Below are 144179 nucleotides of genomic sequence, written 5' to 3'. Positions count from 1 at the left end.
TCTTTTTCTATTCTTGGGTTTTCCCTTCTTGGGGTCCCCCTTTTATTCAATATTATTCGCCATTTCAAAAAAAAAAAAAAAGCTTCAAAACTATGGAGAAAATATGGGAAGGCTTCAAACACTAGCTTGCACACAAGAGCTCCAATGGAGGTCTAGGATAGTGGAGAATCTCTACCAAAATGAAGGTGATAAGAATAGGCTTAGTCAATGGAAAGTAAAGAGAAAATAGCTTAAGTAAGTGGTAGTGGGTATGAGAAAGTGGTGTCATTAATGCTTAGGGAAGTGGTGGGTTTGGAGTTCCAAGTAAGGGTTTGAATTTGAAATAGGCAGGTAGTGGAAAAAGATGGAGCAAACATGTGTGGCTCACATAAGTGCAAGCTACGCAAAATGACCAACATGCCTATGGACGCAAAATTACAAATTTGTCCACACTACATCTCCCAAAATAAAACAAAATAAAGCTAACCAAAAAATACACTTTAAAATTAACAATACAGAGGACCTTAGAATTAGGTATGTTATCTATCTCAGTCTGTCATATATTATGTAAAAAAAAGTAAAAGGAAACACAAGCAAGACAAAAAGGAATAAGGGTGTTAATACCAACTCCCTATAAAATAATAGTAAACAGACTATAAGCTAGAATTAAATACAAGACCAACACTCGCTCAAACATTATAATAGGTAGGCATATAAAATGTCAACGAGCCAGGCTGCTGAGCAAACGTGAAGATTAGCTTGTTGACAAGTATTTTAAGGCTTTGCAAGGCATAAAATATTTGTCACAACAATGAAAAACTTGTGAACAAAATGAAAAAAGAATATGATGTTGTTAGACTGTCTCCTGACCAACCACTTATTGGGCTCCACTTCTCCTCCATGGACTTGATCATATCCGTTGATCTGACCGGAGATCACAAGTCTGGCCCAATTCCATCTACCCCACCTCGATAGGACGATCATAGCCCCTAGATCCATCAAGCCTCACCATTGATTTTTCTAGGGTTTTTTACAGATTGGTTACCCAATGCAGCATGAAAGCAAGATCTTCTGTGTTGCCTTATGACGGTCTACATGATCAACGGCCTAGATCACCCATACATGTTCTCCTGCAGGACCCAAAAACTGATTGTTACCATTCACAATAATACGTACCTAGAGGCACTTGCAATTCTATACACCAAAGGAGAGATGGGGAAAAAAATTGACTTGAAGCACCCACTTTCATAAATAAATAAATAGCTTCTCACATGCTAAATATAACTAAGAATCCCTCTCCCTCATAAATGCAGAAACGGTCGAGTTATGCCTGCTGCAAACAAAAACAAGTGAGATAGAACGGGTCATTCATTTGAGGTTTTTACCAGGTTGAAGTCAAAGATGTAGTTCTCTGATTCAAATTCTCAAAACCCTATATAAATAAGATAGCACATCTAATCCATTTCACCCCTTCCCAACAGCACTTCAAAATCCCAAGACTTAAAAAGTCAGAAGAGCAAAAGAAGGGGAAAAAATGGCAACTCTTCAAGCCTCCTCCACTCTCTTGTATTCATCATACACTTCCAGAAATGGCAAATTCCCTAATAGCCTTCACACACCCAAACTTAGAGGGACCAGTCATCTGTCCCTTCAAAAATTAGTAACCAAAAGCTTGAATAATTTCAACATGACAACAACCCACATCCCAACAGAGAAGTGTTCCACAACTGAAAAGACGACTACGAGAGATGATGACTCCATGGCCTCACTGACCAAGCTTTATGCGATCGCTGAGGCAGTTTCAGACAGGGTAGAGATGCATACCATAATTGGAGAGCAAAGGAATAATTGGAACTTCCTACTTGTGAGCTCCATTAATGCCATCACTCTTAGTGCGGCCACCATGGCCGGATTATCTGCAATCCCACCTGGAGAGCCCCTTTTAGCTTTCAAGCTCTCTTCCACTCTCTTGTATTTAGTAGCGACGGGGTTGTTCATGGTGGTGAACAAGATTCAGCCCTCCCAACTCGCCGAAGAACAAAGGAATGCTGCCAAATTGTTCCGTCATCTCCACACGCAGATCCAAACAATCCTCGCCCTCCGAACTCCAACACTTGTAGATCTAAATGATGTGATGGAGAGGGTATTGGCTATCGAAAAGGCTTACCCACTACCTTTGCTTCCTCTGCTTGAAAAGTTCCCGGAAAAGGTAGTGTGAAACAACCAATTACTCCAAGAGCTTAAGCTGTTAGATTTTTTTTTTAAATGTATATTAGATCTATGTTATTTAATCATTTATACTTCAACACTCCCCCTCTCGTGTGACCCCTCTTTTTTGGGTGGGCCATACATGTGGATTTGTAAAATCATGTAGTTGTTGGGTTTTGAACCCAGAACCTGCCGTGAGACTGTACATGTGGTTTGATAATATTAAGGTGTTGTTGGGTTTTGAACCCAGAAGCCAGAACCTGCCCGGAGGCAATAGCTCTGATATCATGTGAAACAACCAATTGCTCCAAAAGCTTTAGGTGTTAGAGTTATGTTATTTAATCATTTATACTTCAACAGGTAGAGCCCACCAAATGGTGGCCTTCATACAAACGGCTACAAAAGCAAGAGCAGCAAGTTGGTGGGCAGATAGAAGGGAACGGTTGGAGTAGAGAACTGGAAGAGGAAATGAAGGGGGTTATAAGAATTCTGAAGAGAAAGGATATTGCAGAGTACGTGAGATTGGGCAAGTTGGTCTTGAAAGTTAATAGAATTTTAGCTTCCTTGGGCCCTTCCCTTACTGGGGTTGCTGCAGTGGGGGCTGCTTTGGTGGGATCTCCTTCTGTGGGACAGTGGGCTTTGCTCGCTGGCGTTACCGGTGGAGCGTTGGCGAGTGTTGTGAATACGTTGGAGCATGGGGGACAGGTGGGTATGGTATTTGAGTTGTTTCGCAACTGTGCTGGCTTTTATCATCTCTTGGAAGAATCCATTGATTCCACCTTGATGGAAAGAGAGGTGGATAAGAGAGAAAATGGAGAGTTGTTCGAGATGAAGGTGGCTCTGCATTTGGGAAGGAGCCTCTCGGAGCTCAGGGCTTTGGGATCGTTGTCCTCATCTTCATCTGAAGATGACAATACCTCGGAGTTTGCGGGGAAGCTCTTCTGATTTCCCAGGAGGGGAATTTCAACCAATTCTTGTGTAGAATATTGCAATATTGAATCTAAAACTCACAACTTGTATCAATGCGTTTACTTTGATATTTTATTCATTCATTTGGAATGAAACGTCGTATCATGATGTTGCACATGACTCCTTCAAATTATATCGTGGTTTGTTTATTGATGTGGTATGAACTCTAGCAAAGTTAGGAGTGAGTCTGTTTATTGATGTGGTATGAACTCTAGCTAAGTTAGGAGTGAGTCCTAATTCTATTTATGTAGGAGTTTGCGTAGGATTAGAAGTGGAGTTTGAGCTCCAAAAATTTCTAACCAGAAATATGACACGACCATAACTAACATCTAACATAGACAAGTTCAATGACTACAAAGACGAATATAGAAATGATGACCCCATAATTTGATTTAGCACCTTAGTACCTTCACTCAAGTAATATAGCTTCGGTGACTACATTCTAGGTGTTGGAATGAAACCAACTGGGATCGAGGGAAAAGATGAGATTCAAAAGAAGAAAGTCGTTCTCTTGATGCCAAACACGCAAAGAATGAGGTCCAAGTTGTTACATTAGTCATGTGAAACGACCAGTTACTCCAAAAGCTTAAGCTGTTGGAGAAGGCATTATTTAAACTTTTATACTTTAACACTCCCCTTCACATGTGGCCCCTCTTTCTTTGGATTAGCCTACACGTGGCACATGTGGCCCCACTTTTGGGTTTGGCCATTGCATGTGGATTTTGCTATCAAGGAGGTTTGAACCCAGGCATTTGCTTTGATACCATGTGAAAACTATGAGTAACTCCAAAAGTTTGGTAATTTCACAAGTCAAGAGATTTCAAATTTCACTAAAATGGCTTACAAAAAAAGAAGATACAAAGCCGAAATATCGGCTACATTCCAAATCCGAGATCAACATATCATAACTATTCTTAGCTTCCCTAAACTATGACTAACACAATAACAAATGTAAAATAAATGACTTTCACAATTCCAAAATAAGAAACTAAGTCCCTAGAACATTAATTCCCGAAAGAGTGAATTCCAATGTAGTCAAGTCAAGGTTACAAATTACCAATGCAGTAGAGTTCCAATGTAGCAATATCAAAGGGTGCATGGCAAGCTCAATGCAAGTAACAAGTTCCAAGACAACGGGTAGTCCAACGGTCAAGTAGTCAAAGGGTCAAGGTTAAGTGGATAAGTGATCAAGCTTAGATTTCCAACAGTAAGGCTCGAATAGCCACTTGATTTTCAAAAGTTTTCAATCGTCACTGAGATATTTTTGACTAAATTAACATCATGACGGCAAGCTCTTTCTACAAGAAGCCAAATTTGAGGAATCGAAAGCTCTGCAACTATCGCTTATGAAGACAACAAAATGTTGTTGTCTCTTCAACTTTACTATCTACATTAGGGGTGCAAGTTTGGCCCTGTCAGCTCTGACCCGCCCCGACCCGCCCTGAGCCTGAACAGGGTCAGGGCTGGATTTTCCAACCCTGACTTAGGTCGGGTCGGGTTCTGGGTTAATGCCTCGGGTACCCTGACCCGGCCCGACCCTAAGTTTTCTATTATAGAATTGAACCATCTGTGCATGTTTCTTTTGCTAATGTTTTCTATTATTTTGGATTGATGTTTCCTTAGATTATTATTATTGATTGTCTCTGTTGCCTGTCATGTTATTGAATTCATATTGCCTTATTTTGTTTCCTTTCTATGTTTATTGGTCATTTTGTTCTATATGATAAGTGGTTGCTTTATTTTTGGCACTCTTAACAAGTATTCGCACTAGGGTCCTGCCCAATTAGGGCCAATCAGGGCGGGCCAGGACCAGCACTGAGCCTTGTAGGGTGGGCAATGGGTTGAGGTTTTTCGGCCCTGACTCAGGGTCAGGGCGGGTCAGGGCCGAGATAATGGGATCCAGGGTTGGGCTAGGGTTTTGAAAAACCCAACCCAGTTGCAGCCCTAATCTGCATGCAACCTCTGCTGAGGAGAGGCGTCAATACTATGTCCCGAACGCCTACATGATTCTTCAAGCCAAGCTTGTCAAAATTTGGGTTTTTGCAATGGCAAGGCAATACTCTTGCGATCACAAATAGTCCATAACATCAGTTTTTAAAAATAAAATCTGAACCCCACCAAAAAACTTGCAACTACCTTTTGGGAATAGTCCCATGTCGACTAATCTAGATCATTGATCGAGTGTGGACCCATTCTGAACATGTGAGACTGGTACCTAAAACCCCTTATCATGTAATTAATTAGGCCACAAACCCATTTGAAACATTGGAGGGTGCCTACAAAGTTAGTAAAGTGTCCTAGGCCCTCTGTTAGGTGGATGTGTAAAGTTCGTGTGTGCCTACAAAGTCAAGGAGACAGCTGAAAGGTGCTCAAAGTTAAGGAGCAAGGAATTTACACTTTGGGGCCGGGGGGGGGGGGGGGGGGGGGGTGGCTGGACTAATAGTGCACTAGTCTGGGGGCGCTTATGATTACTAGCGTTCAGGAACGCCGGTAAAAACCCTCGGTGAATAACAATAATAATCATGCGGGTATGTGAGAAAAATTACCCAAAGTAGAAAAACTACTGAAAAAAATACCAAAAGAATGTGCTAAAATATGATAATTATGGAAAAAACTACGAAGAAAATGCAAAGAAGTATGACAATTACGAAAAAAAGGGCCGAAAATAAAACCTTGTTACGCTTCTCTACGGGCACCCGTTGGTCCACCCGGACCGGCCCAATGGACCTGCTGATCATTTTCAAACGGGTCACATTGGAATGACCCGGACCCGAAAAATACGGGTGGGCCGGGTCGATCCGCAGGTTCGGATCACTTCTTTCCAGGTCTAGTGATAGTAAAATGGGCGTAAAACAAAATTCGTTTCGTGCCCTATTTTAGGCAAAAAAAAGGGAAATGATATTTTCCTCCCTCTTACGGATAAAATCCCCCCTTTAATGTTATTCGTTAAGTTTTAAAAGCAAAGAAAAACGTTAAAGGGGGTGAATTTATCCTCAAGCAGTGAACCATTCTCACAGAAACCGTTAAAGGTGGGGATTTTATCCGTTTAGGTGTGTGTGGGTGGGTAGCGGCTGCAATAGAGAGTGCGGATTCTCCCCGGGGGGTGTTGAATATCATTTCCCAAAAAAAAAGATCGAACAACCAATTACTCCAAAACTAAAGCGGGTAGAGATGGTGTTATTTAATCATTTGTACTTCAACACTCCCCTTCACGTTTGGCCCCTCTATTCGGTTGGCCGTACAATTTGATTTTTCAATATCAAGGAGTTGTAGGACATTAGCAATGATATCAGGTGAAAACAACCAATTACTCCAAAAACTTATGCCGTTAGAGTGGTGTTAAGAGATGGTGTTATTTAATCATTTGTACTTCAACAAAAAACCTGATCCCCAGGCTCCAATATAAAATGAGGATGAAACAAATTAATTTTGCACCAGGGGCAAAATTTGCTTTGCACAAAGTCAGAAGAAACAAAACCTCAAAGAAAAAATATGCTCATTTGTCATGTGACGAGCCTCTATAAAAACTACAGGAACAACGCCCGTGACCATTGTAAATTTGGGAGCACTCTACCCTCTACTTCCACCATTATGAAACCTTTTTGATAGGAAGGAGATCTTCGTGTGCTCCATCAAGCCTGCAATTATCAAAATCCATAACATTTTACAAAGGAAAATGATATCAGCACAACCATGTTTTGATATATTCACTAACGCATCTTGTCTTTTATCATTTAAGGAGCTGTCAAAGGTTAATTAAAGTTAAGGGTGCAACCAAGGGGGAGGCACATATAGCATTGGGGGCCATGGCCCCTATTGACTTTCAAAATCCCTTTAAAGGTGCATGGCTATACATGCATGCTTAGGTAGTTTATCACACACACACAGAAATGACCAATGTAGGCAAGCGTAAATTAGTCTGGCCCCAAGGGTAAATTCCTGGCTCCGCCGCTGGGTGCAACTCGGGTCGGGTTGGGTTGGGTTGAGGGCAACCATAACCCAACCCAAGATAGCATTCCCTCAACCCTAACCGGAGACTCGGTTTAGTATGGTCAACCCTAACCCAACCTGCCTCCAAATCGGGTCGGGTTGGGATCGGGTTCATCTACGGCCAAACAGAAAAATACAAGAAAGAAAAGCATAATCCTGAGAAAATAATGATAAAATTAGAGGATGGAGGTCGGGTTAGGTTACCAAGGCCTCAACCCTAACCCAACCCGAATTTAAATCGGGTTGGCTTTTCCCGACCCAACCCAAGAAAATGCCAACCACACTCGAGCCAAAATCGGGTTGAATCTGTTGGGTTCGGGTTGAGCCCGACCCAAGTTGGACTCCTAATTAAAGTTGCCAAAAAGCTTCCACATGCCAGTTAAAAAAGAAAAGTCAAGCTGTGCTTGTGCAATTATGAAAACATGGTTGTGTTGATATCATTTCCCTTTACTAATTATCCTAAAACTCCCCTTCTTGATCCAAGGATTAAAATTACATATCCAGTATGGGACCAGACGTTCTGGTAGTCTGATACTGGCACACCTAACCGTTCCACGTGTAGGATGGGCCACCATTTCCGTTCTCGAATACACCAAAGTAATCAATTAATAGATGTACACAATAATGTCGTTTTCCCCACGTCAGGATAGAGAGAAAGAGTATTCTAAGATGGGGAGGTCACGAAAGCATGTGACTCTCCATACCTTTTCCTCTCTCTCTCTCTCTCTCTGCCCCCACCACCCCCCATACCTTAATGGCTACCCTGCCTCCTCCATTCCAAACATGCTAAAAGACACCCACCCTCATTCCCCACAAATCAATAAGGTTTCACTCCTTATCCCGACCAGATTCCTCTTACAAAAGATAAAATAAAGAAATAAATAACTGAGTTCGATTACATACCAAAGTTGTATGCAATGCCAAAGATGAAAAGATAGCAGATAGAACATTTGCTATATGATCAGATTCCCATCCCAGCCATGAAAAAGAGACTTTTATATCTTCTTCAAGTTTAATAATTTTGTTACCTTTTGAGGTAAAAATCACCTAGCATTTAATAGCAACCCAAAATTTTGCTGAAGAAAACAGTAACTGTTCTCTGAGTATGTCTGAGAACTGGAAAATGGAGCACCAGGTCTCGGTTTCAAGGCACCAATCAAAAAACAGGTTTGCTTCAGAGTGGTTAAAAATATTCTCAAGAATGATAGACAGAATTGAAGGCACCTTGGTGAAATCTAAGGTTGCAACTTGGGTCCGGTAAAACCAAAAATAAACATGGGGCGTGCTTTGGGATTAGAAATCATGAGTCCTAGGTCTTTAAAAATGAAAAAATGAAAAAGTAATAATATGCCAAATTAGTTTTGATGTATATCGATACAGTTGTTTTCATCGAGGTGAAAAGGTTGGTGACGTGAAAAGGTGGTTTCTTACTTTCTTCTGTGATGATTTGTTGTTTCCTACCATCTTTGAAATTAATCACTTTAGTAAGTGAATTTTTCCCATTAAAAAACAACCCAACTGGTTTATAAATCTCAGGTTTTCCCATAAAGACTTGACTCAAGCGGAGATAATTTTTCGGTAGGGTAGGGCTTATTAAAATAACATGGGTCGGGTTTAGGAATCATTAGTCCCTAAAATAACATGGGTCAGGTTTAGAAATAATGGGTCTTGGGTAGTGAAGGGTTTTAAATTGGAACACCCAACTCAATCTTGGGTAGGGCTGGTTTTAAAAAAAAAAAAAAACTCAAAACACGACTCATATTGGTGTACTATGATATTCTTAAATATCTCTTGAATAACATAGATAATTATTTTTTAATATATTGATACAATTGTTTTTATTGAGTGATTACGTCGGTTATGTGAAAATATAGTGTCCTCCTTAACTTTATACCATTGATGACATTAATTTAGAGATTTCTGGTGTGGTTTCTTTTTTTTCTATAATCTTCAAAATTAGTCATTATCTTGCGCTAAAAATTAAAAACCCAACCCAACCGGAGAAACTATCTTGGGTAGCGTTGGGTTTGCAAATTTCGGGTTTTCTAGTAAAAAATTAGAAAATTAGATTCGGATAATTCTTGGTAGGATAGGGTTGGCTACTTGGGTTTTGGAAAACCCACCAGCCCAACCTGAGTTGCACCCCTACTAGGTTTATTAAAAACCTAACCCGCTCTAACCGAGTTGCAAAAGTAGTGAAATCCATTATTTATGTATTTTGATGCCTAAATGAATCAGTTGTTTTTACTGTAGAATCTATCAACTGTATCAAAATTTTAGAACAACGAAATCTCGACGGAAATCTCGACAACTACCGCCCCAAAATACATACTTGCAAGAAACAAGGCGCAACTCAAATGATTTGATCCTAAAATTATGCGAAGTTACAAACTCATTAAAAAAGAAAGAAAGAAATGTACTTACTTACTTAGATGGACTACATTGGACTAACAGTCTAGAACATCAAGCAATAAACATTCACCCGAAAAAAAAAATTAAATTAACACCAATCGTATACACAATAGTTCTGTATATACGACTGATGTACAAACTATCTACATCACTAGGTCATCAACCCAATTAAAATCTGGATAGAAGCAATTCTCATTGTTGATATGATCATTGATGAAGTTTCTGCTGAAAAAGCTTTCCCCTTCCTTTTCTCTCTCACTTTCTTCATTAAAATCTTTAACATTATAACCCAAACCTTGATCTTCACTGGCTCTAACAGAAGCAGTCCACGAATTAATAGAAGATGAAGGAGAAGAATTAGACCCCGAAATATCCATTGTTTCCAAAGATGTTACAACATCTGTTAACATGGTCTTGTAACTTACACCTCTAGAGAAGAGATTTAACGAAGAAGGGTCAATTTTGGGTTGAGCTTGAGAGTAAGAGATGGGTGAGAATCCAGCAAGGGAGAGAGGAGGAGAGTGAGGGGGAGATAAATGAGAAAGACCCATCAAAGTAGAAGTTGGTGAAGAGGCATGAGAGATAATATTAGGAGCTTTAGAAAAGGCACAACAGCATGGATTTAGACTATGAGAAGGAATTCTCGATGGTTTCAAAGGCAAAATCCTAAGTTCTCGAGGGGTATGAGCAAAAAAGCAAACCTTTCTTTTGCAATTTCGGCCATCTTTGCATGGTTCAGTTCTATAACGAGCAGGGTGGAGCCAACACTCGAAAACCCCATGAGAGAACTCGCACGTGTCGCCTTTCCGGCAAGCGCCTTTTCGGAAATCCGTGCAAATGTTTCCGGAGTAGTGGTACCGGCGAGGGTCACGGCGACGGGCTTTTTCGCCGGGGTGGGCGAAAGGGCATTCGGTCCAGTCGTGGCTCCGGCCACGCATACAGCGGCGGACTTTGAACTCGTAGATACGGAAATCGTCGGTGGAGTATGGGTCGGAATCTTCTTCATTGTCGGAAATTTGGCCGGAGATAGGGTTTGGGAGGAGATTTGTGGAAAGCATAGTGGAGATATGTTTGTGGATTAGGCCATGGAAGAGAGAAGGGGGGTGTGGGAATATAAATACGGGGGGGAGCGGTTAATTAAGGTGGCGAGGGGGATTTGGTGGGTGGGAAGAGTGGGGAGAAGCTGTTAAGCACGCAACAAATGAGGAGATGGGTGTAGGTATGGCGGTGGGAGTGCGTGGCGTGGCCACATTAGATGCCTGCATGCAAAACCTCCATATGTGTCAGCATTATATATACTCTATAAAAAGAAAAGGGAGGTGATTTTTTCGCCCCCATTGTTGGATAATCCACGACACTGTTAACGTGAATTGTGGGCTTGCTTGACTTTAACGCTTTTTGACGTCAAATTATGTTACAAGTGGGCGCATTATACTGCAGCGGGCGAAAAAATAATGAAAAAAGAAAATAAAAAGGAGGTGAAATAATCTCTCCTTTCTTTTACTTGGGGCAGTCCCCTCTAGCGTAAAGGAGTGGTCATATAAAGACGTAGGGGGCTGTCCCAGGTAAAGAAAATGGAACAATATATCGTTTCACAAAAAATGTGCTATTGTTGCGGATATAGGAAACGTCTCTCGTTATGTCACTTTTAAGGCCACTCGATGGATTTCTGCTTTGAAGGATGTGTCGATTATCCCAATTGTAAAATCCTACTGTCTAATGAGGATGTGTCGATTATCCCAATTGTAAAATCCTACTATCTAATGAGACTAGTAAGCAACCCAAAATCAAGATGGGACAATGAGGGTAGAGAAGAAGCTGAAGAAAAAGGGGCAAGGAGTGGTGCACATACCATTTGTGCATTACATCCCATTTCTGAGCCGAGATTTTGATTTTATATGGTATTTTACAAAAATTATTGTATGGCTTACACCATAGGATCACCCAAACCGTCCCTTAGATGGGTCACACGGTAAATAGGTTGTGCCCCAAAATCATTTCCATAGGATGATCCCAACCCTCCGATACGTTGTGGTCCGTCAAATAGACGGTTGGTATCATCCTTCAAATGGGCTGTTGGTATCATCCTATGGTGTGAGCCGTATAGTACGGGCTTACATCATATAAAACCCACGGAGAAGAGAGAAAAAAACAGAAGAAAACACTACCTAAGAAACGGCTATAGCTCTCTATGTATGGAGTAAAGTAGTGCGCCCACTGTATCAAAACACGGAGTGTAAAATAGTAGGCTCCATACTATGAGTGCGTTTGGGTGGAGATGGTGGAACCTAAGATATAAAATAAAGGTCCCCACCTTACGAAGGGATTTGGGTGGAAATGGTGGCCCCAATATGGTGGCCCAGTGAGGGTGCAACTCGGGTCGGTTTGAGCCTAGCCCAACCCGACCCGACCCAACCCGAGAAACCCTTTTTTCCAACTGGAACCCGACCTAACCTGATTTCCAACCTGATGAGGTTCAACCCGACATGACCTGAGGAGCCCTTTTTTCCAGCACGAACCCGACCCAACCCAATTTTTAAGCTCACAAAAAATAATTTGATAAAAGATGTCAGGTTTCCCTCGGGTCTGGTTGCCCAAACCTTCAAAGCGAACCCAACCCGATCAAACATGATGTGTAAGTGGTGGGTCCCAGAACCCGGCCAAGACCTGACTTTTTTTTAGGTTGAACCTGATCCTAGTTGCCCCCTAGGCCCAATGAACCCATCAAAACTTGAAGTGTTAAATGTGTGCCCCATGCATGTGTGGGCTTAGGTTGGGATCATGGAGCCCACCACATCAAAACATGATGTGTAAATGGTGGGTCCCATTTAACTTCCATTTAGCCTATTTAACAGCACATTCACCTTTTTTTTGTTTCTCATTTGAGGTGTAAGCCCTTATAGTTCCGTAAAGTACTGGACGGACTACACTATAGGATGATCAAAACTGTCCATGTGGGGTTGTGCCCTGAAAATCATTTCCATAGGATGATCCCAGCCCTTCGATTCACAGAGGTTTCCATAATATGCAGTTCCCTCTACTGTACTGACCACAGTATAGAATGATCCAAACCGTCCATGTGATGGCTACAACTGCCCAAAAAATCATTTCTATAGGATGATCCCAACCCTCTGATTTATAGAGGAACTACATATTATATATGGAAACCTCTATGGATCGAAGGGCTGGGATATATCCTATGGAATGATTTTCAAGGCTATTTACATTGTAGGCCATCACATGGATGGCTTGGATCATCCTATAGTGTGGTCTGTACAGTACTTTTTGAAAAATATGGGACTACAAGGGCTTACACCATATAAAATTCACGTCTGTTACTGAGAGAGTTTAGGAGACGTGGTGAAATAAAATTCAACGTCAGAGGTTTTAGGAGATGTGCACCTGATTTTTTGCCTCCTGATTTTTTGCCTGATTTTAGGAATGGTTTTGAAATGGTTTTTGTATATACGATTAAAAAACTAATGCCACGTAGATTGAAAGCTGGATGGGGGATGTCCACGTGGGTTAGATATCTATTTTCCATCGTTAAAACGTGTATTATTAGTAGTTAGGATTGCAGAAGTTGCGTAATTTTGGGACAGAGATCTAAAGGAGTAAAGGAAGGTTTATATAACGGAGGATCCAATTCAATCGGAGCACACCAAACCGATGCTTAGAGAGTAGAAGTGCAACTCAGGCCGGTTTTTAGGAGTTGCCTTGAGCTTTTACCCTATGGTCGTGTTCAGGTTAATACATGTTGAGTCTAGAATGAGAGAATTAATGAATGAATGAATATGCCTACCTTGGGGTCGGCCGCCCTTTTATAGACTAGAGTCCAAGCCTTGCTTAATCCGATTGCCTAGAATATCTACTTCCAAGTATATCTCTTTCAAGATTTCTTAGAATAAGGCGATTTTTTAGTTTCTAGAATGGTTTGGGTAGTGAAATTACCCTATATTGCCCTAACCACCTCTGAGTGCCGGAAGAACTGTGATGGTTCGTGCTTCGTCCTGTGCTCAGAGAACACAACATTAGAGGTCTTCGTCCTGCGCTCAGAGAACACAACGTTAGAGGTTTTGGATTTCAGACTCCAAGAAGACCCTCAAAAATTGGCATAGCAAGAGAAACTAGCAACAAAGGAGCATAATAATGGAATGTGAGCGAGAGCTTAGCCTACTTATCTTGAGCATAGGGCTCCTTTTATAGAGCTAGAGTCCTACACAGATTAGATTTCTTGCCTTTTTGGAGACTTTCTAATTGGTCGGGTTTCCTATGGAATAGGTTTCCATCTTTATTTGGGAGGCCTTCGAGTTTCCTTGTGGAACTCGGTTTCTACTAATACATCCGAACTTTTAGGAACGCTTCCTTTAGGGCTTGGTCCCTCTCATTTGGACAGATTTTTCAGCAAAAGGGCAACCCAAACCGACACAAGTTAGCACCCCTATTAGAAACACCATTAGGTTTTTTTTCTACTTATACCTCCACCCAGGGGCGGAGGCAGATATAGCATGAGGGGGGCCATGGCCCCCCCAATGACTAGCATAGTCCCTTTTATTTGCATGGCTGTACATGCATGATTGGCTAGTTTAGTGGGCATGGCCCCCCCAATGACCAATGCTTAGCAAGTGTAAATTAGTCCGCCCCGCAAGTGTAAATCCCTGGCTCCGCCCCTGCCTCCACCTATTAGTGATTGTTGGTGTGACTCAATATACTATACTATTCCATATCACAATGAGGACTCGCCTTAATTAAGCACTTTCAAGCCGGACTTAAAGTTGTATTTAGTAATGACGCAGTAACTATCCGCTGGAGTGGAATTACCTTCCCGTAGATATAATTCGAACATTCATGCACGAATTTCACTCCAAAAGCACAATTAAAGTACAAAGCACTAGATATCCAGCAATCTAAGTGATCAGGACGTTCCTATATCTTTCAAAGGTGTTCTTAAGCAGTGTAATTACCTTCCCGTAGCCCGAGTTCCACCCAATTGTCATTTCTAGTCCTAGTCGATCAAGAATCATCGTAGACTTCTCCAGAAACCATATGTCCCTTAAATAATCTAACCACCTTATAGTGCACTCGATACGGTGCACTTGCAATTTCTAATGTTATATTGTTTTATGACGCTTGTTTCATACTGTTGGGAATGTTGCCTTGTTTCTCACGGTAACGGTGGGAAGGCGAGAATGGAAAGTTGCCTTTATTTCCCATGTGCCGTGGGAAGGCAAAAAGGCAATATAGAAAGAATGCTTTTTTAGGTTTTATGGAAAAAGCTAAGTACAAGCAAGGTTTTAAATTTCGGTTTCGGTACCTATTTCGGACCCCACCGAAATCCAAAATTTGGTATTAAGCTTCGAAATTTCAGACCGAAATTTTGTTACGGACCGAAATTGCGGTCCGTACAGTAGTTTTTGAAATTTTAGGGACTATAAGGGCTTACACCATATAAAATATGGGACTATAAGGGCCTACGACAGATAAAATCTCATTATGTACATAGATTTATTACTCCCATTGTTTTGGAAATGCCTTTCTCCCATTGGAGATAAAACGTTTGGGGGAATTTGTTTTCGTGATAAATCGGTAGTCTCCTAATATGAGAGTGAGAGTAAATTTGCTAAAAATCAGTAAACAAAATCTCAGCCGATAAGTCAGTCGGATTTTGAGTAGAGCTTCCAGATTTATAGCAATTTCATCCTCATATGAAAACCGTTTCCTTTTGTTTTCTGAAAATCGGACCTCTGCTTTATGTCTTTCTTTTGGGTTCTTGTTCTCTGTCTTTTGTGAAATCCTTGATGCCAAAATCTTTCTATTCTTTTTATTTTTAGTTTCTGTGTGAAGGGTCGTTTTCTGTTATACCTTTGAGGAGAGATAATGGCGGATAAGGGCTTGGACCCAGAGATAATATGAGTTGCCAAAAAGCTATCTGTTGTTGTCATTTTCATTTCTTGATTTCCCTTCCTCATTGATATGACTCTTGTATCTTGGTATGAGGTTGTAGGCTTGATTTTTACATTCATGACTATCTAGTAAAAAAGAACCTTCATAGAACGGCAGAGGAATTCTGGAGAGAGGCGAATAGCCCGCTATATGATCACATAAGTAATGCATCGAATACTCTCTGATTATCATTTACTTCATTTGATTGCGTTTGGGTTTAATTGTCTCTTGTTTCTGCTATTAAATTGCTCTTTTTGTCTGTTCATATGCTAGATGAAACGGGTTGGTTTCTAGATTGAAAGGAGTGTGGCTTGTTATTTCAGATTGGGAACTTATCTAGAATTGTATGGTTATATTTCTAACTTATTAGGTTGTAATATAGTTTCTAAACTCCCCTGCATTATCTGCATTATCTGACTCCAGAAGGCGTTATTTGATCTTTTATACTTTAACACCCCCCTTCACGTGTGGCTCCTCTTTCTAGGATTGGCTGACACATGGCACATGTGGCCCCTCTTTTGGGTTTAGCCATTGCATGTGGATTTTTTGCTATCAATGAGGTTTGAACTCAGGACCTTTGCTCTAATACCATGTGAAACTACCAGTTACTCCAAAAGCTTAAGCTCCAAGGTTTTGGAGAAGGCGTTATTTAATCTTTTATACTTTAACATAAACTTTAGGGATGACCAATGATTTTTGGCCACACGTCCTGCTTGCTGTAGTGGGCTAGCATGTGACAGCTCATCCGGTTGTTTGTGAAACGAAACAGGATACGTGGCCAAAAATAATTGGCTGTCCCGGGGAGGGTGTGCTGGTTGTGCATCCCCAATCATTTTCTTTTATATATGCATACATTTATGATTATAAATATCACTGTGAGGGGCTGTCACCTGTTCTTGCTTAAGCAAGTTGGCAACTATGGGTCTATCATAATGACAAATGGATGCTTCGTTTTGATTTTCTGATTAGACTATGGGGATGCTGTCTTTTACAGTAATTGATGTTCCTGGGAGTTTCTTATGGGAATGGTGGTCTATCCATTTTAAAATGTATAAGAATCTTGAGGCCAAATTTGTTGATGTCAAGGTAATGATTTGGATGGATTCTAAATTTGATAATTTCTTGTAAGTTCTTTCAAGTGAGGTTTTTCTTGCGTTCTAGCTTCTCTTTAATTCATATTCGCAGGCTCAAGTACCAAGAATGGATGAACAACAACTACACTTTCTAGCTCATTCAATGCAACAAAGTGTTGTGCACATGTAGCGAGATGTTAGTCACTCTTATCCAAGTGGTTTACAAGTCAGAATGTGATGCGGATTGTAGGCCCAATAAGAAGTATATTTGCCCAATAGGACTTTTAGGAATTCATTTTCATGTTATTCAGTTTCTAGGATTTTTATTTCCATGCTATTTAGTTTTAGGGCTTTTATTTTCCATGTTATTTAGAAAAATAGAATTTATTTTCATGTATTAAATATTAGACAGTTTTTTATAATTAAAGATTGATTGATTTCTCCCCTCTAGAGATTTCTTCTTCTTCTTATTCTCCTCTATTTTCGATGTTCTTCTCCAATTCTTCTTCTTCTAATATCCTCGTTTGTCCTCTTTCTTCTATTTCTACATCAGAATGGATCCCCAAGTCATGTTGGGACAGCCACCGGCGAGCTTAAATTATGAGGCCGAGAAGCCACTTAGTCTCTTTAATTCATAGTTTCTGGATCAACGACTAAGGATGCAACAAAGTGGATTGCCGAATCATGTTGGGACAGCCATGTTGACTCTTTATGTGAAAAGAAGTCTTTTTGTAATTCAAACTTACAATGGGGTGTTTTTAGTAATTTTATGTATGCTTTTGGGCTTCCCTCCAAAAAGACTAAAGTCATGAGAAAACTTTAGTCCTAGATGGGAAGTGTGAGAGGATGAGAGTGGCCATATATATACTTTCACTCTCTTAACCTTGTAAATGAGCAAGAGGTTATGGGGATCCTACGCGCACGGATCCCCCACTTGGGTCCGGTGGGCTTTTGATCTTACCACACACGCGCGCCGCCCGGCCCGGCGCGGCTCGGCCGGCCGCGCGCGTGGACCTTAGGCTTTTCTTTTTCTATTATTTATTTTTCCTTTTAACGGTCAAGAATTTATTTTTTTTGTTTTAATTCTTTTTTTACCGTTTGAGATTCCTTAATCGTGGTTTAGTGACCGTTTGGAAAACGTCTCTCACGCACTAAAAGAGTGAGACGTTTCATCATAACAGATCGATTACCTTTCTATATAAATCGGTTTTAGAGAAAACAGAAGATCATCCTTGACGGATTCTTCTTCTGCTCTTTCTCTTCTCTGGCTTTCTCTCTGGTTTTCTGCTCAAGGCTTTTGGCAAATATAAGCGAGTTCTTAGGCATCCGGGCTGCGTGAGTGCACACCCCTGGAGCGAGAGTTGTTGTAGCCTGGAGGCATACGCCGAGACGCCCATCTGCACCGTTGATTCGTCATAGTGGGGGCGAGATTTGCCTTAAGGACAGCGAAGATTCTTCGTGCCTCAACTCGATAAGTGATCTAACGATTTCTTTTTCCTTCACAGATTATTATTGCAGAAAATAGTATTAGTAATCTCTGTCTTCAAGTTGTGAGATTAATTTCTTATAAGGTATTTTTCGAATCCTAAATTACAGATTTGCACATCAATTTTTTCTAACATTCTTAAGGCAAATTCTTCGATCTGTGATCTGTAATTTTTTGGGATTTCGATTAGTGGAAATGACTCATCATGGCTTCCCAAACCGAAAGACCGGAGAAATTTGACGGATCGGATTTCGGTAGATGGCAGGAAAAAATGCGATTCTTTCTGACTTTTCTAAACCTAGACTATATCTTGAAGGATCCTGACTCATTATCTGATGAGGAAGAACCTGCAAGAACTCATCTCACTGAGAAAAGAAAAAGAGATAACTATCTCTGTAAAGGTCATATACTGAGTTGTCTCAGTAATCAATTATTTGATGTATTTTTTAGAATTGAGTCTGCAAAAGTGTTGTGGGAAACTCTAGAGAAGAAATACCTAGTCGAAGCAGCGGGTTCTAAGAAACATCTAATTGGAAAATATTTTCGATATCAGATGATAGATGGAAAATTCATTATGGATCAAGTGAATGAGATCCAATTGATTGTTTCTGACATTCTTGCTAGAGAGATCAAAATAGAAGAACAGATCCAAATTGGTGCAATTATTGAAAAACTACCACCTTCATGGGAGAAATTTCAAGACACATTATTGCATGACAGAAATAATTTTTCTCTTCAAGACTTGTTTGTTTATCTTAGAACTGAAGATGAAAATCGTTTCAGAAAACTGAAATCTAAGGCCTATGAGTTTAACTCTAAGGCAAATCTCACTGAATCTTCATCTGGAAAGAAAACTTTTTCTAAACCTGCATCTGGATCAGGAAAAGGTCATTTCAAGAAAAACAATAAGGATTTCAAGAAAAAGAAGGGTAACTGCTTTGTGTGTGGGAAAGCAGGTCACTATGCTAAAAACTGTCGGAAAAATGATAAGAAGAAAAACCCTCAAGGAAACATTGCGCCTCAGGCTAATGTGGCTGAAGATCAATATCTGTCGACCGTAGTATCTGAAGTGAACCTGGTTAGTAACGTGAAGGACTGGTGGGTGGACACTGGTGCCACCAGACACATCTGTAGTGACAGAAGTGTATTTTCTTCCTACGAGCTTGTAGGGGATGGAGAGCAGCTTTTCATGGGAAACTCGTCCTCATCTGTTGTGACGGGTAAAGGAACAGTGTTGTTGAAGCTTACATCTGGAAAAGTTCTGAAGCTCTGTGATGTCCTTCATGTACCAGATATAAGAAAGAATCTGGTGTCTGGGTCACTTCTGATCAAGAAAGGTTTTAAACTGATTTTTGAGGCTGATAAATTTGTAATCACTAAAAGTGGTGAATTTGTAGGAAAGAGTTACTCTAGTGAGGGCTTATTCAAACTGAATGTAACTGAGAACATTATGAATAAAGCTTCATCTTCTTCTGCTTATATTACTGATTCTTCTATTTATGGCATGGTAGACTAGGTCATGTTAACTATGCATCTTTAAAGAAAATGATGACAATAGGTTTAATTCCTAAAAGTGATCAAGTAGTAGAGAAATGTGAAGTATGTGTGCAATCAAAGTACTCTAAGAAGCCTTTTCACAAAGTAGAAGAAAGAAAAACAGAACTATTAAATTTAATTCACAGTGATGTATGTGACTTAAACAATGTTTTAACTAGAGGAGGTAAAAGGTATTTTATTACATTTATAGATGATTTCTCTAAATATTGTACTGTTTATCTTATTAGAAATAAAGATGAATCTTTTGATAAATTCATTACATATAAAACTGAAGTAGAAAATCAGTTAGAAAAGAAGATCAAAATTTTAAGATCTGATAGAGGTGGTGAATACACTTCTAATGCTTTTAGTGAATTTTGTGAAAAACAAGGCATAATACATCAAGTTACTGCACCATACTCTCCACAGCAAAATGAAGTTGCTGAACGTAAAAACAGAACTCTAATGAACATGGTAAATTCTATGTTAGGAAGTTCAGGATTACCTCAAAATTTATGGGGAGAGGCTCTTCTCTCTGCTTGTTATATTCTGAACAAGATAACTTTTAAAGATTATGACAAAACTCCTTACGAGTTATGGAAGAATAGAAAACCACATTACAAATACCTTAAAGTGTGGGGGTGCTTAGCTAAAGTTAGGATTCCAGATCCTAAAAGTACTAAGTTAGGTCCTAAGACTGTTGATTGTGCATTCATTGGATATGCACAAAACAGTAGTGCATATAGGTTCTTGATTTATAGGTCAGATCATGTTAATATGCAACCTAACACTATAATAGAATCCAGAGATGCTGAATTCTTTGAAACTTTATTCCCTTATAAGACTAGTCTAAATGAGAACACACTTAAAAGACCCATTGAATCTATAAATAAAGACCATCTAGTGTCTGAAGAATCAATAGAGCCTAGAAGAAGTAAAAGGGCAAGAGTAGAGAAAAACTTTGGTCCAGAGTTCATTGCCTATCTTCTAGAAGGAGATCTAAAGACATAAAAAGAGGCAATGTCCCTTCCAGATTCTTTATTCTGGAAAGAAGCTGTCAAGAGTGAAATAGACTCCATTTTGAGTAATGGGACATGGATCTTGACAGATCTGCCTCCTGGTTGCAAACCTATTGGTTGCAAGTGGATCTTTAGGAAGAAATTAAAAACTGATGGAACTATAGATAAATATAAAGCTAGATTAGTAGCTAAAGGGTTCAAGCAAAAAGAAGGAATGGACTTCTTTGACACATATTCACCTGTAACCAGAATAACTACAATAAGAATTTTAATTGCCATAGCTGCAATCTATAACCTGGAAATCCATCAAATGGATGTCAAAACTGCATTTTTGAATGGTGAATTAGATGAGGAGATCTATATGGATCAACCTGAAGGCTTTGTAATCCAAGGCCAAGAGCAAAAGGTGTGTAAACTTATAAAATCTCTATATGGTTTGAAACAAGCCCCAAAACAATGGCATGAGAAGTTTGATAGTGTGATGCTATCAAATGGATTCATAATAAATGAATCAGATAAATGTGTATACAGCAAATTTAGTGGGGATAATGGTGTTATTGTTTGTCTGTATGTAGATGATATGTTAATCATCGGAACAGACATTAGTGTAATTAAAGGCACTAAAAAATTTTTATCGAATAATTTTGATATGAAAGATCTGGGAAAGGCAGATGTAATCTTGGGTATCAAAATTAAAAGAAACCCAGAAGAAATAATTCTATCTCAGTCTCATTATGTAGAAAAAATTCTTAGAAGGTTTAATCAATTTGATTGTAAACCTGTACCTACCCCATATGATTCTAATATAAGATTATGTAAGAATAAAGGAAGTGGAGTAAATCCACTTGAATACTCTAGAGTTATAGGGAGTCTAATGTATTTAATGAACTGCACTAGGCCAGACATAGCCTATGCAGTAGGTAGACTCAGCAGCTATACCAGTAATCCTGGTAGTGATCATTGGGAAGCTCTAATTAGAGTATTGAAATATCTTAAAGGAACCATAGACTATAGTTTGCATTTCACTAAATATCCTGTTGTACTAGAAGGGTATAGCGATGCAAATTGGGTATCTGGATTTGAGACCAAATCAAGGAGTGGATATGTTTTCACTCTAGGAAGTACAACAGCTTCTTGGAAATCAACCAAGCAAACGTGTATAGCCAGATCAACTATGGAGTCTGAGTTTATTGCTTTAGAAAAAGCAAGTGAGGAAGCCGAATGGCTTAGAAACCTTCTAACTGATATTCCATTTTGGAATAAGCCAGTACCGGGTATTACAATCCACTGTGATTGTCAAGCTGCTATTGGGAGAGCAGGTAATAATGTATATAATGGTAAATCCTGACACATTCGTCGGAGACATAACTCCATAAGACAGTTGTTGAAGAATGGAGTGATAACCATTGATTATGTAAGATCAAGTGATAATATATCAGATTGTCTTACAAAAGGACTAAATAAAAATTTAGTCATGAGCACATCGAGGGGGATGGGGCTGAAGCCCACTGTTTAGATCACCTATAACAGGAACCCAACCTATCTGACTGGAGATCCCAAGAAGTAGGTTCAATGGGAAAAACAAGTTATTTGAGTGATCTGTTTTGCACCAAGTTGTATGTGAATTAAGTTCACTAAGCCTATCCCTATGATGTGGGTGCAACCTGTAACAAAAAGAGGATGAGTTGTAGGACTCTTAATGTTATCTATAGCTAACTAGCTGATTGTCAGTGGGGTGCGTAGTTACAGGGCACTCCTGATAGATACACCTATATGAGTGTGGAAGTGTGGCCGCTTCCTATGAGAATGGGCTAATTTCTCTAGAGCGCTCATGAAAACAGGACATAGCACATGGTCAAAAAGTGCGACACCGTATGAACTTGCTTATGCCTTCTGTGTTGTGTGTGTGGTATGTTGTCTCAGTTTATTACTAAAAGTGCTTGGTTCAAGACGTATGTTCACCGAGTACTTGATAAACTCGATATACCTACACTAAGTAAAGGTTCAAGTCCAAAAGACACCTCTACTGAAGCATAACACATCTTGCCTTGATCAAATCTATTTACATTTATGATTTATTTATTTCTTGTAATTTTGAATTAGTGGGGAATTGTTGACTCTTTATGTGAAAAGAATTCTTTTTGTAATTCAAACTTACAATGGGGTGTTTTTAGTAATTTTATGTATGCTTTTGGGCTTCCCTCCAAAAAGACTAAAGTCATGAGAAAACTTTAGTCCTAGATGGGAAGTGTGAGAGGATGAGAGTGGCCATATATATACTTTCACTCTCTTAACCTTGTAAATGAGCAAGAGGTTATGGGGATCCTACGCGCACGGATCCCCCACTTGGGTCCGGTGGGCTTTTGATCTTACCACACACGCGCGCCGCCCGGCCCGGCGCGGCTCGGCCGGCCGCGCGCGTGGACCTTAGGCTTTTCTTTTTCTATTATTTATTTTTCCTTTTAACGGTCAAGAATTTATTTATTTTGTTTTAATTCTTTTTTTACCGTTTGAGATTCCTTAATCGTGGTTTAGTGACCGTTTGGAAAACGTCTCTCACGCACTAAAAGAGTGAGACGTTTCATCATAACATATCGATTACCTTTCTATATAAATCGGTTTTAGAGAAAACAGAAGATCATCCTTGACGGATTCTTCTTCTGCTCTTTCTCTTCTCTGGCTTTCTCTCTGGTTTTCTGCTCAAGGCTTTTGGCAAATATAAGCGAGTTCTTAGGCATCCGGGCTGCGTGAGTGCACACCCCTGGAGCGAGAGTTGTTGTATCCTGGAGGCATACACCGAGACGCCCATCTGCACCGTTGATTCGTCATAGTGGGGGCGAGATTTGCCTTAAGGACAGCGAAGATTCTTCGTGCCTCAACTCGATAAGTGATCTAACGATTTCTTTTTCCTTCACAGATTATTATTGCAGAAAATAGTATTAGTAATCTCTGTCTTCAAGTTGTGAGATTAATTTCTTATAAGGTATTTTTCGAATCCTAAATTACAGATTTACACATCAATTTTTTCTAACAAGCCACACGTGAGCTTAAATAACTATGTCGAGAAGCATCTCAGTATCTTTAATAAAAAATTTCAGGGTCAACGACTAACAAGACATGAACAAACTACACCTTCAAGCTCCTCCAATGCGGCTAAATGTTTTGCACCTGCGGCGAGGGCGAGGTGTTAGTCATTCTTCTCCAAGTGGTTTACCGACCAGAATGGATCTTGTAATCACGTTGGGACTGCGACCAGCGATCCTACCATTTCGCCCTACCTTGTCCATCTGCTGATTACTTTTTGAAGGCGCGCGCGAGAAAGAGAAGGCGCTCCTATTTCATACTTCAGATATGCCTTACCATTGAAAGTTTTTTGATACCACCCCTTCAGACTCCTCCAATGCAACCAAGTGTGAACCAACCACACCTTTAGACTCTTCCAATGCAACCACACCCCTGCGGAACAAGTCATACCTGTATCAATATATGGCTATCTGGATACAGTTGGAACCCATCATTTTTACATCAATTATGGGGCCAAGTAATATAGTGGGTTACTTCGTTTAAGCATGTCATGTGGTTCTTTCTGCAAAGGATTCTTCTAGTTGAATCCATGATGACAATCATCCTATTAATTTGCAGGATGAAATTTGAGATTTGGATTGTTGGAATCAGGAATTTAAATCGGGATCATATTTTGCTCATTATTAAAGTACGGTTGCGCGGATATCATTTACCTAATATCAATTATATGTAAAATGAGGTATGTATTGAATTATCAGATATGTCATATGCACGACAACACATGGCACCGGGTGTTTGATGTTATTAAACAATTAGGGAAGGTTGTCTTGCTTAGCGGCTTAGGCTCTTTTCATTTAAGATTATGAAAACTGATTGTGGCCCTGTTGGTTTGGGATTATGACAACCAATGGTGACCCTGATTATTGGACTCAAAATTCATTTTGAGTCCAATAATCAGTTTGAGGGCTCATCATTGGTTGTCATAATCCCAAATGAACAGGGCCTGTAAGTGCCAACTAACTATTGGACTCAAATTTGAACATAGTTTTGAGTCCAACAATCAGTTTGGCACTCACAATCAGTTTTCATAATCTTAAACAAAACAGGGCCTTAAGTGATGGTTTTCAAGTGTGCGTTTGTGTTTCTTATAATATTTCCTAAAGTTTCATCTTAAAAGTCCATCATTTACATATGTTTTCATATGTTTCTCTAATTTTGGAAGATTTCTACCATAATTTCCAACCGAAGCCCAACAAACAACTCAGTTTCTGTGGTGACCGGAACCGAAGCAGAAATTTAAAATCTCGAGTATAGGTGGGGCACACTTCTTCACTATTGGCCCCACCATAGGGAGGGGTCATGCCCTAAATATTTTCTCAATCGGACGATCTTCACCCTTTATCCAATTGATACTGCCAAACTAAATCTTGACAGTCCAAAAAGATAAGGTTTCTCTGGCAGGGGCTATCTGAAGTGGGGCCCAAGTGAAACGAGGCAGGGGTATTTCCGTCAATAAAAGAAAAAAAAATAGAAGACATTCATTGTTAGGGTTGCACAAAAAACCGGCCAAACCGAACCAAACCGGGGCCTTTCGGTTTGGTTTGGTTTGTTTTTTCTCGGCATTGGTTCGGTCACGGTTTAGAATTTTACCGAACCGATGGGATCGGTTCGGTTCACGGTTTTAGAGTTTTAATTCGAAAATTAACCGAACCGAACCGAAAAATAGAGGAAAAGACGAAATGATTTTGTGTCATTATCAAAGCTAAGGTGAGTTAATATCATTTGCAAAGAGAAGATAGGTGATTTAAACAAGGGAGGTGTGTCTATATCAATTCCCTGTATTAAAAAGTAAAGAATACATTCACCCCTTCCCCTTAGACCATCCCTTAGAAGTATAAAAAGAATAGTCCTAAATACTTGGAGGGGCTGTCCAAGAGAAGAAAAGGGTGGGGGGCGAATATATCATCCCCTTTATAAGGCCCTCGATTAGGGTTAGAGAGGGAGGGGTCTCTTCACTTTTGTTTCATGAGAGAGAGAGAGGGAAACATATTTCAACCTTTTTTTTTTATAGATAAACGTATTTAGCTACTTGATTTGGATTTGTACCCGATAAACCGTGAACCGAACCGGTCAAAATTGGTTCGGTTATACCCCTGATCGGTTTGGTTACGGTTTGAATTTTCTCCAAACTGATGTGATTGGTTCGGTTAAAAAAACACTCCCTAAACCGAACCGGACCGAACCGTGTGCAGCCCTATTCATTGTCGCTTTCGGTGTGGAAAGCGTGGAGAGAAGCTCTTGCTCACATTCCCTTTCACGTGCCTTAAATCCTTAATCACCTACATATATAAAGGGAGATGATATTTTCACCCCCCTACATTACGTGCACACCCCCTGATAACCTGATTTGCGTGAAAAGTGGACAACTTTATGTCCAATCACGTTATAATGGGGTGTGCAAGTACTACAGGGGGGTGAAAATATCATCACCCTGAATAAAACCCCTCTTTGTTTTGAAAATTGGCCTTTCCGTCGTCTTAAAACAAGGAAAACATTATAGAGAAAGAATTAAAGAGAGAGAAAAAAAGACACAGGACGTTTTTTGCATGGCACCATCTTCTCTGTAGCTCTTTTTCCCCGCTATGGAATCCACACTTCTCTTTCTTCTTGTCATCTTCGTTTGGTATTGAAAGGCACTACTCTCTCTCTCTCTCTCTCTCTCTCTCTCTCTCTCTCTCTCTGTCTTTCTGGTTTTCATTTCTTGATTTTTTTTCTTGTTTCTTGATTGCTATAAAAAAAAAATGGTTCTGATGCGGGTTTTACCTCTGTTTTATTTCTCTTTCTTTTGGATTCCTGTTCTGTCTTTTTGTGAATTCGTTGATTCCGAAATCTTTGTATTTCTTTTTTTGAAGTTTCTGTGTGAAGGGTCTTTTCTATTATACCTTTGAGTGAGATAATGGCGGATAAGGGCTGGGACAAAGAGATGATGTGAGTTGTTGCCACGTAATCTATCTGTTGTTATTTTCATTTCTTGATTTCCCTTTCTCATTGCTATGGCTGTTGTTTCTTGGTATGAGGTTGTAGCTTTAAAATTTTCATGCATGATCATCTAGTAAGAAAGAACTTACTTACAACGGCAGAGGAATTTAGGAGAGAGTTCAACGTCCCTCTATATGATCGAGAAGGTAATGCATTGAATACTGTATGATTATCATTAATTTACTTCATTTGATTGTGTTTGTTATTAGCTGTTTGTTGTTTCTGCTATTAAACTGTTCTTTCATCTGTTCATATGCTGAAATGAAACATGTTGGTTTCTGTTTTCTCCCATTACAATATTGATTGAAAAGAGTGTGGTTTGTCATTGCAGATTGAATTGTATGCTTATATTTTTAACTTATTAGGTTGTAATATAGTTTCAAAACTCCCCCGCGTTATCATAGACTCCCCCAAGTTGACGCCCTTTTACCATGGTCATGTTCTTGTCCAAGTCCGCGTTTTACCCCACAAAGTAAATCAAAACTCCTTTGACTCCCCTAGTTATAACCGTGTGTGCCGATCGTGCCAAGTTGGCTAGGTATTGCTCTGGCCGCGTTTTTACGCACATCCACATTTTCTATGACTGGACTGGATTGTATGCAATGCTTATGACTTTGTCCTATTAAACTTAACCTTTCCTCTGTTTATATGCTGAAACAGAGTAGGGTTGTTTTTGGCTTAGTTGAGTAAGTTTTAAAATGACCCAGCTGTATTACAGGTGTCCACCTAGCCACCTTGGGGCTTTGATAAGTGCAGTCACCTTGTTTAAGTAAACCTAGTTGGGTTCAATGTGACCAATGTTGTCTTCATTGTCAGCAATGTTAGCAATGTTGCCTTCATTGTCATCCTTACATTATAAAAAATGCAGATGTTTAGAAACATATTGTTACACTAACTGCATGATTATATGACTATTCAGACATTAAATATGCAATTAGTAATTCTAAGAAGCATGGTAGGCTGTGTATATCACTCGTATCAGTTCATGCATCATTTTCTTACTGCCTTTTTTTCAGTAAGCATTCGTCACTGTTCTCTCATTTGGTGTCATTGTAAAGGGAAGGATTGTCCTTTTCTATTGTAGACGACATATACGTCTAATAGATGAATTGGGTTAAGTCCTTGTCCTTATTTTAGGCAACAAATTCAGAATTGGAGGTTATCTTTTACGAATACAAGGGCATTGAACTTCATCTCATCCGTTCCTCTTATTCAAATGTATTGGCACGAACAAACTTATCACAAGTAAAACTACTTAATTAAGTGACAAGTCAATAAATTTTTAAGATGTTGAAGTTGTATGATCATGGTTCACATCTACAAGCCCAAAACTATGTTTTCAGAGGTAGATGCATCTAGCAAGGTGTTTTCCTTTTGAGGCATGAGGTGTAAGCCTCATAAATTTTTTGAATTTATACATAAAAAATTAAACGAATTAAGAAAAAATCAAAAATACAAAAAAAAAAATCAAAAATATATTGGCACTACCGTGCATGTTTTGATAATTGCACTAAGACATCTTGTCTTTTATTAATTAAACAGTGTTCAAAGGTTATTACAGTTCCCAAAATGCTCCTACAAGCTAATTAAAAAAGAAAAGACAAGTTTGTGTAATTATTTAAACGTAGTAGTCCCAATATTAGTAGCCTATACATATTCTTTATTTTCAATAAAATATTATTATCCAACCATCAATACACTAACAAAATAAAGCACATTATCAAATTTCTTACATCATAGTTCTTGAAATAAAAATTACATAACATCATCAATTAAATTCAGTAATCTCTGCCCCTGCATCAATATCAACATCATCCTCATCACCATAAGAGATGCCCCCCCTCATGATCACCACAATCATCATAGTCCTCATCAACTACTTATATGAGGTTCTGTTATAGCTTTACTTTTAGATTTACCTACATTAATATGTAATTTATTACTTATTAGAAATCACTCAGAAGTATAAGTAGATGATAGACTTGACAAAACTAAAATTAAAATGTTCTCTCAACCAAAAGCCCTGCATGTGACTGCTCATCCGGTTGTTTGTGAAAGCAACCAGGAGACGTGGCCAAAAATCATTGGCTGTCCCCGGGAGGATGTACTGGTTGTGCACCCCCCTTATCATTTTCTTTTATATATATGCATACAGTTATGATTATAACATATCAGTGAGAGGCCCTAGTCACCTGGTCTTGCTTAAGCAAGTTGGCAACTATGGGTCCATCGTACTGACAAATGGATGCTTCGTTTTTATTTTCTAATTGTACTTTGGGAATGCTGTCTTTTACAGGTATTGATGTTCCTGGGGGTTTCTTATTGAACCATTGGTCCACCTTTTATTACACGTCTTACTATGGACTGTGTGAGAATCTTGAGGCCAAAGAAGCTGATGCCAAGGTGATGATTTGGATGGATTCTAAATTTGATAATTTCTAGTGCGTTCTTGCAAGTGAGGTTGTTATTGCGTTCTAACTTCTTTTTTCATTCGTATTCGCAGGCTCAAGTACCAGCAATAGATGAACCACAACTACACCTTCAAGATCCTTCAATGCAACAAAGTGTTGTGCAACTGCAGCGAGATGTTACTCATTCTTCTACAAGTGCTTTACAAAACGTAATGGATAGCCAAAACATGTTTGGACATCTACCAGAGAGCTTAATGGATCGCCAAATCATATTGGGACAGGCACTAGAGAGGTTAAAGGAACGCCAAATCATGTTGAACTTAATGGATCGCCAAATCAGGTTGGGACAGCCACCTGAGAGCCTAATGGATCGCCAAATCATGTTGGGACAGCCACCAGAGAGCTTAATGGATCGCCAAATCATGTTGGGACAGCCACCGGAGAGCAGAATGGATCGCCAAATCATGTTGGGACAGCCACCTGAGAGCTTAATGGATCGCCAAATCATGTGGGGAAAGACACATGTGAGCTTAGATAACTATGTCAAGAAGCATCTGAGTATCTTTAATAAAAATAATTGTGGTCAACGACCAGGAATGCATGAACAACTAAACCTTCAAACTCCTCCAATGCAACAAAGTTTTGGGCAGCTGTGGCAAGGTGTTGGTCATTCTTCTCCAAGTGGTTTCCTTACCAGAATAGATCCTGAAATCACGTTGGGACAACTTTCAGCTAGCCAACCAAACCTTCAGACTCCTCCAATGCAACAAAGTGTTGGGAGGCTGTGGCAAGGTGTTGGTCATTCTTCTTCAAGTAGTTTACAAACTGGAGTGGATCCTGAACTCACATTGGGACAGCCATTGGCGAGCCAACCGAACCTTCAGTCTCCTCCAATGCAACAAAGTGTTGGGAGGCTGTGGCAAGGTGTTGGTCATTCTTCTTCGAGTAGTTTGCAAACTGGAGTGGACCCTGAACTCACATTGGGACAGCCATCTGCGAGCCAACCGAACCTTCAGACTCCTCCAATGCAACAAATTGTTGGGAGGCTGTGGCAAGGTGTTGCTCATTCTTCTCTGAGTGGTTTACAAACTGGAGTGGATCCTGAACTCACATTTGGACAGCCATCGGTGAGCCAACCAAACTTTCAGACTCGTCCAATGCAACCAAGTGTTGGGAGGCTGCGGCGAGGTGTTGGCCATTCTTCTCTGAGTGGTTTACAAACTGGATTGGATCCTGAACTCACATTTGGACAGCCATCGGTGAGCCAACCAAACCTTCAGACTCGTCCAATGCAACCAAGTGTTGGGAGGCTGCGGCGAGGTGTTGGTCATTCTTCTCTGAGTGGTTTACAAACTGGATTGGATCCTGAACTCACATTTGGACAGCCATCGGTGAGCCAACCAAACCTTCAGACTCGTCCAATGCAACCAAGTGTTGGGAGGCTGCGGCGAGGTGTTGGTCATTCTTCTCTGAGTGGTTTACCGACTGGAGTGGATCCTGAAATCACATTGGCACAGCCACAAGCGAGCTTATCGTCTTCCAGAATTAATGAGAAGCAGATTCAGCACTCTCCTCGCAGAGAAAGGAGACCCTAGAGGCAGCTTGCCAATATGGACAGATTGTCACCAACTAATCAAAACAGGTATTATTCGTCACTCTAAACCTTAGCTCGCTGGGTTTGCTTGTTTAATGGGTTATTTTGGTTTATAATCTTTCTATTGCATATGTGTACGTAAGGCACTGCTTATGATAATTGTTTGCAATCGCAGTTGCAACAACTATCATGTTCCAAAATTCAGGCTCCCAAGGTTTGGGCTTTCTGAGCCAGGCTTGTTTAAGTTCTGCTTGAGTTTTATAGATTCACTTTTTAATAGATGCCATGCTCTGCCCAAGTCATTGGCTTTGGCTTTGGGTAATGTTGGATCAACTAGGCCTGTTTTATTTCCTTAATTGCACAGTTAGGCTATCATTCTGTTATTTGATGTAAAATTCATCTACAAGTTCGAGAAAATCAATTCGTTGCAGTTTGTCACATTGAGATGCTAAACACTGGAAAGAACAGAAATTTATAGCAGATGTTTTTCCCTGATATACTTTACTATTGTCCTGTTAAAGATTGATCTCCTCTAGTTGCGATAATATGAAGCAGTAAGATGGAAGCTGCATTATATAATACTGCTGATGGTCCATCATGTTTTGCTGAGTTAGTGCAGTTTCGGGTGACTATCTAAATGTATGAGTGCACAGAATGAAAACAGTCGAAGTATATTGTTGATCTTCTCCATGGATTTTGTCCTCAAAAGAAGAGAAATTTCTTAAAACTCCTGTAACAGTTTATTTTTGTTTCATGGATTCCTATTATTTTGTTCCTAGTCTCATTGGTGTTGCAAGTGACTTGGACCCACATGTTATTCTCCCAAACCATTTATCCTGGTAGCTGCAACTTATGGTTCTTGTAGTTATGACTTTGATTTTATGTACAGTTTAAAGTTACTTTTAACGCTTCAATGGGGAGTTCGCCAAATTTGCCAAAGTTTCAGCTGCTGCCTGCTCAACATCAACAAGAGGTTTTAGCATGAGCAAAGGCACGCACATCTGGAAACCTCGTATCATCCCTCTCAGGCAACTATTCCAATGTGGGTCTATGAAGGTTGATTTTTGTTCAATTCAATCAGCTTTGCAGGTGGTATATATTCTTCTGACAATAAAGGTCCATTTCCAAGATGGTGGCTTTTGATTTAACCAGAAATTCAACTGAGATATTTGTGATAGATGCAATGTTTAGACTGCTATTTTCAGCAATACATATTCATCAGAGTCATTCTCTTTCAGTGGCTTTAAAACAGCCCTATGAAAATGCAAACACTTTGTAATGGATGGAAAAATTCACCAATAAAACCCTTGTCTCTTGGATTTTGTTTCCTTTTTTATTTATTTTGAATGTTCTTTTCATTGCTATCTGAAACTGTTCTTTTTGTGGACGGCTATTGTGAGATGAATTAGATGATGGTTCATTTGCATTACACTGCAGAAAACCTGCAACTGGGCCAACCTCAAAAGGAACTTTATAAAATGTTCTGTTCAATGTTTATTCTGATTAACCAATTCATACATTTGCCTGCTTGAGGAAAATTATGACAAAATATTTTTCACCTTGTGGAAGCACCTATATCAGACCTGCTGGTTATTTCAGCAATTTCGGCTAATTTTTTATTTCTTTACAGAATTTTGGCTGAAATTTCAGTAACTTCGGCCGAAATTTCGGCCCAAAAAACCGACATTTCGTATGCTTCTACAAAATTTCAACCGAAATTTCAGTTTCGGTGAGGGCTGAAATTATACCCAAACCAAAATTTAAAACCTTGTTAAAAGCGAGTTCCTAGAGACATCGCATAAGGCATTTTGCGGGTGGGCTGTTGCCTGTGAGAGCAGCCACATATGCTCAGATTTTGTCTTATTCATTTAATTCATCTGAGGTGGTCGTGCCACTCTCACATGCAACAGGCCAGGCGTGAAATGCATTCTTTGATGGTCCCTAGCAAATCCCTTGTTAAAAAGTTGTAGAAGGGATTTATTATCATGCAACAAATCCAATGCCGAAGAGATTGTACAAGTGTGAAACTGAATGACTAGAGAAGGGTGGAATGGTCCTTTTACCTGCACAGTGTCATGAAGTAGATCTTCAAACCGTGTCACAAATTATATTTTTCTTTCATTAAAAGTCCAATGGCCAAAAAAGGTAATTCGGCTCAAATGGCCATTTAGGGTAGTAGTGGGACTGACGAGAAAGGTCCAATATTTATCAACAAGCATTTAATCCATAAAACAAAACAGAAATGATTAATTGCATCACCCAACATCCATCAACAAACATTAAGATTGTCTAAATATTGATTATTTAGCATATCACCAATCTCAATGTGGCTCACAACTTGATCAGTCCACTACATGAATGTAGAACAACCCACAGCCACCAAGGTGCACCCCATAGGGGTGGGGACATCCCTCATATTTATAGTAAAACCACTAATAGGAGATCCCCTCGCACACTCCCGATATATGATACAACAAGCACACATCCCTCATATTTATGAAAAGCATGAAATTTTTGGAAAAGCTTTTCTTTTCCAAACTTTTTTAGAAAATTCCTGCAATCCAAGAAGGGGCTCTCTCTCTCTCTCTCTCTCGTACGGAGAAACCCAAGTAATAAATTATCTAACCTCATCTTTATTTCTCTCTCTTTTACCATGGCTAAGAGAAGACCTATTCTTTGTAACCTGAGATTTTTCCTTTTCTTCCGTGTATAGGTAATGTCTTCATTGCCCAATAATGCAATAGCGACCACCGTAAACACTTAAAGTTGAAATTAAACACATGCACTATGACAGTTGAGGGGAGGTAGGTGCTCCCATTACTAGTCCAACATCACCAAGACCCACAAAACACCATCTTTGAAGAACCCTTATCCATTTTCAGGACTTTTTTCCTCCATTACATGAAGAAGGAGAACATGGCTTTGGTCCAGTGTCGGCCATGAAGTCTATTTGCACTCGTTTGACTTGCTTTGGTTAATTAACTATCCCATCCAATCTCCTCAACTGTTCAACCGCGTTTACAAACATACTTCAATAAATGCTTAATTATTTTCTCTACTCTGTATGGTGGGAGTAGTGGACCTTGATGCTTATATAAGGAGGTTTGAGATGGGAGAGTAGAAAGCAAGAAAGAGAAGAGATTTGGAGAAGGAATCATGGGTCATTCTGCAAAATGGGTGTCTGTGTTTCTTCTCTTTGTCAGCATTGTGTTTCATTTGAGTGCAACTACGTTAGGAGATCAGTATGATGATGGAAGGTTCGGCGGTCGCCGGGGAGGTGGATTTGGAGGGCGGAATGACTGCCGAGGTTTTCGGGGTTGCCGAGGTGGTGGCGGTGGGCTCGGTGGAGGTGGTGGTGGAGGTTTTGGTGGAGGTGGTGGTGGCGGCATTGGCGGTGGGTCGGGCCACGGTGGAGGGTTTGGTGGTGGTGTGGGTGTAGGTGGTGGTAGTAGCGGTGGTGTGGGAGGTGGTGGTGGTTTTGGTGGTGGTGGGGGAGGTGGTGAGGGTGGTGGGTCCGGACACGGTGGAGGATTTGGTGCAGGTGGTGGTGTGGGAGGTGGTGCGGGAGGAGGCATTGGAGGAGGCGGTGGAGCGGGTGGTGGAGGTGGAGGTGGAATTGGTGGTGGCTCCGGACATGGTGGAGGATTCGGCGCGGGTGGTGGCATAGGAGGTGGTGCAGGAGGAGGCCTTGGCGGTGGCGGCGGTGGTGGCGGCGGTGGAGGCGGAGGTGGGGGTGGAGTTGGTGGTGGCTCTGGACACGGTGGAGGATTTGGTGCGGGTGGTGGTGTAGGAGGTGGTGCAGGCGGCGGTGTTGGTGGTGGTGGAGGATTTGGTGGGGGTGGAGGAGGTGGTGTTGGTGGTGGTTCTGGTCATGGTGGTGGGTTCGGTGCTGGTGGTGGTGTAGGAGGTGGTGCAGGAGGAGGCCTCGGTGGTGGGGGTGGGGGTGGGGGTGGAGGTGGAGGTGGAGGTGGAGTTGGTGGTGGGTCTGGACACGGTGGCGGGTTCGGTGCGGGTGGTGGTGTAGGAGGTGGGGCTGGCGGCAGTGTCGGTGGTGGTGGAGGATTTGGAGGGGGTGGTGCTGGTGGTGCTGGTGGTGGTTCCGGTCACGGTGGTGGATTCGGTGCCGGTGGTGGTGCTGGTGGAGGTGGAGGATTAGGTGGTGGAGGAGGCCTTGGCGGTGGACATGGAATCGGTGGCGGTGCGGGTGGTGGCATTGGAATCGGAATCGGAGTCGGTGTTGGAGTCGGCGGTGGTGCCGGTGGTGGTGCTGGTGGCGGAGCCGGTGGCGGAGCCGGTGGCGGTTTTTAAGCTTAGTCCCACTCTTAAACTATTACTCTAACGTGTTTGTGTTTTTAGAGTCTAAACCAAAAGTGTGTTCTGGTCATTTACAAGCTAGGAATTCTCCACAGTTTAAGCTTTTTCACTATGATTTAGTCGTTTGTTGCGAGCTCATAAAAGGCTTTGAATTGAAAGTGTAATTTTGATAAATCCTGGTCATTGAATCTCTCTTTCGTTTTCTTATTTCTCTACTCTTCTCCTTCAACTCCTTATATTTAGTACATTTTGTAAGTAACACCTCCGTGATACTGAAATACTTAAATTTATTTCTCATGAATGATACATGCACCACAACTGATGAAATAAAGAAAAGCATATGTTCACCCATGAGTGGACTATAAAATCCATAGATAATTAAACCTCGTGTCAAAATTAAGGGTCTCTTTAATTACAACTAGAATTTAAAGCCTCCCATTGGTTATCCGCTATATGTTTCAAAGGGGGACCCACTATACGAACCAATGGGAGGCTTTATAAACAACTAAAGTGCAGTTAATCTCTATGTGCTGTAGCGCAGGAACGCTTTTCTCTAATCTTAAATATGTTTATTTGCAAAAAATAATTATACTAGTTTTGAAAATAAAAAAGATAAGGGCAGTGATAAATCAACTCCCTTATATCTTAAATCGACTCCTTTAACGTTTTACGTTGACCACTTTAACGTTATACATTAAAGCACTACCCATACAGCCGGTTACAAAAACTGATAAATATCGTAAAGTTGTAATCTGGGTGGGGCCATGTCTTCCCACAACGCGTCTCCCGAAAATGCCCACATTATGAAATGACCAGATTGCCCTTACCTAAATTGGGGATTTCCTCTAAGCCTTATGCTGCCAACATTGGGCTTTAAAATTAGACCCGGCAAAATGGGACCTGTACCCTCGGGCCGCGGGTACACCTGGCCAGCAGGGGTACGGGTACCAATTTCATTCCCCGCGAAAAAAAATACCCGCACCCAACCCGTACCCGTGACCCGCGGGTGGGTCTGGGTCGGGCGTTGGTGCCCGCGGGTTACCCGCCATTCGGTTTTCAACTTTTTATTCTTAAGCCCTAAACACTAAACAGTAAAAAATAGACTATGTGGGTGGGCCAACAAAACAAGTCAAAGCAATAAGACTATGTGAGTGGTATCGTTGGTTGTACCCAAACAAACACTTAAGTAAATGAAAAATTGTATAATGAATGGGCGTCTAAACATGTACTCATCATTCCATCCTTGATATTTGATCCACCAGCACCTGACTTGTTAAGAAGCTGCTGTTGGATTAAATATCAAGGCTTGTACATCCATCGTACCACCTTTATGTGTTCATACACCCATTCATCATATAATTTCTTTTGGTAAATATATATATAATTTCTTCTTTAAATTTGCCGGGTTACCCGCGGGTATACCCGTACCCGCCCGGGTGGGTTCCCGGTTCATGAAAGACTACCCGTACCCGCGCCGGTATTTCTTACCCGTACCCACCAGTACCCGTACCCGTGCGGGTTACCCGTTTGCTAGGTCTATTTAAAATGACCAGATTGCTCGAGGTTCTTAAAGCCTTTCATGTTATGCGATGCACAAATGGTATTAGCATTCCTCTTTTAAAAAATATCCATTCTAGATTCACAGATGCAAAATTCATGATCAAGATTTCTATCAGCAAAGCAAAAAAATAAATTGCAATATGAACTAATGAAAATCAGAAGGATTTCCATAAGAACAGTACAGTGAGCTCGAAAGATAATAAGGGTGTCGATTTATAACTGCCCTAAAGAAACCCCAAAAAATAGATAAAAAAAAACTGGGTACGTTTTTTACATGTTGGCCGTGGAGCTCTATCCTGAAGGAATTCTGAATTCTATAGAGAGTAAAAATGTACACATGTACAGTTTGAATGGGAAATACAGAGGCCCCTTTCCCGACCCAAAAAGAATTTTTAGAATCATTTTCCATTCATTTACAAGAGAGAGAAAGACGGGTAATTGGTTGGAAGAGATTGCACTCACCAAACAAACATGGAAATTTCAATCTTGGAATGTATGGATGGTTTATCTTATGATCACCAAGAAACAGAAGTACAAAGGGTTGAAGAAGGTTTTGAGAATGTTGTCTGACACGGTATTCTCAACCACATGAATATGGTTCTTATTTTGCTTCTCCAACTACGTATTCCAAGTGCAGACCCAGAATACTAAATTACTTGATTGACATTCCATTAAAAAAAATTCAAAAAACTCAAATCAAGTTTCATTAACTAATAACAACCCAAAGGTTCATTTACAGAACTAGACTTCATAAAAAAACAACAAAATGAACGACATATACAATGGAGTCCTATGGTGCAAATGGTAACCTTGATGAACCAATATTCCTGCAAAATAATTAAGAGAAACAAATCAATGTCTTAATGAAAAACAGAAAATAAAAAAACATGTAAAGTTCATGATAATTTATTATTACCTTTCACTACTAGCACAATTGTACCAATTGGAAATACGATAAAGAACTGTATAACAAAATTTTGGAGGTACATCTAAAGTCTAGCAAAAGCTAGCAGCCCCATTAGGATAAATATTGAAATCTGAAATGTTAATTTCACTACCAGCACTAGTGGGGATGAGGGGAGAAAACTGAGGTGTTGTCATTCTGGTCATATCATTTTGTTGTCATGTTCGTCTATTGTGCCCAATGCCATTGCATGTACTACATTTTCTTGCTCCCACAATCTCAAATTCTGAAGGTTCTCTTGTTGTGCTACGCATTGATTTTTTATTCTTGGATGTCGGCGGACGTCCTCTAGGATTTTGAATGCTAGGCTCACGAAGCATAGGCATCGAAGTACCTATTAGATGAGAAAGTTGATTTAAGGCAACTTCTTGTTGAGAAAAAGGCCATTTTGTATATTCCTCCTGGAAGTCATCAAGTATCATTTTCATTTTTTCTTTATTATTTTTCACAACTCCAATATCACTGAACGTTCGATCATCTATCCTCCACTGTGAGTGAATATCACCTAGATGTAGTACCTTGCCTTCATCCAACAAGCTTCTCATCTTGTGTGTGCAAGGAAGTCCCATAGTTGCAGTAAAATGATTCTTGCATGTAGGCAAATTTGGATTACTTGTAGCCAACTTATATTGCTTGAAAAGCTCTCTTAATGCAAAAATTGATACATGATTAATAAGCTCATCAAAAAACAAGATACGCAAGTCGCTAGGAACCTTAATTTTTTCAGCTGAAAGCTTGGTCTTGATTTCTTCAAATTGATTTTCAATTGCCAGGCATATTTTAGTTTTAACCAAATAAAAGTCACCAGTTGAAAGTTGCAAGTATATTTTAAGCATGGAATGCGCTCCTTCTACCCTTGAAGTAGCACGATTACTAAAATGAAGATACTTCTCTGTCCATGCCTTTATGAAGCATTCTTTAAAAAGAAGCCAAGTGGAAGAGATGTAGTTAAGAGCAATCACTTTGTCTTTAAACTCATCTTGAAAATCTTTCCAAGCTTTATGATATGCCATTTCAGTTGGAGATTCTATCAAAGTACTCCAAGAAGAAAAGAATATATCCCAAATGTCTCCATCTTGAAAATGACGTTTGCATTTTGATAAAATATTCTTCTCAATATGCCACACACACAAAAGATTCATGGCTCTTGGAAAGACTACCTGTATGGCTCTCATTAAGGCCAACTCCCTATCAGTAACAATTACTGTAGGTTTGGAAACATTGTCCAACATGTCATGGAACATTTTCAAGGCCCATACATAATCTTCAGTTTCCTCTTTCTGTAAAAAAGCAAAGCATGAATAGAAAGAAGAATTAAAGCTTGTCACGCCAACAACATCGAGTAATGGCATCTTGTACTTATTAGTCTTATATGTGCAATCCATCACAAAAACATTCGAATAGCTCCTTCTTAATGTTATCGACTTAGAGTGAGCGAAGAATAGATGTGTCAAACGACCTTCATCATATTCAACAGAATAGTAGAATCCACCATCAGCAAGTTCATCTAGTAAAGCTTGGATTGGGGTGCGACCTGCAAGGATATCTTTACGAATCTTGGCTGTGCAATTGTAAACATCTCTTGATATGGCTAAAAGTTGTGGGTTACTTCGCCTAAGAGAAGTAAGCATTTGATGTGGTTGTATACCAGCGGTAGTCATTTCTTTAATCCGTAAGACCTCTTCCTTTGAAAGACGCCAGCTAGAAGGATGACCAGATATGTCTGTTGAAGCTTTATGGTTGTGGTCTAGATTTTTTATCATCAATATCCATGAACCACAACTTTTCCTTCTACCGTCAATTCTAAACGGACAATTTGTAAGACGTGAGCATGTTTTCTTCTTACCTTGATTCGTGATGGCCTTACGAGTATCCTGGTAAACACCTCCCCTATCACACTTAAGGACAAGTTTCTTTTCTTCTTTTGATCTCCTAATAGTTATTATGTATCCTTGGGACCTTGCAAAGCTACTAACATGTTCAATAAGCTATTCTCGACTTTGAAAGTGTGTAATTGAAGGCGGAAGCATTTCCTTGTGCTCAAGGGATTCTTCTTGACTTTGGATGTCCATCAAAGGTGTGGAACTATATAACCTGTAATAAGTTACAGAAGCATCATTTAAAAAAATATGCATTTAGTCAAGTCATGCATGCACCTAATATACCTACTACAGCAAATGAAAATGGGCATTCATGTATGAGACACCCTTAACTATTGCCCCATTACAGAATGTGAGTGGTGAAAATTAGCGACAAATTTTAGTTCTTAAGAGAAATAGAGACAACTGAACATGTGCATTAAATGAGATGTGCCCCTTGACTTCTTGATTTGTCCAGATATAATTTGAAGTGTAGATGCCATAGTCCATAGTCCATACTATATTGCTAGTAAAGTTTATCATTGCTATTGTTGTTTTGAATTCGAGATGTCTGTCTCCCAGTTCCCCAACTTCAAGTTCTCAAGAGAAGGTATCCATTCCCTATAGCAAAATGAGATGTCAAGTTCTAAACAGAAGGTATCCATTCCATTCTTACTATAGTGCCACTCCCATCATAAGGCTTGAGAAATTCATCTTCTTCATCTTCTCAAGTAGGCCTAGATGTGTAGGCTGCTGTGATGAATGCACCTTTGAGTGGGGAACGTGTTGAATGCCAACATCATCCTAATACTAATAAGGAAAATCAATGGCCACTCAGTATTTTCGAGTACGTACTTTATTAACCATAGATAGTGACATCACTCTGTTTTGCTTTAGTGGGTTTAATAATGTACATCTATTTCATACATTTCTTTTGTGGGTATATAAAGAAACAAGCTCAAGATCATATATATATTCCAATTTAAAAACAAGTATATTAACATTGGTTCTTGTTCTGTAAAATATTGAACATTAGTATGAAAAATTATAAATTAGAGAACACAACAAATCGATAACGAGCTATATCAGTCATTTCAGTCGTTACTAATAATTGATATTACATTTGTATACTGCTGATGCTCCAAAACTACCCACTTGGCTTGGACAAATGAAGGAAAGGGTGTTCACCAAAAAACATGCTTTTAAATCTCAAATCCATAAGTTCTACTTCTAAATTACTCTCCCAATAGCCAAAGCAAGATAAACCAAAACCCTTGCATTGTTGCTGTTGGAATTCCAACCGTAGCCACCATTAAAAGAAAGAAAATCATATGGAATGATATGGGAAATATTGCTTTGTCTACTAGGACAATGATTGGGGAAAATCAAATGGACCCTGATTGGGGGAAATGAAGAACACAGATCAGGGAAAATTGCATGGATACATATTGGGGGAAATCGTATGGAGTGAAATGTGTTCTTCATTTTCCCCAAACCCTACAAAAACCCTCCCATTTTTTGCCAAAATCATAACCTAAAACTAACAAAAACCGAAAACAAGTTAGGGTTTCGTTTTCTTTGCTAGGGTTTTCCTTTAAAAAATCAGGGCTTTCTTTGCTAGAGGCGTTGCAGAGGGAAGAGGCTTTGCAGAGAGAGATTACCTTCGAAGTTCTTCTCCAGAGATGATGAGAAACGAGGTAGGCTGGGCTGAGGAAGGAATGGTGAGCACTGAGCAGACACACACGCGCTCAAAAACTTTCAAAGTTGAGATTTTGCGAGTTCCCGGTAATAAGTCATAGTGTAACCGGCTGTAAAAGAGACCCCTTAACGTAAAACGTTAAAGGAGTCGATTTAAGATAAAAGGGAGTTGATTTATCACTGCCCAAAAGATAATGGCTTTCAAGGTGGCATTAATGTTCCATTTGCAAAGTAAAAAGGGCTAAAATACTTTTGTATGCAAATAATGATATATTTTGATTGCATTCCAAGGAGGACCCCCAAATAATACGTAGTCAACGAGGAGATTAAATAAGGAATTAATTATTTTATCATAAGAGGTCAAATTTGGTAGTTCTCCGACTCCCGTAGGCCGAAATGATTGGACCCAGCTTTGTTCAGTTGCTGATAACTTCTTATGTGTAGCCTGCGAAATATCACATTTTTCTAGCATTAGATATCATAATAACCCACATAGAAAAATTAGAGATAAGCAAGGTGCTTCACTTTAGATGCTGCCTTCTATGAATTAGAGGAGATGCTGCCTTTTATGAATTACTAGAGATCTTCTTGTTGTTGGAAATATGTTAAAGTGGCCCAAAAATATAGTTTCGGCTTGATATCAAGGGCAATTTGGCTCCACCTCTCCTCAAGCGAGAGCGATTCATTACACATTTAAATAGTAGGGACTGACGTAAGCACTACAATCTCACCAGTGGATAAAGTATGGAAGATACCAGTTCTTCCTAGAGTTCGTCCTTTTGCGTGGATAGCGGGTTTAGATAAAATCCTCATCATTGATCACCTTCACAATCGGCACATGTGGATCATGGACCATTGTGCACTATGTGATGAAGCGAGAGAATCTATGGATCACATCTTCCTCCACTATAAAACTAACAGGTATGTGGGGAGCAAAATTCATTCATTGTAGATTTGGAATTTCATGAGTCTTCCCATCCAAGTTTTCATAGCTCCTAGAAGGATATGCTTTTGCCCCATGGAGGAGCAAAGGGAAAATTTTATTTAATGCAATTTTGCTAGCAACCATTTGGGTCTTGTGGAAAGAAAGGAATACAAGGGTGTTTAGAGGTTTTGTGAATCCCCGAACTTTCTCTTCGTAAAGGTGGTCGCTCTGACAATTGCCTGGGCTAGATTCTTGTCTAGGTCCTGATTTGTTTCAGCCTATGAATTGTGGTAAGGTTGGTTATTGGTTTACAATAGTAGTGAGGAAAGTGTGATTGTACAGCAGGAGTGGGAGCCTCCTTGCAGAGGTTTCTTTAAGTTGAATTTTGATGGATCAAGTATCGGCAACCCTGGACCATCAGGGATATACGGGATCTTAAGGGATGAGACATATGGGCTTTTTCAGGCCCGATTGGTGTCAACAATTCCAATGAGATAGAGGTGAGGGCCGTGTACCAAGGAATAAAGTTGTTGGAGCAAGATCGCTTAGACAAAGTTATAGTGGAGGAAGATTCCTTATATGTGATAAAATGGTTAGATTGGAGAACATCTCCTCCGTGGCGGTTTGCCCGATGGCTTCATGAAATATCCGATCGGGTGGTGGATTCCTCAATAACAAATAATCATGTTAGAAGGTCGGCAAATTTTTGAGGCCGATAGGCTAGTGCAAAATGGTTGTTCTAGGTCAGATTTGGAAGTCTTTGACTTTCTTCCTCCTTGAGATGTAATATTGGTGTATTTTTTATTTTTTTTGCTTCTTGTATTGCTTTGATCTTCTCGTTCGCCTAGGTTTCCTGTGTTTTCTTTCTCCACTAATACAATTCTTCGCCATTGAAAAAAGTATTTTAATGGGACAGGAGCAATGGGACATTTGATCAAATGAGATGAGTTGGGACAAAATTCTCTTTGTGAAATTAGATCATGCCAATTGAGGGAGGTTTGATGAATCCAAAGGGTCCCTTACTTAATTGTATAGGACTTGGGCAGTACCGTTGGATCTGTCAGACACTATTGGGATTCGTATCCTAAGTTTTGAAACAGGGTGAAATCAGATCTAAACATAGCCATAGAATATGTAGAAACACCCCCGTTCTGATTGGAGACTCTTAGACCATGGCTGCCACAAGGAATTTTTTTTCCTGCGGGTGCGAGGAGAGAGATTCCAGAGGGCACGATTGAGATGAGAGTGAAAAGTGGCTAAAAAAAAGGAAAAAGTCCATCTTATTTTGAGTTAAAGTTTTTTTCTTCCCTGATTTTTGGCTACTTCTCACCACTTTAAAATGTTAAAGTATAAAGGATTAAAAACGGCCTTCTCCAACAGCTTAAGCTTTTGGAGTTACTAAAAGATAAATAACGCCTTTCTCCAACAGCTTAAGCTTTTGGAGTTACTAAAAGATAAATAACGCCTTTCTCCAACAGCTTAAGCTTTTGGAGAAGTTGGTGAGTTAACAAAAAACACTAGTTTTCTGTTTTTTAGCCACTTCACACGCCCTACTCCTCTCACTTGGAGATACTAGTTTATCATGAAAAAAATTTCACTGTAATCAAACGTGCCCTTAATGTATGAAAATATTCTTCTTATTATAAATGAAAGAGTATTTATAAATATCCTTTGGAGCTACTCTTCACTAGAAGGGTAAGAGTATCCGGTTTAATACAAATTCCTCCCCGATCCGAAAAGGCACCCCCGACCGTTCATTCTCCTCCACTGCTAACATCCCGGCTGATTATCGCCCTACATCAAAACCTAACATGATATTTTTATCATATAAAATTTCTAATCAAAATCCTTTCCTACGCATTCTGTTTGGGGTTCCACACGAAAAGCAAAGTTCCCATAAGGGAAAGGTGTGGAAGGTTTTATAAGGACTTAGGGCTCCCTCCCCTTAACAACTGGCTTTTAAGGGTGAGTTCTATTCGGGTCCCGACACCAACACACTGTGTGTATGTATATATATATATATATATATATATATATATATAGGCATTAACCTAACCCTAGAGACTTGTTTCTGGTATGCTGTTCAGATTTATTCATTTATTTGTTGAAATCACTGTACTTAGGAGTTTAGATTTGTGAGCTAAAAGATACTTTGTACATAGACATAACATTTTAACTTTTTCCAAAATTCTAAATGTGTTCAATACAAGTAGCACTTAGATACTCCATGACCGAGATATTAAAAGGAAGAAGACTCCAAAATAAGATCTAGCTTAGAACTAGACTTACGTGGTCCTAAGGAAAAGGAAATAAAATAGGTGGTTTTAATTTTTCATAAACCATTGTCATTTTGCGTCTCACTTTTGCAGGTGAGAACACCCACACAATCTCAGTTTTTATAAGATTTTGTTTTTATTCATTTAATTCATCCGAATGGCTGTTCTCTCGCGTGAAATGGCTTTGGTCGAAATTGCCTAACAAATGGCTTAATATATGTATAGGCAAGGTTGCAATGAGGAAAAGCTAAAGATATGGCTTTGTTTTTGTGTGTGGACAGTGCCTCGTTTGGAGTCGGCACAATGCGGTAGTGGGGCCCAAGCCCAAGAAAAGGATCAGCAACTTTTGGATGCGCAGTGGTGGGACATGCAAAACTCAATACACACTATACTAGATTTGTCAAAGTTATAACATCTCCCTATTCCTGCTTTCTCACTGAGAAAACCCTTTGGATAAGGGTGTTAATGACCTGGTGGGCCCGGTTCAGAGTAGCACTAGAGGCCCAAGCCTAAGATGGATTTTGATTTTCAGGCCCAGTCCATACTTACCATGGTTGTTTACACCAGCTACAAAACAAGAAAGAGAGGTGTCCCAGATGGACCAGAGGCTTAAAATTGCACCGATGGAATAATCCTAACCATTTGATCTCTGGGTTTTATTACATGGGGTGTGAATTGTTTACCATTTTCATTTCAACTGTTCACTTTTAAACCATTGTATGGGTGGTTACAATGACGGCCTACCTCTTGGCTAATTTCAATCACACGATTTTTTTTAGGTAGGCCACAAATTATTAATGGAGGAATAGATAGCAAGTACATTTGGAGAGCTAGAGATGGCCCAAAAACCAAGTCTCCAAATACATACAATGTGGTCATGTGATCAGCCAAATCATTAGCGCTTCTAAGAAATAACCCCATTCAAACTTCAACTTGGGTCAATTTTGGGGAATTCAGGTAGATCTTTTACCTTAAAATCGGGATGGGTTCAAGTTGATTACAACTCATTTTTTTAGCAAAAGCTCAACCCGACCTGGCCCAAGCTGCACCCCTAATGACTCTCTTATCTCATCAATGAATTTGTCCAATCAAATGCCATTTTTTTTATTTATTTTAACCCATGATTTATCTAGGAACCGGGGACGGCACATCAACTTTTATTAATAAGAATAAAAGATATTAGAGCGTGGCATTCAACCTTACCTCTAACCCATCATAATACAAGAAGGATGTAACACTAAACCCTCATTTCTCCAAAAAAAGAATAAGAAAAAAGACAATATTATTTATTATGAATATAAGGAATATACAGTTGATCACATCTAGCAGCTCCTCAGGAACCCTTTGGAAGGCCACCCAATTTCAAAGCCTGAATTTATATTGGTCACACAAGCATAATCAGTCGACCATGTAACAAGATTACCTTCCCCTAGTCCCATGCCATTAGTTCACAAAATAGTGTTAGAGAAATTGTTAAAGTATAAAATATTAAATAATGCTATCTCCAGCGGTTTAAGCTTTTGGAGTAATTGGTTGTTTCACATGGTATAAGAGCAAAGGTCATGAGTTCAATCTCCTTGACATTAAAAATCCACATCTAATGACCAGCCCAAAAGAGGGGCTGCATGTGCCATGTGTAGGCCAACCCTAAAAAAAGAGGAGCCACACATGAGGGGAAGAAGTGTTAAAGTAAAAAAAGGATTAATTAAGGCCATCTCCAACGGCTTAAGCTTGTGGAGTAAGTGAGGGGGGGTGTTAAAGTATAAAAGATAAACTAAGGCCATCTCCAACAGCCTAAGCTTGTGGAGTAATTGGTTGTTTCACATGGTATCAGAGCAAAGGTTGTGCATTCAAAACTCTTTGATATTAAAAATCCACATGCAATGGCTACGTAAGGGGAATGTTATAGTATGAAAGATTAAATAATGCCTTATCCAATATCTTAAGCTTTTGGAGTGATTGGTTGTTTCACAGTAGTAGTTATTTTAAGATAACTCCTGAATCATGTATGATCCAAGGTTAATTAATAGGATTGAATCCTAATGTTGATCACTAGTCGTACTCTGTCTCATATGAAAAGGGAAATGTTATTAGCATTACTGTATTTTGATTATTGCACTCCTAACTTTATTAAAGTACAGAATGGATGGCACCATAGGATGATACAAACCGTCCATTAGATGGGTCACATCCTAAATTGGTTGTGCCCCAAAAAATATTTCCATAGGTTGACCCTAACCTTCCATCTATAGCTGACCCTAACCCTCCGATCTATAGATGTCTAGGAACAACCCTCTAACATTCAGATCAGGATTAGGATCAACCTATGGAAATGATTTTTAGGGCACAACCTGTTTAGACTGTGGCCATCTAATGGCCGGTTTGGATCATCCTATGATGCGGGCCATTCCATACTTTTAATAAAGTGAGGTGTGCGAGCAGTGAACATTTCCCTGCCTCCTCCCAAAAAAAAAACATAAAACAAGAAAAAAAAATCGGATTCTTTCGTGGATGACACTAGAAAAGTTAACTTTAGATGTTTTCTCTTTGCTTTGAAAGACGGCTACCATGTCTGGATGCTTTCGGTAGCCATTCAGAAAGTGGGTAATGAAATGTGGAGTGCCGTTATCAAAATAATAAATGTGGATTTCAATTCCCGTGTGAAAAGTGTCCAATTCACAGTTCAAAGTTTTCCACATAAGAGCCCACACGGTTTTATTGTCGTCTCCTCTACGCTCAGTCGTCGTACGTGTTCTCTAAATCGTCTCTTTTCTCCCTCTTTAAATTCCACACATTCCCACATCTCATGTACTAAACTAAGCCCATACAGAGCGAGTGAGAAAAAGAGAGAATTTTCAGAATTCAATGGCTTATATGTGCTTCTTCTTCTTCTTCTTCTTCTTATTCATCAACATCTCTTGGTCTGAAAGTGCTCAGATGGTTCCGGCCATCTTTGTGTTCGGAGACTCTCTGGCCGATGTGGGTAACAATAATCATATCAAGCTCTCAACCCTCAAAGCCAATTTTCCACACAACGGTATCGATTTCTCAGGAGGAAAAGCCACCGGAAGATTCAGTAATGGCAAAAATTCTGCAGATTTTCTGGGTACTTCATTTTGCACTATCAACACCTTTCTTTACTTGAAATTTATTTTTATTTTTTTCCATTACTGCTCGACAGAGGAATCTGAAAGTTATCAGAGTAATCTGTATTTTTTTGTCGTTAAAAAAAAAGGGAAGTGATTAATTCACCCCCTCCTGTGATGAATTGACTCTTCTTTTTCAAAATGGACGGTACAGCCCACACCATAGTATGATCCAAACTGCCCAACTGATGGGAGGTTGTGCCACAAAAATCATAACCATAGGATGATTCTAACCCTCCGATCCAAAGCTTTTATGAATCGGACAGTTGGGAACATCCTATGGTAATGATTTTTGGGGCACAACCTATTTAATTTGAGGCCCATCAAATGGGCAGTCCGGACTGGATCATCTATATGGTGTGGTCCATTTAAAAAGGAAAACAGAGTAATGGTCGGTCTATTACTTTTCGTGTGCACCATAACGTGATTAAAATTGGTTATTTGGTTGATACGTGTCGGTGTTCAGTTTCTTTATCCCATCCCTTCAGTGGACCATCCAATCCCCATACGAAGACACGCTTGTGTCAGGGCTGTCTCAAAGAGGCCTTCTACTTAGTAGACCCGGCAAAAAGTGACCCGGACCCGTCCGGGTATTGCGGGGTCCGGGTCACAAATTAGAACCCGTTTTCTATTTTTACCGTGCCTGTACGGGTTGTGAAATTGATGACCCGTAGCGGGGTGACCCGTGGGTACAGTCGGTTAAAACAAAATCCCCAAAACCAAACTATCAGATCTACAAAAACAGAACCTGAATCGATTCTTCCATCTTCCTAATCTGATCGTTTGTGTATTTAAAACCTGCAAAACAAAAACCAAATAAATAAACAAAAATTACCCCTTTCCCCCTCTTTTACATAACAAACACCAAATAAACAAAACCCATCAAAATGGCAAATGGGTTCTTCCCCGAAAGCAAATTAGACCCAGAAAACGCAAAGAAACAAAAAGAAAACGCAATATACGAAATGGGTTTTTGTTTTCCTCATACCTGTAAACGAAGTTGGGGTGGCATTATCATTATGACGGTCGTTGTTTGTTGTTCTATCAACATTGTGGCAGCTCTCTATGTTCTACACTCTCTACACTTCTTTCTACATCTTCCCAGTGAGAGCTTTTGTTGAAAAAAAAAAAATAAGTAGTAAATATAAATTTAAATTCGGCGGGTTACCCGCGGGTATACCCAACCCGCCCGGGGTGAGGTACGGGTTCATGAAAGGCTACCCGTACCCGTGTACCCACTCGGGGTACCATTTGCCGGGTCTACCTCCTAGTGCCATTTGTAGTTCAACAGGCTATATTTGTCATTTTATCAATCTAAAGATATTCTTGTCGAGTAAATGGCACGAGGCTGTTACGAAGCTCACTGACACAGTCGAGTCATTAGACTCGATTCCCTAACTATTGAATCTATTGATAGCGCAGGACCTCATGGTAATACAAGGAGGTATAGTAGTGCAATTATTGCTGCATAGTGGGTTCCACTTTTTTAATTGATCTGAACCGTCAAATTGATAGGCCTTCATTTGGATCTCACCATCCAACCCTAACATACAATGACGTGTATTTTTTTAATTGGTGCAGCTGAGAAGGTTGGGTTACAAATATCCTCACCATATCTCTCCCTCACTTCCATCTCCAACAAGAGCAGCGTCTTCCTCAGTGGTGTCAGCTTTGCTTCCGGAGGAGCAGGAATCTTAGATGGCAATTCCAATCCTTTTGTAAGCAAAATCCTCCATCCTCTCGTGATCATATTGGTCCCTATGTAGAGATCACCCTCAAAAGCTAGCCATTAGTGCCTATGTCACATCCATTTACTTTAACAATGTAGTAATTAGTGCCTATGTCACATCCATTTACTTTACCGATGTAGGATCTTTGCTTTTACGTGGAGCCTCCAGTAATCTCCCTTTTCACACGGAAGTAACGTGGGAACTATGAGATCGTCATGAAGGATTTTTTATTTATTTTTTACGTTCTATGAGGCCATGTTTAGATTGGATGATTTTTTTGGAAAAGTTTGAAAAGAAGAAATATTTCTAGAATTCCCTACTTTTATTCCACAGTAGAAAAGATAACTTGAACCAACCTAATTCAATTGCTATTAATCAAAATCATATTATTTCTCTTAAATTGTGGAAAGAAAATTTTATTTGTGAAATTTTTTTCCATCAAAGAAGTTTTTTGGCCTGTGAAAACGATAGGGTTACCATGCCCCTAGCTCTGATACCACTTGTTGGGAACGGGTATAACTCACCCTTGAAAGTTAGTCACCAAGTCCTTCTAAGCCCTTCCACATCCATTCACTTTCCCAAGATGTGGGATCTTTGCCTTCGTGTGGAACCCCAAAACCATTTGGGTGGGATCCACTTTGGTTTTGTGTGGCCCACTCCTACCAGATGTGGGGTATGATTAGAGGACTTTCGTGTTGTGAAGTTAATCATGTCAATCCATTGACTCACCCCACTCCACTCCACTCGTTTTTAACTCAACCGAGACTCAGCATTTTCTAAACACTGATATGAATTCTCTTACAGGGTGAGAGCATCTCCCTAAATAAACAGATAGAATACTACTCAACAGTATATGGAGATATCGTGCAGAACTTAGGAAGTGTTGAAGCTCAAAAGCATCTATCCAAATCGCTCTTCGCTGTCGTAATCGGAAGCAACGACTTGCTCGGATTCTTCAAATCCGATTCGACCCTCCGAGCCAAGAGCACACCTCAACAGTTTGTAGATATGCTTGTTTCTACACTAAAAGACCAATTAAAGGTACCCACATGAAATTAACAAGGATAAAACTAATCAATTTTTTTTATTTCTTTTGGTTAAGGGTATTTCATCTTGTCTGCAGAGGATATACAATCTTGGTGCAAGAAAGCTAGTCATTGTCGGAGTCGGAGCAATTGGTTGTTGTCCAGCACAAAGGATTCAGAACAAAACAGGGGACTGTAATGAAGAAGCAAATTACTGGTCTCTTAAATACAATGAGGGAGTAAAGACAGTGGTGCAGGGAATAACATCAGAGCTCAAGGATATTAGCTACTCCTTCTTTGATACTTATGGTGTGGTGCTTGACTACATAAAAAATCCAGCTACCTATGGTATTAACTTCTTTTAAATGGAGAATTTTTTTTACTTAGGTCCAGTTTGTTTTGGATTTTGAGAACAGATTGTGAGTCCAAAACTGATCAATGGACTCAAATTATTTTGTAGATTAGCTTAATCTTAGTTTCTGCTTCTGGGTTCTTTTATTTTGCAGGGTTTACTGAGATTAGAGCTGCGTGTTGTGGGTTAGGCAATCTCAATGCCAAAGTTCCTTGCCTTCCCATTTCTAGATATTGTTCAAACAGGAAAGAACATATATTTTGGGATTTCTACCATCCAACCGAGAGGGCTTCAAGCATGTTTGTAGACACTCTTTTCGATGGTTCACAACAGTATGTCCACCCTATCAATGTAAAGCAGCTAATTGCCATATGAGTCATGGAGAGAAATATATGTCTTCATCAATGATGAAACGCAGAGTACATCTTATGCAGAATTTTATCTCTAAGCATTTTTAATTTTGTAACGAATAATATTAGATTACCTTTCTAAAAGAGACAAGCGATATATTATCTGTTATGGAACTATATGCTAAAAGAGATAAGGGATATCTTATCTGCTGTTATTGCTCACATTTTTAGGGAAGGTAACATTGTTGCATACAGCTTGGCCAATAATGTTTGCGATACCAACACTAATACAGCTTTTTGGGAATGAGCTACGCTCCACGAGAAGTCAAAAGGATCTGTTAGATGAGACCTACTATGTATTCCTTATATTCCCACTTAATAAATATTGTTTTTGTTTCTTTGTTAAGGGTTTTAGGGGTTTATCTTTTTTCTCTATGCTCTGTTTGGTTGCTTGTAGATGGCTGGGAGAATAGGAGAAAAAAAAGTCAAAGAGAATTAGATAAGAACGGAAGATAATGGAAGATGGGGAGAATATTAGGAGGGAGATTTGCGAGTAGTGTTTGGTTGCGCGAGGAAATTAGCGGAGGATGTAGGGTGTCATTATCAAAATATAGGTGGAAGAGAGAGAAAAGTAAGAGAAAGAAAGAGAGAAAAAGAATAAGACAAGAATTTCTCCTAATTCCCCCAACAATTTTTTCCATTTTGGTGAAAAAATGGGAGAAGATTATGGGGGGAACATCTCCACCACATAGGCGCCACCTAGGATGAAAACAAATAATGATGTCTAGAAGTTGTCTAGTGGTCAAAGGTGTAAATGACAACCAAACATACTTTGGGGAGATCTCTGGGAGATCTCATGCATTTGAAACTCCTACAATCCCCCAAAACAAACAACTCATTAATAAAATTTAAGGTGCTGCCCTGGATTCGTAGATAAATTCCAGGTTAAAAAATTTCAAATTCTTTTCATGCTGTGAATCTAAGGCAGCCAATTGCCATATGATTCATAGATGAGTGTTTAAGATTTACATTAGACTTTCTTCAGTTTGGTAAAACCAAGAGGTGGGAAAAAATCAACCTCATGAGAAAGAAAACAGTAAGATCACAAAAGGGACAAAAAAACTGAGGTGGAGTGGCTGATTAGGTGATAATATCAGCATCTACTTTTATTCCAAATTCACCAATGATATTACTCATTATGACTATATTTGGCAAAATGATATTTCCACCCCTTTTCATGAGAGCTTGGAATTAGTGAGCTCATAATCTACGTCTCAATTAGCGCCAAACTTTGTGGGTCACTCCAAAGCAGATTTTGTTTGCTCGGCTTTGCCAATTGCCATAGATTTATAACGAAGACTGGGTCCCTTGTCACTAGGGGTGGACATGGTTCCGGTTCGAACCGAGGAACCGAACCAAACCGGCACATATGGTTCGGTTCCGGTTGTGATATCCTGGAACCGATGGAAATTCGGTTCGATTCTGGGTTTGGGATCCCGGAACCGAAAACCGAACCGAGAACCGACCCTCACCTTAAAACCCAATGCCTCATCGCTTGATAAAATCACCCCACCCCCTTTTAATTCACCCCTCTTTAACGTGTTGCTTTGCCTTTAAAATTTTAATTCACCCCCCAAATTTGTGCATGTTTGTAGGTCATATATAATTTTTGCATTGCCCAAATTTGTGCAAATTTGTGCCTGATTATTCCAAATTCGTGCATGTTAGTCTTTGTAGTTCATATATAAACAGGACCGAACCAATTATAAATACGATTAGGCAAAATATCTACATTTGGTGAAGGTTGGGTAAACCCAGAACCGAACCGAACCGAACCGATTATATATGGTTCTGGTTCGGTTCGTTTCCAAACATATATGGTTCAGTTCTGGTTCCAATTTCAGGGAACCGATTATATATGGTTCGGTTCTAGGTATACCCCAAAACCGAACCGATTATATATGGTTCGGTTCTGGGTATACCCCAAAACCGAACCGAACCGAACCATGTCCACCCCTACTTGTCACTAACAATTGAGTGTGGCATTCCATTTTTGTCCCGTCTTTCTGCTCTCGGCTGTCTTTTCCCCCTGTAAATTACTCAAAAGAGACTGATGCCATTACATTAGCTTACTTCCTTATTAGTGAATCCCATGTCCGATTTGCAAATAAGATAACGTAAGACAAGAATGCTAGAGCTTAAAAACATAATGTATATAATAGCTATAAAGAAATATACATATAAAGATATTTGCGTGCATAGTTTAAAAACTCCCCTTACAAATTCAATCAAAACTCCTCTGTCTCTCCCAATTTATGACCACTCAATCTAGTACTCGCATGGTTTGAAATTTCGGTTTCGGCATAAATTTTGGACCTAGCCAGAAATGAAATTTCAGCCGGAATTCTGTAAAGACACACGAAATGTCGATTTTTTTGGCCGAAATTTCGGTAATTTCAGCTGAAATTTGGGAAAGGAATAAAAAATTAATATTTTTTCAAATTTTGCAGAAATTGACGAAATTTGGTACATTTCGCCAATTTCGGTTTCAGAACATTTCGGTTTTCTTCGGACAAAATTTAAAACCATGAGTACACGTCAACCGAGTACTCAACCGCATCGTGCTAAGTCGACTAAGATTTGATTCTAGTACTCATCAACCCAGTACTCAATTGCATTGTGCTGAGTCGACTGGGATTTGATTTGGCCACATTTTGACCCACTTCTGCGCTTAAAGTATTGTTTACATGTATAAGATATTTAATATATAGATATGAGAGAATTTACATTTATAATGTATTTAATATTTAATAGAAACTTCACATATATTAAGTTTCAAATAACCTTTGAGGTCACACATATATCATGTTTTGATGGGGAGGGCCACTATTGTACCCCATCTATAGCATCAGCCAAGAATGATTGATTTAATAAATTACAAACCTCAAAGAAAGGATTCCTTAATGCTTTGAAAATCCTAATAATTCTTGAGATTTTGTGTTGTGTGTGAGTGAAGTTCGGTATTTTTCAAAATGTACTATGGGTCCACTTCATAGGATGATCCTAACCCTTCATTTGTCAGGCCACAATGTCAACAGGTTGCACCCAATAATTCATCTCCATAGGATGATCCTAACTCTCTGATCTGTAGTGCTTTAGTTAACGGGCAGTCCCTTATAGAGCTGAGTGTTAGGATCATCCTAGCGACCCTTTTATATCGGAGGGTTAAGATCATCCTATGGACATGAATTACGGGGTACAGTCTAATAACATTGTGACCTAACAAATGAACGGTTTGGATCATCATATGAGTGGGCCCGTACTTTTTGAAAAATATTGGACCTCACACTTGGTCAGCATATAAACCGTCTTAATTCCCTTACTCAGTTACTTTTCATTTTGCCCCTTAAATTTTCTCTTTAATGTGGGTGCCATTTCTTTTGGCTAGTATCACTCTTTGACAGCCGGGGCGGAGGCACATATAGCTTGAGGGGGGCCATGGTCCCCCCATGACTTGCAAAATTCCTTTATATGGTGCATGGCTACCCATGCATGCCAAGCTAGTTTAGTGGCCATGGCCCGCCAATGACCAATGCAGACAACTGTAAATTAATTTGGCCGCCCCAACTGTAAATTCCTGGCTCCGCCCCTGTTGACAGCTATTTAAAAAAGAAAAGACAAGTTGAGATTTTGCAAGTATTAAAACATGGTAGTGGGAACATCAGTGGCCATTTATAGCTCATTATACCGATTTGTTTGCCCATATGTTGAAATGGAAACTTGAGAGAGACCATGTAGAAATGGAAACGACAGAGAGAGACCATCTAGAAATGGAAACTACATAGACTTGGATAAAACTCTATGATATAGACTTAACCAAAAACCGGTAACAAAGCCTATCCATTTACACACACAAAAATTCGAAGGGGCAATTATAGGAATCTTACAAAAATAACTGCCCCTTTATCAAAAAATTAATTTAAACTAGGATGAAGTTTCTAATTTTGTTGAAGTATTAGAAAAGAAAGTGATAGAATTAGAGCAATTTAGCTTTTTTATTACGTACTTTATTGTTACTTAGTTGGTTTTTTAGATAAGATTTAGGGGGGGGGGGGGGGGGGGGGGGGGGTTAGTCGCGTGGGTTTTTAATGTGCGGACATTAATGTGCGGACTTCTCCATATTGTCCGTGACTCTTTGGGGACTTGGACTTTAATGTGCAGAGACTTGGGACTTTCGGGACTCTGGCGGGGGCTTTTTAGAGTCGTGCGGACATTGAAATCACCCGTTAGTCATCAACAAATACATGAATTTGAGGTCCTAGAGTTTTAAGAATCTAAGTAATATTGTGCATTTGTGGGTCCTGTTCTTTGGTTTTAAGAATTTCTAGCTTATACCTTTGCTACACTAGCTTATACCGTAGCTACTATTGGACTAGGTGACAGAAAAGAAAAGCTTTGCAAGGTTCTGTTCTTTGGGTTAGATTGTGGTGAAGAATCAGTCCGCTCAGATAAGGAGAATTTAACCCGAAAGTTATGCTCAGTCTAAAATCAAAGAAGAGTAAGCCAGAAAGTATGCCGCAGGAATTGCAGAAATCATTTTTTAATGGTAGAAATTGCAGAAATCATCTTCAAACCAGCAAGTCAATTTCAATTCAAAATGATATTCCAAATACCAATAATTCTATCAACCACTCCCATACCATAAACAATAGCAAAAGCCCTTCTTCTGTAAGTTGTTACTTGATAAAGATCAAAGCAATGGCAGAGGCAGTACTATATCAAGAGCTCTTTTTCTTTATCAATTCCAATAATATTTATAGAAATATGTGGGTAGAGAGCATTCGAAGAGGACCTACTTGGTCTTGCTTGGATGAAGCAGGTCTAAAGGAGAACCATCATTCAAAGAATGTAAAAACCCTAATATTCAAAGAATCTAAAAACCCTATTATCCAGTCAGCTGTAAAAAATTTACAGATTGTAATAGCCCAATTATATAGATGATCTAAAAACACATGTATTGCAGATGATTCCTCAAAGAAAAATCATCTGCAATGTTTATTAGGGCAGAGAGAGAGAGAGAGACGAGCATACCTCAAAAACCCTTGCAATGGCTTTCTTCTCTGCAAAGATTAAGGCAGAGAACAAAGATGGGTTTGCGATTGCGTCTTTTTTTCGTGGACTTTAAAGTTTCACCTCTATAGGGTGAACATCGGAAGTGAGTTTTTAATACATAAGTCTGGACTTCAAGTTCGCACGCCCGCTAAAAGGTCATGACTTTAATAAATTTCGACTAAGGGGGTATTTAAGAGGTCCCGAAAAAAGTACCACACGACTAACGGCTGACTCTCTAAATACGCCAAAGGTCTCCAAAGTACCGCGCGACTAACCCCCCATGTTACTGTTTTAGGTTTTAGAAAGAGTGTTAGTTTTTATTGTTTTTGGACAGTGAAGGTGAGTTTTGTTAGGATTCTTTCTATGTTAATAAAAGGTGGCAAGCCAAAACGTAGAAACACATCGAGTGAAAACGTTATTTATATGAGTGAGAGTGATAGAAGTGTGTACGATTTATTTCCTTGACTCTTCCTTTGTGTGATTTGTGTTTTGCTTCTTGCGCTTTGATCGTTGTTTTCAATAGTTTTTCTTTTCCAAACAGTCCTTGCATCAATCCAAACAGGGTCTTAAGATTTACAGCTCATGTTTCTTGTTCCCCTCCCCTATCCTTCCAAATTCCGGAATATTTTGGTGATAGGAACAAGACTGGAAAAACACTTCCCATACGAGGCAACGAAGATCAAAACCAACTCATATGCTGAATAATCCAATTCATTCTCAATCCAAGTTCAATCCAAAGAACCTCAATTCTCTCAACTGCCCATCTTCCATCTTTCCCTCAACTTGATCATGGCAAACAAGAACGTGAGCTTGGTGATCCATGGATCCTATGTAGGCCAACATCTCACATTCCTTTGTGTCACCCATCTTTTCTCTTTCCTAGAATGTGACACACATGTATGGCGATGAGGACCGTTGATCTAAGTAACGCTGATCATGCCGTTTGAATCGTCGGATTTCCATCGATTATCGTGCTATGGCCCATCTATGTGTGACCCACATAGAGCAATTGCCCTGATCATCATACACATGTGCCACATGTACGGTGGAGATTGTTTGAATATATATATGAAGACTAACATGTGTTTGTTGGTGTTTATCATAGGTTTTTTTGGACAATGGCATACTAAAGCTTACAATTTCAAAACCAGATGGGTCATTGACAGGCGTACAATATGGAGGGATTGACAACCTCTTGGATACAAAGATGAAGCAATCTACAAGAGGGTATAACGATGACCCCCTCCTTTGTGTGATTAGAAAGCTCTAGTTGTTTCTCTATTCACACAAAGCTTGTGATTTTTTGCAGATATTGGGATGCCAACTGGAATTTTCCGGGAGGGGAAGACAAATACTACCCGTATGCATTTATTTTCTTGAGCCTTTCCATAAAAAAAAGTTAATTTTCTTGAGTCTAGAAATCTCTTTTTTTTTGTTATTAGAAATGCCCATGTAATAAAACTTTTCAAACACTATTTCTTTACATATTTTAGGATATTCCACTGCAATGTCCTTCTCATTGATTTAAAACTCCCCTGCATCATTGTTGACTCTCCCATGTCGACCCATTTTACCTTAGCCGTGTTCTTGTCCAAGTCCACATTTTTTGTCCTACTAGTGCTGCGAGAAAGATCGAAGAAAACGGTAGCCAAAATCCATGAACCAACTTCATTCTATGGTTTTTGTCAAACCGTAACAAAGAAGAGAAATAACCAAACTATTCTTGCATTCAGAGTTTTTTTCAAAAGTTCTTCTGTCCCCTCTTCACGTCCAATTATATATGATAAAAGAAACCTTTAACATAGCTAGACTCCTAACTACCAACATCCACTAAAAATCCTTTTAAATATTAGCTCCTACCAAAAGTAACATTCCTAAAGATATCCTAGAATCTCTCACTAGTAATTGATTGTTAACAAATGATAAAGATAAAATTAGGAAACAAGATCTTTAAGATATATAGCTAATTCGGTTTTTAGAACATTGTTGTCAAGACTTTAAGCTTATTTTACTTGTGTTTTCAGGATTGAAGGGACAGAGTTTAGTGTCGTTCAAACGAGTGCTGATATCGCAGAAGTTTCATTTAGGAGCAATTTCGATCCGTCGGGAGGTTCAACATTGCCACTGAGTGTAGACAAAAGGTCTTGTCTTCAATAAAATTTCTTCTTAGTTTTCCTTTCATGGCTACTTCACTGTGCTTAATTTTCTTCTCTGATTTTCTTAGGTTTGTGGTGAGGAAAGGGATTTCGGGCTTCTATTGCTATGCCATATATGAACGATCAGCTGGATGGCCTGCTTTTGATCTGGTCCAAACAAGGATGGTGTTTAGATTAAGAAGAGACAAGTAAATATATTGTGTGTGTGTGTGTGTGTGTGTTTTGGTGTAAGAGGGAGTGGCTAAGTGTACCTCGGTTGCACCACATGGTCGATGGTGTGAGCGAGATACATTGGACACTTGGACGGTCAGATCATCGATCTAAACCGTCTATTGGGTGAGCTCATCCTGAAATGGTATGTTTTGACTGGTGCAGATTCCACTACATGGCAATCACGGATGAGAAGCAGAGGATTATGCCAATGATAGATGATATACGTCCACCAAGGGGTGAAGAGCTGGCTGTCCCAGAATCGGTTTTGATGATCAATCCCGTTAATCCAGATTTAAAAGGCCAGGTACGTCTTTGTAATTTTACGTGATTGATATGATTATTGGGAATTTTTTATTTCCATGATTTAGAGGGAAATGATTAGGGCTGCAACTCGGGTCGGGCGGGTCGGGTCTGGTTTTTTTTCGGAAAACCCACGATTCCCAAACCCGGCCCTACCCATGATAAATCTCGGATCGGGTCGGGTTTTTTCATGTTGACGCAATTTTTTAAGGAAAATTCTTGTTTGGCAAGGCAACTCAACTCATAGAAGCAGAAATTACACTCACATTACACTTGAATCAAACAATGATGTAATTACACTCACATTACACTTGAATCAAACAATGATGTAATCAAACAATGTTGTAATTACAATCAAACAATGCTGAATCAAACACTTGAATCAACTCAAATCATAGAAGCAGAAATTAAACTCACATACAATAACAGTGGATGTGTGGGTTTTCACTTTTAACTTTTAACTAACAATAGAAAAAAATGTACACACTATAACTTTTGTAACTCGGGTCGGGTCGGGTCGAGTCGGGCCCCTTCAAACCCGGCTCGACCCGAGATTCATGCGGGCTTTTGAATGCTCAACCCGGCTCGACCCGAAACCCATGAAACCTGAACCCAACCCAGGCTATTTTCGAGTCGGGTCGATGCGGGTCGGGTAAAACCCGGCTCGAGTTGCAGCCCTAGAAATGATATGATTGTGGTTAACTTAGAGGGATGTCATCTTAAGTTGAAAGTCCCACACTAAATAAAAAATTGAATAGGCTTGGTTCAAGTTATCTTTCTGATTTCCCTTCCAAACTAGTCCAGAAAAAGATATCTTGAATCAAACCTATTCAATTTTTTATTTTATTTAGAGGGGCCTTCAACTTAAGATGATATCCCTCTAAATTAACCACAATCATATCATTTCCCTCCAAATTTTCTCAAGAAATTTCTTTTCCGTTGGAAATGTTCTTCTTACAATCCAAACAGGGGAGATTAAATGAAAGGTGTGTTATTTGGGCCCGGGTGCATACAGGTAGATGACAAGTACCAGTATTCAATGAACAACAAGGACGGTGGGGTCCATGGATGGATCAGCTCCAGCCCTGTCGTTGGATTCTGGGTCATCTTCCCCAGTAATGAATTCCGAGATGGAGGGCCCACCAAGCAAAACCTCACTGTTCACACTGGTCCATCAGCTCTAGCAGTAAGTCTCTCTCAAGTGTTTAGTTCAAAAATTGCAGCAATCTTTTATTAGACCATCTTAATCATCCACCCAATTTGACTACAAATGGACAGTTAACAAAGATTGAGCAAAACAAAAGCAAGAAAGAGCTTTCACGAGTAAAAATGTCACAGAACAATGAACGTTGAAATCTTGACACATCCACGTGATGGCCCACCATCTTAATGGCCCTGATCACCATACACACACCACGCAATCACCACCTTACGATTGTTTGAGAGCTTTGAACACTTGACTTTGCATCAAAAACACTACAATAACACTTCAGACATGATGGGGTTTTTAACCATTGAAGTCTAATACCCTTGAAGTAAGTTTTGGGTCTTAAGCAATGTGGTTTCAGTGGGTGATATTGATGGGGACAGTTCATTTTTTATTTTTTTATTTTTTTTATGAAAGATACCTTTATTCAAAATAGAAAAAGATTACAAATTCACTAGATCATTGGGGAGAGAGGACCTAGAGTGAATTGAGTACCTTAAAACCTCAGACTTGGCCAACTGATCCACTAGATCATTGGCACTCTTAAGGACATGTACAAAAAAAGGATCTTCATGGACCAATGGTCGTGCCTTGAACCCAATAAATGACATTAGAAGAATCCTCTTCTGCATCTAGCTTATCTTCCATTTGATTCCTAAATATGCTCATGCCAAAGCGAAGAGCGCGTACATTGTGTTTAGTTGAATCCGTTATTCTGACCATCCCAAAAATTGCGTAGATGATGGCACCATTACTATCTCTAAACGCCCATCCGATTCTCACATTGTCAGGGTTGCCAAGGGAGCTACCACAAACGTTGAGCTTGAAAACATTAGGTAGGGGTATCAAATCTAAAATTAAGGAAGGAGGCAAGGCAAGCCCCTAAGATACAATGCCCACAAATCTAAACAATTTTATAACCACTTAAATGCGATCATAAATCGTATTTTTTGTAGAGTGAAAAGACATGTAAGCACTCCTAGCACGCAATAAGTGTGGCTTTTTAATGGAATAAAAGCAATTTTGATGATATGAAACAGTCTCTACTATTTTCAAAATAAGTGAAAAACGCAATGCCTAAGAAAATATAGATCTATAGCCACAGGTGGAGTACCCTTGAACCAGTGGTGGAACTAGTTTGAATACTCAGTCAAAAGCCTTTTGGTTTTTCTCTTGGCAGATGCTTCATGGTCTTCACTACATTGGTGAGGACATTGTTGCTAGTTTCCAGGAAGGAGAAGCATGGAGAAAGGTATTTGGCCCCTTTTTCATCTATCTCAATTCAACCCCAAACGCATCAAATGCCCATGGTTTATGGACAGATGCAAAAAGACAGGTATCTGCTACTTTTCAATAAAGCATTGGCTTAATTGCTTTGTTTAACTGTCTAACATGTGATTGGCCTAATACTTCTCATCTGTTAATTAAGCAAATTTTAACTTATGGGTTCTGTTTTGATACTCCTCTCATCCTAGAGGCTGGTTGAAGAGAAAACATGGCCATATAATTTTTTCTCCTCTCCCTATTTCTTAACTGCGAAAGAACGTGGCTCTGCTTCTGGCACACTCTTCATTCAAGATAGGTAATAACTTCCTCTCAGAGAAAAGCTTGATTTAAGAACTCTACTTCGAACCATGTTAGGGAAAAAGTTAACTCAATTGGTGAGATTTTGGACCTCAGATCATCTACAATGGGGCCTACTGGATGAGTGGGGCTGGGCTACAGTGACGCTTTCCCTGAGTCATAATTTTAGACTTTTCTAATGCTTTATGAGTGTTGATCCCCAGATATGTCTCTGAATCTCCAGTGCCTGCTGCAAATGCATATGTTGGCCTCTCAATTGCAGAGAAAGAAGGTTCTTGGCAAACAGAAAGCAAGGTAATCAAACCCACATGGCTCTGTTGCTCCTAACCTATCCTGACTCTTTTGTTGAATAAAAAGGTTGTAAGACATAATGATAAAGTGTTTAATAAAGTGAGGAGTACCGTTATTAAAGCATGGGTGTGTAAATATCATTTACCTTATCATGTTTATAGGAGTCATAATTCAAGTGCTCTTGCCTTAAGCTTATACAGATATAAATATGTGAGTTATAAATCTACACAATACTGAAAATGGTTATTCATGATGTTCTTCCCGCGAAGGGTTATCAATTTTGGGTACAGACAGATTCAGATGGAGCATTCACCATTAACAACGTTATCCCTGGAGTTTATGCTATCCACGGTTGGGTTCCTGGTTTTATAGGGGATTACCTTGGCGAAATGGCTGTTACTATCTCCCCAGGTATTTTCAAGCCATTTCTTCTTCCTCTGTTGTTGGAATGCAAATAGGAACAAAACAATGAATTTATGTCCGTTCATTAATTCATACTAGAATCATTCCTAAAACCTCATCACTCTGGAGAGATATATAATTTTTTTTTTGGTGAGTAGACCTTTTTTAAGAGATTGTCATAATGCTATAAGTATTAGAATACTCTGACTTCCTCCTCTTGGAGCTTAAGGTTGGGCATCAGGTTTAGAATTCCAATTCAGTTCCCCTTGGAGCTTAAAATGTTATTGTAATTTTACTTCTTTGTTTTTTATGGAATTTTTGTGATTAATCATTAGTAATATTAATAAATAAAAGAGAGAGAATCAGGATTTTATCTCACTTGAACAGTTTAAGTTCACTGCCTCCTGTGATTCACACCTCCAAGTCTCTATTCCTCTTTCCAAGGGTGAGCTCTACAAATTTTCAAAATGATGAACCTAGAAAATCTCATACCTTTCGAGTCATATAACTCTTAGGGTTGCAGAGTCCTAATGGGTATGGGATCTGACAGGGTTCTCAAACTTTAGTTGTAGGTTCCAGCTACAACTTTACAACTTCAGCTTTCTGTGAATCTCATTCCCTACAAACTCCTGTTATCAAATATCATTAAATAATGACTAATGTAAAACTTTTACAGTTACATTACTGTCCATCAACACTATGTAGTTAACCTCCAAAGTCTATAGAATTACAAGTGAGTTCCTTCTGACAAATAAAATACCATAATAGCCATTTCACCATAGAATATTACATGTGCGTCACTAGGCATGGATAAAAAAACATTATCTAATCCTGGACCACGAAAATTTCACATCCATGTTCTCATAATCTCATTAATTGGACCCCCAAAAGCATCCTATACATATCTTTTGAAAACCTAAGATAATTGTATTTCTATATTTAGTAGATCAAATATTTTTTCAAATCTACAAGCCAAATTTCTTGAGGTTAACTTATATGAGAAACCCTCTAAATATAACTCCTAGATGAGAGTGGTGGATTCCCCGTTGAGCATCCACATATTTTTGTGTACCATATGTGCAACCCAACATACCTGTATTTATCCCTCGATTGGGCTCCACCGTTTGGTGATATAAAAGTTAGATGATACAAAGGAGAATGTGAAACCTGAAGGTTTTGAGATTATTGGATCATTTAGATAGACATACACTAACCATCTGACAATGATCATCCCATTAGGTCTCCTATGCATGTTCTTGTTCAATTTATATAAAGATTATATACACCCACATGCTCACTTAGGACATCTACCTAGATGACTGAGGTGAGTCACACTATCTCTATATGTTCTGTTTAATGTATTGTATACTTGCCTCATTCACTATTCTTGATACTTGACAGATCAGAACTTGAGAACTTTGTTATTTTATTTGTACTTGTTCAATTTTGTATTGTTTGCTTGATTATTAAGAAGTCTTCTCACATCCTTCTCCATTGCAAATATTGTTGCTTTCAGTAGAGTTCCGAAATAGGTTCAAATATTTCTTTCTTGGTTTGGCCACTATTGCGATTAGTAGAAACATATACGAGCAAAATTGTCCTCTAAACAGGAGCATTTTACGGAAATCCTCTCAGACATTTGGCACATATTCTAGCAAACAAAATTATTTATGTGTATGTATGCATATATGAACATAAGAGAACAACAAGCACAAATGTAATTAATTAAAGCACATTGTACATTTATTATTTTTATAAGTTCATTTATTTCCATACCAAGATCATTGTTTCTTATTAGTAGTTATTACTATCAGTTGCTTCTTATGTCTAATAAAATGTGTTTCTAATACAATGACTTTTAAACATTGTAGAGTCTGAAACAAAACTTGGTAATCTGACCTACATTCCACCTCGTGATGGTCCAACGCTGTGGCAGATTGGCTACCCAGATCGTACAGCGATCGGTTACTATGTTCCTGATCCGAATCCTCTGTATATTAACAAATTATTTATCAACAGCTCTGAAAAGTAAGCAGTTACCTGTCCTTAATATAATAGTTCTGAATTGTTCAACCCATTTGTAAATTTACAATGTGACATGTAAGCCTTCGTTATCAAGCTTAAATGGTGGTTGCCTTTATTTGCAAATAAATGGGTTTAATTATCAAGTGAAACTCTTTCCAACTTTGTGACTCATTACATTTCCTCTTGGAATTCATCTTTTCTTTTGAATGCTTTCTTTCCAGTTTCTTACTATTTCTTTCATTCATTTCTTTCCTTGTTCTTGTAGTATTACAAATACTTCTTGCGAGTGTCCTCGACGTCATGCCATTATTTCTGGCATATAATTTTAGCATATTTTTCGTTCTCTTAATCTTGACTGAGCGTACTAGCTATTTTAGTTTTAATGTATATTAAAAATTTGTTATGAATGCAGATTCAGGCAGTATGGGCTATGGGACAGATACACAGATATGCACCCGGAACATGATCAAGTCTTCACAATAGGTCTTAATGATCCGAAAAAGGACTGGTTTTTTGCACATGTGACCAGGTGATATCTATTCCTTTTAAGGTTTCACTATATGACTTTTAATTTCAAGTGGTTTAGTCAATAATAGGCTCCGTTTGATCTGTCTACAACATTCTACAACAAAAAAGTCCTCGAGGGACTCTTGAGCCTTGTATATTCAAGGACACAACTCAATACCATAAAAGAATAAAACCCAATTATCACTCCTATTACATCAGTCATAAGCAACTCTTTAGAGATGTTGAATTTAAAATGAAGGCTCTCTCTGATGTTTTTACCTTCTATTTCTGCAGTTCTTAACATGTAAACATCACGTCAAATTCCAAAACTAACAAGCATATTGCTTTAATTTTTATACAGGAGGATTGGAAATAAAAAATATTTGCCAACAACATGGAAAATTAATTTTAATCTCGATGCTGTGACAAACGGAATCTACAAGATGAGGGTGTCAATTGCTGCTTCAAACCATTCTCGCCTTCAGGTAAAGACTGTAATTTCTATCAACATTCAAAAAAATAAAAGACAGTAATTTCCATCTACTGGCTATCTTCATGCATTGGTTAACTCTTGTTCCAACAGGTCCAAGTTAATAATCCAAACGGAGCTCGCCCAGTGTTCTCAAGTAGCCAATTCGGTTCAGACAGCACCATTACTCGCCATGGAATTCATGGCCAGTATCGGCTCTTCAACATCGATGTTCACTCGTCAATTTTGGTCAAGGGGGACAACACAATATTTCTAACACAGGCAGAGTCAGGAAATGAATTCATTGGGCTACTGTACGATTATATAAGGCTCGAAGGGCCTTCAACTTCTAATTCCGAGTGATAAACAGAATAAGACATTGTCCTTTTCTTGAGCTTCAGATTGCTACCAGAATCCAGTTCTGATTAAAGCAGAATAAGCACTATATCAGTCACAAGTAGATCATGGAAACTATGTAAATGTAATTTTTTGCCACTGGAGTTTAATGATGAACAACTCTGAAGTAGCAATTTCCTAGTATTTATTCAAATGTTTTACTTAAAATACCTTTTCTTGTTCCCAAATTTTTTTTAACCCAGAATGAAAAGTACCGGCGAGGGGCGGGGGGGGGGAGCATACCATCTTACCTAACACCCCAAAATAACATGATATGAAAATTACCTACAACGCCCAAAGTATCACATGATGCAAATATGCTTCTGGTTGGTTGTGACATTGTGAAGAGAAATTATGGATTGTCATCAATTATTGTGTTGGTCTTGCTTATAATTCAGTCCTATACCAAGTTTAAAATTCAAGACCTCGTGAATGATAAGGTTGTTTTAATTGTTTTTATTTGAAATAGAAAACAAAAAAATGATGGAGAATTTATCATCTTCAATAGTTAGGAACCCATTTCATCATCCATCATGTCATTTCCATCCTAAACATATTAGAGACCAGGAATGGATATTATTCAAATCAACCTCCTTACATTGATTGGAAACAAACTTGAGGGATGAAATCAACTTCTTTGTTTGGTAGAAAAAAAAAAGAAGTGAAAAGAAAGGGAGAGGATATACAGAGGCCCAACAACCATCCTACTCTGCAAGGTGTATAAGCATGAAGTGAATTCTGAGGGAACTCTGGCCAGACAATTTACCAAGTAACATGGTCCTTGAAGAGGATCATGCCATATTGCCATGGCGGGACAATGCATGAATGTTCGTTTTATATGAGCTCAAATATTGAGATTACCCATTTCTTCTTGACTTTCATTGGAGGGCTTTCACAAAGGACAGCAACGAATCGACATCCCGTTTCTCCGAAGGATACTTGATGGGCCTAGAGGCATGCTTTGGAAAGAAAAGTATCGTAGGAAAGCTCACCAGCTGTAGTTCTTGCTCTGCAAATGGTTTCTGTTCACCATCTGCCTGGAATTTACCTACTTTGATGCCGGACCCGGCAAGCTTATCAGCGAATTCCACATAAGAAGCTTCCATTGCCTGAAGGAAGAAGACCAGAACCCACATTACATCCAATTATTAGACGGCAATGTAAAAGCAGCAATGTCAGTCACAGGGACAAGTTTAGTAATACCCCAGTACTGCAATAGAAATGTTTAATTGTCATCATTCTGGCAATGTTCTTCGTTTTTTTTATTAACCAAGAGAAAAAACTAAGTTGAATTAGACTTGAAACATTAATTGTCCAGCATCTACCTGACAAAAGTGGCACCAAGGAGCATAGAGGGCAACGGCCCATGGCTCCCTCCGGTTCTCCAACCGGAGCAAGTTTTCGATTCCAGTCCTGCTAAGCCTCACGACGTTCTCTGTGTTGATGATGTCTAAAATCTCAGCAGCAGCCCCATTTCCATTACCATTGAGATGGGGTACCTCCCCCTGTCTAATGTTCCCCTTGTGGAGTCCACATTCCTTTGCCATGGCATCCTCCCACCATCATCTCCCTTCCCTCTCATGCTGCCCTGGCAAGACTGGTCTCGTGCACGGCTCACACCCAATAGACACATAACCCTGCAACACCATACAATCCAATGCATTAACCACTGCTGATCACATGTAGGATAACATAGGGTGGTGTTATATTTATGTCTACAATTCTATCCAATGTACATTCTTATGCCTCCCTACAGTTACAATTTGGCCCCCTGTATAATGTCAGGATAATTTCTGTTCTGGGGTGAAACTGCTGTATTGGGATTAAGGTTGGATTCTATATAAAGTATTTCTCTTAGCACACAACGGAATAGATTGCTTTCTGGATCGAAGTTTCAACAATAGGTGGTGGGTATGCTTGTTTACCTGTGAATGTAGGGAATTGACTGGAACATTCATGGTCCTTAAGAAAGTTCAAATATCGACGCCTTCTACATTCGCCACAGGATTCCACTTTACAAGGCTCCCCATTCCACCATCCACCCCTTCAAATGAAGGATCCACCTTCATTACAGAACAACCTTTCTTGAGTATACTTTCATTCACAAATCCAACAATGCGCACACATAATAACTAAAGTGAGATAATGTTTTTACCTGAACGACTGGGATGTGGGCTCGAGTGCCCGAGGACTGATCCTTCCTTTGACCAGTAATCCAAGCCCTGAGGCCTTTGAGAGCCCTCCTCAAGGGTCTCACCTTCCTCACCCTGCAGCATTCCTGGTGCCCATCTTCATAGAACGAAAACAATCCCTTGCCTCTAACAAGGCCTTGAACTTCCACTGCATCTGGTAACATATACTCGATGTGGATGTTGTAATGCTTCTCGACCGCATCAAAGTACCGATATGTCTCCGGATTCAGCCTTCCAGTATCGAGGCTGAACACCCGAAAGGGTCGACCGGTTAACCATGCATATTCGATCAATGCTACATCCTCGGCTCCACTGCACAAGAGGTAGATAACACTCAGTTTCTATTTTCCATTTTGAAATAAATAACTATAACAACATGGAATTCCTCCCCTTCCTACCATTTTTTTTCTTATATACGTCCTAGTTCTCTTAGTAGAGACATTAAAGCTTACAATTGGAAAAGAACTGAAACTTGGGGGATCATCAATGCATACAAACATCTGCATGATATGGTGATAAAGATGGTCAATATGATGGGCTCTTTATAGATAGACCATGGGACCAATTTCTATTCCTAACTCCATTTAAAGGCCATCAAACAAATGGTAAGGATCCTCCAGTTGGTGTGATTTTTTTTGCATCACGGCCATCCATGATGAGGCTAATTTCACAGGTAATGTCTGAAGATTGAAACGAGGAGAGAGTGCCAATATTTAAAAAAATGGACTGAAAAGAATTTTCCTCAGAAATCAGCCTTTCACATTGCCATGAAGGGCTGAGATTAAAAACGTATTTTTTGTAAGATTAATCTCAGCCCTTCATAGCAACGTAAAAGGCTAATTCTGGGCAACGCACCTAATTGCAACCGAGTCAAACTCTCCCTTTCTTTTATCCGTCGAACCTTCCATACAGGTTGAAAGTCAACTACCTCTCAAAGATTCTTAAAAAATTCAAAGAATATTCGTGACAGTGGCATGTTTGCAATTTCAAGTTAAACCGATGTCAATTATCAAAAACCTTTGAGTAGATGAAACAGATCTCTTTTCTCTCTGTTTTTCTACCAAGCCAAAGAACGGAAAAATGCATTCCGCGCGAAAAGAAGCCATTCTCAAAACGCACAAATAGAAAGAAAAAACGATTTTTTTCGAGTTTTTACCTGAAAGCAATGGCGATATCATTGCCGAATTTCTCGAGAGCTCTGTCAATGATTTCAAGAGGAGACGCATCTTGAAGCTCTTTTGATAACTCTTCGTAATCCTCTTCCTCCACCTTCTCTACAACCTCTGCAATAACAAAACAGGGGCAAATCTGTAAAAATGAATATCCCTCATGATCTCTTTAAAAGGAGAGAAAAAAAAAGAGCTCTAAAAATGAATACCAGGAGCAAAAATGGTGGATGAGAGAGGAATAATCGAATCGGTCCGTTTCTGCTGTGCGGAAATTGGATTCGATAAATTCCAATTTCGGGAAGAGATCCCTGCCGTTGAAGGTAGGAGAAACCGATCCAACGGTCGGAAAGAGCCGATCTTAGAACCTGCGAGAAAAAAAATATTAGAAGAAGAAAAAAAATTGAGGAATCTTGGAAATTAAGTTCCGAGAGAAATACTGAAAAACAAAACTTGAAAAAACAGAAGAAAAAGAAGTACCTTTGAGTTCATGAGAAGATGGAATTGCAGCAAGGGAAGCAGACGAAGCTAATGCCATTCCACTCTCTCTCTCTCTCTCTCTCTCTCGTGCATAAATAAAGAGAAAGGACAACTCGAAAGTTCATTGAATCTGGACGTAATTCTGTAGAGCAGCCGGATACTGTTTGCCTGTACACGTGGCGAATTTTTATTGCAGGCGATAATATCTCGTGGGTCATTTCGTCTTTTCATGCTAGGAAAAACATCTCAGCAGTTGCATCAAATATCTGAAATTTCGAGGGCTGGCCAAAATAGAGTGGCGTCGGATGGGAAAAAGTCCAAAATACCCCTAACGGCGGTTCTTTCATTTTCCAACTAGCAAAAATTAGTCGATCTGCGTTAAAAATCTTTATTTTTATTTTTTTTCTGTTTGTTTGGTGAAAGTTGGGGCAAAATGGGCCGAGCTGGGGGGTTGTTCTAGCTGCACTCGGGATGGTTGAAGTCTGACTCAAGGTCATTCCTAAAACAACCTCGAGTTCAACTGAGATGAGGGATGACCCTGAATTACACTGAACCGACCTCAACCGTCACCAAACGCCCCGACAGTTCAATTCCCAACACGATTTCATCCAGATTTCTTGGCCCAATCATTTCGGTCCCGTTCACTTGTTTGCCGCACGTAGGAAAAGAAACTGTGCTGGAAAAGGAATCATGCGGCTATTTAGTTGTCCAGAAACCCAGATAAAAGGAATCTTGCGTCTGTTCACTTGCCGAGGAAACAAGGAATCCTTCAACTAAACAGAGTGAGCATAAAATTCAATGCAGTCCTAATCTAGAACCATATTTCATAGTCATAGTCATAGGTCTAAAATATGAAAAAAATAGCAACAAACACCACAATAAAAGCTAACACAAAGAAACAAGAGATAGTGCAATTTGAGGCGTGGGGTACCCCAGGAATGTAGATCTCTTCTTTGCTATCTTCATGCCGGTCTTCACAGTGGTTTTCAATGAGATCATCAAAGTGTGGAAGACGGCACTCTGCACTAATGCAATGTAAAAACAAAACGCATTAAGCGCAACTTCTACCTCCTCTCTAATGCTATAGGAATAATAGCATGCTCCACTAAACCCTTTAACTTGAAGATGACAATGTAACCAATTGTCATATATGCCTACCTATCTTCCCTTGAAAACCACACAAAACTTCATCTTAGCCATTAACCTCCTAAAAGGCAATTTAAATTGAAAACAACAATAACAGTATAAATAGACAACAGCAGCGCATGAACATCAAATATATGCGTTGTGATATAAACCATAAACGCGAATAAAGTATCTCCCCATAAACATCAAAATAAGCAATCTATGATATAAACCATAAACATCAAACACTAATAACAATATAATAATACTCCCCATAAACCATAAACCATAAAAAGTCATAAAGAAGTCTGTGATACAAACCCCCCAAAACCAGCCCCAAAGCAAAAGAAACTACGCCAACTGCTTCAAAATGATGCCCACTAACACATGCCGGTCCTCCTCATCGAGGGAAAGAAAGACTTCAGCTTCCTTATGATTTTTGTGAAGGTGGACAAAGACCTTAATCTGCTCCCAGAGGGTGAAACCAGCCATGCTCATCACAGCGGCTTTAAAGTCAGTGAGGCTGTGCACCTCAGCAGTCGACATGATGGCCTTAGCTATTAGAAATCAAATCTTTTTGATTTCCTAACGTGCATAGCATGTGCAGAGAAATCCTATCCCCTCAATCACGCCATGTGCAGAGCAATCATTTCCTATTGTGCATAAGATTTCCTAACATGCAGAGCATATATTATTCCCTCATTCACGCCATCTAGTTGATATTAATTAATTTTATATTCTTCTCTCTTTGACTTACTTGTATATATATATTAGGACTCATACGAGGACTCTGGTATTAATAATATACACAGAAGAAATTCGGATTCATTTTTTTGTTAGTGATTTGATTAGTTTCTGGAGCCATCTTCGTTGATTGCCGAAAAGGAAAAACGGAAGTGACTGCCAAAGGTGGGTGATGAAGTGATCACCGAAGGGAACAACGGAATGACCGTCAATAGAATGACTGACACGAAAGGTGTTTCTCTTGGGTTGAAACAGCAGATTGGTGATTGGATCAACAGAAAAGGAAATGGAATTGGTTTGATTGGATGCACCGAACTGGGTGCAAGAAGAAAAAAAAAATATAGGGATGATTTCAAGAGCCTGGATGCTCTGATACCATGACAAAAAAATGAATCCGAATTTCTTCTGTATATATTATTAATACCAGAGTCCTAGTATGAGTCCTAATATATATATACAAGTAAGTCAAAGAGAGAAGAATATAAAATTAATTAACATCAACTAGATGGCGTGATTGAGGGAATAATATATGCTCTGCACATGCTATGCATGTTAGGAAATCTTATGCACAATAGGAAATGATTGCTCTGCACATGGCGTGATTGAGGGGATAGGATTTCTCTGCACATGCTATGCACGTTAGGAAATCAAAAAGATTTGATTTCTAATATTAGCAACCAACATGATGGCCTCAGCAAGCATCATAACACTGGACGACAAATCACTGAACTCTGATGAAAGCAGAGTACCACTAGCTCGCCTCCTCTTTCTGCTACTACTTGGAGTTAGGGCTTTCAGAGGCGATGAGTCACTGAAGCCCATGCTGGTGTCTTTGACTGAAGATGAATAACATGATCTGGAAGCACGAGGAGCAGGGGAGAGTGAAGGTGCTCGTTTGTCCCTAGCAAACTCCCCAGTCGCATAATCGTTCCAGAAGTTATTTCTCTTCTTCTCTACTGAAGTTAATTCCATCCTATCTGCAACATTGTGGATTTGTTGAACTTGTGAAACATAGTGGAAAAAAATATCCAAATAATGAATCATAACAACATATCATCAAACAGAGTAGTGAAAATGAAGTTATAAATGCTGCCTAATACAACCCAACAACTTATCATGAAACATAGTTGCAAAAGTCAAATTAAAAAAGTAGCGAAATTAATACAACCCAACAACATATTATAAAACATGGTAGCTAAACAACATATCATCCTAAAGAGGACCACGGCGTGCCTGGAAATCATTCGCATATCATCCCCAAAATCCGAAACACAAATATCATCAACACTCATAACCCCAACCACATTGCATCAAAACAACAAAATTCGAAACCCATGGCCACAAATATAAGCTAAGTACCCATTAAGTTAGCTACTATATAAAAAAAATGGAAACCAAACCATAAAAAATCTGAACCCTTTTCTACTGGGAACCACACCATAAAAAATGGAAAGCAAACCTTCAAAAATTGGAACCCATAAAAAAATGGAAACCAAACCCCCAAAAAACCGTAGCATTTTTGTTACTGGGACAAGAAAAAATGATGAATGTATCTCGTTTGGATGGGAGATAAAAATGAAACCCCAAAAAATCCGAACCCTAAAAGTTACTGTTTCTCCCAAAAAAACAATGAGAAAAATTGGATGGGCTTGTAGATCAAGGTTATTCCCAGCCCGATCTTAAGAAAAGATCATTATTTTAACCCAAAAAGAAGGAAAAAAATTGCAGAGGAGGAACCGAACCGCAAAAATGGAGTAGGAGTGCTCACCGGAGAAGGAGAGATGATTCGCCGGAGAAGGAACGGTCGCCGGAGACTGTGTCCAGGGCTTGTTTTGAAGTTGGCACCAATGGGGAAGACGTTATGAGAAGAAGCAAATGTAAAAATCCTATTTCTGTGCTTTATATGTGAAGGCAAAAAAAAGTCTTTTTAACTTTATGACCCATACGCGCGGGAACCAAATTTGAACCAACATTTGCCGATACTTTCAGAAATTTGATACCGAGTCATTTTCCCCATTTTTAATAGAGGGAAAGAGTTCAAAGAACTTTCAAAAAAATTTAAATAAAAATGGTAGATTTTTTATTTTTTAAAAGAATATTTGTAGGAGTTTTATATTGAGTGTCACTTACTAGCTTAGGCCAACAATCGATTGCCACAATCTAAAATGAACAGGGCATTAGTGATCAACGACCTCGATTACTAGTCACTTGCGCCCTTGCATAAAGAGCCGCAAAAGGGCTCGTCGATTACTAGTCACTTGTGCCCTTGCATAAAGAGCCGCAAAAGGGCTCGTCGATTACTAGTCACTTGCGCCCTTGCATAAAGAGCCGCAAAAGGGCTCGTCGATTACTAGTCACTTGCGCCCTTGCATAAAGAGACGCAAAAGGGCTCGTGATTGGATCCACGTCATCAAATGTAACTGATTTTTCTTTTTCAACCAATTTTAAAATGTAACTGAAAATGACGTCGATCCAATGAATAGCCCTTTCGCCGTTCTTTATGCAAGGGCTCCCTTGTATCTATCATTGCTCAAAAAAGAAAGGGCAGTGATAAATCGACCCCCTAATATCTTAAATTGACCCATACAGGGCAGTGCTTAGAGAGAGAGAGAGAGATGGGGTCGATTTATGATATTAGGGGGTCAATTTATCAGTGCCCATAAGTGCTCATGGAAAATTCCAAGGCTTGACCCCTCCAAAAGAACTTTTTTAGATGATGGATACCACTGCCATTTGCAGACCATGATGGATTCTCCAGGATTATCCATATGCCGCCGGACCCACATACGCCATTCTCATCAACAGCTAAGCAAAAGGAAAATGCTACAAAAGATCAGAACCATTGATTTTTCTAGGCCTTGGCATTGGTCCGGGACTAGGACCACATCACATTATGGCCTACCAGATCAACGAGTCTCAGTTACACACATCCCTACTCAAGGGACATGACTTCGATAGTTCGATTGTTCAATTCAATCCTAACCGTCATCACAATCAGACTTCTAGCAAAGTTACAGCTAGAAATAAAAGCATCAAAGCTGAGAGAGATACAAATCAAGTGGCATTTCACTATTGTCTAGTGTTCCATGAACTTCTATAAATCCCGTTTCAAAATCAGAAAACTAGCATTCTATTAAAAAGAATTACCTACTGAATTCTCCCCTCTTCCTCCTCGAAGTACAATGCATTAACTGAAAGCATCTCCTCTCCCTCTTTCCCAAAGTACAATTATTGAACCCGAAGCAAAGCTGCCATGGAGGCAGATGATAGCCAACACAAAGCTGTTTATAGTTTTCGTCCGTTGAAGAATTCTCTTTCGGATACAAAATTGTGACAGCAAAGAGCACGGAAAAGGCATTAGACTGAACTCGCCGTGACCTTTTTCCTGATAATCCTCTTTCGCCGCGTCATGGGTGGTGTGGCAGGATCCCCGTTGTCATTGCCTTGCTTGATACCAAGGAATCCGAGGCCTGAGACAATGGCATTCTTGGAGATGAACCAGTTCCCATCCGATGTCCCGACAGGCTCGGATGGTCTATTGTAAGCCTTCAATACGTTATCTGATTGAACAAGTGGATCTGCTTCCACCCCCAGCCAAGCAAGCCTTGATGTCTCTCCCAGTTGAACATTCAAAATCCTACATGACAGAATCAATAATGGTTAGAATAGAAGAAAACAGATAGCCTATGCACACACGAGTCACATAAAAAAAATGTGCTTTTACGACCCAGATATGTATTTAGTGACAGTGACACGGATGGCCAGTCATCCATTGGCTATTGCCAAATAGATTGAGAATCTTGCTTCTTTCAATGTAAAAAAGGACCCGTTTTTTGCCTCATAGATCGTTAGAAACATCAGAACATGCATAAACAAATGAAGAGAATATATACGAAGAGGAATCTGCACTCCTCCATATCATGATTTTTTTATAGGATGGTTACATCGTATCCCTAAGGAAATAATCAACAAATTCTTCATAAACAAGAGGTTCTAGGAGCAAATCATCAAGGAGAAAGTCCTTGATTGCATTAGCTAGCGGGCAAGAGGAAGAGACAAGTTTAGGGAGTTCGTAGGAGACAATTTTCAGTAGATGCTTTTTGTCTGTTATTCATAGCAAGAAGCCTAAGCCGAAATGTATCATCCAATGGATTACTCTTTCGGTTGGAGAGGATCTGTTAAAGCATAAAAGAATAAATAACGCATTCACCAATAACTTAAGCTTTTGGTGTAAGTGGTTGTTTCACATGGTATCAGAGCAAAGGTCATGAGTTCAAACCTCTTAATGTCAAAAATCCACATGCAATGATCAACCCAAAAGTGGGGCCACATGTGCCACGTGTAGGCCAACCCAAAGAAAGAGGGGCCACACATGAGGATGCTCCATCTGAATTTATAAAGCATCTCAATTCAATCATTGCATCAGAAATCGAGTCTCTTATAGCGGTAAAAAAGATGGAGGCAGCATGGAAACGGATGGCATGGGGCTTTTTGTCAGGTGGTTGAAGAACCAAACATCTAGAACAAGACCACAACACAAAGGCCGATAACATTGGCTATATAGTGAAAGCAATATGCTGTTAGTGAAAGAATAGTGAGAGTAAAATCCCATTCAAAAAGAATTGTAAGTAAAATTATAAAGCTAATGAGACAAATCTAATGCTAAGAAAAGAAAATCCCAGGAGATAGGTCACTTTGGCACCACTTATAATGGAAAATAGTGAAACAAAATCTCACCAAGCAAGAGGCAGTTCAATGCCACAACGACACAGAATACATAATTTGAGTTGACTAAGGGGCACTAAACGAATAAAAGTATTGCCTGAGTATGTTAAGCATGTCAACAAGGTACGGTTGAATATAAAATCATAAGAATATCGAATTCAATCAAGGTATTCATCAGAGAAAATTTTGAAGTTGAAAATTTGCCCCTATCAACAGTTAGTAAACTCAGAATTAATAATATTCATGCATGAAGCATAGAATAACAGCATAGACAATAATATATAATGATACTTCCAAACTTTCCCATGCCCAGAAAAATCTAACTTATGTATTTCAACTTCTACAAAGGTAGTCCAAGAGATTATACAGACAGAGACAACAACAAAGAATAACAAAGATGAGCATTATATGAATGGTGGATGATTCAAGTAGGAGGAGCAGACCTTAATGTGGTGCTAAAAAATATCACCACCCCAAGTACATCAAAGTGGTTAAACATCGCTCTATCAATTCCACACAAAAGCTGATAACGAAGATTTGCATAAAGTCCCAAGAAAGCCCCATATCCGAGAGCATTCGTATTCACAGTTGGTATCGTTACTGACATCCTGCCATACAAAGTAAAGGTTAATAATTATGGAAGAATGGTGTAACTCAGGAAAGTGAACAGTATAAAAAATGGAAGACATGAATGGGAGCATGTTTAATGTGGTGTGTACCTCCCCTCCTTCTTAGTGGCAGAAATTTTAGACAAAGCACCTTGGACTGCTCCGGCAGCTAATCCAACCATACAAAACTCTGCGGCCTTATAAAAGAAAGAGTGAATCCTTTTCTGCAAATCAAATTCTCGTAGAGGGTAGCTCTTTTCGAAAATATTGTTGGGAAGCTTCTGCAAGGTATTTTGCAAGTCAAACTGGAATGTATTTCCATACGAACGACAAGGAGCAAGTGACCAAAGAAGAAAAGCATTGCAGGCTGACACTGTCAGCACGTTAATAAGTGCCAGATCCCATTCTTGCTTTATCCTGGAAAAAAAAACCTAATAAGTACCATATTCAAATAGAATTTCATTTTGTTTCTTGTTAATCAAAGAAGAAAATACCTTCCTTTGCGATTCTTCAACTCCCACCAAACAGAACAACTAATTGTGGTAGCTTGTTCTAGAAGCAATTTATATAAAAAAGATGGATCTGCAATCATCCTGCATGGTACATGAAGGTTCAACAAGAAACCAATGAATAACTAAACATAAAATGGTAACAGACCATTCATTTTTTGGAGATACTGGAGGAAGAGTCAAGAAGTGCATTCTTATTCCAATTATCATGATATGAAACAAATAATAGTTTCCTATGCAGTCAGAAATTCTAAAATGGGTGCTTGACTGTGTCCGATAATTCAGTATTATTATTAAGTGTAAAAAGCATGTCAGACCATTATGGTTTCCTAGCTGGCTCCTCCATACAAAGGGGTTGTACTGGTTACAGCACTTCTGCAGAGCACCAAGTCCCCTACAAGCTTTCAGACCTCACGGACTCCCCTAATTTCAATAAGTTCCACTCATATTTAATCATCTTCACCCATTCTCAAAGTTGATCCCTATCACAAATTTTTGTGGATGATCACTCGTGCGTGACTTCCTCCTCAGACTCAAATGAAGGAAAGATTTGATATTCTGTCTCATATTTTATCTATAGTTTAAATGTCCTTGGTAAAAATGTGTGGTCTTTCCTCACAAGACTTTCAAAGAAGTTTTTCTTTTGGATGGAAGACTTTCAAAGTTATCATGCACATTATGGTATTTTACAATAAATACCTTATGCACATACTCCACAACAAAATGGAGTAGCTCAGCGCAAACAACGGCATCTCCCTAAAATTGCTAGGACATTGAGTGTTCCAAAGATTTATTGGGAAGATGCTGCGTTAAAAGCTTATTACTTGATTAATTGGATGCATCCTGTGTGAGATGCATCCTTATTCCATTCTATTTGCTGACAGGCCCCTTCTTGTCTCTCTCCTAAAGTATTTGGTTGCGTATGCTTTGTTCATTCTTTGATTCAGGTCTAGATAAATTGTTTCCTTGCCAATAAATTTTCTCTACTGTGACAGCTAGATGTGAAGAATGTCTTTCTTCATGTGACTTACCATCTCAATCAAATCACTAAGCGTATCTACCAGTACGACGTATACGCATGTGATTTTTTCTGACCATCAGTACGGGGGGTCCGAACTATCCTCCCTCCCGAATCCAATATGTATCGGCTGATACGGATACATATTGTCGGCCGATATGGATATATATTGGTCGATATTTTTGAACCATGGGAAGGAGTGCCTAACTCTTCTTACATTTCTTAAACTTGATTAGTCTTATTTTCAAATTTCTTTTGTTTCTCATGTTTCCATCTAAGCCTTCGATACTTCATTATAGTTATATCCATCTAAAATATGTTCCACTACTATGCTTTCCCCAACCAAACTTGTTGCATCACGTCAAGGGCCTCAAAATTGAATATATTAGAATATCCATAGTTTATACACACATTAAACATGACACTCTAAATAGAACAACTCAACTCAACAAAGCCTTTGTCCCAAACTAGTTGGGGTCGGCTAAATGAATCCTTTAGAAAAAGTTCATGAAGAACGTAAAAGAAATCTACCCGGCTCTAATCCTGGTTCTAGTTGGGTTCTTCTACGTGGATCATTTTCTTTTATTCTATCCTATCCAAGGTCATGTTCTCTGTTATTTTCCTAGCTATCAAGTCTTTCCTCAATGTTTCTACCCAAGTTGTTTTCGGTCTGCCCCTACCTCTTTTTACTCCATCAATTTGGCACGAGTCGCTTCTTCTCACCGGAGCATCCAAAGGCAAACGTTGGATATGCCCAAACCATCTTAAGCGGTGCTCTCTCATCTTCTCCTCAATTGGAGCCACCCCCCACCTTTTTACAAGTGTGGGGGAGGCTCCAATTGAGGAGAAGATGAGAGAGCACCATGTGAAAAATAGAACATGAAATTTTTTTTATCCATTTTTGTGCGCATCACAATGTGAAAAATTATCAGCAGATACTTTTCTTCAATATAAAGAGGTTAAAAGTTAGAAATATAAAAACATAAAATACAAAAACATCTAGAACACATATGAGGAATGATGTGGACACTCATCTCACTGAAAATACTAATCAGAGACACCTTGATTGGGGTCATATAGCTAGGCCGACTAAAATGAAATCAGCAATTTAGATTGTTTGTGTTTAAGGGTGGACCTTGGTGTAGAAGCTAATCAGAGCACACCTATTTATTCTGCAGTGAACACCTGCCGCCCAACAAACAAGGAGTGACTCTGATTAGCTCCTACACCAGGGCCCACCCACACACCCATCCTCATACATAAACTGAACTTGATAGCCTAATATATATTTACCTGCCAATGAAAGCCCTAGATATTGCTTGAGGAAGAGCTCGAGAAATAAACCTAGCAGTGGTCGGTCTGGCATTGATTGAAAGGAACCTTACCATCTGAGCCGAGCTCACCAAACCCTGAAAGTCGAAAATTACAGTGAATTTTTCGATTAGGTGTCTTCTACATTCAAAAGGAAACAAACGACAGAAGTAGGACCTTACCATTTCATAAGCTTGGCGAAGGCCAGCAGGTAAATCCATCATAGTCTTATACCACTCCTGTAAGACTGCATCTACAAATTTCCGATCGAAAAGCTAGCAACAAGTACAAAAATAATCAAAGCATCTCCAACTTCAATAAGAGACATGCATGGGTCATGAACTCGCCAACTTTATTATTGAACAAAAATATATATGAACAAGTACAAAAATAATCAATGAATCTACGACTTCTAAAAGAGACATGTATAGACATACGTGGCTCATGAACACACCAACTTTATTATTGAACAAAAAAATATGAACCAACCTCTTGAAGAAAAAGTCGCATCCGAAATAACCCGCCTTCCTCTCCTTCATCTCCTTCCTCAAAGTCACCAAAGTAATCATCATCGTCACCACCATCATCTCCTCCATCGCCTCCACCATGACTATTTCTCTTTCCAATATCTCCACCCCCTCCACCAATTGCTGTCTGCAGCACCAAAAAAATCATTAGTCAGACTCAGAGAATAAGCTAAACATGAAGTAACTTACATGGAAACAAATGATAACAAATTTGGAAAATATTTAGGCCAATCACTTCATGTAAGTAAAATCTTGCATTAAATTATGAATTTTACTGATACTAAAGAGTGTTCGGTGTACGCAATTTGTGTTGAAATTCCGGCCTTTCATTTTGCAGTTTATGAGTTATTTATGACCCACCAATTTGAAAGGGAAAATATTTAATTTTCAAGAATTATTTGGTAAAAAATATGCAGAATCAGTACTAGATATCCATCAACAAAATTTCAGTGAGTCAACAAACTTCTCAAGTGTAAAAATATTGATGATGAAGAAGACAAACAAATCTTTTCTTTTTTTAAAGTGACAATATATTCATATACTGAGATCATTACAAAAAACAGAGGGGACCAGGAGTCCCCCTGATTACATCATATGAAAGGCATAGGACTGATTCTTATACCCAAAAGAAAACCTACTGTGTCTACAAGGAGACATTACATTTCCACAAATTAACTTAATCTTCACCAAAAAATACTGTATCTTAGCCCAATCATTCATAAAAACATTTCAGATACCCTTGCACCCTAGCAAAAATAGATTAATAGAGGATAATTCCTCAAGCACCGAAGGACCAAAGTCCCTCAAGCACACTCAGATAATCCCATTTACCATCCACTTCCTCAATTAGGGTAAAGGGTTCTGTAACCAGACCATTAACAGCTTTCCCCCTTCCAAAGACGACAAAAAATCTTAAACAATATAAAGACCAAGTTAACAATCAATAAAACTAATGATCTCCTATCAAAGAATTTGCAGAAAAAAATCTTCCCATGGCCAAAGCATGAAGCAACATTCAAGTATTCAATTAAGCCATGCAAATAACTGTCAATAAATAAGAGACAGACCTGTTATAAAAATAAAAAAAAAGACCCCATACTATTAACAGCTCAAAGCCCACAAGGCAAGGTAAAGCCAAATTGCAAGAAATCGAAAATTACAAATCTAAACCAACTAAAATAAAATTCACAATGTAAGTATAGAGTACTATAGACTATAGACCTTAATATACAGTGGCAATATTTTAGATCCGCCACTTTAACAAGATTAAAAACAGGACAAAATATATTGACGAAGTGATACATTAATGATGAGAAGATTCTTACATCTAAGTGAGCATTCTGAGGCATGTTCGTTGACCACAATGGAATTGACGTAGGACTAATCTAAGGAGGGACTGCTAGGAGGATTGGAAAGGCTTTCCATTGGATTTCCTAGGTGAACTAGATGGAATCCAATAGAGGAATTTGAAGAAAAATAAATTGAGAATTTTTGGATTTAGAAAAGTGCCAATTTTTAGTAACTGGCCAGAAGATCGGAGCAGCCCCAACAGTCCAACCGTTGGATCCCATCCAAATTTAGGTATATGATAGGGAATCAAGAATTGAAGACAATATCAAAACTTGAAACTAATCGGATCAGGGAAAAGATTAATCTGGAGATTTCTTTAAATCATACAATAACCCAGATTTAGATTTGGACCTAAATCAAGATTCAGCCGGTGGATCAAGCTGTAAATTGGTCAAGGGTGTCGGTTATTAGAGAAAACCCTCAAAACTTTAGCTTGATCTGTCAATAAGTTATGTGGCTAAGATCACTCAATTGGTATCGGTTGCATCATACCAACAGTCCAACAATTGAAAATGCAGAAATTTATGATCAAAGAAGTAAAAAATGAAGAAGATCAAAGTATACAGAAGAATGGAGGATTGATGATGGTGGTAGAAAATTGAAGGAAAAAGCAAGAACTAACTTAAAACAAGATAGGTGTTAGGGCAATGCAAGGATATTCAAGGGTCTAAGGGAGCCCAATACCTGGTGATTGCATTATCTATCTAATGGGTCAAAACATTAGAACCTTTTAGATTTGTATCGGCATTCGATTCGTGGCATGGGTGGAGAGAGATATGCACCACCTCTACCAATAATCGTAAAGTGGTACAAGCATGGTCCCCTCCACCTCAAGGGACCTTCAAATTGAATTTTGATGGCTCCAGTCTGGGAATCTGGGACGTACAGGTTTGGTGGGCTATTAAGAAATGAGAAAGGGGATGTCATTTGGGCATTCAGTGGGCCATAGGGGTGGCAGACTCAAACGAGGTCTAAGTTCGAGCCATCCACCAAGGAATTTATTTTCTGTAAAGTGTAGACATGAATAGGGTGGTGGTAGAAGGGGACTCTCTCAATGTCATAAGGTGACTATGAGACTCAGATATGGTACATCTTGGAGATTTGCAACACTATTTGATGATTCAGGACAGGGTTGGAACCTCTTCGATATCTTTCAATCATATAAGGCGGACACCAAATGGAGAGACAGACAAGATTGCTAGAGTGGGTACATAGGGAAACAGTGAAGCTTTTCAACTTTCGCCCTCCATAGCTGCTAGTGTTTTCGTCTTTATTTCTTCTGTATTTTTTCGGCTCTATATGCCCTCTCTTTGTATCCTTTCGGGACCTCCTCAGTCTTCGTTTTTCAATGAATTTATCCTTACCATTCAAAAAAAAGATAGATTTAGGGCATCACACCACTAACATGCCATGGAATCACTCAATGGTATCACTCCAAAGGATCAAGCACACCCACGATCTAGAGGTTAGGAAATCACTTCAACGTCCAAGCAAAACTTCCATTTTCATTTATCATCATCATATCAGTTCCAGGCCTTGGGATTTATAATATATAGGGAAACCCCAACAAAAATATGGCATGGACTCTTGTCTCCTAAGCAACTTCTAATTCTAGGCTTTCTAAAATAAACCAGCCACGAACTGTTCTAATTACAATAAAAAAAGCTACTAATATTTGCACTGCAATATTTTGATAATGGCCCGAACTCACCTTGTCTTTTATTATTTAATTGGCTGCCAAAGGATATTACAAATCCCAAAAAGCTCTCACCAGCCAATTAAATAATAAAAGACAAGGGGAGTTTGGAACCCTTCTAAAGGTTTCTGGCATGATTTCTTTGCTTAGCTTTGGTCGTATATGGTCCCCATCAAGAATATGGCGAGAATTAGTATCCTTATCAGCTAAAAGTGTGGGTCAATGTAGGCACTTTATGAAAACATCAAGGCACTTTATGAAAACATCATTCTATTGGTATTTCCAAAATGGCGTTTTAAAAAGCATCTTTAGAGCTTACAACTTAGGACTTGAAGTTTTAACTTTTATAAGCTTTCTTCTCTCCTTTTTTTCCCCCAAATCTTTAAAATTGCAACTTAGGTTAAGTTTATAAATATTAATAGTTTTCCTTTTTTTTTTAGCTTTACCCATAGGAACGGCTCTTTTCTCCATTTTTCTCTTGGATTGACAACGGCGTAGTTCTCTCTCTAACGCCCCTAACATGAATTATGAAGTCCCGTGGAGAGAGAGAGAGAGAGAGAGAGAGAGAGAGATTAAACCCTGACCTATATATTGTTTTTTGAAAGGTAACTAACAATTTTATTAAAGGAAAAAAAGGAGGGGGAGGAGCTGATCCCTCAACAAGACAAGGAAAGGAGAAAAGGAAAAACCAAAGAACACGGGCCACATTTTGTCAAAACAGTGAGATTTTATTAATGAAAGGTGACAAATAGAACAAAAACTAACAAATATCTAAAAAAGAAAAAAAAATGAAAGCCAGCTACAAACGAGGCATCTCATGCCAAGGTAACAAGATAAAACAAGAAACACAAAAAATTGCGAAGCGATCAGTAAAAGGGTTGCTTCACAGTAGATATGGGAGAAGTAGCACTCCACATTCCTCAAAAGATCAACAATCTCCTAAACAAAGACGTGAACGTCCAAGGAGAATGAGCCTCATTCCCAGAAACTTCAATTATAATCCAAGTAATGGTATCATTCAAAAATAATAATAATAATGCCATTCAAAAATAATAATAATAATACTCCAAGTAATGACCTAATTAATTGGGTTATTACATTGTTAAAAATAAACTCATTTCTATCCTTCCACATAATCCAAATAGCAAAGGTACGAGTATATTTTCCAAAGGGAGATAAGTCTACTATTATTTCCCGTCCTACACCACCATTTCCGCAGGTCCTTCCAAGATGACACAATTAATATTGAAAAATTTTTTAAAAAGTAGTTCCAAATTTGAACAGTTCGGGTACGATGAAAAAATATATGGAAGACTCCACCAAAAAACTGCAATGCACACAATCACAAGCCACACAATTTCGTCTAATGACAAGCTGGTCGTCGGTAAGAATTTTATCATGATGAACAAAACAATGAGTGCATTGGCTCTAGGAGAAGCATAGAAATTCCAAACTTTGGGAATTTTGACCGGCGGTAGACCCAAAGATTTTAGCATAGAAACATTCGACAGAGAATTCACCACTTTGCTCCAGGGACCAAACCAGCTCATCATCGTAATGTTCAAGCAAAAAATAGTGGGAGCAAACCAAAGAGGAAATTTGTGCGAATTCATTCACAATTATGAGGGAATTATCCTCATGCAATAGCGGAGTTATTACTATAAGATTCTTCGACCCCTCAAAGTAATTCTCAATCGAAGCTCTAAGGTTTGATAGCCAGGTAAAAGGTTGGGAAAAGAGGAAGCCAATAGTTTACCCCCACCAACCCATCCAAAAGAAAAAAATTGCTCCATTGCCAACACAAAAGAAAAGCCAAGAGAAGAAATATCGAAAACTAACTTCTAGTTCTTCCAAATTGGACACCCAGTAGCGTCACAAATTGGCAAATTGATGAAAATCTCGACATCCCAACCAAGCTGGAACTCGATGGCCTCCATAGACTCGCGCTCCACTCCAGCCTTTGCCAATCTGTCCGCGACTTCATTTGCAGAATGCCTCCTGTGAGTAAACTTCGGATTAAGGATTTTGCAAAGGTCCCACTTTTCTGTGATGATGCTATCTAGATTCCACAGACCTGGCGCTACACCACTAGCCCACGCTAAGACATTAGACGAGTCACCTTCAATAACCAAAGGAAAGTGAAGCTTTCCTTTCATGAAACATTTAAGTCCCCAAAGAAGGGCTCAAGCCTCAGCTTCGTTGCATCCACAAATTCCGACTGCGCCGGAGGAGAAGATTTTGTCGTCATTATTGTCCCTAAAAAAATCGCCAATCCCTGCACATCCCGGATTTCCCTTGGCCCTACCATCAAAGCTGGGATTCATAGTCATTACTTAAATTTAAATTTAATTTTCATATATGAAGACACTTTCTTTAAAATTCAAATTACAGTTCACGGGCTGGATCTTTTTTGCTTCTAGTGTTCTACGAAGAGTCCTGGTAAGTGTTGGTTGATTTTTCCATTTTCCGTTGCTACTTGCATTTCTCCATATCTCTGCATTAGAATTGCCCTTTACAATCAGTAGCGGGAGCTGAAAGTCATTCAAGATCCATCAATTCCTTCAGATGAAAATAATTAAGGGTCTAATACAGGGATCTCAAAACAATGTAAGAATAATGAAAGTGCAACATAGATGGTGTGAAAACAGTTTTTTAGAATTTAAGTTTTACAATTCGAGATGACATATCAACAAGTAAAACTACCTAAAGGAATTCAATATTGTTGACCATACGAAGGATCCTGATCGCAACCATTTGAATAAGAAGTGGATGAAACCATGAAAGATGTGATTTTTACTCTGGTTGCTCCATTACAAGAAAGTTATGCAACCTATGTTTCCAATATCCAAAGTCTTGCACTCTTCATCTATTCCAATAACAATCCATTCAACAACAAAGTGAATATGAAAATAAACCAGATTGACCTTCAGCACCTAGTGAATGCTATTAAACGTTACAGCCCTAAGAACAAAGTGACTATGAAAACTAACCCCAACAAATTTCAATAACCATTAGCTTCCTAACAACAAACAACACAACTCAAGTAAAACAGAAGTCTTAGCCCATCTATGCCTAGTAAAGCATAACTCAAGCATTAGTGTCAACGAGAAACTCTGAAAATCACATCAAAGTCATTTCAAACTTACCAAGTGTCAAACCAGCCCAAATCGCTATTCACTTATAACACTTACTTTCGACAACAAATCGATGTTACAGGAGTTAGAATAGATTAATAAACGTAGAATTATCTAAGACCCTATGATATAACATACACACAACAGAACATATAAAACTACTCAACGCAAACACCTTAAAACCCACAAAGCAACAAATGGGCATCCTTCAACTAGAAATCCACCATCTATATCAACTACAAACAAAGTTGTAAATTTTAGCCGAAATATTTCGGTTTCGGCCTAAACGAGTTATGCCATGAATCGGATTTTTAGAGGATTTCGGTGAAATTTGAAATTTTCGTTTTCATCCTTATTTACAAGATTTCCAACTAAATGCTATAGATTTCCACCGAAATTTTAAAAATTTCCACCAAATTGCCGAAATTTCCACGAAAAATTTTAAAATACCGAAATTTGTAACCTAATTTTACATGATTTCGGCCGAGAATTTCACCAATACGACACTAAAACCGAAATTTAGAACCTTGACTAGAATTCAGTAATTAAACCTAGAACTTCCCAATCAAATTTTAAAAGAAAAATAGAGAGAGATAGAGAGAGAGAATTACGTACTTCGGGGCCCGATCTGGACTGCTTCTGGGAAATATCTAGCTTGGATTTCTCAACGGTAACCGCCCCAAATGCACCGTACTGTCCTCCTTTCATAACAGGGGCAAAAAGAGTAGAAGAGGAGGTGGACCCAACAGTGATTGAATTTGGGGAGGAGTTAAAACATCGTTCTAGGGTTTCCTTGATAGGGTCTGATTCTACCAAACCCGAAGAAGAAGATGATAAAGAGATTGAACAGCTCTTAATGGCTCTTGAAATTGGTATGGCAGGATGGACTTTGAAGAGAGGAGGAAGAAAGGGATTATGATGGGATAGGGTTTTGTTTTGTAGAATTGAGTGATTGTGAACGTTGAGGAGTGGCATGATTTGTGATGTCTGAAATACTGCGTGTGGTAGAGACATCTTACTTTTCCCTTTACCTTCTCCTTTTTTCTCTCTTTTTTCTTTCAAATATTTTGTCTCAGGGTTTGCCCAAAACAATCCTTAGAGGAAAAGAGATTGGAGGAAGGAGAAGTATGGTTGAAAAGAGGATTTGGTATGAAGGTTATGCTTCTTTTTGATAAGAGAGAGAGAGAGAGAGAGATGAAAACGAGGTATTAAGATCTAAGAATAGAAGATCGTAATGCTAGGGTTAGATGCGATTGCCATTTTGTGAGTTGAGTTGGGAAATTTGGGCACTCCTCACTTTATTCAAAGTATGGTATGGCCCGCACCATAGGATGATCCAAACCGTCCATTAGATGGGCCATACCCTAAGTAGATAGGTTGCGTCCCAAAAATCATTTCCATAGGTTGATCCTAACACTCCGACATTCAGATCAGGGGGTTAGGATCAACCTAGGGAAATGATTTTTGGGGCACAACCTATTTAGGCTGTGGTCCATCTAATGGACGGTTTGGATCATCCTATGGTGCGAGTCATACGGTACTTTTAATAAAGTGAGAGTGCTCTCATAACTTTTCCCTTAAAAATAGGGGAGATGAATTTTTCATCCCCCTGTAGGATTATGCGCCCCGCTGTTAACGTTATTTGACATATAAAAAGCGTTGAAGTCGGCCACAATTCACTTAAAAATAGGGGCGCATAATCCTACAGGGTGAAAAATTCATCTCCCTTACAAAAATACATGTAATGCTAGTGTCAGGTGCGAGTGCATTTTTTATGAGAAGGGTTTGGTAAATGGTATATTCGCCCCCTTTTCTTTCCCAGGCCACCCCCTTATAGTCTAAAGAATGGGTTTTGCTAGCGTCCATCACAGAAGGCATCTCGCGGAGCATATGTTGCATGAGAGAGTAGCAATCTCAAATGAATTAAATGAATAAGCCATCTCAAATGAGAGAGCAGAAATCTCAAATGAATTAAATGAATAAGACAAAATCTGAGCCTATGTGGCTGCTCTCTCACTCAGCAGACCCTCCGCGAAATGCCTTATGCAATGGACGCTAGTAAATCCCGTAAAGAATAGTCATAAGTTTTTAACTCAACCCATAAGTACATTAGAAAAGGGTGAGTCGGGAAGATAAGTGGGTGAATAGATGAATTTACAAAACTCAGAGAGTAGAGAAAGATTGACCTATCATGATCTGGGTCCTTCATCCTAGGGTCTTGGAATTGTAGTTTGGATTGTAAGAATTTTTTTTTCTTTCCACAATTTAGATAGAAATGATATGATTATGGTTAATTTAGATGGATATTACCATAAAGAGAAGGTCCCTCTATCTTAAAAATTGAATTGGGTCGGTCCATGTTATATTTTTCACATGGGTAAAAGAGGTAGGAAATTTTAGAAATATTTTTACTTTCCAAACCTTTTACAGAAAATTCCTGGAATCCTGGAGTCCGAACTGGGCCTAATTATGAAAAATGGTGTCTCAGACCACAGCCCACAGGGCTCAGATTTTGTCTTATTCATTTAATTCATCTGAGGTGGCTACTCTCTCATGCAACAGCCGGTCCGCGATCCTAGCAAATCCTTATTCCCATCGGTTTCCACACGAAACATTAAATTATTGGGAAATGATATGACACTACTCTCAATTCATACATGTAGTTGCTATAGCTTTTACAATTCAAGGTGGCAAACGTGCCTTGCCGAACTAATAATCCGTGGAAAAAAAATTCTAGTGAGTGAGGAGAGCATAGATGGGGTTAGAGAATAGATAAAAGAAATCATGTTGAATGGTTTTTTATTTTCCTTATTTTTCAGCCCGAACTAATACTCTCCTCACTCACTCACCAACTTCTCAAATCTTTCTTTCTAACCCGTATGGGTGTGGGTCTTGGGCTTAAAGTCATGGGGTAGGCTTCTCATTGACGTGAGTTCGCATCCTCGGGCTTACGCGATGCTCGCAGTTTACAAATGCTTGGGTGGGGATACCCTATGTAGTAAAAAAAAATCTATCTTTCTCTCTCATCTCTATGCCCCTCTCTCGCTATTCTATGCCCCTCTCTCACTATGGGCTCAAAAAGTGGCAGTGTGAAAAATTATATATACAGTAGTAGGACTTAATATAGACATTGTATTAATGAGGAATGATAGATGCAAGGGCTCTCTTTATGCAAGGGCCAAAGAAGGGCCATTGACGTGGATCTACTTAGCCCTTGCATAAAGAGGGCCCTTGCATCTATCATTCCTCTTGTTTTTAAATACTATTAAACATTTAATAATACGAAAATAATCTCTACAGTAGTAGGAATTAATAGTGTTTATACAGGCATATTAAAAGGAGGAAGTGCAGATATCCATTCCCAGAAGGAATTGTAAACACTATGCACACGAAAACTTTGGTATATAAGCCATCCATCCAATCAGTGTATACGGATCTGGATTATTCAATGAACGGGGCCATCTTTTAGGTGGGCCAAAGTGCAAATACAAAGATTCAGTGATCTGAGCGATCCCTAACAATTGAAGACAGGTTAGTCGGCAATAACCAATAGACAATTGATCCAACGTTTAGGATCATTTGATCAGGCCAAATAAATGTAATTGAAATGTGTATCTGTTAGGCTGAGGAGGATTCTATACGTTGCCTCTTAGCAGAATGATTATCCTCTTCTCCATATTTGTTTACCTCACCATTCTCTCCATTTGAGGTTTCTTGTTCATCACCCCGGCCGAATCCAAAAGTCCAACCTGGAAAATCAGATTCAATGAATAGAGAGGTCGGCGTTGCGTTGTAGAATGCAAGAGGAACCTGTTTTATCCGCCGACCAGTCTGTATTTAAAGGTTTCAACAAGTTAGAAGCTGTGTAGACGTGTAGCAACATCACAATTAAACAAATGCCGGCTTTAGGGAACTAATAAACAAAGGCCAAGTTTGACAACCATGAAAGTTTTTTCAATGTAATGTTAGTTTATCAAGTAGTAAGCAAGAGGTAACCAGGGTGGGAGGAGACTTGAGAGGCCATGAATAATGAGGAAATGGTGAGAAGAGGCTAAAAAACAGGAAAAAATCAATTACATCCCCCGTCTTCCTCACACAGTCCCTCAAAGGCCTGCCTCTCCAACGACCACCCTCGCTCACCTTTGGGTGAGCTAATATTCCATGAAAAACAAATTCATGGTTGCCAAACATGGCCTCACAGTCTATTAGTTCCAAAGGAATTGTTTTTGCCTTTGCAAGTCCATATGCCACAGAAATCTCACCTCCGCTCTAAATATAGTTGCGTATGATCCAGAGCAGAAATCTTTAACCGTGACTTCCGAGGTTTTGGCCCTAACAGTCAAATCATTCTCTAGGGATACGACGAACCTGACAGAAAAAATGAATATAATGAGCAAGTTATGATTAGAAAAAAAAATGAATATTGGGGGGATGATAAATTGATAATGGAAAGTGGTCTACCTGGAAACGGCCGGGCAGTAATGATGGCGGAGAGTATCTATTTCCCACAAAGAACTTCCTGTGACAATGGGAATCCAAAGAGCTTATCAAATTGATTTGATGACAACGCAGCTCCTTACAGTCCCCACAAACAAACAAAATAAGAGCAGAAATACAACTTTTTTGCCACAAGAAAAATGAAATAGGGCTAGGAAATGGAATTGGAAATCGAGGTTGATTTTCTTTTGAGGGAACTAAGAAAGTGTTCATAGAAAATGGGGTGCTAGTGAGTCATTGTAGATATAGTTAGGTCTTTGGGGATTTTTTTTGATTCTGAAGTTTGGGTGTTTTGAAAACATTATGGAGACGTAAAGTTTTGATGAGTAGAAAGAACATAAGATCCTCTGAAGAGGAGTTTTAATGGGTTTTGTTGATAAAATGTTTTGAGGGTTTTTGCTTCAATCCAGTTGGTTGTCTTCAAGATCTTCGATGGATGGAAGGGTTGTTTTCAAGATCTTCGTTGAAGATCGCATAGGTTTTTTGGTAGTTTTAACAGGGGTTCTTGTAAGAATGATCTTCTAGGAAGATCGCAGAATTTGAAATATTAGTATTTTTGCTTTGGACTGGTGAATGTAAAGTGGATGGTAAAGGGGGAATAGTTTTGGATCTTTCTTTTAGGGCCCTGGAGTTATCTCCTAGGTCCTCATACGATGTAGTTCATGGGGGACTCCTGGTCCCTTTCTCATGTAAGCCTCTTATGATTTATCAATATATTTCTTGTCACCTTTCAAAAAAAAACAGGGCTAGGAAAAAATAAATTCAATACTTCGAAAGCCTCACAGCAATTAGATAAAATCAAAACGAATAAATTAGAGGTGAAGCAACACCCATATGATACTCGAGCAATATGATGACAGAACTATTCACTTTGATTTTTATTACATGCCAAGCAATTGGTAATTTGGAACAGCCAAAAACATTTGTACAGCACAAAGAACCTACGCAGATCCTAGAGCTAATATTTCACCCAATTAGAATCACTACAGTTTAGATTCTTCACCATAGTAAAAAAGCACAGGAAAAATGAATGGAAAAGATTTGTTATTTTTCTTCAGTAACGTTAACAAATCACAAGATTTGTGATGCAAAACAGAAACCAGACGAGCAAAACAGTATGAGCACATTGGAGATAAATATACGAAGTGCCTTGCAAATGGTCTCACGACGGTTTTCTAAACAAACATAACAGAGTTCAAATAAACAGCTGTACCATCAGTAGAAAAAACAATGTCTTTCCTGCAAAACCGGATGCCATTTCAAGGAAAAAGGACAATGTCCTTGAACACTATTTGACACATGATATGTAATTCTGAACAGACTTTTAGCATTTAGAAAGATGAAAAATTATTTTAGGTACTTCAGGAAACTAGAAATCATGGATAATTGGCCAATTCTTCTATTTAATCAAAATGAATGAAATAGTCTGAGGTATATCTGAGATATGACAGGCTTATTATATCCAGAACAAACATGCAAACAAAATAGGAGATTATATAGGGTGTAAGCCCGTATAGTCCAGTATTTTTCAAAAAGTATTGTACGGCTTACACCATAGGATGATCCAAACCGTCCATTTGATGGGCTACAACGTAAATAGGTTTTGCCCAAAAACTCATATCCATAAAATCATCCTAGCCCTCCGATCGAAAGAGGAACTACATATTATGGAAACCTCTACAGATCGGAGGGCTAGGATCATCTTATGGACATATTTTTTGGGGGAATCCTAATTACATTCAGGCCCAGCAAATGCACGGTTTGGATCATCCTATGGTGGAAGCCATACAGTACATTTTTTAAAATACTGCACTATAAGGGCTTACATCATATAAAAACTCACAAAATAGTAGGCATTAGATCTAGGGGAAAGAATTTTACTCATGGCATCAGACTTCGCAGGATCACTCTGCTCACTGTCAAAAAGATCAACACCCCGTCTTATGTGGTACAAATCTGGTCCAGCATCAGATTTCCTTGTATTCTCATCAATTTCATCTGTTCCCCTTGAATCTCCATCAGTTTCACCATCAGCTTGCTGCACAAACAGCACAACAATCAAGACTTCCAATCAAAGAAAAACAGATTTTAGACGGTTTATCACTCGTAGAAAGGATTAAATAAAGCAGAGGATGGAATATTTACAACCACATGTACATATTATCTATTCTTCAAACACATCAACAGATCCAAAATAGCTCCTGGCCTGCTAGTACGCAATGGTATAAAGAGCAGAATGTTTTCTATATGTGCTGCTGCTTTTCATGGAGCCGATAGGAATGAGCGAAAGAGACTCATTGAGGGGGTCCTAACCATAGTAAGTTAGTAACAAATATCTCTGACATTTTTTTTGAAAGGGTATTCGCCCCCTTATCTTACTAGGGATAGATAGTGTATTTATGAGTTATGACTACTCTTTTACATTGGAGGGGGCTGTCCCGAGCAAGGTTTTAAATTTCGGTCCTCACCGAAACCGAAACCAAAATTTTAGCCGAAATCCCAAAATTTCGGCCAAAATTCGGTTGGAGCAATCAAAATGTCGTTTTTTGGGCCAAATTTTTGGTAATTTCGGCTGAAATTTTGTAAAGGATTAAAAAATTAATATCATAAATTTCGCTGAAATTTCCGAAATTTCGTAGATTTCGGTTTCAGCACATTTCGGTTTCGGTCCTCAACGAAATCTGAAATTTCGGTCCGGCCGAAATTTAAAACCTTGGTCCCAAGGAAGGAAAAAGGGGAATATATCATTTCCCTTTTTGAAACTATCACATTTTTGTGACTTTTTGATAAAATGACATAATCCTGGATTTCCAAGGATATTGAAAGATATCTTCATATTTTATTTTTACTGAGAAAATATTGTGAAAAAATCCTGATATTATTGGCTGTCCTAATTTTTTCTTAAGTTTCATATTTTTATATATTTTATGTATTTTATTTTTTCAGTTTCCCTGATATAAACCAGAATTTTTTTATGACATAGGGTATCCCCACACCATTTTAGGCAGGACTATGGATGCACGCAATCACCCGTAAACCACGCACATCATGTTACTACGGGGGGATTCAAACTCGCGTCAATGGGGATCATAAACATAACATTAAGCCGAAGAGCCGCACCCGTGCGGGTTAATATATAAACCAGAAATCACATCAAAATTTAAAATATCACGAGATATATACACTTCCCGAGAAATTGCAGAGAAAAATACTTATGCCTATGGTCTTAATCTACCTGGTAGCAATGATGATAAGATACTATTCGACCTGGAAGCATATAAAAACTTAACAAAAGCCCTAACTCCTGAATTCTATCAAGCTGTTATCCAATCCAGACATCTGAACTGTACCAAAAACAAAAGGTCCCCACATTGTTATAAACATCCGCTTTTTACTATGAATGATGCTAGCACTGAATAACCTGGGAAAACCATGATAGTTGACCTCCTTAATTAAGCTATGTATAATGTTGACCTTGAAACATGGGGTCATACTTGGCTGGGACAAGATTCTAGGATGTTAAGCCTGGAGACAATCAGAAATTTGTAAAAGTCTAAAAGGAAACCTTGCGTGCAAAGATGATCTGACTCCTTTGAGGCCCGGTAAGGGGTGGTCGGTGGTGGAGGTTGATGTAGATCAAATATGGTCCGAAATAGGAGGAATGGCACGCTGCTAAACAGGGAAGATATCAAAAATAGCATGATGGAAGGATTTGTTGGTGTTGTTTCCTCAAGGAACTTAAGTTCAATGAATGGAACCCACAAATGTTGGAGGAAGGAAACCACTTTAAGGACAAGCAGGTAAGCACTTGGCACGATGGAGCTAGGGTGGGTTCAAAATCCAACCTATAAAGAAATTCAAGTAAAGACAGCAAAAAACAATGAAAGCCCTCCACTTTGGGCCCAATAATGGGCATGCCACCAGAGAAAGGGTAACAAGAGACGTGTAGACCACTACTAGCTAGTTAGACTATGATTGTACAGAGAAGAAACAACAAACGTCATTTGTTTAGCAGTTGAGATACAGAAACATATACAAATGCACAAAATTCCATATATCCATCAAGTCGGTGCATGCCCTGCACATAACTTAAATCCTATCCTGAAATCACACAGCATTAGAAAGCGAGATGTGCAAGCCAGACCATTTGAGTAGGTTTTACGAGCAAGTTTGAGTTACAGTGAAAAGGATCAGAAGAAGCATTTTACATCCAAAAAGCATGCATGACTGGATGAACACGGACGCAGATATGGCGTGTCCCACTCACTAATCACAATCAACTCAACTCAACAAAGCCTTTACCACTAATCACAATGTCATAAAAAAATTCCCAAGATGAAAAGATTACGAGACTCATATAGCAGCAGTTAGAGAGAGAGAGAGAGAGAGAGAGAGAGCAAATTTACCCGATGAACCAAACAGTTAATTGATGGATGCCTTCGCAGGAGATTGTGAATGATAGCTATAATAACCAATGCCCCTGAAGGAGGAACTGAAAGCGCCAGTCTGCTCAATTTCTTCGCAAATGCAGCAGCCAAATATGCTGGAAGAAGCGTAGATTTCAAACAAGAATCCAACAGCTGCATAACATAAACCAAATATATTTAGTAAGCATCCAAAAGTAATCTCTATACTGTTCGTTCTATAAGAAACCATGGAAAATAATTAATTTTCAGCACAAAGGTCGCTGAGATAATGCAATCATTCTGCCGTTATTTGAAATGCTGCATAATGAACTCATTAAGACATCAACCAGATTGGAAACAACAGTGGGAAAGATCATTGGGAGCTAAAAGAGGAATCCTAAGTCCAGTCACCCAACTATGATTTTCTTTTCTTTTCTTTTTCGGTGATCCACTGCCATGCAAATGGAAAATGTGTATGCCCAGGTGGGCAACCACCAATCCATATAGACAAGACATGTCTCACACTGAACACACAACCCCCTGTCCTGTATCCAAAAAGCACTTCTTTAGGAGTTCTCCCAGAAATTCGGCTATTGATTGCAAGCCCTAATCAAGCAAGAAGGGATCTCTCTCAGGCATAGGACCAGAGCCCACCAGTCCACCACATGGTCTGGTGGTGGCCCACCAGATCAACAACTACGAACACCACAAGCACATACCAGATCAACAACTACGAACACCACAAACATGTGCCACATCCCTCATGTACATTGGTCCGGAGTCGACGACTGAATACGTGAAATGACAGTCATGCAACCGGTCTTTGCATTTCTTGAGGTACAAAATGCAAATTGACTTATGTGCAAACAAAGAACTTGGTTTCAAATTCTGTCGTTTTTAAAAGGTTCACTTCAACCAGTCATAACAGACATAAAACTAAAACAAAAAGGTTGTAATATGGCTCCATGTCATGATGGGTAAATTAACATTTAGTGAAAAACTAATAATTTCTCTAAGTAATACAATCAGGTTAAGTTTTGCACACCTGTTTGAGGATTAAATTTGATCAAATTTTAAGTAGTAGTCCATATAACATAGTTCGAAATATTGCCACATCAAGCAGAAATATAAGAATATGTAGATCATCCAAAGCAATTTTTTCCTTCAATTCCAAGGTAATAAAAAAATGAGCATGTAACAAAAGTAATGTAATCATATAGAAAATGTCCACAACATATCCAAATTTAACTTTTACATTGTCATGCATATGATATGAGAACATATCAAACTTCCTTTTTGCTTTTGGAGTGGTAAGGATGAAGTTTGAACCACTGAACTCAACATTTGCATGCTTAAGGACATTACCACTAGTGCAAAGTTTCAATTTGAATAGAGTAATATCTAGTACCTTTTCCCTAGTAACAACTGTAAATGAAGATTTCATGCTTCCTGTAAAAATATTAGACTCCAGGAACTTAATAATATCCAAAAAAATGCTTATTAAACTGATATTGATAAACATTTGATTATATCTTTAAGTCCCTTACATCATATACTCATATCTCAGTTATATAAAGAGGTGAAACATTGTTTAAGGAAACATAAGTGAAGACCTTAATTTAAGATACATATATAAAATTAATTTGCAAAACTTGCCAGTTCAGCTCAAGTTCACACAGTTCAACAAATCTCAGGTGGTAGGCTAGCCAATTAATAAAAAGACATGTGACTTGTCACAAACTCAATAGTATCCTAACAATCAGATAAACATTTGATTTAATCATTTAAGATGTTTATCTGATTTAATCATTTTAAGACACTCAGGACATAAATATTCAATTTCAAATTTCAAGGCATAAAGCAACCATCATTCAGCAAAGAGAAAACACACGTCTCAATAGGACCACCTCAACAAACATTACCTGGAAAAATTTTGCCCTATGTTTCGCCATAAATATAGCAGGTACCAGTAATGCATAAAGCTTTTCATAAAAATTTGGATATTCCAGCCCGTGTTGTGTCATAAGAATAAAAAGACTACTAAGAGCCATGACACTGATAACACCACCAATGTCGTATGATCTTGTTAAAAAATCACTGCAAATTGTCAGGAAAAAAAAATAGATAAGGTTCTTCCGAAGTTTATAAAGGCATATCATGATCAAATATACTACTGCGAAAAGAAAATTCAAGAAATGTACTCACCATAACATGATAGGATTTGCCAAATGGGGAATAACTATCTGATGAAGGGTTGAAAGAACCTGAGTAATATATTGAATGTGAGACAACCATGAAGCACAAGAACAAAAATATTTGACATGACCAAAGAAAGAAAATAAAGAAGTAAGCCTTGAAAAAACACCAAAATTAAGCACAATAAAATTTAATGAAAAGTACAAGAAACATTCTTTCAATTGACAACAGAATGAAGAAAAATTGACAACAGTAAACCCAGAGTACCACATTTACTAAAGAATAAAGTGATAAGATCTGTATGACAATCAAACCTAAGCTCCAAAATTGAGGCCATGAGTTCGATCCCAGCACCCCAAAACACCAACCTGCTGTCAAATACTGATCCAAACCAACCACTACACTAAGGGACATGGGGCTAAGCATCCCATCGAGTCATCTACATGTGTTAGCCTATCTTGAAGTTCCTAGTTTAAAATAGCTCACTTCATTATTACATTTTTTTTTAAAAAGAGCAAATCTAGAGCAGCACAAAAATTAACAAATTTGGTTTCAACTTTCATCTAAGATTTCATTGAGCACTCACAATGACAAGGAAAAAACATGACAATTCCAAACTAGTTAAGAACATGGTTGCCAGAGCGGGAATCGAAAGCGGGAATCAAAACGGGAATCGAAAGCGGGAATCGAAGGCTCCCAGGGAAGAATACTACTCAAGGTTGCCAGAGCGGGAATCGAAAGCAGGAATCGAAACGGGAATCGAAGCGGGAATCGACGGCTCCCAGGGAAGAATCCTGCTTCCTTGGTTAAGAACACAAATTCAAATTTAAGGGCCCTCAAAAACAAGTGCAATAAATAGCAATGACATGCAATGGGGGAAAGCTCAAAAAATGTCCAGAAAGCTAAAAAAAGATTCAATTCAAGAAGAACAAAACCATTAAGAAAGTGGAATGTCTTCCATGAAACAATACCTCCTTGTAAACGTCAATAGGGAGTGGTAACCTAAGAAATGATATCCATGCTTTAGTAAATTTTAACTTCATCTTCTTGGTGATAGACAGAACCTGGATAGGATGCAACAATTAACCAGTCATTAGGAAAAATAGGTAATTATACACTTGCAACCAACAACAACAGGGAACAGTCAAATTTTATCTAACAACAAAACAACTTAGAAATATTAGAAATCTAACATATGGAGGCATCTAAAGGTACACATAGGTAATTATACACTTGCAACCAACAAACACGGAGAACAGCCAATATTTTATCTAACAAAAAAACAACTTAGAAATACTAGAAATGGAACATGGAGGCATCTAAAGGTACATTAAATTAAATGATGCATGAGGAAAAAACCGGTGATGAAGTTTTTGGAAACAACTTAGTAAATAGGCATCTAAAGGTACGTCATACAAGAAACTTCAACCAAATTAACATCGAATACTCTTTTAACAAAAACAAACCAAGAAAAAGCACAACATTACACCTTTTTTTCAAATGAAGCCAAAGGTGACGGGTCGTAGGTTGCCTTTTTTGAGATATTGTATGCTGTTAATGATGGCAAATTATAATAGTATTTGGGATTCTTGGTTATGGTGTAGTGGCCCTAATAGCAACAAGAGATATAATTGTTTGTGGAAAATCCTATTCCCTTTAATTTTGTGGTTAACGAGGAAAGAAAGAAATAGTTGTATTTTTAAAGGCAAAAGAAACAATTTAGGTTCTAGTATTAATTCTGTTAAAGTATAAAAGATAAATAACGCCTTTCTCCAATAGCTTAAGCTTTTGGAGAAGTTGGTAAGTTAACATATTCAAAGTTTTTCATTTAGCTAATATTTCTCCTCCAGAAATTATCAGGGGGGCAAGGTTTCTGAGCTATAGCTCAGCCTAAGCAAGCCACTATAAATACACCATCTCCATGTTGTTTGACTCATCCTTCCCATTCATTCTTAGCACCTCACACAGATAGGGTGTTCCTAAGAAACCATCTCCATACCATAATCCTAACCATTCAATCTATAGGAGCCTAATTTGTAGCCATCCATTTTAAACCTCCACAAATCATAACCCTAACCATAACCTATAACCCTAACCATAACCATAATCCTACCTATAACCTATAGAATGAATGGGTTGGATGACTCAAACAACTATGGGAGATGGTATATTTAGAGTGCTGCTCAGGCTGCGCGATACCTCAAAAACCTTTTCTTAAATTATCATAGGTTGGATCTCTATTTGCAAGGGATTAGATGAGTTTTGAGTCGACAATTTTTTGAACATTGTTACAAAAGGTGACATAAATGATCACCTGAAAATTGCAAGGAAGATTTATATCAAGCTATTATATGTATTTGGGAAGAAATCATGCCTGATAGTACAAAAATAATCTTACAATCAAATGTATAAATAGGATATTTAAGAGCTGAAATTGGTTTTCTTTTTTCTTTTTATCTCTTTAACAGCTGAAAATGTTTGTGGAAAAAAATATTTCTTTAAATCACGTGGGAAAAAATATTCTTAAAGACCTTCAAGAGGCTTCTTCTTCATTTTTCATATATGGTGATAATCAATCCAGCTTACCAAAGAGACCAAAAAATATCAAGGGAGTAAAGTCCAAACTAGTCAAACAAAGCACCTCTTAAGTTCCATCCAGCAAATTAAAGGCATATTCCACAAAGTTGTCAACCAAGAGAATGATAATAATTCGTATCTTTGAACTGTAAGAGAATGACACTATTTTCCCCAAGGAAGTCCTCAGTAAATGGACTAGGCACCGTATTATGAGGAATCCTGGTGAAAATGAACAACTGCTGTTAAACTTTCTTCATAGCTGTTACATCGGTAGGGGACCCTGATAATGTGTATTTTGTGTCTAGAGTGTTCACAGAACAATTAAAATGTGATATAATTCACCACATTCATGGAATATATCAGAGTTTCAGTTTCTTAAAGATGCATGAGCATGTATTTAGAATACCACATAAACTACCTGCCCCCCAAAAAAAAGAAGCAAGAACCATTAAAATGGGCAAAGTCATATTCATTGTTTCCAAATTCCAATATGGCATGCAATATGAAGTTAAAAGAGTAATATAAATTATGAACTCACATCGTTGTTGCACTTCTTTAATTTATAAGCCTCACCATTTACAGGTGAAACCTCAGAAGATGGTTCACAATCAGCTTCTTTGAATGAAAACCCTAAATTCATAGATTAATGAAAAATATTAGGAAGCCCTTTGTTTTTTACAGTATACATTAGGAAACTCAACCAGCCATAAAAGTGAAAATAATAATGTAAAGCCAGCAAACATGATTACACAGATAATGAGTATATAGATAAATGTTGTGCAGGAAGAAATTGCCAAAATCATAAAGTTAATATTGATTACCCATTGACCTTTAATTAATGGTACTGCTTGAAAACAAAGGGAAATTAAATTCCCCAGTTCAAGTCCGTAGTGAGCATGAAACAACCTTATTCACAAAAAGAAAATGGTAAACCCGTGAGGCACTTATTCTTCTATATGATTAATGAAACAATGTTACCCATACAACAGACATCATCACAAATCCCATTGAACATGAAGAAAAGGAGCATCGTTCTTGAGATATAAAAGAGCAATGCATCATGAATTAAAGAGTGAAATTACAATAAATGCACTGAACTTGGCTTTCCTATGAACCAGTCAATCAAACAAAAGGAAAATAGAAGAACAGGAAAAGATATGTCAATCAATATGCAACCAAGGTTTCATGTTTCGGTTTCGGTTTCGGTATGCGTTTCGATCGTGATGGAAATGGAAACATGCCGGTTTCGAATGGAAATTTCAATGAAAATCCTCTAAAATCATGGAAATATATAAATGATGAACATTGAAGATGAAACTTCAAAAAATGCAAGAATAAGCACAATACACACTAAAAACCATCACATGAGCAAAAAAATTATCTATAATAGTTTTAACATCAAACACCTAAAGAAATGTCTTGTGCATATCTGATAATTCAATACATACCACATTTCACATGTAATTCATATAAATTTATACATTTTTTTTTGAGGAAGCATATAAATTTATACATAATACATACACCACATTTCACATGTGATTCATATAAATTTATACATAATACATAAACCACATTTCATATGCAATTCATATAAATATATTTTTTTAAACACATACTGCCAGAACAGAGAACATGACCTTGGATAGGATAGAATGGAAGAAAATGATCCAAGTAGATGAACCCAAATAGAGCTAGGATTAGAGTCGGGTAAATTCCTTTCACCTTCTTCATGAAATTTTTCTAAAGGATTCATTTAGCCGACCCCAACTAGTTTGGGAAAAAGGCTTTGTTGAGTTGAGTTGAGTTGAGTTGAAACACATACTGCCATAGTACCAATACACTTTGGTTTCGGCATTCGTTTCGGCATTCGTTTCGATTTCGATATGCATTTCGGTGAGGATGGAAATGGACATATTTCGATCGTTTTGGTGGAAATTTAAAACCATGCACACAGCAAAGTATCATATATAAGAAATAATTCTCAAACAAGAATAATCAATTCATCGATAATAAGAAAATGCACAAATCGAGAAAGGGAAAAAGGAACTAGAAGAATGGCATACACAAATGTAAAGATCACTCAAAACTTCAACAAAAGAATAAAGCATTCACCTAACTGACTCCACATCTCATTATCAGATTTCGCATCCTGGCCTTCTAGAGGAGGGACACGTGATAAAATATCATGTATCTTGCGAATAGCAACCTCGACACTGCTTCAAAAGAATATAAAATCAAATAAATAAGAAAAATTCTATAGAAACAACACCAAAGACAATGTGAATTCTATAATTTATATCATCAAGTTCAAAAGTGTGATGCCACAAAACTTAACCAATAACAGAAGTGAAATATATGGGCATAATGCAACAATTATTGAATAAGAAGAGAATAATTGCAATAGGTAAGCACCAATGAGCATAGTTTTAAATTTCAGCTGAAATCCGAAATTCTCGTCGGCTTCGGTTTGGACCGACACTGAAAGAACAATGAATCGGAAAAGTATAAGATTTTGGTGAAATTTTGGAATTTTGCCGAAATTTCGTTATTTATCAATGTCTAACAACTCGTTGACTCGACACGGAACTCGCCCGAGTCGACTCCCTTCTACCTTGGCCGCATTCCGCCTATGTCACAAATATCTCCGATATTTTCAAAATATAGCGTTTTTATCGCGAGATTTTGATAAAATGACAAAATCCCGAACTAATCCCGAGATTTTAAAAATATAGCGATATTTTCGTTTTTATCATAAAATATCCCGATAATATCGCGATATTATCCCGATAATATCGCGATATTATCCCGATATTTTAATTTTATATTTTTTTCTTAAATTTAATATTTTTATATATTTTTTAAGTAATTTAGTTTTACCGTTTATTTCCCTATATAAACCCGAAAAAATTTACAAAAATTAATATACCCCGAGATTTTCCCTTGCCGAGAAATTCCCGAGAACGACATTTGTGACATAGCATTCCGCGTTGCACCACATCCGCATTCCGTGTTTTGTCCTACAGAGTAAATAAAAACTCCTTTGACTCTCCCGAGTTATGTAGGGTCATCATAGTCCCTTCAGTTTTCACATTCAGTTTTTCTTTGGTCTGTTTGCTGTTTTTAGGGTCATCTCAGTCCTCTTTTTTGTGTTTTCACCCCCACCCCCTTCTCTATTTTTTTTAACAAAGAAATTCTGCCTTCTGCCCTCTGCCAAAAGGGTCATAAGGAAAGAGTTAAACAATAAGCCATCCGGTGTTTCCACCATACAAATCAAATCTCCTTTAATCGATGAGACAACAACCTTTTCTAACAAATGGAATAACCCAAGAAAACAAGAAGACTGATGAAGAAAACTATAGCACAATCGGCCACTGCCTAAGCCTAATACGCAACAAGAATTCACTTTTGAATTCACAAACAGACCATCTACCCAACTCTCAGTAGCCCCACATCCTTAACCCCATACTTCCCAACAATCACCAACGAACTTTATTTTCTTTGCCAAACTTCCAAAGTCATTTTGCCCAAACTGCATAGTTCCTTAAGCACAAGAAACCTTATCCAAGGCCTCCACATCTTTTGGATTTGCAAAAATCCTCCCACATCACAACTTCACAAGAGGCCTAAGCCACTTTGCTTCCTCTTTCCCTTCACACATGGAATCACTTTGGAGCACCTTGGTATTCAAACGCATGCACTGGCAGAAAAAAAGTTTACAGATAAGGTAAATATCTGTATTTCATATGGATCATGCTTTCATTTTGTAAAATGCATTGACCACTAAACACCTACTTAGAAGCATGGTTTTAAATTTCATCTGAAGTCCGAAATTTCGGATTTCGGTTGGGACAGAAATCCCAAATTTTGAGATATTCAATTTTTTTTCAAAAATTTAGTATATTTCCGACATTTCAGTCGAAAGTAACAAATTAATTAATTAATTCCTTTTTGACCAGATTTCGGCCGAAATTTCTGTTTCAAACAAGGCCGAAACCGAAATTTAAATCCATGCTTATGAGTAATCAGTTTATTTTAATTACTGGGACAAAACAACTGTCACAAAACCACGAATTTTCAGTTTGTCTCGAAAAATGAAAAATGTGGAAATGTAGATGTATAATCAGAGAGATAAAGAAACGGAGACAGGAAGACAAAAAGTGAGATAAAAGAAACTAAAATGTACAAAAGAAAATGAAAGATCTTATGGAACTGACCTCGAGCCTGAAATATGGTCGCCATCATCTTGATAGCTCGCGTCTCCATTTTCTAATAAAAACTAAGAAATCAATAAATAAAAGGACAAGAAAAAACAAGTTGAATGCTCCATAACTCACAATGAAACATTTAGCATCTCAAGTTATAGGCTTACAAAGGAGGAAAAAATTATGAAATCCTTAAATCATTTGTTTAATTAAACAAATTCTACCAACGAACTTTGCTTGAAGAAGGTGAAGGCCAGGAAGAAGTAATTACCAGTAATATCTTCTGTCTCCAAACTCCTGGAGAACTTTTCCAGGCAAACATAAGTGAAATAACTGAACCAAAAATAGAGAAATAAAAAAAAGTCAAGCACATTATATGATGTGTATCACCTATAAGCAGCACCAAAGAATTTGATGACCAGAGAGCTAAATGATGTTTCTTTATATGTGAACCAATGGAACAATTGACAGGAAAGGAAATAAGAAATCTATATGTCATAAGATATGTTAAATCCCTTGGACCATGATAATGCAGTACAACATGAACGTGTATAACAACTATAAAAAAAACCACTGTTATTTAAAAATAAAAATAAAAAATTCTTGAATAAAAAAGTAACCAAGCCTTCAAAATACAACAACCCTGAAGAACTGATGCCATCATAAAATGGTTAACCCTCTCTGGTTCTTCTCTCACAGAGGCTTGATTTAAGTGCAATAGGGAAGTTCCTCAATGTGCAAACAGCCTCATCAGGTACAGCCGTACAGCGGTACTTCTTTTTATTCTTGATAAAGCTTTTTGAGTTTAAAATTTGAACTGAAAGACCTTGGGTAAACCAGATCTTTCCTAGGAAGAGAAGTCTCAGCCAAAAAAGGGGGAAAAGAGGGTTGAAATTGACCCTTATTGTGCTATAATGATGACATTAGTACAATCCCTTGCTGATGTCAGCATGGGGACCACAAATTTTGGTTCAGTAAGGAAACAGCAATACCTTTTGGAAGTTGGTTTCTACTCTTAAGTTTACCATTACTTTGGATGTAAGTAGGAAACATTCAGATCTGTTTTTAAGATACTCCTATCAGTCGACATATATATAGAAAGAAGAGGTAATGAACTATGGCTTTTTGGGGTTTTTATATTTTAAGAACAGTACATGAACATGGCAACAGTGTTTTCTTTTGAACGTTGTTTTATTTTGTTGTCTTCTCTCAGAATAGCAGCTATATTTCTCTCCGCATTATCTCTAAGGTATGCGTTGATCTTGAATATGGAAATTAAATTTGAAAGTTGGACTGTTATTTTCTTGAATATGGAAATTAAATTTGAAAGTTGGACAGCTATTTTCCAGTGCGCCAGTATTCTTCTTTTTCACCTTTAGTTGTAGATTGTTCCTATTCGTTTACGTATTTGTGAAGAGCATTGCTGCAATTGCACGCATGTTTTAATATTTATATCAAGACAATATTCGATTTATCTCGCATTGAAAAAAGATCCCAAAACACTTCCACTGGCTATCTATTGTTGGATACATCAAGCAATAATCATAAAACCATTACACATTAGTTTAAGGGATTTGCTAGTGTCCACGGCAGAAGGCATTTCGCAGATGGGCTGTTGCCTGTGAGAGCAGCCACCTCATGAATTAGGACAAAATCTGCTGAAAAGTGAGCCTATGTGGCTGCTCTCACGTGCAACAACCCGTTCGTGAAATGACTTCTGCGATAGAAGCTAGCAAATCCCTCTTAGTTTAAAGCATCATACAGATGAGTATATGACATCCATTTTCATAAATATGGAATTACCCAAATGAAGAGAAAGTAAATAGACCATACCGAATATCTATGTACTTGAAAAACTTTGACACAAGCAAGTCTAACGGAAAATCAACAGAAGATGTTGGATGCACCTGCAAAACAAAGGATAAAAAACAAAATGCTGACAGAAACAACAAGTCGGAGACAAACAACACAATACTCCATATTGAAAAGATTAGAACAGATACATATAACAGAATCTCTGAAAGAAAGCTTTTGAGCATTTCAACTAAAAACGAATGATCGCCAGCAAACAATGCATACAAATACAAATTTTAACGTCAAAGTGTTTAAGAGATAAGAATATAAGGCACTTTTTATTTCTAGATATATAATAGCGCGCACAACTATAAAGCTTGAAAAGAAAATTAAAAATACAGGGGAAGACTAGGCAACAAATTTGATTTTTCCATAGCACGCAAAATATACCAAAAAATATTATCATGAGCAAACGAAATTTGAGGGTCTAGGGTCTCACAAGACACTTATCATTTCGTGATATTATTTTACCCAAAAACTCAGTGACCCACTTAGAAAATCAGCTGTTTGGGACCTAGGCATAGAAAATTGGTAACTGGACTTGGACCACACAGGTATAAGTCTCATGCAATTGCAGGATGCAGGCTTGAGATAATGGGAACACTGCACATGAATCTCAGTACCAGACATTTTTTTAAAAAATCGGTTAGGATGTTCAAACTTCAAACAGGATATGGAATCACTATGAGATTGTCATAGTAAAGACAATGAATCTGATGACATGGAGAGGAAAAGCACGCCGATGCGAAGACATACATGGACCCCATGGGTGACTGTTTATAACTTTACACCCTGTTAGACCACAGCCGAATATTGGACCATCAAGACCGAAGCTAAATCTTCAGATTATAACTAAGAAAATGAGGAGATAGTCTTAGGGCTTTTACAACCCAGACTGTGAGAAGCTTACATGGATATTTATAAGCTCCAACTAAGTCCTCAATTCTAATCAAAAGTTGGAATTTGAAACAAGCATTCTTATTCTAATTTAACTAAAATTTTCAATAATTTCTATCATACCCTAGAATCTCTACAAGATAGAAACAGCCAATAACCTTCCCTTTCAAGGCTTTTTTTTTTTTTTTGGAATGATGAGAAAAATTAATTATGTAAAAAGGAAGATACAAATCGAAACCAAGTTGAGATGGTCACAGGCAGTTGTTTCATTCATTGTTTCAAAACCCCCCACATCAATCGAAGACTCGCCCGAGTCAACTCCATTTTAACATGGCTGAGTGCTTGTCTGAGTATCTGTTATGTGCTACCAAGTCAATCAAACCACCTTTGACCCCCCGAGTTATAACTGCATTGACTAAGTGCTCGAACGTTGCGCCGAGTCAGCTAGCATTTACTTCGGCTGCGTTTTGGCAAACGTCATCTTTCACTGATTGAATCCATACACATTGAACATGATAATTTTATTCTAAGTCTTCTTAAATTATTTTTTTCCTGAATGATGAAAATTTAATTAAAGAAAAAGGAAAACCCAATAACTGAGATGGTCCATTACATCCAAACTATGTAGGATCGAAGATAAGGTACAAATGAAAATAGTCAAGGCAATGATACAAAAACAATGCAAAAACAGTATTGAAGTCCTTTCCAATGCCCCAAGTAATGCTTCCCCATCTTTTTGAAATTTTCTCCCTTATGTAGACTATTAATTCAGTCATCTTTATTCACCAAGTTTCTAATGCATCCTTATTGAGCATCCGAGGGCTTCAGACCCATGCAAAATAAGCAATACAAGTAGCAATAATGAATCTCAAGATCCATCCTATCCTAAGGCTTTAAACATCAGTCACATCATATGGAATAACCTAGATAAGTACCCATTATGAATCTCAATATTTAGCTTTAATTAATTAATTAAATGGAAAGAACAAACAAAAAACATAGAATTGTCAACAAAAGTAATAGGAAAAAAGTAACAACAATTCAACGACAATACACAAACAGAACTCACAATACTACGAAGAAACTTGTGGTAGATAGCCGACTGGAACCTCCCCCCTCGTCCCATCTTCACAAACTCCATCACCGCATCCAACGCAACATCCTAACAACATTTCTCAACAAATACAAAAATTACAAGAGACTCCGAATACAACAACATAACCAAGTATTTAAATGTCAGTTTCAGCCACCACCGAAACCGAAATAGTTCTGTTTCGATGCAAATTTCTACCGAAATCATGTGAAATCTTAATAAAAATATCGGTTTTTTTTTTTGGGCGTTGATATTTTCACCCTCTCTGCATTACGCATCCGCCCCCCTTATAACGTGAACAGTGGGCAACCTTAACGTTTTTTGACGTCAAATCATGTTAAAAGGTGCGTGAATGCGTACTGCAGGGGAGTGAAAATATCATCACCCTTTATAAAAAAAAAAGGCGATTTCGGTGGAAATTTCAGTAATTTCATTGGAAATCTTTAACATTTAGTTGGAAATTTCACAAATAAGGGTGAAAAACAAAATTTTGGTTGGAATTTCACGAAATCCCAGATTTTTTGGATTCAATGTACTTTCAGTTTCTGTCCAAAGTCCAAACCAACACCGAGATTTCGGATTTCGGACTTCGGACGGAATTTAAAACTATGACATCCGAATCGACAAACAAAGCAATCAATCAATCCAAGCAGGCGAAAAAAAATACTTACTTTCAGAGCTTCATCTGATTGAGAAGATACAGCAAGATTGACGAGCGAATTTATGAATTGGTCGAATTTCGAGCGAAGCCAAGTCCTATAAACAGCCTCGGGATCCTCTTTTTCTGCGAGAGATTTCGAAGAAGATGGAGGAAGATCGGGAAGAACAGGAATGAAGAAAGATTGAAGAGAGAGGAGAGATTCTAGGGCATGCTGAGGAGGAGAAGAAGGGGAGATGAAGGATAAGAGGAGGGGGAGGTTATTGATGTGGGATCTGGAGGAGAGGAGCTGCTGACCTAGGGTTTTGAGATCTTTGAGTGTGTAGTTTTCTCTCTTTTTCTGCTTCTTTGAGAGAATCGAAGCCATTTGGGAAAAAGGAAGAAGAAACAGTAGCAGACTACGAGGCTGGAAATGGATTCTAGGGTTTCTTCTCAAAAATTCGGCAAAATCAAAATGGGTTCTTCAAGCGTGCGAAATCTCAGAACTCAGCCCTAGAAGGTTCTTCGAGAAAATGAAAGAGAGAGAATACGAGGATGATAAACCCTAAACCCCAATGCTCTGTTCTCTCGTCGGGAAAGGAAAGGAAAGGGAAGGGAAGGGAAGGAAACTGACGTGGCAGAAAGGAAAGGGAAGGAAAAGAAACCTCACAGAAAACCTGTCAGATGAGAGTTTCGTTCCACAGAAAGCTCACAGAAACTTCACAAAAACTCCAGAAATATGCGTTTCGTTTCGTTGCACGGAAACTCAATAGAAGCCTGTTAAACAGAAACTGTGACAAACTAACATGTAGAATTCTGAGTAACTAATACATTAAACCCAAATTCTGTGTTAAAAAAATCAGAAATGTGAATCTCATTACCATAAACCACTAAACCCCTAAACCCTAATCCTAACCCTTAAACCCTATTTCCCATCACAAGAAAATAAATACCAAGCAAAATAAATATCCAGCACAAGAGAATAAATACCAAACAAAACATGTTGATTTGCAAAAAAATAATACGAACAGGAACGAATAAATACCCAAAATATTGTACCAAATACAAAGAAATGAGGAACAAATACCAACCCTAGATCTACCCAAAATATGAAAAAATGAGGAACAAAGACCAAAAATATTGTAACAAAACTTGTTGATTTGCAAAAAAAATACAAAAAAAAAAAATTGTAACAGATGTACCCAAATACAAAAAAATACCGTAACAGAAGATCTATAAACCTTATTTCTGGAACCCTAAATCCATATAAATCATAAACCCTAACCCAAATCTGTAAACCCTAAACTAAATGCATAAACCATAAACCCTAAATCCAAACTCGGAAACCCTAAATACCAAAATATAATGGAAAAAAAAAGATAAAAAACGAAACCTTAACTAGTAAATCCGAATCCCTACCCTCAAACCCTATATCCAGCAAAAAAATTCAGAGAAATATAGAGATAGAGACACAGAGAGAGAGGGGTGGAGAGAGAGAGAGAGAGAGAGGAGACTTACCGGACGGAGGTCTTGCGAGAGAGAGACGTCGACAGTGGTCTTGCGCGCGAGAGAGAGGGGAAATATAGAGGTTTCCGATGTATGAGGTGGGGAAAGGGCTTTCCGTGAAATCGCGGAAAGCCCTTTTCCACGTAATTTTTTATAAATTTCCACGTAAGTTATAAAAGTTTCCGCAAAAACTAAAGAAACACGGTTTTTGGAGTTTTACACGGAAAAAAAGGGAACTTTCTGCGGAAAAATGGGAAAAGGAAACTAAAAGAACACAGCACAAGGATGATGTTAAAAGTTAAAACTATCTCTCTCCCTTGGGCCCACCTGATTCGAAGATCTAAACCGTTCATTTATTGGGCTCCAAACCAACGTAAATAGGCCTAGCCCATAAAATCATCGTTAATAATTTCCCCTAGAGTAAAGGCCTATTTACATTGGGCCATGTTTGGATATTGGAATAAGGGCCCTAATAAATCTGTGTAGCAGGCTATATGTTCGAAGGTGCACTAATAAATATGTGTTATATGCTCTATGTACGATGGTGCTGGTATTTTTTTTAAAAAGAGGGGGTACCTTGTTCAAAGATCTAAAATATTCATTTGGTAGGGCTAGCCCTAACGGAAATGCATGGTACCATGAAAATCATTTCCATTGGATGATCTTATACCTCTCTGATCAATAGAGATTTCTATATTATGTAGTTTATCTATAGAGGATTAGGATCATCTAAATAAGCTGATTTTGGGCGTACTGTATAGTAAAATTAATGCCCAACAACTGAATGGTAAGGTTGGCTTCATTGTATTTTTCGAAATATACTCTCACACTTTCCCACTTTCCCTACCCATCTCGAAACACTACGGCAAATTTATTTATTTTTCATGATAAATTAGTGCCTCCAAGTGGTGAGAGAGGTGTAGGGCGGGTGACTGGAGAGAGATTTGAGAAGGCACAATTGAGATAAGGATGAGAAGTGGCTAAAAATCAGAAAAAAACTCTTTGTATCTTGAGTAGAGCTTTGTCGTTTCATGATTCTTAGCCACACTAGTTTCCTGATTTTTACTGACTTCACCACCAACACCCTCTCACCATCTGGAGACACCGGCCAGTTTATCATGAATAAAAGAAATTCATGGTGGCAAAACACGCCCTTACTGAGCTAACATTCCACGGAAAAAAATTCATGGTTGCCAAACATGGCCTTGTACATATCTATAAATAAGCCAACTTATGCATGATTTTGTACTGAAAGTTTGATGTTTTTGGACTGGAAAGGGTGCCGGCCGTGTACAATCTCACTTGCTGTGCTCCGCCTGGTAAAGTTCTAATTTTGTCCAATGATCTATCACATTTAATATTGACACCCTCCCTTCACTTTAAGCTTACAAGACTGACATCTACTACTATAAGTTGGGAGGAAAAGAGGAGATTTTTTTTATTTTTTTGAAAATTACATGAGAATTACACATCACCCCCAAACACATAAATACCTCTTATGCCCTAAACTTCTAACGCATCTAAGTGAGAATACCTCCTATATCCTTAAATTCCCACGACATCTCTCTCTCTCCTCATGTCTTCTTCTTCTTTCTCATGTCCCCTAAAATTCCAACAAAGGGAGATTTACAACATAGTGAGAGAAACGCTTCGAAGGTCTTGCGCAACGCTCCTCATTCTCGCCCCTCTCTCTCTCCTCATGTCTTCTTCTTCTCTCTCCTCATGTCCCACTCCCTCTTCTTTCTCCGAACTCATTTTTTGGGTTTTCCTCTCGGGCAGGCGCACGATTGAAGGGTGAGGAAGTCACGATTCAAGCACTTCTCATGAATCTTTTGGGTATCTAAAGAATCTCAAGGTTAGTGATCTTTTTGTTTCATCTATTTCGAGCCGAACCCATTTTTTGGGTTTTCCTCTCGGACAGGCGCACGATTGAAGGGTGAGGAAGTCACAATTCAAGCACTTCTCATGAATCTTTTCGGTATCTAAAGAATCTCAAGGTTAGTGATCTTTTTATTTCATCTATTTCGAGAAAATCTGCTCTTCTTCACCATTCAAAAAAAAAAAATCCCTAAAAATCCCTTCTTTTTTCTTTTGTTTTTAGGGCATCTTTCTATTAGTCTCTGCAATTATATCTCCTATAAAAAATTTCCTTATATATTTGCTAAGCTTTACATTTGAAGAGTGAAATACCTCCTATGCCCTTAAATTCCCACGCCATCTCTCTCTCTCTCTCATAATGTCTTCTTCTTCTTTCTCATGTCCCCTAAAATTCCAACACCATCCTCTTCTCTATCGATTTTATCACACCCTCTCTGTCTCTGACCCAACCAGTACTGATTTCCTCACTCAAAACCCACCTACAAACCCAAAACCAGCTCTCTCCTCTCAAGGCCTGCTCTGCTTCCCGTGCACGATCGAGGAGAAATGAACCAGGAATCAAAGGTACTTTCCCCCTTCTGTTTCCCTTCCTCTTTCTCAGGTTTTCTTTGTCCCCTTTAACATTTTTCTATGCCTTCTGATTACTCTTTCCCCTTAGTTTTTCCTTGATAAATCTGTTGTTGTCATTCCTCATTTTATGTCCTTTGTTGCTGTTGTTGTTCCCGTTGTTGATGAAAAGTAGTACTTTGGTATTGGAAATTGTATGGAGTCTACTTAATTTATCTGCCTGGGATAAGTGACATGTTTTAATTTGTATATCGGAATATGAGAGCACTGATTATTCTACTAAAAATCAAAGGCCCTGTTTGTTTGGGTTTTGATTATTGGAGTCAAAAATCTAATTCCCATTGTGTGGAGTATGCTTAATTTATCTGCCTGAAATAAGTGACATGTTTTAATTGATTATTCTACTCAAAATCACAGGCCCTGTTTCCTTGGGTTTTGATTATTGTATGGAGTCTACTTAATTTATCTGCCTGAAATAAGTGACCTGTTTTAATTTGTCTATCGGAATTTTGAGGACCAATTCTCATATGAAAGCACTGATTATTCTACTCAAAGTCAAAGGCCTTGTTTGTTTGGGTTTTGATTATTGGACTCAAAGATCTAATTCTCATATACTAAGACCCTCTTCGTTTTCAATTTTGAGGACCAATTGTGTGACCAAAACTGATTATTCTACTCAAAATTAATTAAAGGCTGTGTCCAAAACTGATTATTGGACTTCGTCATTAAGTCCCACTTTGTTTTCAATTTTGAGGACCAATTGTGTGTCCAAAACTGATTATTCTACTCAAAATTAATTAAAGGCTCATATATTGGACTAAAAAAATCTAACGCTGATATACTCAAACCCTCTTTGTTTTTGGTTTTCATGACCAATTGTGTGTGCAAAACTGATTATTGGACTTCGTCATGTTAATTTTTCCTAAGATTTTTTCGGTTGTTTTCCTAACAAAAATCTGAGATTTGTGGGTTGGTTTTCTCCTCGGTTTTGTGGGTGATTGCATTGTTTTCCATTTTGGTGTTGGTTTTTATCTAGCATTGTTTGGTTGATGCATATGCAGATTAAAGATTTTATTGTTCTTTAATCATATAGTTCTTTAATCTGAAGATTAAAGAAACATGATTAGTGTGCATTAGTAGTGAATGTGCGGGTGACCTGAGCTTTCAAGCTTTTTGTTTGATTCGATTTTAAGTTTGGAGAGAGAAAAATCTTATGTACTTAAAATTTTGTGCTTTTCTGAACTTGACATGAAGGAGAACAGCTTTTTCATACAGAAGAAGGGCAGCTTTGGGAGGAAGGTAAGTAGGTTTTTTGGGAGGTCAGATTTAGGTTTTTACTTTATTTTAACGAGAATCAGGAGAATTGCAATGGGGACATGTAGGGTGTGTCTGCGTGGAGAGTTGCGGGAAATATAAGGTATGGGGAAGTTTATTTGATTGTATGCTGATATAGTATGTTGATATCAGGAAGGGTTTCGGGGATGAAATCAACCCGGTCGTTTCTTAGAGCCGTTTCTTAGAGCCGAGAACGAGCGAATCATATATTCAACCCTTCCTTTAGTCTTTTTTCTATTGTTTGTAAATTCTGTACTTTATTATTTGTTTTGTATGAATTGAAGAATGGGAAAGAAACTGGGGAATTTTTTGTTGTTTGGGCAACTCTAAAAAGGAGAAGAAATTACAGATATGTTAGATGAAAGGAGATGCATTAGCAAGGTCAGTTAACTTGAGGGTTTGAGCTAATAATGGTTGGTGTAAGATTCAATTTAGGGACTTAATTTAGAAGATGAAACTCGAGGGGAGTGATCTCTTCGATGCAAATTGTGATGTAAAAAAAGCTTTTGCAAATTTGAGAATGAAGAGACCATGGGTACTCGAGAGCCGATGAAGCATAGATCAAAGTCGGACAGTTCTATAGAGCAGATTCATAACCAACTTCAGATCAGAATTCTTATAAATGAATTTTCATGCAAATATCAATGCATTTGTCCTACATCTTTCCTATGTGCTATTGGTGGATAATGGTGCATGTATGGCCATTTTTTCCCCACAATCTTTCCTATGTACTTTCGAGTCTGTTTTAGCTTCTCTGTTAGGATGGAAAGCCTGGATTTTTACATGCTTTGATAAAGGCTCCTACTCTTTTACCATGTCATGAGGTAAATATATAGTAGTGGTCATGCAATTAGTCATGCTTAATGCAATTCGTCTGGGACTATCTAAAATGGGTATATGTAATATCAGAGCTACTGTATTTATACGTACTGGCATTTATCTGAATTGATGTTTTGCTGGCTCATACCATTATGGTCGTTCAGTGTGATTCCAGCTTACCCATCAGACAGGATAAAAGGTTGCTCTGATTAAGTCTCTAAACCTCGAATTCACACTTTGTTCTATAGGCTGATCTTGGCATTTTGTACTTCTAATATCATCCCTTAATGTTAGATTAAAATCAATAACAGTTCATTCCTCTGTTCATTTAGTAAAATATAATGAGTGAAAGTATCAATGGAATCCATATATCATGCTGCCACCAATGGTTTGTTACTGTCTTTTTCTTTTCCACTTTGTTGAACAAATGGGATGGGATTCAAGAAGTGAACTCGATGTTGTTCAACTCCTACCTTTTAAAGTGTTTCTATGTCAGTTTCTTCATTGTTTATTGTTTTATTGCAAATAGTTTTTTTTTAAGATAATGATTTAAATAATTTCACCGAAGATTGACTAAAATGTGCTATGCTTTCTTAGCTTTCCTTTTCATGCCGTCAACTGGGTAGGCTTCATCCTATTCATTTAATTTTTCACTTGGTTAGGATTTCCTTTCACCCACGCATTGTGATTTGTTCTGTTAATTTCGCATGTTAATTTGTCATATTTAAGTAACTTTCTGGGTGTTGGATGATATTCCCTCTCTCTCACACAAGCTTCTTTTGTATCTTCTTAAAACTCTGGCATAGATTTTATAATTTTAATAGGCATGTTATTGTTGGGAATACCTTTTTTCTTTTCTTTTTTATGGTTAATGGTGATTTTATTTGATGCACACCGGGTGCTTGATGGAATGCTTAAACAAGATATTGTTACATGGGTTTTAGAATATTGTAGCATTATTTGTTAATGGGTGTTTGGCACAAGTGTTTTATTGGTTTTTGGAGTTGAATTCAATTTTATAACAGTCTACATCTTATTCATTTTGTTAGGTTCTTTCTATTTCGTCGCTGTACTTGCTTTTTATGAGTCATTTACTTTCCTTTGTCATGCCATCCGAGTATTCCTTTCACTTCTTTATAAATACTTTAGAAAAATCTTTAACTCCATCTTTTAAACTAACTGTTTTAATCATTTACTTTCCTCTGCCATGCTGTTCGAGTATAAGATGAATTGTTATATTGTTGAGGTCATTTACATTCTTTATTCAGGTCATTTACATTCTTTTATTGGAAAAAACTATTGAAATGCCTTTGATTTTAAAACCCCGATGAATTTGGAACAGTATCTTACTATTAACAAAAAAACATAAAATGAGTATTTTTCTAATCAATTTCTTTTAGGTATTATTTTGCTATTTCCTGTTCTTTTTTCCATGTTTCTTATCCAGGGTTGCACTTCTTTACAAATACTTTAGAAAATCTGTATTCCCATTATTTACCTCATTTATTTTTGGAATCATTTACTTTTCTTTGTCGTGCCGTGCATCGCACGGTGGGTCTTTACTATCTAATACAATAAGCTAGGATGAAAAGAAGAGAGTTTTTTCCATATTTTTGAAAATCATGTGAGAATTATACGTCACATTTTTTGACTTTTTTGAACAAATGCACCCATTCAACTCATATAATTTCAATCCTACCCCCCTCCCGCCGCGCCGCCCTTTATGCTTTTAACAAAGGCACCCATTAAATCATATAATTTCAATCCTACCCCCTCCTTTATGCTTTTAACAAAGGCACCCATTAAAGCCATATAATTTCGATCTTACCCCCCTCCTTTATGGTTTTTTAATGAAAAAACTATAGGGTGATCTTGACCATCCGATTAAAGATAAGAGGAATTATGGAAACATCTATAGATTGGAGGGCTAGGATCGGCCTATGGAAATGATTTTTGGGGCACAACCTATTGATGTTGTGTTCCATCACATGGACGGTTTGATCAACCTATGACGTGGTCCATACAGTTCTTTGTCGGCTCGTGCATCGCACGGGTTTTTTACTAGTATAAGTAAAGCTGAATGTTGCACAACGAGGTTCTTCCACGTGGCACCCGTCCTATACACGCAACTTCTACGTATAGCCCCTTTTAAGAGAAATGACATTATACACACAACTTCTGTGTATAGCACTGAAATTTCATCAGTTTACGTTTGAGAAGGAATTCTACAACTTCCTTATTTCTCTCCATAGCAACCAATTAAATCTATTATAATATCTCTCCCTGTATTTTAGTTACGTTTTAAAGAGTTTTACGTAAGTAAATAATAAAAACATGGGTTGAAAAGCGGGACAGGGAAATAGGAAAAATTGCACTGGGCTATAAAGAAAATATAAATGGTGAGACCCTTTGTGTAAAACCAACAGATACCAATCCAATATGCTAATAATCTGGATAAGAATTTGCCCCTTCTTTTTCATTTTTTTAATTTTAGCAGTTTCTTTTATTCTTCTTCTTTTTTTTTAAAAAAAAAAGTTATAAAACAATATTTTTTTGGGCCGCCCTGTGCATCGCACGGGTCTGCAACTAGTATAAAATTAAGAGAGGAGTTAACATGCCAACCTACCAGAACTCATCTACACCATGCTCCACTACGGTAGGTTCCATTTGAGTGGTTGTTCCCAATGATTAACGACCTTACACGTGGTACAATCCTCCCACATCATTATTGGAAAAAGCAAACGCACTTTCACTTGCCCACCCCACTCAAAAATTGCTTTCAAATCAAGTTTTCTATCCCCAGTCCTGTATTTATTACAGCAGAACCTTGGTCCGCAAGAGCTTTCTTATTTCAGTATATACCCACCTACAATTTCATGTACAGACACTCTTTATTATCTAACACCCCTCAAATCCATTCTACTCTTTCAGTGAAGAACCCAACATCTGCTTTAGTGGGTTCTACTCTCTTTTTTTTTCAGCTGGAAGATGAGAAATAATGGTGAGAACAAACCCACTTCCACATATCACATTCACTCCCTTGGGTTTCTAGATGTTTGTCTCAATCTCACTGTTATTCCTCTCAGTGTTGCATCCATATGGGTCATAGTGACAAACAAGCAGGACAGTGTCTATGGGAGCCTCCAGTTTAGTAACCTAACAGGGCTCAAGTAAGCAATGTTTTTATGTTTCCCTGTCTCTCTCTAGACTTTTGTAATTCGTGGTCTTTTCATTTACATTATGGAAACATAAAACGATTTACAGGTATCTGGTCAGCATAAATGCCATCTGTGCTGCTTATGCTCTTATAGTTATTGTTTTCTCATGGCTGAGGGGTTCCATCAATAGCTGGATATTGTTTGTTACAGACCAGGTTTCCTTCAATGCCCATGAATGGTTTTGCTTCATTTCATTAAAATTTGCAAAACTGAGATACCCCTTGTATTTTTTTCTTTTTCTTTTTGGCTTTGAGCAGGTTCTAGCTTATTTAATGGTGACATCAGGGTGTGCAGTGGCAGAGTTACTCTACTCAAGTTACAAGGGTGACAGGGAAGTGTCATGGAGTGAAGCCTGCACTTCTTATGGGAAGTTCTGCAGTAAAATGAAGGTGTCTTTGGCTCTCCATGTGGTGGTTTTGGTGTGTTTCCTTGTTTTATCTCTGATTTCAGCTTATAGGGTTCTCAGCAGGTATGAGGCCCCATGTGTTTCTTCCAAAGAAGAGGAGGAGCAGGGGTCATAAGTGATGTGGTTTTTGGTCTTTACGTGCTACTGTTTAAGCAATGGCAGAGGGGTGCTATATATTTATATTGGTTTCTGTAAACATGCCCTTTAGTTCATGTTTCATAACTCATGCTTTGGCCTGCCATTAGTAACAGAAAATCAAGGGAGGAAAGTTTGGCCTAGATGCCCATCTTATTGTATAGCCTGCTGAATAAAAAAACAAGCCATTTTGTTTGACTGTCCATTTCTGATCTGCTGCCATAGTCAGCCAAGCTTTGTACTGTTACACTATTCATCTACCAACTCTCTTTTGCTCTTCTGAGTGGGGCTCTAATGAAATGGAACCTTCCTTAATCACATTATTACTTGTGGGAGCTTGTCCATCTTACTCTCCACTTTGCCTCTAGGCCAAACAATTTTTGCAAAAAGGAAATGATATTTCTACTCCCCTTTTCCAGCATTACCCACCCCCTTTTTTGTCTTTTCCTAAAAGAGTTTCACTTCACTTTTAGGAAAAAGGCGTCCAAAAGGTTGGGTGGTGACATCATTTCCCTTGCCAAATCTAAATTATCAGTCAGGATCTCACCATAAATAACAAAGCAAATGGAGCCCTTGCAAAAAGGAAATGATATTTCCACTCCCCTTTTCCAGCATTTCCCACCCCCTTTTGTTTGTCTTTGCCTAAAAGGGTTTCACTCCACTTTCTGGAAAAAGACATCCAAAAGGTTGGGTGGTGACATCATTTTCCTTGCCAAATCTAAATTAACAGTCAGGATCTCACCATAAATAACAAAGCAAATGGAGCCCTTGTTAACCAGAAGGATAAAGCCATTGCCCGCCTTCACACAACTCACATAGGATCCTTAGGCCTCATAGGAGCTTTAAATAACAGTAAATAGCTCAAAGACCTCCTTAACTACCATTAGTCCTCATAGGAGCCTTAAATAACCATAAATAGCTCAAAGACCTCCTTAACTCCCATCAGTCCTGACATTGCCACTAAGACCAGTGGAGGCTCAAAAAGGTACTCTCTCTGATGGACAATCTGTTTCAAATTGGTCCTCCAATAAGATGGTAAGAAAGAGACTCAAAAACAAAAAAAGCCATCAGCATCCATTAAAACTGTTCTGTTGCTTGCAATCAAAACCCAAATATCGGTTTCAAATGAGAGAAAACATGGACGACTAGCATAAACATGTTCTTGAGAGATTTCTGAGAATATACACCTTCCGTGTCGTTATTTACATCCTTATGATTGACTGTCTCAGAGGGCCCCGAATGTGTTCTCGCCACTGTAAGTCATGTAAAGAAAACCATCTTCATCCTTGTGTTCCTCGTAGATTGCAGACATCATAGCGGCTGCAATGAAAAAAAGAAGTAAATAGTAATTGAAATGAATAAACAAAATTCTGAAGTTTAGGGCCAGGTTGTGTCTCACCAGTGGGAGGTAAAACATTCTTGACAAAAATGAAAATGGCCTTCTCAGCACTTAGTTTAATCCTCTTCCGAACCACATAAACAAACTGTCCCACTGTCAAATCTGCGGGAACCAGATATCTGCATTCATAGACAAAATTGTTAGCAACCAACGTTAAAAAGTAGCTATTTGAAAAAATCCCAAGTCAAACTGTATGAACAGATACAGGAGCCCATCATAAGGGAAAGATAAGTGAAATGTATGTATCGTCTCCCCATGCCATTAGATAGTTTGGTTCACTCGGGTTTCGCCAACTGAGAACATAGGCCCTCACCGACTGAGAGCCCTGTCGTGGGGGGCGCAACGTCGCACATGTTTGAGAATTCAGTACATATTATATTTCTCATGTAATTCATATAAATATGTATATATATAATAATACACAATATTTTACATGCAATTCATATAAATATAATTATGTAACACATATTGGTATGCTGTACCACTAATGCATTTACAACTTTAGTTTTGGTGTGCGTTTCGATTTTGGCATGTGTTTCGGTGGGGATGAAACCAGCGACATTTCGGTCATTTTGTGTCAGTTTTGGTGGGTATTTAAAACCATGGATAAAGTATAAATCACATTGGTCCCAACTCCAAGTGCCATCTCAATTACTCTGAACGTAAAAAAACGAATTAATACATTCACTAATCTCCATCTTTACTGTTGGCATGGCAAGCCAAAAGTTCAATGCCAAAAGCAAATAATTTTGCAGAGCTACACATGTACTGTGTCAAAATATGGACGTGCACTCCCCCACACCTTTGGCTAATATAGTTGTAAACCTTGTTATGCTTATCTAGTTTATGGATGCAGTATTTCCATATATCCTGGGCCAATATGGATGCACTCTCTTACTGGCATTTCCCAAGAGCATGTTTGTTTGTTGTTTCTACCTTCTCGAATCCTATTGACACTCTAGATAAATAGTTTTAGTTAATACACCAATGTTTCCGAGGAATCATCGAGTTAACACACCAATGTTGTAGAGGAAATAGTGGAGAATGTTGAGAGCCAGTGGCACCAAAATATGCTTCATAATCAAGCAGTATTTGTATCTGTACATGTGCACAATGTTTCAATATTAACTCTAAATCTCCATACACCCGTGTTATGTATCCACATAATCATAGAATCATCATAAGCGAGTTTACTAGATCTAGCTCCTGATTGGGGAATTGACCACTCGTTAAGATCTATACAGTTCTCAAAATTCACTCCCAACTAAATGTAGATCCAATTCTTGCTAGAATGGATAGGGCTAGCGATGTTACATAACATTTTAAAAACAGGCCTATTTTCAATCATTTTGATACAGCATGCAGTGTTGATTTGAAAAGGTGGGTGCAGAAACAATTTAAAAAGGCAGGGACCACTTTCCAGCTCACGTGCGTAACATGTATGCAATATTGATGCTACAGGACCACTTTCCAGCTCACGTATGTAACACGTATACAATATTGATGCTACGGTGTGCACACACACACAATATATATACATATATATATATATATATATATATATATATATATATATATATATGAGGAAACTGTTGGTGCGCTTAAGCTCACCAAACTTATGGGTGAGCTTAAGCGCCCAATCACATGGGGGCCCACTTTGTTAGGATGATCCAAAGCATTCATTTGAAAGTCCCTTACATAGATGGGGGTGTACCAAAAATCAGCTCCATAGGATCATCCTAACCCCTCCATTTGTGGAGGACAAAAATGGACAGACACAAATCTGCCCCATTTTTGTTCTCTACAAATGGAGGGGTTAGGATGATCCTATGGAGCTGATTTTTGGTACACCCCCTATCTATGATAAGGCCTTGCAAATGAATGGTTTGGATCGCTCCCCAAAATGTGGGACCCATGTGATTGGGGAGCTTAACCGCACCATAAGTTTGGTGCACTTAAGCTCACCAACAGTTTCCTCTCTCTCTCTCTCTCTCTCTCTCTCTCTCTCTCTCTATATATATATATATATATATATATATATATATATATATAGAGAGAGAGAGAGAGAGAGAGAGAGAGAGAGAGAACGAACTGTTGGTGCGCTTAAGCTCACCATTTTTTTGGTGCGCTTAAGTTGTTATAACGCCTCCCATTCGTTTAAATGTTTGGGTCCCGCTTAAGCGCACCAATGGGAGGCGTTATAACAACTTAAGCGCACCAAAAAAATGGTGCGCTTAAGCTCACCAACAGTTTTCTCATATATATATATATATATATATATATATATATATATATATATATATATATATCAACAAAAAGTAATACAAGGGAAAGAAAACCAGTTCCACCCAAATTTAAAATGGAGGATTTTTAAACCATCATACCACCTCTGATCTAGAATCTTGGACAATGAGTCCTGAAATCTTTTCGCACAACCTACTTCAACTTCTAGTAACTAGGAATACGTTAACAAATAATGAAAATAGTCATAGATAAACCCAAGTGCCATAAAAACAAACATGTTCTAACCAGTCTAAATTGAGAAAAGAAAAGGTGCTTAACAGGCATAATTGATAAATGCTTTTTCCCATCCAAAGAAGCGACAAATATAGCAGGAACATTAACTACCATTAGTTTGCAGGGCCAAAGATAACATAAAAACGAAAAATAATGTATTAGTGCATTAACATAAAATCTTAATAACATACACTCGTGCCAGGATATTGTAGCATGGCAATCTGGGAGGTTATTGAGAACTTAAACAATTAAAACATTACAATTTAAAACAGCCAAAAGAAAAAATTAAAACACCCACGATAGTGACAATATAAAGTGGAAACAAAAATCTTTTAACACCAGTAAACAAAGTATTAAGCATGCACACCCATATTTAAAATAAAAGTTGGACAGGAAAATGCGAGGCAAAAACAATTATAGAAAGCAACTGACTTTTTCTTATCAATATCTGGAATGTCACTCCTTTCAGCCTTCTCAACGATCACCTAATTGCACACGGCAGATAAGTGTCAAAATTAATGAGCACATGATACCTAATAAAATGTAGTAAATTGCATAGAAAGCAATAGTTTCTCACTGGTATTCTGTCGGGATATTTCTCCCTAATACGAACTGCTTCCGCCTGCCTCCTCTCTGACACATAGAAAAATTCAAACCTCAGAAAGAGCACCAGAAACTAAGAACTTCACTACGAGGCAAAAATTATATACTACATTAACGTGAAAGCACACATTAACTGATGCAATGCGAGCCATGTAGACAGCAGTTTAAACTTAATAGTTTAAACCACTTATTGGATATACTGATATAGTGAAAAAATAAAAAATAGAAAACTAAAGACGTGTTCTTCAACCATTCTCAGAAGCTCTCCACTTTTATGCGGAGGAAAGCACTCATATTTCGAAGCAAAGCGAAGTCAATTCAGGCAATTCTGTACCGCCCGTTTTGCCTGCTCCGAAATTCGAAGAAAGAGAATCGTTAAAGAATAAGTCCAAAATACCCACTGGTTTGAAACTATTCATTGAAAAGTTTGGTGTCAAAGTTGATTACTGAACTTATATAGCCTGACGCGAGATGTTCAGAGAGAATAGGGGTCAAAATGGAATGTTACAGCTCTCCAAGTATCAGATTCTCCGGGAAGTTGGCCCTTGGATAAAGGCAAGTCATAAATTACAGATGTCACCCATGGAGAATAACCACAAGGTCCTACAATCTATTCAAGCAACACTACTCAAGTTTGTTCCCTGGTGCCCCCAAGCACATGCCCTATACGGCTATACCTAGTCACAAGTGGCCTAGCCGCCTAGGTGCATGTTTGTATGCAATGGCTACATGAGCGGGAGATGCTACCCCAGGAAACCTCTAACTTGGGCCCTTTTTTGTACCCAGTACAGGCCAGAATTACAGCCATCTCCGGTCCTATTTTTTCCTTATAGAAATTAATCAGACTTGCACAGATTAGTATAAGTTAACTGGTCAAATGACTGTTTTTTAAAATAAATGTGGCTTTCTTAAAAGAAAATGAAAGAGAAACAAATTATACAAAGATACATCCTAGAGAAGCAAATTTTACAAAGATACATCCTCGGGCAACATCTGCCCATAATATAAGTCTGCCTTTCCCATCCCCTGCTTTTGTTAGCTAGTCGGCTTAGCTCATTTGCACTCCTAGACACATGACAGCAGCCCTCCATTGATCCTCCCATTCTTTCAATTATTCATTTACATAATTTCCAAGCCTCGACTGACAACCTCCATCTTGTCTTAACCAAGATATTACATTAGATGAATTGCCCTCAACTACTAATCTTCCCCCTAACCCTTCTATAAACAACCTGATACCTGTAAGGAGTGCTCCAGTTTCCACTTTTGTTGAGTTTATACGACTGTTGAGTTTATCTTGATGGCACTAGGAAGTGATTCCCAAGCATTATCTCTTTGGAATAGCCATTGGCTTCTTTCCTATATCATGCCCAATTGATGAGAGATACTTTGATCCTTGTAGCCACTGATTTCAATGAACTGTACGTTTTTATGTTCGCTCCTCTCATTCCAAATTCCCCACCAAGGTGCCACTGGTGTGATATTCCATAAGATTCTCCAAATTGCCTAGGTATTTACACTGCCAGCACTCCAACAATTCTCTGTCTTCGGATGTGCCCAACATAAGATGAGCCAACTGAGCATTTATGCCCAAACTCCACTTGATCCTTTGCAATGTACCAACATGTGATCTACTGTTTCTTTCACCTCTTTGCAAATGAGACATTTGTTAACCAAGCGAAATTTTTTCCTTTTCAATCTGTCAAATTTGGATTTCTTGCCCCTCGCTACTGTCCATGTGATCGCTTAAACCTTAGTTGGGACCGGTGCTTACTAGATCTTCCTCCATGGCAACAATGACTTTGCATATGATGTGAGCACTTCAAAAAATAACTTGATAGTGAATCTTCTTCTTGGATTTGTTGTCCATACTCTGATCTTTTTCGCCCTGTAACACAGCGCTCTTCAAGTATAAAAAGATGTTTGACTAACCTGTTAAATTCAGACTTTTAAAGCTTCTAACTACCCTCCCACCACTCTCATGGAATTCTAAAATTTTAGCTTTCTTGTTCCTAAATAACCTAAAGAGGCTCAAGAAAGCTTAGCACAATGAGCCATCTCCTAACAAACTATCTACCCAAAACCTCATACTCCTCCATTCCCTACCGTAAACCTAATCCCTGGTTTGCTTTGAACTCATCTACTAATCTACAGAAAGACTTCCAAGCCCCTCTGACCCTCTAACCTCATACTCCTCCATTCCCTACTCTAAATCTAATCTGGTCTTCAACAGATAAACTTCCAAGCTCCTTTGATCCTCTACCTCTACCTAATGATCTAACCTCCCACCCTCCCCATATTTGTCCATGATGATTTTCCTCCGTAGACTTCCTTTTTCTCTCCGAACCTCTAAAGCAACGTTCCAAAAAGTGCATTGTTTTTTATGATTGGATTTCTCATCTTCAATCCTTCATCTTTCTTTGCTTTGGACACCTCCTTCGATTTTACCAAATTTGTTAATTTCTTTCACTCTTCCTTGTCCTGACAAAAAAAATCTTTGGATCTTCTCCATTTTCTTCGATACTTCCACTGGCATCTTAAAAAAAAAGACATATAATAAATCGGGAGGTTTGATAATGTTGCCTCGATAAGAAATATTAGTTCACCCAAAAGGACAGCAAATTCTTTTTCCATCCCGACAACTTCTCCATTTTTTTTTATAATGGGGGGCCATAATATTCCGGTTGGGATACGAAAACCCAATGGGAGGCCTAGATATGACATTGGAAATTTCCAACATTGCACCCAAAAGTTCCTACCAGTTTCTCCACCCTCTCTTCCACATTGCATCCTGCCATGAGACTTTCGCTATATTAACTTTTAGGCCTAATACTCTTATTCACATCTGAGAAAAATCTTAAGCTTCCTTACAAGCCTGGTGAGAGTGCAAATTATTTTCCCATCCCGACAACTTGTTCTCCATTTTTTCTATGATATGGTGCGCGCGCGCGCGTGTGTGTTCTGGTCGAGATACGAAAACCCAACAACATAAAAGATCAGGAGCAATGCCAACTCCCACGATCAATCTATTCACAATGATGACATACCTGGCCCTATAATATCACCACTCAAACACCATAATTGGTTCAGCACCCCAACATGGGGAAATGTAAGGAGATGAAAGGAAGCTTGTCAAGTGCCAGTGAAAGAGTCCAAATTAATAAGTCGAATGCGTTTGACTAACTCCACAGAATTCACTGCTGGTGCTACAAATGTTTTTCCTTACTAAGGCCCAGTTCGTTTCAGATTGTGACAACCAATGGTGAGGACCCCAACCGATTATTGGCCCCAAATTATGTTTAATTTTGGGCCAATAATCGGTTGGGGCCCTCAGCATCAGTTATCACAATCTGAAACGAAAAGGGCCTAAACATATGTAAACGTGCATATATGCATGATTCCTGACTACAGGGAGAAAAAATTGACATCTCTCTGATCAAGCTGTTGCGTATTGGGTATTGGGTATTGGGTGTTGGGACTTGGGACTACCACTTATGAAACAATGGAAGCACACAACTGATAGGTGTTGTAGGTGAAGAATCCCCAAAATTTAAGATCAAGTGGTTGCACAAATGTTTCACACTGTAATATGGTGTGACCACTTCATTCTGGGTCATTCTCCATATTAAAAATCCAACTAATTATAAAAAAAAATTTAATGAAAACGACGTAATTGTCCAAATTAGACCTTCCAAACGCTTCAAATAAACCATTCCTCTCTCACCCAAACCCCAAAAATTTCAAATGCAATCCTCAAATTCACATCAAAGTATAAATAGATGCACCATTAAACAACCAAACAAACATCACAATTATGGGATGAGAGTAAAGATTTAAAGGAAAAAAAAAATCAAAAGCCTTTGAATCCCTACTATCAAACTTAGGGTTTTATGAAAAAAAAAGAAAACGAACCGAGAGGATGTTCCAACTTGAAGGAGCTTTTGGCCATGAAGAGACTCTCTGAAGTTCTGAAACATCGCAACACCATAACCAACAGTTAGGTCAAGCACAAAAAACAAAGAAAAATATAATCAAAGAGAGAAAATAAAACAATTAGTACCGATACAAAGAGGGAAAAGATCGAAATCAAACGGAGGGTGGATTCGGATCGATTGATTGCTTGGAAATAGAAGAGAAAACAGAATTAAAAAAAAAAAAAAACCTAACAAAACAAAGGGCAGAGATAAAGGCGAGGGTTAGGATCTTGGGGAGAAAGTTACGGAAAATTTAAATCTTTTTGGGACGGGAGATGATTTTTTCACCCCACTGTAGGATTATGCGCCCCCTTGTAACGTGATTTGACTATCAAAAAGCCTCAATGTTTGCCACAATTCACGTTTACGGGGGAGTGCATAATCCCACAGTGAGGGTGAAAAAATCATCTTCCAAAGGAAACTTAGCCGGGTGAAACTTAGGTCGGGCTCAACCCGATTTTAGCTCTGTTTTGGTTGGCATTTCCTCGGGTTGTGTTGGGTTAGGGTTGGGAAAAGCCAGTGACCCTATCCGAACCGAAGCTTCGACCCTTAATTTTATCCTGGTATTCTTTGAGTTATTTTATGTTTTTTTCTTGTATTTTTTTGTTTGGCCCAAGTGAACCCGAACCCAACCTGACGCGGTAAAAATAGGTTAGATGGGTTGGATTAGGGTTGAGAAATTTAGAGGCCGGTTGGTTTTGGGTTGACTATCCTTGACTTGAGGCTCGGGTTCGGTCAGGTTAGGATTGAGGGAATGCTATTTCAGTTGGGCTAGGGTTCGCCTCAGCCTCATCCAACCCAAGCCGAGTTGCACGCCTAACTTAGGCCCTGTTTGGATTGCAGGATTTTTTTGGAAAAGTTAGGAAAGTAAAATTATTTTTAAAATTTAACATGTTTTTTACACAAGGAAAAAGATAACTTCAACTAACCGTCCCTCTTTCCAAATGTTAACATTCAGATCGGAGGGTTAGGATCAACCTATGGAAATGAGATTTCTAGGGCACAACCCATTTAGGCTGGGCCCATCTAATGTACGGTTTGGATCATCCTATGGTGGGGGCTATACAAGTGAGGAGTGCCCTCATCAAAATACAGTAGTGCTAATGACATTTTCCATTACGGGATTTTAGACGAATTTCGTATTGAAATCGAAATCGACCGAAATCGAAAATTAAAACCTTCTCTATGACTACTCTTTTTACACTACAAGGGGTAGCCCTGGGTAGAAAAAGGGGTGAATCTATCATTTTATTGGTATAGTGATTACACCAGGGGCGTAGATGAGATGTGATGACCAAGACCATGGATCTTGTCGGACCGTTAAGATGGCCCGGCCCCAGCAAAGATCATATCCACATCTGTATCCAAGGCATGCATCTTCTTTTGAGGATTGTACAACATATATCTCCAAGATTCTAGTCAACTGTTTGATACAAATCTGGATGTGAGTTGGATAAGATCCAGTGTTGTATCAACCCCAAATTCAAGGATGGATCAAGGAATCCTTGACTTCCGGAGCTTTATTAATTAAGTCCATCTCACTTTTTGTTCCATCTCACATATCTAATTGGACGGTTCAATAGAAAATAAATATAGATTCTAATTTAACATCATTGGAATTTGAAAGAGGAAGGTGATGATCGAGAATGAAAAGAGTAGATTCTTGGATCTTGTGGAGGGATGTGACATAACCCAATAATTATCCGAGCCATCCAATCTAATGGGCTAGCATTTGTTAAAGTATAAAAGAAATTTAACGCCTTTCTCTAATAGCTTTAGCTTTTGGAGTAGTTGGTAAGTTAACATGGTATTAAAGCCAAAGGTCTCGAGTTCAAACCTCCCGGATATCAAAAATCCACATGAGATGGTTGGCCCAAAGTGGGATCACGTGTTTGGAGTTAGGAGGGTTGCAACTCTGGTTTGGTTTTTCTAGAACCCTACGCTATCCAAGAAACTATCTCGGCGCGGCTTAGGTTTTTTATAGGAAACTCAAGATTCATAAGCCCGACCCTAACCTAGATAGTTTCTCAGGTCGGGTTTTTTCACATTATCACTTTGAGTTTCATGCAAATGCAAATGCAACCTTAGCTGCGATTTATATATTTTTATAGCATGCACTAATTTGTTTTCTTACTAAAATTAATGATCTATTTATGAAAAATAAAGAAGCTTAGTGAATTGATAATATTTGTCCAAGGTACTAATAAATCAGAGATGTATGATACTGTAGAGAATTGGATAACGACCCATACAGAAAATGCAAATAGTTTTATTAACTTCAATCATGTTTTCTCATGGAAAAGATGATTTAAAAAATACAAACATCACGAGACTTTTTCGGGCCTTCAGTGTCTTTGGTACAACTTATGCAGATCCTAAAGGTCTCTCAGATTGGAGGCTTCCCTTTTTCGCCAAGTTCTTCGAGAATCTAAAGAAACGTTTACTTTTAATGCTGAAACCTTTCACCTTCAACATCACCACCAAAGAGGGCACGCGCGCATGTGTGTGAGAGTGAGAGTGTGTTTACTATGCACGAGTCTCATCACTCTCCAATAAGAGAAGGGCCACATGGTGGATATTTTAGTCAGGGGAAATGATTAAGGGGTGGCTCGGGGAAGAAATGGAGCGACTATATCATTTTCCTTTTGCAAGTGATGGGATGGGGTTGGCCCCACATCTAATCACCGTCTAATCTTGAACTAGAAGTGTTAAGATCCGGATATCATGATGCATCTCTCCAACTCAATCACGACCTAACTGGCTTCAATATAAGAGCTATTGATGATTTGACAGTGGCCTACTCAAAGCAACTTGGTATGAAACACGATGTGTCCATGACTTTGATATGGGGAGTTTAGGGGAAATACATAGAATCCCTGACATAAAACCCTTTCGTTTGAGAATTGATTTTGAGTCCAAAACTGTTTATTGGTCTTAAAATTGCCTTTAATTCTGAGTCCATAATCAGTTTTTGACTCGCAATCAATTAAATTTCAAAATCCAAAAGGACCAAAACCAACAGCACCTTGACTCTTTCTAGCCAACCTAAGTTTTGAATCTTACAGGCTTATGTTGATTTTGATGTAACATGGGCGTATAACAATTTTTATGCTATTAGCATTTAATAAAAGTGCAACTAATTAAAGAAAGATATCAAAACAAGAGTGTTGACATATTGGGCACTGTGTGTTTTCTTAGGGGAAGGGGGGTGTTGGGACCTGCGTAGAACTCACCCTTAAAACACCACCCACATCCATTCACTTTTTCTCAGTGAGACCCTTGCTTTCCCTTGGAATCCCCAACAAGGATGCCTTGCCAGCACCAACTACTGATTTTCAAAAATATTCTTTCAGAGTATTGATTTAGAGATCTTATATGGTGCAAGCCCTTATAGACAAGTATTTTTAAAAAAGTACCATACGGACCACATCATAGGATGATCCAAACCGTCCATAGGATGGAAGACACCGTAAATAGGTTGTTCCATAGGATGATCCTACCCCTCCGATATATGCAGTTCCTTTGTAGATTGGAGGCTGGGATCATCATGTGGAAATGATTTTTGGGGAACAACCTATTTGCATTGTGTTCCATCTTATGGACAGTTTGGATCATTCTATGATGTGGTCCGTACATCACTTTTTGAAAAATGCAGGGCTATAAGAGCTTACACCATATAAAAACTCATTGAATTAATCTTAAGAATGGACTGTAGCATATATGCTGCCTAGCACCAATTGGACTCATTATCCAAACGCCTTCCACTAAACCTTCCAATACCTCATATGGTCTTTGCAAGCGCCAAGAATTATAATTAAGATTTATTATAATGAACCCTGATGGAGATACAGGTGGATCGATGCGGTAAGTAGAATCTGAAGAACACTCCGAATCAGATCGGACTGATAAGGGATTTGAATGGACCTTGACAAGGACTAGACCTGGCAAACAGGAGTGTTGGGTTTGGGTTACCTGTGGGTCAAACAGGTTGGGTGAAAAATGACCCGCATCCCTAAGGCTTTCATAAGACTGAGAACAAACATTAAACATGCAAGAAAATCATCAATGATAAGGCATAACCTGAGAGCTTGTTGGTTGTTAGATAAGAAATAGAAATTTTTGCCAATAAAAAAGCTCCTTAATTTTGATATTCTGAGAGGTTATATAGTATAATGTAAGGTCCTTTTCTTAGAGTTGGAACTTATGTAGGGAGACAATCCACTTCCTCAAAGATTTAGCAAGGCAAATTTAAATCTATGAGAGGCCTCCACAAGCTGAAAGTGGATCTTCTCTCTCTCTCTCTCTCTCTCTCTCTCTCTCTCTCTCTCTCTGTTTTTTTTTTATAGGTAAGCTGGGGTTAGGCATAGACCCCCATTATTTTATTTAAATGAGAAAGATGAAACAGTCTGCATACAGACTCTAACCCTATTCCAAGAATAGTGATACAAACCATAAGACAACAACAACAGAACCTATCCTTAGAAGCAGAATCCAAGGAAAGGGAAGAACAATGAATCTCGGAAACTCCTAATAACCAAGTGCGTCAATCATCCTCTGACTACATTTCTTAGCTCTCTTGCTCTTCCGCAAATTCTGATGGTTCTTTCTACTTACCTCCTGCCACTCTTCATTTTCGTAGGGCTTCTTTTGTGGTGAGGTTCTATCATGGGTACTTGTCTTTGGGTGGCCTCTTTTGTGCATCACTGTTTTCTAGCTGACCATCATCAACATCATCTACTTCCTCAAGCCCGAGAAGAGTGGATCTTCTTGGTTCTACAAATCCTTCAACTCACAATTCCACTAAACAATCTTTTAGGACCTCGGTATGCATCACCCTTAAAAGCTACCCGTTAAGGGGAGGGTTCCCAACTTCGGATTTTATTGGTTATTGGTGGTGACAAGGTGAGCTGCCACGACATTTTATTGAAATGTCTTCCTTCCTATTTTTATTGTGACACTTTAACTGCCATTAATTTCTCCCAATTAAATCTACAGCCTTGAACACTTCATGACTCCCCAATTCTCAATCCATGAAGATAGCAACTTCGTCCTTTCCCCGTAGAGCTATCACATCCTCCTTTTACTCCTTTTAAGAAATCACCCATCTGCATCAAAACCAGGTTGTGAAGAGAAAAGGTAGAATAAGTGGATTGTTTCCTTTCCCACATATTGAAGTTTTGTGGCTTCCTTCATAAACTGGTTTTTTAGTATCTGAAAATAAGCTGTTACCTTTGCATGGTCTCTGGTATGTTACGGTCCCTTAGTTTCTACTGAATTTTTTAGTCTTCCATGTATTTTCTACTGATTTTGTTAGTCTCCAAGTATCAAAAACCAATTTGCCTGTAAATGCAAGTCGACTGTGTGGGTTGACTTGAATCAGACCGAAGTTTACTTTTGAGATAAAACATTAAAAAAAATTTATGAGACAAACAGAGAGGAATTTTTGTCTGATATCCAAAGCAAAGAAAAAATAAACACAAAAAAACCAAAAAAAATAAATAAAAAGATCAACTACATTTATACCTTTGAAATAGAGAGGAGATAAAAGCGAAAACCGTGAAGTGAGAGATTATTTGGACCAATAACCCTATTAGCCATTTAAAGAATGCTGGATACAAATCTATTTGCCACACATCATACATATGAGCCCAGATAGATGCCACACCAATCGAGAATAAGGGAACGAGGAACCCACAAATCTCTAAATTCAATGGAGATCTATTTCAAGCAATTAAGCTAGGAATCGCATCTATTTACAGGTAGAGATACATAGAGACCAAAACCCATACCACTAATCGTGACTATTATTTTGTTAGTGCTAGGGGTAAAGTCGAGAAATTCGGTACCGACCTTTAGCTACCACATCCAGTATAGACCCATGCACTCGACTATCGGTACCGAGCTATAAGAAAATGGGATGAAACCGTTGAAATCCCGCATGTGAGCGGTTGACTGTCTGTGAAATTCCACCCAAGAGTTTGTACCCATGGTGAACAGCCCCTCTGGGATCAAAATAACAGTCATCTCTCCGTGCCCTTAAATCTATCCTCTAATTCGCTTCCCCTAATAATATTTCAAATTGGTACTGGGGAAAAAAACTTTTCGGTTTGTCTTTGGTATTCCTTAGACGTAGTTATGATGTCAATAGAGAAGAAGCTACCACTGATTCTAGAGAGAATCCAGAAAAGTAACAGTAGCAAACTCTATCAAGGATAAAAAAAAGATGGTTTCCACTACATATACGGTCCGCATCTATCCCAGTATGTATGCCACAACGGATGATATCGAGTTATGAATATGTATTACAATATCATCAAATTCCCAAATCTCAAGGAGAATTATCTTTCAAATCAACATACAATTGGGGCTCTAATAGTTACTGCTCCATAAACTTATAATCTCTTATAAATTTTAATGCTTTGACCATTGACGTAGGGTAAGTGCACATTGAATTCAGAGGGAAGTCAGGTATAAATCCACTTGTTTAATTTGCAGGCATGAAATAAAAGCACAACCATATGATCAAACCTTTGTGGCAGCTGGCATCAATGAAAGATCAAATGTCTACATTAATCATGTAAATGTAAGAAAATGCAATCAATACCTCCCAGGTGTAAAGTAAAAGGCTAGCATGCATTTATACTTAGAAATCTATGCATGTATCCTCTTTATTCTCTGCCATCCATGAATTAATCATTTAGCACTTGTGTAAAATGGAATGAGTTGGGCTACTCATGGATGGTTATGTCCCATTCGGCGTCAGATCTAATGGTTGTCCATCATCCGTTCTTTATAAACTACCATGAGGTAAGCAAGTGATCTCAAAATTACTCTCTTTTATTATAGAAAATCATCCAAACGACAGATGAGCAGCATGTGAAGACCAGTGGATTGGGTTCTTACTGTAGCAAACTTCTAAGGATTTGTGCTCTCAACTTAATCCAAAAGGTCCTGATTCAAATTCAATTTTTGGAACTAGTAATAGTATAGCATGAAATTCATTTCAGAGAAGTTGTGAATGTAGGAAAAAACTCCCGGATCTGGAGTTGTAAGTTTCAAAGAGGAGCAGAATCACACAATGACAATCTTAGGCACAGCTCTGCCATTATTACTTCCGATCAGATCCTTGAAAAGAAAAACAAATTTCTTTGTAGATTCAAATTATAAAAAAGACCAAATGGAGCCACTGAGTCTATTTAGATAGTGACCTTCTGTAGTTTAAACATTCTACAAGGAGGAGCCGCCCTCTATACTCGCGATACACATTCAATAGTAGAAATTCTGCTACAGATAATCGTGTTTCCAAATTCTTCATCTGAGCGAGTTATAAAGATGATGCAGATAGGTCAAAATTCATTCCATCAGGGAACAAAAATCAAATTCCAACAGCTGCCTTATCTCTAATACCTCTGGCATTTCAAATTATGAATGGATCATGAGGAACAGTTCCCAGAATTTTTCCCTGTCCGGGTGGATACACCTGTTGTTTTTCCTTTCTTCTTATTCTTATAGGAGATCACTGGTGTCCACAATTCTTCCATTGTTTCTCTCATTTCTATTGTCACAGCTTCCATTAGATCTAGGTTGCTGACTAGACTTGCTTTATTATTCTCAGCCTTCTCCCTCTGAATTAATTCATTTATCTTTGTTGGAATATGTGAGACGTTGGATTTACTGTTGGATCGTCATGGTGTAGATTAGGCAAGTAGGTTAAGAGAGGTAGCCTAGCTAGATTAAGTGCTCTTTATAAGCACAATCAATTCTCTTTATAATTCATCTAAGTTTAGTGAAAATATCCTAAATTTATCATGGTATCAGAGCAAAACGATCCTCTGCCCTGAGCGCAACACAAATCATTGTCTTCCTCCGGGGGACAGCCCATCTAGCCATCCGCCGGGCACTGCTTTTGCTGTTTTTATTTTTTTTCATTATCTTCTTTCACCATTCCCTGGTCACATAATATCAGCACATCCATCCTCTTTTAATACCGTTCCACCCATCATAATCAACGTTTGCCAAGCAATGGAATATTGATCCACATTAAAATTTGTCTCTACTTCTACCCTCGGTTCTCCTCATCACCAAGCTCCTTGTAACCTACGTTGTTTTCGTTCATCCTTCATCACGGGTGCTTCACTCACAGGCCAAATCTGGCAGCAAACACAAATGTTCGGGTGGCTGAATATCAAACCCCATTGGTATGTTTTGGGATTCATATTGCTTTTCTCCCCATTGCAGTTTTTAATCCCTTGATTCTCTTGGAAGTCCACTACCTCATCTTATTTGTAACCCCCATATTTGATAATTTACAACATCTTTTTAATCCAATGTCTAAAATCCTTCAAAATTTTGCCGATAATTGTCGTTATCATCCTAGCCGCTAGTTGTCGTCTCTTCTCCCTTTCTTTTATATTTGTTCAATTTTCCCATCCTTCTGTTTCAGTTGAGGTACCTTTCTTAAGGTGCATGCCTAAAATGATTCCTTTCAGTTGAGGTGCTTCATTCCTTTTGAAGTGCGTGCCTGAAAGAGAATTTCAAATTCCATGAGGATCGGTAATTCAAACCGACTCATGATGTCCTGCCCATTGAGGCCCATTCATGCCCATTCCAGCATTGGTCCATAGTGACTCATCCTTACTCGCCCATCGAGGCTTGAGTCTCACCTAGTCCAATTCGACTATGATCTTTCCATTGGCTTTCGTAAGCCCTCTTCATGATACATGAAAAGCGGCATCTACTTCGGCAATACAGTATCCGGCTTAATCAGCTGGACATTTGGCAACAACATTGAAGGATATTCATCATCAAATTTTGGCAGTGCGCTTCAAATTGGAGGATTATATTTTCTTATGGTAATTTCTAGTGGAAGATTTTCTTTTTCATATTGGCAAATTTTATTGGAATCAAACGTATATCGATTTTCAATCCATATACGTTTGAGGGGGCATGTTGGAATATGTGAGACGTTGGATTTATTGTTGGATTGTCATGGTGTAGATTAGGCAAGTAGTTTAAGAGAGGTAGACTAGCTAGATTAAGCAATAAGGTTGAATTAGAAATTAGGCTAGACCAGAATCTTCTATTATCATATCTTTCCATAGTTATCTTGATTTCAATCCATATTTATCATGTAAGAAAGCACCATCAATTCTCTTTGCAATTCATCTAAGTTTAGTGAAAATCTCCTAAATTTATCAATCTTGTTGCTCTGGTTGCTGAATTCCATTCTCCACTGTTCTTTACTATTAGAATGTGCCCCATCCATCTCAAGTAATGGCCCCTTTTTTTTAATGGTAAGTAATGACCCTTTTTCTGTTCCTGTTTTAGAAGTAGCTCCCTGTACTCCTCCTCAAAGAAGGATCCTTCACTTCTTGTTTTGGTAACAGTTCCCTTTTGTGATTTGCTATTTTCCACTGTTTGGAGGTTGTTTTTATGGGAGTTTACCGTTTTCTCTTCATCTCTATCTTTCCCATATTTTCCGGATTCCATTGTTTGGAGATTGTTGTTATGGGAGTTTACCTAAATCGCTTACCATTTTTGATGAGCACCAACCAACGAATAAGAATGACTGATTAGAGCCATTCATCCACTAAGTCATTTATTATATTCTTTTAATTAATGTATTTTTATGGGTATAATTGCCTTGGGTTTATTAGTTGATTTTAGTTAGTAGATACTTGACTTTCATGAGTCAAAGCTCTAATAGAATTAAGGTCAAGTTCAAATACGAACTCTTTACTTTTGTTTTATTTCATTTGATTTTGGCTTGTAAACAATATAGTTCAAAATTTGAGAAATAAAAATTCAGAGCTTTGCAACCCTTCTCTAATCATGTGAATTCGTGGTTTTAACCCTTATTGCCTTATCAAACCACGTCTGCCTCATCTTTAACCTCTCGCCTTTAGAACCTTCGTCTCCCAATGAGCAAACTTGGCATGGACATCTCTGTATATTGACACCAAGTTAGCCAACTAGTAGGCATCAATGTATTATACATTAGTAATAGTGGCATTAGGTTTTTCGTAAGTGGCAATAAACTTGAAATGGCAGTTAAGAAACTCTAATGGATGAATGAGCACCACTGCCTAGTTAGAAAGTTGCAAGATCAAATCAGGTTACGTTCTTTAACCTTTCTCAGCAGTGCTTCCACACTTTTTACATTGCAGAGAGAAAAAAATGAGGATGGTGTTCTTCAAAACCAACCCATTTCTTTTACTTCCAACTCGAGCCGAAATTTGTAGTAATTTGAGATGAATTCTAGGAGCGAACCAGAGTTCCACCACCAGGTTTTCGTCCGTCTGTTTTGCCTGGTCTAAAAAATAGAAATAAAAGAAGTATTGAATAACACAGCCTGAAGGGATGTGTGCTATCAAACTAGTAACACATGACTTCTTGGCATGTTCCAACAAACAAAGGAAACTGTATGACAATTTCTATACCACAATATCAATATAACTAGCAAAATAACTGTTCTAATGTGATTAACAATAAAAAAAGAATAACATTGTCAACGTTTTACACATGCCAAGATTCAACAGCTGCAATAACATGGTTAACATTAAAGGTGCTGCCCTGCGTTCCTAGATAAATTCCGCGTTCCAAATAAACAGCTCCTAACATGAAAGTTGGATAAGGTAAGATTAGCCGTATTAAGCTTTGCAAGCATAACCATCTGGGACCTTGCATATGGTGATTTGAAGCCCTTACAAAAATAAATTTGGAACATGGCCCAATGCTTAAGCTCAGATGCAATTGCAGACCAATAAATGGAATGAAATTGTAGCAAAATAATCATAATGTCAGAAGTTAGTATCATCATAAGGCTATTTTAACTTAAAAAGAAGTTTGAAGCTTGAAATCAACCAGCAATAGAAACACTTTAGGAATGCGTGGACAGTATCTGGAGCAGAAGACGATGCATTATAAAAGAGAGTTGCTCTGCTTCGGCAAATGAAACAATTGCATGTGCTCAGTTCATTATCAGTTATGAGACTGTAACTGGTTTCAAGATTCAAAAGCAAGAACAGAAGGCCATCTCACACAATCAACATATGGCCATACATGATACAGCATATGCTATGGATAAAATGACAGAAATTATAAGGTCTCAAACCACTTGCTTCCAACATAAAAGAAATGAAAAGCAGGCCCTATTTATGTTGGAGACAAGGAAGAAATAGGAAAAAAAATCAAACCATCCTGGGGCCACGTGTCGACAGCTAATTAGCTGCTGTTTTTTGTACCCCATCAGTGACCAAACTCAACTTCTGACGAAGTCTCACCATCTCCTCATCTTCAGCACCAAAAAAGTAGTCTAACAAATAATTCATGGCACTGAGTAATTCACTCGTGAAACTGGGACTCAACAACACTAAAAGGATAGTGAAACACCTAAAGAAGTCGGTGTTTGGTGAGATGTCACCATAACCCACAGTGCACAACGTTACTACGCAGTAGTAGACTGCGTCTACATACTTATTCCCCTTTTTCCCAGACATCCAAGTCATTGACTTGGGATTTTGTGAAACCGCAATAACTCCAACAACTATTTAATGAGGAAGGAAAACCATACTATTTTCTTGATAGAACAGCATGGAGAACATTTGCAACACAACAGCACTTTATCCCCTGTGCTTGGTTTGATTTCTTCATTTTGTAGATTTCCTAATTCAGCGCTATGTGTAGATTTCCTAATTCAGCGCTATGTGGATTTTCGATTTTAGTGCTCTGTGAATTTCCGATTTCAGAAATTTCGTGCCCTTCGGAAGAGAGAAGGGGCTTGCTCGACATTGCAAAAGATCTTTACGAGGGGAACCTAAAAATTCGAAAGAGAACAGAGGAATGAAACTGCCTTTTTCGGTACGAGATTTTTATATTTTCAATTTGGGCGCGTGTGGAGTTTTTACGTAGTGTGAGCCCTTATAAGCACTTATGGTCCATACTTTTCAGAAAGTACCACCCTATAAGATGATCCAAACCGTCCATGTGATGGGCCACAACGTAAATAGGTTGCACCCAAAAAATCATTTCCTTAGGATGATCCTATCCCACGGATCTAATATTATGGAAACCTCTATAGATCGGAGGGCTAGGATCACCCCATGGAAAGGATTTTTGGGGCACAACCTATTTACATTCTGCCCTACTATAAATTACTCACGTTTTATTTCTCCCAGGCAACCCCCTGGCCGGGATAAAACACCCCTTCTGCTACACTATCCCACACAACGCTACAAACTACACTCCTCTTATTTGCCATTTCTTGGCGGATTTCGACAAAATTTTAAAGGGACCTAAATGGAATCCTAACCTAATATAGGGACAAATTTAGGACTCTAATGCACTAATTTATTAGGGTTTTTATTCAAAATGACGGGTTAAGGGTTCGGTCAAAATGGGGTGTCTACAGACTCGTGGTGGACCATCCTAGGGCCACGTGTCGACAGCTAATTAACTGCTGTTTTTTGTACCCCATCAATGACCAAACTCAACTTCTGACGAAGTCTCACCATCTCCTCCTCCTCAGCACCAAAAAAGTAGCCTAACAAACAGTCTAACAAATAATTCATTGCACTGAGTAATTCACTCGTGAAAATGAGACTCAACAGCAATAAAAGGATAGTGAAACACCTAAAGAAGACGGTGTTTGGTGAGATGTCACCATAACCCACAGTGCACAACGTTACTACGCAGTAGTAGACTGCGTCTACATACTTATTCCCCTTTTTCCCAGACATCCAAGTCATGGACTTGGGATTTTGTGAAACCGCAATAACTCCAACAACTATGTAAATGAGGAAGGAAAACCATACTATTTTCTTGATAGAACAGGATGGAGAACATTTGCAACACAACAGCACTTTATCCCCTGTGCTTGGTTTGATTTCTTCATTTTGTAGATTTCCTATTTCAGCGCTATGTGGATTTCAGATTTCAGTGCTCTGTGAATTTCCAATTTCAGCAATTTCGTGCCCTTCGAAAGAGAGAAAGGGCTCGCTCGACATTGGAAAAGATCTTTAAGAGGGAAACCTAAAAATTCGAAAGAGAAAAGATGAATGAAACTGTCTTTTTCGGTACGAGATTTTTATATTTCTTATTTGGGCGCATGTGGAGTTTTTATGTAGTGTGAGCCCATATAAGCCCTTATGGTCCGTACTTTTCAGAAAGTACCACCCTATAAGATGATCCAAACCGTCCATGTGATGGGCCACAACGTAAATAGGTTGCACCCAAATAATCATTTCCTTAGGATGATCCTAGCCCACCGATCTAATATTTTAGAAACCTCTATAGATCGGAGGGCTAGGATCACCCCATGGAAAGGATTTTTGGGGCACCACCTATTTACATTGTGCCCCACTAAAAATTACACACATTTTATTTCTCCCAGCCAACCCCCTGGCCGGGATAAAACATCCCCCTTCTGCAACACTATACCTCACAACGCTACAAACTACACTCGTCTTATTTGCCATTTCTTGGCGGATTTCGGCAAAATTTTAAAGGGACCTAAATGGGATCATAACCTACTATAGGGACAAATTTAAGACTCTAATGCACTATTTTACTAGGGTTTTTATTCAAAATGACGGGTTAAAGGTTCGGTCAAAAAGGGGTGTCTACAGACTCGTGGTGGACCATCCTGGGGCCCAGGTGTCGACAGCTAATTAGCTGCTGTTTTTTGTACCCCATCAGTGACCAAACTCAACTTCTGACGAAGTCTTACCATCTCCTCCTCCTCAGCATAAAAAAAGTAGTCTAACAAACAGTCTAACAAATAATTCATGGCACTGAGTAATTCACTCGTGAAAATGGAACTCAACAGCACTAAAAGGATAGTGAAACACCAAAAGAAGTCAGTGTTCGGTGAGATATCACCATAACCCACAGTGCACAACGTTACAACGCAGTAGTAGACTGCGTCTACATAATTATTCCCCTTTTTCCTAGACATCCCAGTCATGGACTTGGGATTTTGTGAAACCGCAATAACTCCAACAACTATGTTAATGAGGAAGGAAAACCATACTATTTTCTTGATAGAACAGCATGTAGAATATTTGCAATACAAAAGCACTTTATCCCCTCTGCTTGGTTTGATTTCTTCATTTTGTAGATTTCCTATTTCAGCGCTATGTGGATTTTCGATTTCAGTGCTCTGTGAATTTTTGATTTCAGCAATTTCGTGTCCTTTGGAAGAGAGAAGGGGCTCGCTCGACATTGGAAAAGATCTTTACGAGGGAAACCTAAAAATTCGAAAGAGAACAGAGGAATAAAACCGTCTTTTTCGGTACGAGATTTTTATATTTCCTATTTGGGCGCGTGTGGAGTTTTTATGTAGTGTGAGCCCATATAAGCCCTTATGGTCCGTACTTTTCAGAAAGTACCACCCTATAAGATGATCCAAACCGTCCATGTGATGGACCACAACGTAAATAGGTTGCACCCAAAAAATCATTTCCTTAGGATGATCCTGGCCCGCCGATCTAATATTATGGAAACCTCTATAGATCGGAGGGCTAGGATCACCCCATGTAAAGGATTTTTGGGGCACAACCTATTTACATTGTGCCCCACTATTAATTACACACGTTTTATTTCTCCCAGGCAACCCCCTGGCGTGGGTAAAACACCCCCTTTCTGCTACAATATACCACACAACGCTGCAAACTACACTCGTCTTATTTGCCATTTCTTGGCGGATTTCGACAAAATTTTAAAGGGACCTAAATGAGATCCTAACCTACTATAGGGAAAAATTTATGACTCTGATGCACTAATTTATTAGGGTTTTTACTCAAAATGACGGGTTAAGTATTCGGTCAAAATGGGGTGTCTACAGACTCATGGCGGACCTTCCTGGGGCCACGTGTCGACAACTAATTAGCTGCTGTTTTTTGTATCCCATCAGTGACCAAACTCAACTTCTGGCGAAGTCTCACCATCTCCTCCTCCTCAGCACAAAAAAAGTAGTCTAACAAACAGTCTAACAAATAATTCATGGCACTGAGTAATTGACTCGTGAAAATGGGACTCAACAAGACTAAAAGGATAGTGAAATACCTAAAGAAGTCGGTGTTTGGTGAGATGTCACATTAACCCACAGTGCACAACGTTACTACGCAGTAGTAGAGTCCGTCTATATACTTATTCCCCTTTTTCCCAGACATCCCAGTCATGGACTTGGGATTTTGTGAAACCGCAATAACTCCAACAATTATGTAAATGAGGAAGGAAAACCATACTATTTTCTTGATAGAACAGCATGGACAACATTTGCAACACAACAGCACTTTATCCCCTGTGCTTGGTTTGATTTCTTCATTTTGTAAATTTCCTAATTCAGCGCTATGTGGATTTTCGATTTCGGTGCTCTGTGAATTTCCGATTTCAGAAATTTCGTGCCCTTCGGTAGAGAGAAGGGGCTTGCTCGACATTGCAAAAGATCATTACGAGGGAAACCTAAAAATTCGAAAGAGAACAGAGGAATGAAACTGCCTTTTTCGGTACGAGATTTTTATATTTTCAATTTGGGTGCGTGTGGAGTTTTTATGTAGTGTGAGCCCTTATAAACACTTATGGTCCGTCCTTTTCAGAAAGTACCACCCTATAAGATGATCCAACCCGTCCAAGTGATGGGCCACAACGTAAATAGGTTGCACCCAAAAAATCATTTCCTTAGGATGATCCTGGCCCACCGATCGAATCTCATGGAAACCTCTATAGATCGGAGGGCTAGGATCACCCCATGTAAAGGATTTTTGGGGTACAACCTATTTAAAATGTGCCCCACTATAAATTACACACGTTTTATTTCTCCCAGGCAACCCCCTGGCCGGGATAAAACACCCACCTTCTGCTACACTATACCACACAACGCTACAAACTACACTTGTCTTATTTGTCATTTCTTGGCGGATTTCGACAAAATTTTAAAGGGACCTAAATGGGATCCTAATCTACTATAGGGACAAATTTAGGACACTAATTCACTAATTTATTAGAATTTTTACTCAAAATGACGGATTAAGGGTTCGGTCAAAATGGGGTGTCTACAGACTCGTGGTGGACCATCCTGGGGCCACGTGTCGACAGCTAATTAGTTGCTGTTTTTTGTACACCATAAGTGACCAAACTCTACTTTGGACGAAGGCTCACCATCTCCTCCTCCTCAGCACAAAAAAGTAGTCTAACAAACAGTCTAACAAATAATTTAAGGCACTGAGTAATTCACTCGTGAAAATGGGATTGAACAACACTAAAAGGATAGTGAAACACCTAAAGAAGTCGGTGTTTGTGATATGTCACCATAACCCACAGTGCACAACGTTGCTACGCAGTAGTAGAGTGCGTCTACATACTTATTCCCCTTTTTCCCAGACATCTCAGTCATGGACTTGGGATTTTGTGAAACCGCAATAACTCCAACAACAATGTAAATGAGGGAGGAAAACCATACTATTTTCTTAATAGAACAGCATGGAGAACATTTGCAACACAATAGCACTTTATCAACTGTGCTTGGTTTGATTTCTTCATTTTGTAAATTTCCTAATTCAGCGCTATGTGGATTTTCGATTTCGGTGCTCTGTGAATTTCCGATTTCAGAAATTTCGTGCCCTTCGGAAGAGAGAAGGGGCTTGCTCGACATTGCAAAAGATCTTTACGAGGGGAACCTAAAAATTCGAAAGAGAACAGTGGAATGAAACTGCCTTTTTCGGTACAAGATTTTTATATTTTCAATTTGGGTGCGTGTGGAGTTTTTATGTAGTATGAGCCCTTATAAGCACTTATGGTCCGTACTTTTCAGAAAGTACCACCCTATAAGATGATCCAAACCGTCCATGTGATGGGCCACAACGTAAATAGGTTGCACCCAAAAAATCATTTCCTTAGGATGATCCTAGCACACTTATCTAATATTATGGAAACCTCTATAGATCGGAGGGCTAGGAACACCCCACGGAAAGGATTTTTGGGGCACAACCTATTTACATTGTGCCCCACAATAAATTTCACACGTTTTATTTCTCCCAGGCAACCCCATGGCCGGGATAAAACACCCTCCTTCTGCTACAATATACCACACAACGCTACAAACTACACTCGTCTTATTTGTCATTTCTTGGCGGATTTCGACAAAATTTTAAAGGGACCTAAATGGGATCCTAACCTACCATAGGGACAAATTTATGACTCCAATGCACTAATTTATTAGGGTTTTTACTCAAAATGACGGGTTAAGTGTTCGGTCAAAATGGGGTGTCTACAGACTCATGGTGGACCTTCCTGGGGCCACGTGTCGACAGCTAATTAGCTGCTGTTTTTTGT

At 38.6% G+C, this 144179-nt stretch overlaps 9 protein-coding genes and 1 pseudogene across 15 annotated transcripts; 4 read left to right on the top strand and 6 right to left on the bottom strand.

Moving 5' to 3' along the window:
* Positions 1-1666: 1666 nt before the first annotated feature.
* Positions 1667-3265, top strand: LOC143854833 (putative F-box protein At4g22030). The gene is made up of 2 exons (XM_077364946.1): positions 1667-2188; positions 2548-3265. Exons 1-2 carry the CDS (start codon positions 1667-1669, stop codon positions 3130-3132), a joined length of 1107 nt encoding a protein of 368 aa, XP_077221061.1. The 3' UTR covers positions 3133-3265.
* A 6227-nt stretch (positions 3266-9492) lies between these two features.
* On the bottom strand, positions 9493-10728 carry LOC143854628 (zinc finger CCCH domain-containing protein 2-like). The gene has a single exon (XM_077364676.1). It carries the CDS (start codon positions 10614-10616, stop codon positions 9702-9704), a length of 915 nt encoding a protein of 304 aa, XP_077220791.1. The 5' UTR covers positions 10617-10728; the 3' UTR covers positions 9493-9701.
* A 26951-nt stretch (positions 10729-37679) lies between these two features.
* Positions 37680-39284, bottom strand: LOC143854830 (PKS-NRPS hybrid synthetase cheA-like). Its single transcript, XM_077364943.1, has one exon. It carries the CDS (start codon positions 39282-39284, stop codon positions 37680-37682), a length of 1605 nt encoding a protein of 534 aa, XP_077221058.1.
* Positions 39285-47000: 7716 nt separating this feature from the next.
* LOC143855028 (GDSL-like Lipase/Acylhydrolase superfamily protein) lies at positions 47001-51056 on the top strand. Its single transcript, XM_077365190.1, has 5 exons — positions 47001-47385; positions 49007-49143; positions 49960-50196; positions 50279-50528; positions 50687-51056. Exons 1-5 carry the CDS (start codon positions 47145-47147, stop codon positions 50905-50907), a joined length of 1086 nt encoding a protein of 361 aa, XP_077221305.1. The 5' UTR covers positions 47001-47144; the 3' UTR covers positions 50908-51056.
* Positions 51057-56509: 5453 nt separating this feature from the next.
* On the top strand, positions 56510-65754 carry LOC143854179 (uncharacterized). Of its 3 annotated transcripts, none has more exons than XM_077364013.1 (15): positions 56510-56825; positions 57100-57221; positions 57304-57354; positions 58019-58135; positions 58219-58338; positions 58526-58667; positions 59679-59849; positions 61051-61206; positions 61346-61452; positions 61658-61748; positions 62015-62156; positions 64019-64175; positions 64585-64701; positions 65041-65164; positions 65263-65754. In XM_077364013.1, the coding sequence occupies exons 1-15, from the start codon at positions 56784-56786 to the stop codon at positions 65509-65511; spliced, it is 1908 nt and encodes a 635-aa protein (XP_077220128.1). In that variant the 5' UTR covers positions 56510-56783; the 3' UTR covers positions 65512-65754. The 3 variants fall into 3 exon arrangements, with proteins under 3 accessions (XP_077220128.1, XP_077220130.1, XP_077220129.1); XM_077364014.1 differs by lacking the exon at positions 56510-56825 and adding an exon at positions 56870-57034 and having other exon boundaries at positions 57146-57221; XM_077364015.1 differs by lacking the exon at positions 59679-59849.
* Positions 65075-70522, bottom strand: LOC143854180 (5'-adenylylsulfate reductase 1, chloroplastic-like; annotated as a pseudogene). The gene is made up of 8 exons (XR_013237448.1): positions 69383-70522; positions 69115-69270; positions 68893-69019; positions 67700-68048; positions 67470-67607; positions 66870-67181; positions 66406-66653; positions 65075-65569 (listed from the first exon to the last, which is right to left on the bottom strand). The product of XR_013237448.1 is annotated as a 5'-adenylylsulfate reductase 1, chloroplastic-like (transcript).
* A 3775-nt stretch (positions 70523-74297) lies between these two features.
* LOC143854147 (plant/protein, putative (DUF3411)) lies at positions 74298-87328 on the bottom strand. Its single transcript, XM_077363967.1, has 8 exons — positions 86745-87328; positions 79912-80076; positions 79605-79697; positions 79405-79520; positions 77079-77177; positions 76696-77001; positions 76420-76584; positions 74298-74888 (listed from the first exon to the last, which is right to left on the bottom strand). Exons 1-8 carry the CDS (start codon positions 87141-87143, stop codon positions 74609-74611), a joined length of 1623 nt encoding a protein of 540 aa, XP_077220082.1. The 5' UTR covers positions 87144-87328; the 3' UTR covers positions 74298-74608.
* Positions 87329-89401: 2073 nt separating this feature from the next.
* Positions 89402-110115, bottom strand: EMB2762 (CCAAT-binding factor). 2 transcript variants are annotated; one of them, XM_077363763.1, is made up of 16 exons: positions 110010-110115; positions 108526-109268; positions 107831-107923; positions 105844-105917; positions 104282-104343; positions 104023-104074; positions 101921-102024; positions 100344-100435; positions 98200-98292; positions 97238-97296; positions 96955-97129; positions 95033-95206; positions 92508-92664; positions 90591-90648; positions 90392-90497; positions 89402-89960 (listed from the first exon to the last, which is right to left on the bottom strand). In XM_077363763.1, exons 2-16 carry the CDS (start codon positions 108877-108879, stop codon positions 89748-89750), a joined length of 1866 nt encoding a protein of 621 aa, XP_077219878.1. In that variant the 5' UTR covers positions 108880-109268; positions 110010-110115; the 3' UTR covers positions 89402-89747. The 2 variants fall into 2 exon arrangements, with proteins under 2 accessions (XP_077219878.1, XP_077219879.1); XM_077363764.1 differs by having other exon boundaries at positions 101921-102021; positions 110010-110113.
* A 1430-nt stretch (positions 110116-111545) lies between these two features.
* On the top strand, positions 111546-118558 carry LOC143854386 (CASP-like protein 2D1). 2 transcript variants are annotated; one of them, XM_077364338.1, is made up of 5 exons: positions 111546-111994; positions 112099-112439; positions 117528-117766; positions 117861-117969; positions 118072-118558. In XM_077364338.1, the coding sequence occupies exons 3-5, from the start codon at positions 117585-117587 to the stop codon at positions 118333-118335; spliced, it is 555 nt and encodes a 184-aa protein (XP_077220453.1). In that variant the 5' UTR covers positions 111546-111994; positions 112099-112439; positions 117528-117584; the 3' UTR covers positions 118336-118558. The 2 variants fall into 2 exon arrangements, with proteins under 2 accessions (XP_077220453.1, XP_077220452.1); XM_077364337.1 differs by lacking the exons at positions 111546-111994; positions 112099-112439 and having other exon boundaries at positions 116334-117766.
* Positions 118559-119101: 543 nt separating this feature from the next.
* LOC143854887 (autophagy-related protein 8C-like) lies at positions 119102-127355 on the bottom strand. Of its 2 annotated transcripts, XM_077365008.1 has the most exons (6): positions 126935-127355; positions 126787-126842; positions 122849-122904; positions 122704-122756; positions 119755-119873; positions 119102-119675 (listed from the first exon to the last, which is right to left on the bottom strand). In XM_077365008.1, exons 2-6 carry the CDS (start codon positions 126821-126823, stop codon positions 119581-119583), a joined length of 360 nt encoding a protein of 119 aa, XP_077221123.1. In that variant the 5' UTR covers positions 126824-126842; positions 126935-127355; the 3' UTR covers positions 119102-119580. The 2 variants fall into 2 exon arrangements, with proteins under 2 accessions (XP_077221123.1, XP_077221122.1); XM_077365007.1 differs by lacking the exon at positions 126935-127355 and having other exon boundaries at positions 126787-126862.
* Between the last annotated feature and the right edge of the window lie 16824 nt (positions 127356-144179).

The sequence above is a fragment of the Tasmannia lanceolata genome, unplaced genomic scaffold (assembly GCF_043159265.1).
Source record: "Tasmannia lanceolata isolate RefF3 unplaced genomic scaffold, GAP_Taslan_0.1 ptg000020l, whole genome shotgun sequence".
Taxonomy (NCBI): domain Eukaryota; kingdom Viridiplantae; phylum Streptophyta; class Magnoliopsida; order Canellales; family Winteraceae; genus Tasmannia; species Tasmannia lanceolata.
The sequence above is the reverse complement of the archived record's forward strand: the minus strand, read 5'-3'. Positions and strand labels throughout refer to the sequence as shown.

Bases quoted from the DNA above. Each gene is read 5' to 3' on its own strand.
- LOC143854833 (XM_077364946.1), top strand. From the start codon at position 1,667: ATGACAACAACCCACATCCCAACAGAGAAGTGTTCCACAACTGAAAAG. The intron at 2,189-2,547 runs GTAGTGTGAAAC...ATACTTCAACAG, and splicing joins TTGAAAAGTTCCCGGAAAAG to GTAGAGCCCACCAAATGGTG.
- LOC143854628 (XM_077364676.1), bottom strand. From the start codon at position 10,616: ATGCTTTCCACAAATCTCCTCCCAAACCCTATCTCCGGCCAAATTTCC.
- LOC143854830 (XM_077364943.1), bottom strand. From the start codon at position 39,284: ATGATAAAAAATCTAGACCACAACCATAAAGCTTCAACAGACATATCT.
- LOC143855028 (XM_077365190.1), top strand. From the start codon at position 47,145: ATGGCTTATATGTGCTTCTTCTTCTTCTTCTTCTTCTTATTCATCAAC. The intron at 47,386-49,006 runs GTACTTCATTTT...TAATTGGTGCAG, and splicing joins AAATTCTGCAGATTTTCTGG to CTGAGAAGGTTGGGTTACAA. The intron at 50,197-50,278 runs GTACCCACATGA...TCTTGTCTGCAG, and splicing joins CACTAAAAGACCAATTAAAG to AGGATATACAATCTTGGTGC.
- LOC143854179 (XM_077364013.1), top strand. From the start codon at position 56,784: ATGGCAAACAAGAACGTGAGCTTGGTGATCCATGGATCCTAT. The intron at 61,453-61,657 runs GTAATAACTTCC...GTTGATCCCCAG, and splicing joins ACACTCTTCATTCAAGATAG to ATATGTCTCTGAATCTCCAG. The intron at 64,702-65,040 runs GTGATATCTATT...ATTTTTATACAG, and splicing joins TTTTTTGCACATGTGACCAG to GAGGATTGGAAATAAAAAAT.
- LOC143854147 (XM_077363967.1), bottom strand. From the start codon at position 87,143: ATGTCTCTACCACACGCAGTATTTCAGACATCACAAATCATGCCACTC. The intron at 79,521-79,604 runs GTAAGGTCCTAC...TTCGACTTTCAG, and splicing joins TTCGCCAAGCTTATGAAATG to GGTTTGGTGAGCTCGGCTCA. The intron at 74,889-76,419 runs GTCTGCTCCTCC...TCTGTCATGTAG, and splicing joins TTTTTTAGCACCACATTAAG to GATTTTGAATGTTCAACTGG.
- EMB2762 (XM_077363763.1), bottom strand. From the start codon at position 108,879: ATGGCTTCGATTCTCTCAAAGAAGCAGAAAAAGAGAGAAAACTACACA. The intron at 105,918-107,830 runs GTGAGTTCTGTT...TTTGTTTTGCAG, and splicing joins ACAAGTTTCTTCGTAGTATT to GTGCATCCAACATCTTCTGT. The intron at 100,436-101,920 runs GTGAATGCTTTA...CTATGAATTTAG, and splicing joins TGAGATGTGGAGTCAGTTAG to GGTTTTCATTCAAAGAAGCT.
- LOC143854386 (XM_077364338.1), top strand. From the start codon at position 117,585: ATGAGAAATAATGGTGAGAACAAACCCACTTCCACATATCACATTCAC. The intron at 117,767-117,860 runs GTAAGCAATGTT...AACGATTTACAG, and splicing joins AGTAACCTAACAGGGCTCAA to GTATCTGGTCAGCATAAATG. The intron at 117,970-118,071 runs GTTTCCTTCAAT...GGCTTTGAGCAG, and splicing joins TATTGTTTGTTACAGACCAG to GTTCTAGCTTATTTAATGGT.
- LOC143854887 (XM_077365007.1), bottom strand. From the start codon at position 126,862: ATGGTGTTGCGATGTTTCAGAACTTCAGAGAGTCTCTTCATGGCCAAA. The intron at 122,905-126,786 runs GTTCGTTTTCTT...TCTATGTGTCAG, and splicing joins CAAGTTGGAACATCCTCTCG to AGAGGAGGCAGGCGGAAGCA. The intron at 122,757-122,848 runs GTGAGAAACTAT...GTGTGCAATTAG, and splicing joins AATATCCCGACAGAATACCA to GTGATCGTTGAGAAGGCTGA.